Source organism: Salmo salar, chromosome 22 (assembly GCF_965601325.2).
Source record: "Salmo salar chromosome 22, fSalSal1, whole genome shotgun sequence".
Taxonomy (NCBI): domain Eukaryota; kingdom Metazoa; phylum Chordata; class Actinopteri; order Salmoniformes; family Salmonidae; genus Salmo; species Salmo salar.
Window position 1 is genome coordinate 45,597,809 of NC_138312.1, and position 143,540 is coordinate 45,741,348.

The 143,540-nt window shown below is 42.9% G+C and overlaps 6 protein-coding genes, 2 long non-coding RNA genes and 2 pseudogenes across 23 annotated transcripts in view; 5 read left to right on the forward strand and 5 right to left on the reverse strand.

Annotated features, from left to right (window-relative positions):
• LOC106583424 (ubiquitin-associated protein 1) overlaps window positions 1–7,630 on the reverse strand; it is a 21,909-nt gene extending 14,279 nt beyond the window's left edge. For both annotated transcript variants that reach the window (XM_045705285.2, XM_045705284.2), the window contains exon 1: window positions 7,443–7,630. The gene's annotated coding sequence lies outside the window, so the exon portion shown is untranslated. The remainder of the gene's footprint in view (window positions 1–7,442) is intronic.
• A 5,003-nt stretch (window positions 7,631–12,633) lies between these two features.
• On the forward strand, window positions 12,634–23,505 carry ube2r2 (ubiquitin-conjugating enzyme E2R 2). Of its 2 annotated transcripts, none has more exons than XM_014167445.3 (6): window positions 12,634–13,248; window positions 13,915–14,104; window positions 16,308–16,394; window positions 16,495–16,592; window positions 17,465–17,599; window positions 20,105–23,505. In XM_014167445.3, the coding sequence occupies exons 2-6, from the start codon at window positions 13,928–13,930 to the stop codon at window positions 20,394–20,396; spliced, it is 789 nt and encodes a 262-aa protein (XP_014022920.3). In that variant the 5' UTR covers window positions 12,634–13,248; window positions 13,915–13,927; the 3' UTR covers window positions 20,397–23,505.
• On the forward strand, window positions 20,852–21,012 carry LOC123729738 (uncharacterized; annotated as a pseudogene).
• A 415-nt stretch (window positions 23,506–23,920) lies between the features above and the next one.
• On the reverse strand, window positions 23,921–25,243 carry LOC145862630 (endonuclease domain-containing 1 protein-like; annotated as a pseudogene).
• Window positions 25,244–27,319: 2,076 nt separating this feature from the next.
• Window positions 27,320–31,484, reverse strand: nudt2 (nudix (nucleoside diphosphate linked moiety X)-type motif 2). Of its 6 annotated transcripts, none has more exons than XM_014167562.3 (3): window positions 31,382–31,484; window positions 28,614–28,743; window positions 27,320–28,100 (listed from the first exon to the last, which is right to left on the reverse strand). In XM_014167562.3, exons 1-3 carry the CDS (start codon window positions 31,388–31,390, stop codon window positions 27,778–27,780), a joined length of 462 nt encoding a protein of 153 aa, XP_014023037.1. In that variant the 5' UTR covers window positions 31,391–31,484; the 3' UTR covers window positions 27,320–27,777. The 6 variants fall into 6 exon arrangements, with proteins under 6 accessions (XP_014023037.1, XP_014023036.1, XP_014023042.1 ...); XM_014167561.3 differs by having other exon boundaries at window positions 28,614–28,746; XM_014167567.3 differs by lacking the exon at window positions 31,382–31,484 and adding an exon at window positions 30,771–30,926 and having other exon boundaries at window positions 28,614–28,746.
• LOC106583422 (Rieske domain-containing protein) lies at window positions 31,476–39,835 on the forward strand. 6 transcript variants are annotated; one of them, XM_082967633.1, is made up of 6 exons: window positions 31,476–31,609; window positions 34,118–34,196; window positions 34,328–34,424; window positions 35,300–35,490; window positions 37,534–37,568; window positions 38,125–39,835. In XM_082967633.1, exons 4-6 carry the CDS (start codon window positions 35,325–35,327, stop codon window positions 38,290–38,292), a joined length of 369 nt encoding a protein of 122 aa, XP_082823759.1. In that variant the 5' UTR covers window positions 31,476–31,609; window positions 34,118–34,196; window positions 34,328–34,424; window positions 35,300–35,324; the 3' UTR covers window positions 38,293–39,835. The 6 variants fall into 6 exon arrangements, with proteins under 6 accessions (XP_082823759.1, XP_082823760.1, XP_014023044.1 ...); XM_082967634.1 differs by having other exon boundaries at window positions 35,303–35,490; XM_082967635.1 differs by lacking the exon at window positions 34,118–34,196 and having other exon boundaries at window positions 31,572–31,609.
• A 9,628-nt stretch (window positions 39,836–49,463) lies between these two features.
• rhobtb3 (Rho related BTB domain containing 3) lies at window positions 49,464–85,671 on the forward strand. The gene is made up of 12 exons (XM_045705421.2): window positions 49,464–50,145; window positions 50,698–50,926; window positions 66,195–66,387; window positions 71,765–71,922; window positions 72,361–72,469; window positions 73,704–74,108; window positions 76,181–76,290; window positions 76,970–77,079; window positions 78,078–78,247; window positions 79,505–79,671; window positions 83,330–83,426; window positions 84,172–85,671. Coding segments are annotated over exons 1-12 (1,869 nt in total). The 5' UTR covers window positions 49,464–50,143; the 3' UTR covers window positions 84,291–85,671.
• On the reverse strand, window positions 83,420–94,519 carry LOC106583420 (uncharacterized). 2 transcript variants are annotated; one of them, XR_001323514.2, is made up of 3 exons: window positions 93,934–94,519; window positions 93,685–93,820; window positions 83,420–84,310 (listed from the first exon to the last, which is right to left on the reverse strand). It is a non-coding gene; the product is annotated as an uncharacterized LOC106583420 (long non-coding RNA). The 2 variants fall into 2 exon arrangements; XR_001323513.3 differs by lacking the exon at window positions 83,420–84,310 and having other exon boundaries at window positions 90,770–93,820.
• Window positions 94,520–95,943: 1,424 nt separating this feature from the next.
• Window positions 95,944–138,369, reverse strand: ell2 (elongation factor for RNA polymerase II 2). Of its 3 annotated transcripts, none has more exons than XM_014167556.3 (12): window positions 138,082–138,367; window positions 128,062–128,109; window positions 127,052–127,173; window positions 126,685–126,836; window positions 122,546–122,805; window positions 121,172–121,296; window positions 120,989–121,061; window positions 120,047–120,782; window positions 117,614–117,674; window positions 117,255–117,426; window positions 111,594–111,638; window positions 95,944–99,680 (listed from the first exon to the last, which is right to left on the reverse strand). In XM_014167556.3, exons 1-12 carry the CDS (start codon window positions 138,211–138,213, stop codon window positions 99,564–99,566), a joined length of 2,043 nt encoding a protein of 680 aa, XP_014023031.1. In that variant the 5' UTR covers window positions 138,214–138,367; the 3' UTR covers window positions 95,944–99,563. The 3 variants fall into 3 exon arrangements, with proteins under 3 accessions (XP_014023031.1, XP_082823764.1, XP_045561733.1); XM_082967638.1 differs by lacking the exon at window positions 138,082–138,367 and adding an exon at window positions 128,731–129,037; XM_045705777.2 differs by lacking the exon at window positions 111,594–111,638 and having other exon boundaries at window positions 138,082–138,369.
• A 4,073-nt stretch (window positions 138,370–142,442) lies between these two features.
• LOC106583417 (uncharacterized) overlaps window positions 142,443–143,540 on the forward strand; it is a 9,909-nt gene continuing 8,811 nt past the window's right edge. Inside the window, exon 1 of the long non-coding RNA XR_001323512.2 lies at window positions 142,443–143,142. This is a non-coding gene — a long non-coding RNA (uncharacterized LOC106583417). The remainder of the gene's footprint in view (window positions 143,143–143,540) is intronic.

Sequence of the window (143,540 nt, forward strand, 5' to 3'; positions counted from 1 at the left end):
CCAGCCTGTACATACATGACCAGAAAAGCATTATGATAATTTGTGCTGCTGGGGATCTAGCCTGACGACTCACACTAAATTATTCAACTGCTCTGTCACTCACTACATACGTTAGTCTGACATATTAGTCGTTTGTGGTGACGAGTGGCGTTGTACAAAACAAAGTCATCAACGATTGGATAGCCTAACCAATCTGAGTATCATATGTATCAATTCAATGATGAATCTTCAAACTGCCGCTTTACCCACGTGTGTTCTAGCTCTGGACCAATCAGATGGCCACCGAATGTGTTCACATTCAGTAAAGCGTTTGGGGAGGTACTCAGATCCAGACTCATTGCGGAGAAGAAATCAACGTCCGTAGGCGTGGCGTAGTGTTTGGCCGGAGCAAGGAGTCTGAGTAGCCAGGCAACTGGGGAGCCCCCTCTCCCAAAAAGCTACCATACAGGCCCCCTTTGTAGAAACACAGTGGCATGTCCATGGGGGCATATTACAGTGCCTTCAGAAAGTATTTATTCCCCTGGATTATTTTCTCACCCAGCTACACACAATACCCCATAATGACAAAGTAAAAACAAGTTTGACATTTGAGCAAGTGTATTGAAAATGAAATACAGAAATGTCTAATTTACATAAGCATTCACACCCGTGAATCAATACTTTGTTGAAGCACCTTTAGCAACGATTACAGCTGTGAGTCTTTCTGGATGAGTCTAAGAGCTTTCCACAGCTGTATTGTGCCACATTAGCCCATTATTCTTTGTAATATTTTTCAAGCTCTGTCAAATGGTTGTTGATCATTGCTAGACAACCACTTTCAGTTCTTGACATAGAGTTGACTTACATCTACTTGAAAATATCAGCCACTCAGGAACATTCACAGTCTTCTCGGTAAGCAACTTGTGTAGATTTGCCTTGTGTTTCAGGTTATTGTCCTGCTGAAAGGTGAATTAATCTCCCTGTGTCTGGTGGAAAGCAGACAAACAGGTTTTCATCAAACATTTTGCCTGTGCTTAGCTCCATTCAGTTTATTTTTTATCCTGAAAAACTCCCCTGTTCTTAATGATTACAAGCATACCCATAGCATGATGAAACCACCACTATGCTTAAAAATATGGAGAGTGATACTCTAATGCATTGCGTTGAATTTGCCCCAAACATAAATTTGCATTCAGGACAAAATGTTAATTGCTTGGCACATTTTTTGCAGTATTACTTGTTGCAAACAGGATGCATGTTTTGGAATATTTTAATTCTGTACCGTCTTCCTTCTTTTCACTCTGTCATTTAGGTTAGTATGGTGGAATAACTACAATGTTGTTGATCCATCCTCAGTTCTCATATCACAGCCATTAAACTCAATCTGTTTTAGTCACCATTGGTCTTATGATGAAATCCTCTCCGTCAACTGAGTTAGGAAGGACACCTGTATCTTTGTAGTGACTGGGTGTATTGAGACACCATCCAAAGCGTAATTAATAATGTCACCATGCGCAAAGGGATATTTAATGTCTGCTTTATTTTTTATTTTTTTTACCCATCTACCAATAGGTGCCCTTCTTTGCGAGCATTGTAAAACCTTACTGGTGGTTGAAATTCACAGCACGACTGAGGGACCTAACAGATAATTGTATGTGTGGGGTACAGAGACGAGGTAGTCATTCAAAAATCATGTTAAACACTTATTGCACACAGAGTACACACAACTTCTGAATTGTTAAGCACATTTTTAAGGCATGCCATAACAAAGGGGTTGAATACTTATTGATTGAAATAACTTAACACTGACATTAAAATGGGGTATTGTGCGTTGGCCAGTTAAAAAATGCAATTCCAACAATTTTAAATTCAGGCTGTAACAACAAAATGTGGAAAAAGTCAAGGGGTGTGATTACTTTTTGAAGGCACTGTAGGTAGGGCAGTAGTGGTAAAGTGATGAGGCAACAGGATAGATAGACAGTAGCAGCAGCATATGTGACGAGTGTGGAAGTGTGTGACGAGTGTGCATGTCGTCCATTATGTGTGCAGAGTCAAAAAGGAGTCAATGCAGACAGTAGAATGTAGCTACCTGGACTATCTATACACACAAAAGTATGTGGACACCCCTTCAAATTAGTGGATTCTGATATTTCAGCCACAACTGTTGCTGACAGGTGTATAAAAATGTAGCACACCGCCATGCAATCTCCATAGACAAATATGGGCAGTAGAATGGCCTTACTGAAGAGCTCAGTGACTTTCAATGTGGTGCAGTCTTAGGATGCCACCTTTCCAACAAGTCTGAAACATTTCTGCCCTACTAGAGCTGCCCCTGTCAACTGTAAGTGCTGTTATTGTGAAGTGGAAACAAGCTCACAGAACAGGAGCAACAACAGCTCAGCTGTGAAGTGGTAGGCCACACAAGCTCACAGAACGGGATAGCCAAGTGCTGTAGCATGCAAAAATTATCAGTCCTCGGTTGCAACACTCACTACCGAGTTCCAAACTGCCCCTGGAAGCAATGTCAGCACAAGAACTGTTCGTCGGGAGCTTCATAAAATGGGTGTCAATGGCTGAGCAGCCACACACACAAGCCTAAGAGCACCATGCACGATGCCAAGCATCGGCTGGAGTGGTGTAAAGCTCACCGCCATTAGATTCTGGAGCAGAGAAAATGCGTTCTCGGGAGTGATGAATCACGCTTCACCATCTGACAGACAAATATAGGTTTGGCTGATGCCAGGAGAATGCTACCAGCCCCAATGCCGTGCCAACTGTAAAGTTTGGTGGAGGAGGAATAATGGTCTGGTGCTATTTTTCATGGTTCGGGCTAGACCCCTTAGTTCCGGTGAAGGGAAATCTTAATGCTACAGCATACAATGACATTCTAGACAATTCTGTGCTTCCAACTTTGTGGCAACAGTTTGGGAAGGCCCTTTCCTGTTTCAGCATGACAATGCCCCTGCGCACAAAGCGAGATCCACACAGAAATGGTTTGTCGAGATCGGTGTGGAAGAACTTGACTGGCCTGCACAGAGCCCTGACCTCAACCCTATCAAACACCTTTGGGATGAATTGGAACACCGACTGCGAGCCAGAACTAATTGCCCAACATCAGTGCCCGACCTCACTAATGCTCGTGGCTGAATGGAAGCAAGTCCCCGCAGCAATGTTCCAACATCTAGTGGATAGCCTTCCCAGAAGAGTTGAGGCTGTTATAGCAGCAAAGGGGAGGACCAACTCCACGTTAACGCCCATGATTTTGGAATGAGATGTTCGACAAGCACGTGTCCACATACATTTGGTCATGTTACGTATTTGGTTAACTATTTAGCAGTCTTATGACTTGGGGGTAGAAGCTGTTCAGGAGCCTTTTGGTCCCAGACCTAGCGCTCCGGTACTGTTTTCCGTGCGGTAGCAGAGAGAAAAGTATATCTTCAAGCATAGTGGTGACTGCATCATATTATGGGTATGCTTGTAATCGTTATGGACTGATAAAAAAAATAAAACAGAATAAAGCTAAGCATAGGCAAAATCCTAGTGGAAACCGGGTTCAGTCTGCTTTCCACCAGACACAGATGAATTCACCTTTCAGCAGGACAACCTAAAACACAAGGACAAATCTACATGAGTTGCTTACCAAGACAGTGAATGTTCCCGAGTAGCCTAGTTACCTGGGGCAGCAGGTAGCCTAGTGGTTAGAGCGTTGGGCCAGTAATCTAAAGGTTGCTAGATCGAATCCACGAGTTGACAAGGTAAAAAAAAAATCTGTCGTTGCGCCCCTGAACAAGGCAGAACCCACTGTTCCCTGGTAGGCCATCATTGTAAATAAGAATTTGTTCTTAACTGAATTGCCTAGTTAAATAAAAGGTTAAATTTATTTATTTTTAAAAGTTAGCCGACTTAAATCTGCTTGAAAATCTATGGCAAGACCTGAAGACCTGTCTAGCAATGATCAACAACCAATTTGTCAGACCTTGAAGAATATTGAAAATAATCTAAATAAAATTGGCAAATGTTGCACAATCCAGATGCGGGAAGCTCTTAGTGACTTACCCAGAAAGACCCACACCTGTAATCGCTGCGAAAGGTGATTCTAACACTCACAGGTTTGGACAATTACCTAATACAATTTTTTTGTTTTCATAGATGTTTTACAAATGTTAACATTTCTTCCACTTTGACAGAATTGTGTGTAGATCGATGAAAAATAACAATTAAATACATTAATCCCAATTTGTAACAAAGAAATGTGGAAAAAGTCAAGGTGTGTGAATACTTTCTGAAGGCACTGTATATGTAAATATTTACCTCAATTTCCTTATACCCCTGTACTAGTACCCCATATGTATTTAAAAAAAATTGAACTAGGCAAGTCAATTAAGAACAAATTCTAATTCACAATGACGGAAAACCCCGGCCAAACCCTCCCCTAACCCGGACAAACCTTGCCCAATTGTGCGCCGCCCTATGGGACTCCCGATCGCAGCCAGTTGTAATACAGCCCGGGATCGAACCCGGGTGTGTAGTGACGCCTCTAGCACTGCAGTGCCTTAGACCACTGTGCCACTCAGTGCCCTAAAATTACTAAATTAAAAGTTTAAGTCACCCATTAAAATACTACTTGAGTAAAAGTCTAAAAGCACCTGGTTTTAAAATGTACAATGGTGGGAAAAGTACTAAGTAAAAATTACAAAATTACATTTTTAAACACTGTTTACTGTTATGTAAGACGGCCCCCAGAAGCAGTTTGTACTTCGGGATCACAACACTTTTTCGGCAAGTCGTCCGAGATCCCTAAAGATTGGAAAGCTGCCACGGTCATCCCCCTCTTCAATGGGGGTGACACCCTAGACCCAAACTGTTATAGACCTATATCCATCCTGCCCTGCCTTTCTAAAGTCTTTGAAAGCCAAGTTAATAAACAGATCACTGCCCATTTCGAATCCCACCGTACCTTCTCTGCTATGTAATCTGTTTTTCAAGCTGGTCACGGGTGCACCTCAGCCACGCTCAAGGTACTAAACGATATCATAATCGCCATCGATAAAAGACAGTACTGTGCAGCCGTCTTCATCGACCTGGCCAAGGCTTTCGACTCTGTCAATCCCCGTATTCTTATCGGCAGACTCAACAGCCTTGGTTTCTCAAATGACTGCCTCGCCTGGTTCACCAACTACTTCTCAGATAGAGTTCAGTGTGTCAAATCGGAGGGCCTGTTGTCCGGACCTCTGGCAGTCTCTATGGGGGGGTACCACAGGGTTCAATCAACGATGTTGCTCTTGCTGCAGGTGATTCCCTGATCCACCTCTGATCCACCTCTAAGCAGACGACACCATTCTGTATACATCTGGCCTTTCTTTGGACACTGTTAACTAACCTCCAAATGAGCTCCAATGCCATACAACTCTCCTTCCGTGGCCTCCAACTGCTCTTAAACACTAGTAAAACCAAATGCATGCTTATCAACCGGTTGCTGCCTGCACCCTCCTGCACGACAAGCATCACTACTCTGGACAGTTCTGACTTAGAATATGTGGACAACTACAAATACCTAGGTGTCTGGCTAAACTGTAAACTCTCCTTCCAGACTCATATTAAACATCTCCAATCCAAAATTAAATCTAGAATCGGCTTCCTATTTCGCAAAAAAGCCTCCTTCACTCACGCCACCAAACATACCCTCGTAAAACTGACTATGCTACCGATACTCGACTTCGGCGATGTCATTTACAAAATAGCTTCCAATACTCTACTCAGCAAACTGGATGCAGTCTATCACAGGGCCATCCGTTTTGTCACCAAAGCCCCATATACCACACACCACTGCGACCTGTATGCTCTCGTCGGCTGGCCCTCGCTACATATTCGTCGCCAGACCCACTGGCTCCAGGTCATCTATAAGTCTATGCTAGGTAAAGCTCCGCCTTATCTCAGCTCACTGGTCACAATAACAACACCCACCCGTAGCACGCGCTCCAGCAGGTATATCTTACTGGTCATCCCCAAAGCCAACACCTCGTTTGGCCACCTTTCCTTCCAGTTCTCTGCTGCAAATGACTGGAAGGAATTGCAAAAATCGCTGAAGATGGAGACTTATATTTCCCTCACTAACTTTAAACATCCACTATCTGAGCAGCTAACCGATCGCTGCAGCTGTACATAACCCATCTGTAAATAGCCCACCCAATCTACCTACCTCATCCCCATACTGTTTTTATTTACTTTTCTGCTCTTTTGCACACCGGTATTTCTACTTGCACATCACCATCTGCTCATCTATCACTCCAGTGTTAATTTGCTAAATTGTAATTACTTCGCTACTATGGAAAATGTATTGCCTTACCTCCTCCCGCCACACACTGTATATAGACTTTTTTTTCTCTATTGTGTTATTGACCGTAAACTTGTTTATTCCATGTGTTACTGTGTTGTTGTTTGTGTTGTTGTTTGTGTCGCAGTGTTTTGCTTTATCTTGGCCAGGTCACAGTTGTAAATGACAACTTGTTCTCAACTAGATTACCTGGCTAAATAAAGGTGAAATAAAAATAAATTGAAAAAAAGTCATAGGGGGACTCATTAGCGTACCATGGAGCAAAATATAGCTCGATCAATCAGAATGTCGATGCAATGACAGTCGATGCAATGGCCACCCGTCCTTAGCAACATATTTTAGTGCACTTTACTCAAACCCTAATCAACAAAATCACGTGACATTTTCAAGCAGCTATAGCTAGCCAACTGTAACCTCATTTTGGAAACATTGAACGAGTCATACTTGCATGACTCATCCACAGAGGTAGCAAGAGTAGCTACAACTTTCTATGAAGTAACATTCCAGTAACTAGCTAAGTAATTAATTAAATACATGTGATGTGTAAAGAACGTACTCGAAAACGTAACTAACTATGACAGTCCACAGTCAGTAAGGTGTACTTTTCTAGCTGTCAGAGTGGCTATAAAAGTACCCCTTACTGACTCTAGACTGCTAGCTCGGTTGTCTCAGCTTGTGACTATCTACCTAGTTAGCTGGTATTTTGAGTGATTTATCCTTGGAAAACAATTGGCGAGTAAGGGTTAGATTAAGATAATTCAAGAGGAGAAAGATAGCAGGCTAGCATAGCATAGGACGGTAACTTAGTCAGACTCCTATAACTAGTTAGCTAACGTTAATACGTTAGCTACAAATGACCTAACTAACTTTTTCATGACAAGCTAACGTTAGCTAGATAGCTGACACAAAATAACCCACAAGTTAACGTAAACCTTAACTGAAAGTCTGGAACATAGCTAGCTAGGAAGACAATCAGAAATAAAGAATATCCGATGTGGACAATTTAGGTAACCTTAGCTAGCTAATGTTAGTTTGGTGGCCTGCACTAGACAGTGCTGGCTAGTTCACTCCCTCTCCGCCACCGCCCCTGAAAGAAAACTGAGATAACATCTTCCATGAACCCCCTTACCCGTATTATCTGCTCCGTCTTGCTTCTCCAAAAACGTACGTACACCTCAAAGCAAAGACACCTTCTTCAAACTTTATATTAAAATAAATGTTATTGGAATCGAAATCTCTTTCATGCTTCATAGTGGAACGCCATCTTGATTTATTCGCCTTCCTTCCTATGGTTCCAGTTTGAAGTCACGTTTTCACTTGATGACGACACAAGTGTAGATAAATAAACATACAGGGTGCTATGTAATTTTATTTACAGCATTCTCTCATCACATTGAAATGCACATAATAGTTGGTTGTGTACGTTTTTGTAATATTTTTGTACATACATTTTTTTTAATTATACACTTTTGGATTACACAACCATAACAGAAATTGAACAACTAATGTAATTTCTCTCAGAAATCACAAAATGTAATTGAAAAAACATAAAACAATAAAATAAAAAAATGGCACATGCCGGTGCAATGTATATGTTGTCTATCATCCTTTGTCTACACTGAAGAGATGTTCCCAGACATTTTCTTTATAAGATTTTTGTCACCCTACTCTGGATTCATTAATTATTTAATCCCCTCGAATATCGTCTGAACTGAATAGGGATCAGGAGATCATGATGGCTAGTCAGTCAAGTGTTTACATGGAAAGCATGTTTAGTGTTCCCTTGAGAACCATAACCATGCCAATGTCGTTGAGTTTATTGATAATTTTCATAAAACAGTGACTAGCTTTGGATCCAATGTTGGTATGATATTGCCCAAAAGCTTATCACCATGACATACTTCAGCATTATGCATGAAGACCTTTCAGAACAAAATAGCACTAAAGCTTCATCTGATCACGGCTACAAATCTCTTTAAAGCCACAATCCTAAGGTTTGGTTTGGTATAAAGTTAAGGGATGGTGCTGGGGAAATGTAACCACTCTCAAATCCAAACCCAGGTCCATGTGACTGTTAGTCCAACACCTTATGCGTTACACAAATAGGTCCAGGTAAGGTGTTGTACCAAGGTCACTACTCAACACCCTTCATTCTAAAAACATGTCCCCATGCTTCACTCTCACAATTCCCTTGTGCCCATACTTTCAATGGCCATACCAGGGAACCATCCCACTTCTAACACCAACATAACGAATGCGGGGGGGTAGCCCAACTCAATCCTGAGTCTCTTGACAAGATGGCTGGGTGTCAGTCTAAGTTCCCTACAATATGATATGCTAATTCAAATGACAATTGAACAGCAGGTAATATCCCAGATTGTGCCTTGAATGAAACTAAGATCAGCCACACACTTATATTCCTTCCAAAGCTTTGATCAAGGATAAAATCAGAACTGACGTTTTCAAATCAATAGTTATGTCATCAACAGTCAAATGCAAGTGTACTGCACCACAGTAGCCTTTATGATGCAAAGATCCAGATTAGGAAAATGCCTCAATACCTAATGATTGAGAAATCTAAATTATCATCATTTTGGATTGTCTATCCTTCCCATTAATTCGTGTGGCATGCATCAGAGCCATATACATTGCATTCGTGAAGTATTCAGAACCCTTGACTTTTTCCATATTGTTACGTTACAGCCTTATTCTAAAATGTATTACATAGTTTTTTCCCCCTCATCAATCTACACACAATACCCCATAAAGACAAAGCAAAAACAGGTTTTCAGAAATGTTAGCAAATTTATTAAAAATAAAACCCGGAAATTTTACATAGGTATTCAGGCCCTTTACTCAGTACTTTGTTGAAGCACGTTTGGCAGTGATTACAGCCTCGACTCTTCTTGTGTATGACGCTACATGCTTGTCACATCTGTATTTGGGGAGTTTCTCCCATTCTTCTCTGCAGATTCTCGCAAGCTCTTTCAGGTTGGATGGAGAGCGTTGCGGCACAGCTATTTCAGGTCTCTCCAGAGATGTTTGATCGGGTTCAAGTCCGGGCTCTGGCTGGGCCACTCAAGGACATTCAGAGACTTGTTCCAAATCCACTCCTGCGTTGTCTTGGCTGGAGCAGGTTTTCATCAAGGATCTCTCTGTACTTTGCTCCGTTCATCTTTCCCTCGATCGTGACTAGTCTCCCTGCTGCTGAAAAACATCCCCACTGCATGATGCTGCCACCACCATGATTCACTGTAGTGATCATGCCAGGTTTCAGATGTGACGCTTGGCATTCAGTCCAAAGACTTCAATCCTGGTTTCATCAGACCAGAGAATCTTGTTTCTCATGGTCTGAGAGTCATGAGGTGCCTTTTGGCAAACTCCAAGCGGGCTGTCATGTGCCTTTTACTGAGGAGTGGCTTCCATCTGGCCACTCTACCATAAAGGTCTGATTGGTGGAGTGCTGCAGAGATGGTTGTCCTTCTGGAAGGTTCTCCCATCTCTACAGTGGAACTCTGGTGCTCTTGTCTCATTATGTGGTATTGTGTATAGTTTGATGAGGGAAAAAATTATTTTATACATTTTAGAATAAGGCTGTAAAATAACAAAATGTGGAAAAAGTGAAGGGGTCTGAATACTTTACTTCTTACTTTTTCCACATTTTGTTGTGTTACAGCCTGAATTTGAAATAGATTAAATGCTTTTTAAAATGCAATGGCATACACACAATACCCCAAAGTTGATTTATGTTTTTTAATAAATTAATTAAACATGAAAAGCTGAAATGTCTTGAGTCAATAAGTATTCAACCCCTTTGTTATGGCGAGCCTAAATATGATCAGGAGTAAAAAGGTGCTTAACAAGTCACATAATAAGTTGCATAATAAGTTGCATGGACTCACTCTGTGTGCATTTATGGTGTTTAACATGATTTTTGAATGATGCCCCCATTCTCATCGACGAGGCTGTGGTTGCATCACTACCATCACTGGTATGGCAACTGCTTGGCCTCCGACTGTAAGGCACTACAGAGGGTAGTGCGTCCGACCCAGTACATCACTGGGGCCAAGCTTCCTGCCATCCAGGACCTGTATACCAGGCGGTGTCAGAGGAAGGCCCTAAAAATCCTCAAAGACTCCAGCCACCCTAGTCATAGACTGTTCTCTCTGCTACCGCACGGCAAGCGGTACCGGAGCGCCAATACTCTGTTTATTATCTATGCATAGTCACTTTAACTGTACTTATATGTACATATTACCTCAATTACCTCGACTAACCTGTGCCACCACACATTGACCATGTACCGGTACCCCCCGTACTGTTATTTTACTGCTGCTCTTTAAATAAATCTTTATTTAAAAAAATTACATTTTACTCATCTATTTTTTAGTCAACACGTATTTTTCTTGCATTGTTGGTTAAAGGCTTGTAAGTAAGCATTTCACCTGTTGTATTTGGCGCATGTGACAAATAACATTTGATTTGATTTGGAAAAAAACACTATTATCTGTAAGGTCCCTCAGTCGAGCTGTGAATTTCAAACACAAACTCAACCACAAACACCAGTGAGGTTTTCCAATGCCTCGCAAAGAAGGGCACCTATTGGTAGATGGGTAAAAATAAACAATAAAGCAGACATTGAATATCCCTTTGAGCATGGTGAAGTTATTAATTACACTTTGGATGGTGTATCAATACACCCAGTCACTACAAAGATACATGTGTCCTTCCTAACTCAGTTGACGGTAAGGATTTCATCATAAGACCAATGGTGACTGAAACCGTTACAGAGTTTAATGGCTGTGACTGAGGATGGATGAACAACATTGTAGTTACTCCACAATACTAACCTAATTGACAGAGTGAAAAGAAGGAAGCTTGTACATAATACGAATATTTCAAAACATGCATCCTGTTTGAAACAAGGCACTGAAGTAATACTGCAAAAATTGTCGCAAAGCAATTAACTTTTTGTCCTGAATACAAAGTGTTATGTTTGGGGCAAATACAATCCAACACATTACTGAGTACCACTCTCCATATTTTCAAGCATAGTGGTGGCTGCATCATGTTATGGGTATGCTTGTAATCGTTAAGGACTGGGGAGCTGTTCAGGATAAAAAATAAATGGAATGGAGCTAAGCACAGGCAAAATCCTAGAGGAAAACCTGGTTCAGTCTGCTTTCCACCAGACACTGGGAGATTAATGAACTTTTCAGCAGGACAATAACCTAAAACACAAGGCCAAATCTTCACTGGAGTTGCCTACCGAAAAGACAGTGAATGTTCCCGAGTTTTGACTTAAATCTACTTGAAAATCTGTGGGAAGACCTGAAAATGCTTGTCTAGCAATGATCAACAACCAATTTGACAGAGCTTGAAGAATGTTGAAAATAACAAGGGAAATGTTGCACAATCCAGGTGTGGAAAGCTCTTACAGACTCAGAAAGACTCACAGATGTAATTGCTGCCTAAAGGTGCTTCTACAAAGTATTGACTCAGGGGCATGAATACTTATGTAAATTCTATATTTCTGTATTTAATTTTCAATAAATTTGCAAACATTTCTAAAAACATGTTTTCACGTTGTTGTGTGTAGATGGGTGAGGAAAAAACGATTTAATCAATTTTTCAGGCTGTAACAACAAAATGTGTAATGAATCAAGGGGTATGAATACTTTCTGCAGGGTCTAGCATGCACCATCTCTTGGATTCAATAATGCTCTCCCCGGCACACCAAAGAGAATCATGCACACACCTCTCGTTGGTGACAAGACTAGCGTAAGCATTCTAACATGTTCTAGAGTGACTAACTTGTTTTTGCTTTAATGGTATTAGTTTGACAATGAGTAGGCCTACACAGACCAATTACCATTGAGGGTTTTATACCCTAGATCAGGGTTTCCCAAACACGGTCCTGGGGCCCCCTGGGTGCACGTTTTGGTGTTGGCCCAGGCACTACACAGCTGATTCAAATAATCAAACCTTGATAATGAGTTGGTTACTTGAATCAGCTGTGTAGTTCTAGGGCAAAAACCAAAACGTACACCCAGGGGAGGCCCCCAGGACCAAGTGTGCGTAACCCTGCCCTAGATTAGAATCTGTGCATGGGTTCCAATTCACCATATTTTGATGTCACTATTGACAGTCCATAGTCTCAACTCTATCTGTAAATTATACATGAGGAAAAACTATAGGCCTAAATTACGTTCAATTATGTAAACTGTCATTGCGTTACAAAACCGACGAGACAAGAAAAAATGTGCACCTCTGAGAGGACCGCGCATGTCGGACGTGAGTCTATCTACGCAAGTACGTCGTGGAGAGACAGACACGCGCAATGATAGCCGGAAGCATCGATAGGGTGAAAATAGAAATCGATCAAATTCAGTGTAGTTCGTAAGTGCAAAGCTTCGACGGACTGCCTTTTCCACGAAAGTTAGCTCGATAAATTACAGACCTCTCGAACGGGCGGTGGAGGAAATGTTGTGGAGAGAGAAGGCTGTTTCTTTTTTCAAGTTACTTGGTGGGGGTTGAGCTGACGTGTGGAGAAGTTCGAGCTGCCAGAAAAGAGCAGATAAACAAACAAGCAGGGAGTCAGCTGAGCGACTGCCTGTCCAAACGGGGGCTAACGTTAACCAGGCGAGACTGGGTAAATGTCAGCGAGAGCAAATCGTCGCTAGAGTTTTGGACCCAATAATGGCTAAAATAGTGTGCTAACGTTAGTTCAAAGAGTGGCACAAAGAAGAAAAATACCACGCGAGGACAACATTGTTTCACTGTGTTCCTGTCGCCTAGCTTGATAGAACACTGTCAACAACTTGATATGTGCCATTGATTTGACTGTGTATGCTTCAGCAGTTAGCTACAAAAGAAACGTCTTGCTTTATCCCATTGAAACGGTACAATATAGTACAAACGCTGAGTGGATAGAGGTAATTCGTGTGTCATTAACTTGAATCCGTTTGAGTTGTCAAAGGCCTAATCGTTGCAGTCAGCGCCAGGCTTTGCTACACGAATACAGAGCTTGTCCTGCTTTGAGTTCGTAACTAATGATTACATATGATGTTGCCGTTTGCTAGTCTCGTCATTGCCCTCTCAGTACTCAAACGTCATGCAACTTTTACTTAATAGCCTAACTCAAATCTTTTCGAAGTTAAACTATTGTTTGTTGATATTGCTCATTAGGTTCCGGGAGTTTCCAGCTTAACTGCCTCCCTTATATGCATGTATAATATTGTTACAGGCCTATGTATTTATTGTAGCCAGTAAGCCAACAAGGCCCAGTTTTTGTGCCGCGTTGATTTGCTTGTCTGAACCAGGAACATTTCTGACTTGCTAACTGGTTGAACGCGGCACGTGTATAGCTACAACCACAGAGCAAGTCTGACGTTTCCTAGTTCCGACTAACACCTGAACTTGGCATTGTTTGATTGGGTTGTGCCATGATTAAAACGTAATTAAATTAGCCAACCCACAAAGAGGAAATTCTGAAATTTGAGTGTTGTACACTTTTTAAAGTTACCTTAACATCCCTTTCTCCTCTCTCCATTTCCCCTAATTTCCCACTCTCCCTCTCTTTATGTGCCGACTGGTGTCAGAAGTGGGATAGCCATGGCCCACCATTCGACGCCCAGCTCCCAGAAGGCCCTGATGATGGAACTCAAGTCCCTGCAGGATCAGCCGGTGGAGGGCTTCCGCATCGGCCTGGTGGAGGAGTCAGACCTTTATAACTGGGAGGTGGCCATCTTTGGCCCCCCTAACACACTGTACGAGGGAGGCTACTTTAAGGTGAGGCAACTGTGGAGGGATGGGGAAGGGAGGGTCATTCATTGGATGCTCAACACGTTGTGTAGCATGTTTGTGCGTGTGTATGACGTGTTCAGGTGGTTCTCCCTCCTTTCTCACTCCCTGTCACTATTTCAGTCTTCCATTCTCCCACGCTCTCCTTTCCTACCCGGTCTCTTTCCCCCCCCTTCCTACCCGGTCTCTTTCCCCCCCCTTCCTACCCGGTCTCTTTCCCCCCCCCCTTCCTACCCGGTCTCTTCCCTCCCTTCCTACCCGGTCTCTTCCCTCCCTTCCTACCCGGTCTCTTCCCTCCCTTCCTACCCGGTCTCTTCCCTCCCTTCCTACCCGGTCTCTTCCCTCCCTTCCTACCCGGTCTCTTCCCTCCCTTCCTACCCGGTCTCTTCCCTCCCTTCCTACCCGGTCTCTTCCCCCCCCTTTCTACCCGGTCTCTTCCCCCCCCCTTCCTACCCGGTCTCTTCCCCCCCTTCCTACCCGGTCTCTTTCCCCCCCCTTCCTACCCGGTCTCTTTCCCCCCCCTTCCTACCCGGTCTCTTTCCCCCCCCCCTTGCTACCCGGTCTCTTTCCCCCCCCCCCCTTTCTACCCGGTCTCTTTCCCCCCCCCCCCTTTCTACCCGGTCTCTTCCCCCCCCCCCCCCTTTCTACCCGGTCTCTTTCCCCCCCCCTTCCTACCCGGTCTCTTTCCCCCCCCCTTCCTACCCGGTCTCTTTCCCCCCCCCTTCCTACCCGGTCTCTTTCCCCCCCCCCTTCCTACCCGGTCTCTTTCCCCCCCCCCCTTCCTACCCGGTCTCTTTCTCCCCCCCCCTTCCTACCCGGTCTCTTTCTCCCCCCCCCTTCCTACCCGGTCTCTTTCTCCCCCCCCCTTCCTACCCGGTCTCTTTCCCCCCCCCCTTCCTACCCGGTCTCTTTCCCCCCCTTCCTACCCGGCCTCTTTCCCCCCCCTTCCTACCCGGCCTCTTTCCCCCCCCCCCTTCCTACCCGGCCTCTTTCCCCCCCTTTCTACCCGGCCTCTTTCCCCCTTGCAGTGTGATCGTTATGCTCCAGACTCCTATTTTTAGCTGTGGACGGATATAAATGGCATCTCAGCATAGAGGTAGAGAGAGAAGGGCATGATGAGGCTCTTCTCCTTTTTCCCTGTATAACTTATTCAGTGTGGCTAGTCCTCCACATTAGCATATCCATTTGGTGAGAGTTCACATCCAGCCCAGGGCATGCAAACTCTTCCATGAAGGCAAAACTGATTGCATTGACATAGATGCAATGATCATTATAACATATTTTGTGAGTGATTTCATGGTCAGGTTGTATACTGGTTGTAATGTTTTTGGGCAACCACGTTTTTGTCTGGCTATCGGACCAGATAAAAAAACTGTCTTAACATATCAAAAATATGCTTTTATATGATGCCTTCTCAACCATAAATCCAGTTTACAATCATTAAATGTCATCACATTCCAACCTTTTCTGGATTTGTAGACTAGGTTTTCAGCTAGTGGTTGAGGCAGAGGTATGCCTATAACAAGTAAGATACTGTTTGCACCTGTTATAGGTGCTCTGTTTAGAATTTTAAAATATAGGCGCCGTAGAGGGAACTGATCCAGAAGGGGAGCATAGTGAAGAGTGTCAAAGGTAAAGTTCACACTGACCTCAACATGTCTGCACGGGGCATGTTTCGAAATGGTGCGAATGCTATCTGGAAGCAGAGCAATGCTCCCCAAAGGGCTGGGGCAGCTGGACAGAATGTTCTCACACTTCTCTTTGGTTTCATTTTGATAGTGGATTCATTTATACAGTGGATTACACACAGTGGAGAGAGGCAGTATATATGTGTCAAATTGAATGGCTATGGTAGTGTGATGATGGCACAGGCCTGGAATTTTGCACATATAACAAGCTCTGTGTGTGATTGGATTTTGCTGAATTGGCACAATTCATATAGACAGGTGGGAGGTAGCGATAGAGAAGTACATTTAGTCGCACACGTGCATGCACATAGTTCTGTACATGTACACATGCAGGCACAAACACACACACACGTGGCACCCAGTAACTCATTCACACTAAAATGACCTACAAACCAGGATCATTCTCATGCCGAATTGTATCTAACTGTAATTGTCAGAGTTATTTGGCTGTCAATTCGATTAAATGTTTGAAGCTGATGGCAATTTCTGTGTCTCTCTATCAGTCTCACATCAAGTTCCCCATTGACTACCCCTACTCCCCTCCGACCTTCCGTTTTTTAACAAAGATGTGGCATCCCAACATCTATGAGGTAAGAGTTAAGCCCAGTTAATGTATTCCCAATGTATATGAATTCAAACATATTTGAAGAGTTTTCTCCATCCAGAAGTTGACAGGTCGTGTTCCAACAGAACGGCGACGTGTGTATCTCCATCCTTCACCCTCCCGTCGACGACCCCCAGAGCGGGGAGCTCCCCTCAGAGAGGTGGAACCCCACTCAGAATGTCAGGTACCTCACCTAGCTCCAAACCTGGTTCAACACATATATAAATATTTGAGGTTTGCTTAGTTTAGCTCAATGGAACAACAGAACCAATGGAATAGTCTTAAAAGTAAAAAGTCCCCCCACCTTGCATGCGGGTCAAGCTATAAAACCAAAGTGTGTTTACATATTTGAAATGATTTATTAGATGTATTTGATGTAGGTTAGTCTAGCTCACTTCATTGATGCTGCCTGTGTATAGCTCCATTTTTTTTTTTAAACTCTGCATCGGGAAGGACTCGTAAGCAAGCATTTCACGCTAAAGTCTACACCAGTTGTATTCGGCGATTTGACTTTTACCAATTTTTAGCAGTTTTCCACAAAAAGACAATCAACATTTACAATATAAGTTGATTCAAGTGACACTGGATTACATCGGCAGAAAGAGCCATTGACTTCACAACTTACCGGATACTTGGGGGAAACAAAAATACATTATGATGTGTCATCATAACTGGTCAAATATGTCAAATGTTTAAAATGCAGAGCTTAGGAATAGACACAGTCCCTAACAGCTGTAAAAGTGTCAAAGACACATGGCAGTTGGTGGGACAATTCCTCAACCCCCGGGGCAGGTTGAATGTTTTGAGTGTGTGTTTAACCAACCACCCAGAGAGGAAGTAGCATCTAATGGAGCAACACTGGGGGATGGTGAGGTAACACTGCTCTCACAGAGGAAGTCAGGTCAGATAACTCACCCACTTAAGGAAATGAAGGCCACATTACTTAGAAGGTAAGCTAAGGTAAACTATACACTATAAGGTAATGTTCAGGTAATGGGTATGTTTTAGAGGACATAAAGTCCTATTAGTGACACGTGTGTGTGTGTGTGTGTACAGGACCATTTTGCTGAGTGTGATCTCTCTGCTGAATGAGCCCAACACCTTCTCCCCGGCCAACGTGGATGCCTCAGTTATGTTCCGCAAGTGGAGGGACAGCAAGGGCAAGGACAAGGAGTACGCAGAGATTATCAGGTAGGAAGAACATACGCACACTAACCCAACCATTGAGTACCCTTTTCACAACAAACAAGTTGGCTTACCCACACACTAGGGCTGACCCCATTTAGTCTACTGGTCGATTGTTTGGTCGATAGGCTGTTGGTCGACCAATATTTTTTTATTTCGTAGTGCACAAGACGCCTGTCTCAGTGGATTAACCCATTGTGGAGGCTGTGGGGGATGGCACAGTCCATCACTCTAAGACGTGATATGGAAATTATATATGGTTATATTATGTAAAAATGTTGGTGCAACACTAATAAATCAAATATTATTTTATAACAAGTGCCCTTTCTCCCGCGTTGGATACGGTCGCTGTCTGCTGTTCTGAAACATAATCTTCAGTTCCCTGTAGAATTGGCGCCTTTCCCTATGTTGCTACGTGCATAATAACAAAGTTAACCATCATATTGGGATTGAGAACAATGCAGCGAAGGCAGCTGCAGCAGCAGAGACAAGGAAACAGCCTTTTCCTCAGCCTAATTGTCTAAGAAAATTGAGGAAAGAAACCACAACTTAATTAGGTCTATAATCAATAACCTGACTTTATAAATCATCCATATACAGTGTGTCTACATAAGTAAGACAGATCCTGCTTCTGTTGCCTGAGTGTTTTTTAAATATTTTTGTATATTTTTTTTAACCTTTTTATTTAACTAGGCAAGTCAGTTAAGTTCAGTTAAGAACAAATTCTCATTTACAATGATGGCCTACCAGGGAACAGTGAGTTAACTGCCTTGTTCAGGGGCAGAACCACAGATTTTTACCTTGTCAGCTCGGGGATTCGAGCTTGCAACCTTTCGGTTACTAGTTCAATGCTCTAATCACTAGGCTACCTGCCGCCCCGTTTAATAGCCTACTTATTCCGTGAGCACCAAGCCTCATGCAAAATATCACATAAAGCAATTTCAGATTCGGCTTTACAATTTGTTTTTGTTAGAACAGACTGGTATTACTTATTTATTTAATGTTTACACTGTTCCAAACAAGCAGAAAAATATTGTAATTTAACAGCACCTATTTGTCACACATAATACGCACGCAGGTCTCGCTCCTATACTCTCCTTTTTCTTGATCTCATTATTATTACAATTATTATGATTATCATTATAATAAGTAATGTCATTATCATTAGTAGGCTTAGTATAGCAGCCTTGTATAACCACCATCGAGCTGTAGGCCTAAGAGTGCATCCTGTTTAGTCTTAATACCGTAACTTAGGCCTATAATTCAAAATATAGGCTACTGTATCGGTGAATCAATTATTAATTTGTTCATGTCATCACACAGCATATGAGACATTCATGTTTTGAAATGCAATCAAGCATTTTAGTTTTGAAATTAAATAAAGGGAGCTTTGAATAATTAGTATGCTGTAATAAAGGCTATATTAATTTTTTTACTCTCTCTGGTACACTTTATTTTGTGTTTAAAAAAAAAAAAGAAGTTATTTATTTAACTCGGCAAGTCAGTTAAGAACATTCTTATTTACAATGACGGCCTACCGGGGAACAGAGTGTTAACTGCCTTGTTCAGGGGCAGAATGACAGATTTGTACCTTGTCAGCTCGGGGATTCGATCCAGCAACCTTTCGGTTACTGGCCCAACACTTTAACCACTAGGCTACCTGCTGCCCCACTGTTCCAAATGGTCAGAATAAGTAATAATATTGTAATCTAACAGCATCTGTTTGGCACTCATAATACTCATGCAATGCTTGAGCTTTAGTATTTTCCACAACTAAGTCAAATGTTTTCCACAGATCTGATTTCTCCTTTCCCTCCTGAGCAACCAGTAAACATTCGCCTGTTTTGGTGTTCTTTTTCACATCCTCCGCATCCATTTTGCTTTCACGTGTTACTGTGTTCGGAGTTTATAATAACCAATTTATTGATGTGATTATGATAGGCTATAGGTCAGGCCCTATTGGTCACATGCATGCGATGCTTACATGTTGCATGTAAAGAGAGCAAGGGTTTAGGGCATGTTGTTTATAAACAAATTAGGGATTTCGGTAATATAACTTTTCAGTTAAACAAGTAATAAACAAAATGGCTGTAATGATGTTTCAGCACAGACAGCGCAATACACACTTGCTGTGCTGTGGTGCCTTTTTGCTGCAGTAGGGAGGAGAGTGAGACAACTTGTGTCAGTCACACAGGCTCTCACTGTAAAACATTTTTTTAACACAGTGTGACCATTGGACGCTTTCTTGAGCCATTTGTGTTTTAATTATTTAATCAAACAGTGTGCTTAAAACATCAGACAAACTCAGTGCGTATGTAGTTGGTTTTATTCAAACACAGGGTGTGTCGTCTGTCTATAAGTTTAAACATTTTGACCAATCGATTGGTCGAAAGAACAGGATGACTCTCGGTTGACCAAGATTTTGTTTTGCCGGGGACAGCCCTACCACACACACACACACACACACACACAGTGAGTGAGACCTTTATGACTTCTCTTCCCCTCCCACAGGAAGCAGGTGGTGTCCACGGTGGCGGAGGCGGAGCGCGACGGTGTCAAGGTACCCACCACGCTGGCAGAGTACTGCGTCCAGACCCGGGTTCCCTCCCAGGACAGCAGCTCAGACCTACTCTACGACGACCTCTACGACGATGACATGGAGGAGGAGGAAGAAGAGGATGAAGAGGAGGAAGATAATGACATGGAGTCAGGAGGAGAGGCAGGTGGGACAAGTGAAGGAGGAGGCGTCTCTACTTGCTGCTATGACGATGACCAGGAGGATTCTGGGAACGAGGACTCTTGATGGTGATGATGGACACCCTAAATTGACGCCTTACACCCTGCTACGTCCAATCCTAGCCTCCCTTCTGATCCTGTTAAGCTTAGAACATCCCCTAAGATAAACACATGTACGTCATCTGGTGCATTGATAGTCAAATAATAACTGGACAAATAGGACTCCTCAATTTGAGTGGATTCCAATTAAAGGCGCGTACAACAATGAAAAATATTGAATATCTCAGCGAATATAATTTGTGTAGTTAAAATTATATTTTTAGCACAGATGGAGTCAGAAATGTTTTAATTTCTCCTTTTGAAATGTGACTTTAACGCATGTTTTTGGTTTCCTTACTCAATGGTCATATAGTCAAAGCCTGCCTCCCTGGTCTGATAGCTTGATAGAAAGAAGATAGTTGTTGAACATAAACACAAACAAACATCCAAACCCCAGGGGAGCTAGTTTGTTGCAAAATGTGCAGATAATCTCTGCCTTTAGGCTAAGATCAAGTGTAGTATCTGTTCTTGTCAGTTTAAAATCTGAACAAAATTTTAGAACGGGGAGATGGAAAATGGGCTTAATCTGTCTGATCTACGGAACCACCCGGTATTGCAGTGCCTGTGGTAATGGAGCACACACAAGAAAGATGCTGCTAAATGAAATGTGGTGTTCGTGCTGCTTTACAGCATTGGGTGCGGTTGCTTTTGTTTATGTCCAACAACTGTGCATTTTGTCATGTCACTAGATGTATTTGCTAGAAGATTGTTCTGGGCTTAAATCTTTAATTTTCAAGCCAAACTCACTGAACTTGGTCCCCTCTTGGCCCCTTCATACCATGGTAATCTTTCATTTTGTGTTGTACGTCTGGCTGTCTCGCGCTTTCTCTGTCTCACTGTCTGGATGGCTGAATCTCGGTTTTGTCTGGCATGCTGTCTTGCTCTGTCAATGTTTCCCTCTTTCTGTCTGTCTTATCACCCTCACTGCTTTGTCAGCCAGCCAGCCTCAGTCGTTCTGTTTGTTCACTCTTAAGGCGATCAACTTTAACCTACAGACACAACACAAACTCTGCCCTGACCGACCCCACCTTCACCCACACCTCCTGTTTCACCTCTGAACTCTGATCCCTGTAGAACTGGGGGGGTGTTTTACCATTACCCCGTTCAATGGAACACAGAACCTGTTACACCTCGCACTCACAAGGAGGTGCTGGCCTGGATTCTATGCCAAGGAAATGTTTCATGACCACTTCCAGTAACACTACGACCATCAGTCAGTTATGGATATGTGTGAAATTTGTCCTGTTTTTAACAACTGTCCAGTAAGAAATGCACATTTTTGTTTTCCGTAGCAAAACGTTATGACTATGAGCCTTTATGGGGTACTGAGAGGATGTGCCGTCTCGGACACAGAACCACAGGAGTGTTACATCCTCCTTCACTCTTTCCATCCATCCTTTCCCTGCCTCCAAACCTCAGGGCCTCCATAGACTCTCAGTGGGAGAGAACCAGGGATGTAGTGGAGGATAAACGCACCTTAACGCCGTCTACGCACCTCTATATGTTGTGAAAAGTGTTGTTGGCACTCATTCAGCGTTTACCCACCTTATGTCTTTACTACTACATCCCTGGAGAGGGCTCACTCAAACTGCTCCTCAGCTTGAGCTTGGTATTGTTTAGATTCTTTTTTTATTTTGTGGTTGTGTGTTTACAGAGGGAACTTCAAATCTCCAACAACACTATCGATCCCCATGTCTCTTACCTTTTTCCCCTCCAACCTCCATTCAGGGTTTCCTTCTCTTTGTTATTTCTGTGTTGCCCTGTTCCGTTGGCCATGCTTCACAAAACTAAACCAGACCAGGCTCCTTGTCGCGTTCTTGATATGCTTTCTTGGAATTGGCGCAAACTCCTGGAATTCTATGCGAGCCAGTCAGGTGGTCAAAATGGAAAGTGAAATTGAATAAGTGGTATTCTGTATTTTAATCAACTATTTACACATGCCAAAAGGCATTAGCCATTGTTTATGTTAGTTAGCACATATATAGCTAAAAGAGCACATTTAGTCATCAACAACATGTATCAGCCAGGAAAGTAGATTTTTCTAATTTGTGACTGAGCACATGCTGCATTGGTGATTCAGAGTTACACATGGAGCACAATTGCATTTTTTGGGTGGGAAAAAATGATGCTTCTTGGAACTCTGCTGCAAATACTTGGGATGTGTAAGTGAGGTGACATCACAGACAAGTCAATCTATCATCTGTGCTCATTAGGCCTGCACTTTTCATGTTTCCGTGCGCGTGTGTTTTACCATTACCCCGTTCAATGGAACACAGAACCTGTTACACCTCGCACTCACAAGGAGGTGCTGGCCTGGATTCTATGCCAAGGAAATGTTTCATGACCACTTCCAGTAACACTACGACCATCAGTCAGTTATGGATATGTGTGAAATTTGTCCTGTTTTTAACAACTATAAGGGAGAGACTTGACTAATCAGTCTGAGGAAGACTAACAGAATCAAAATGAAAACTTTTCTCCTCCCTTGCTCTGTTGAACTGACGCCCTCACTGGGGCTGGCTTCAAGTCTAAAAAATTGTTGACTGATGGATCACAAATGGATTGTTCTTCTCCTCAGCCACTGGACGTTCAGGGATATGATGTCAACGACCGTGGCGAACCATGTCTCAATACTCTTTAAATGGCTTCCTCTCTTCACCCCCTTTTTCTTCGTGATCACTGATCGGTGAAAGGAATGGATACATTTCCACTAGGAAGGAAGCCATTGAGTGTGGAGACCCAGCGTTCTTATTCTCACTGACCTTTGCCTTCTGCGTGTTGAGGAGCAGGCAGTTGGAACAGCATTTACTAGGTCAAAATGACACTCATTTAGAAGGACCACATGCTAGGCTGTCAGAATCTCTCTATTGCGAAGTGTGTGTACCAGTGTTTTGAGGAGCTTTTCCCTCTGGCTGAAAATGGTCACGTTTGGACAAACTACTTCACTGTTTCCACAGCCAGTGATATGGACGATGCAGTCCTCCTTTGTTTTGTAGTTTTTCATTTAATTTCCTCTTCCTATTGTGTTGTGAGGATGCAAATGTCACTTATTAAATTTATATTCTAAAAATGTTGAATTGACAGAATTGTCTGGAATGTCTTCAAATAAGTGTTATCTGTTGTCAATGGTGCCAGTTGGTATTGAACTAATTTCTGTTTCTTAGAAGGCAGCTGCTGTACTTTGACATACTTTAAGAAATGGGAGAACAAATCATTTTGAAAAGCAGGAAGTTTAACTAGTTTTCAAGTGCATATTTCTTCCTTGAACTATAATATCTGATCCAACACAATTGTATAGGTGAACGCAGGGGTTCCACTACATGGTAAACGCTGATCTGAGATGAACAGGTTGGAACAAGTTAATTAAGATATCCTCATCTTGGAAGTATCCAAACACCCACGTTTCTCACTGGATTTACCACACAAAACTGCACATTCAATTTTTTTTAGATTTATTACTTTAATATATATTCATAATGTAGTGATACAATTTGTGTCATTTAAAAAATGGCATTGCAATGATAGATCAAGTGAGTCAACGCATGTTGACTACTCAATCCCAAGAAAACATTTCACTGGTGTTGGTGTATCGGAATATACATTTAGACCCCCCCCAAAAAATATACATTTAAAACCAAATTCCTTTGCATAGACAAAGTTGGATGATGGTCTTCTTGGTGTTAAATAAAATATTGAAATATTTTCTGAATGAGGTTGATCAACTTAACTCAAGCACAGGTCAAATGTGGTCCCCATGCTTACAATGCGCACCACATCACCAGGACCCACAAAGGGCAGGACCTTTGAACCCCAGATCTCCGCAAGAGTGAGCAGTAGTAACAATGCTGGTAGTGGTTGGAGAGGGGGAGGCGGAGAGACACTCACAATCTTCAAGGTTTTTAAGTCTGCTGTCCTCAGACGTAAAATCTCTCGGACAGTGCTCTGGAAACAGCCAGACACCTCCTGGGTAGAATGAGTTCAGCATGTTATGCAGCTCTGCCAGGGTTTTCGGGGGCAAGTCTTTTTTTGGGGGTTCCTCCCTTTCATTCAGACTCCAGTGTGCTTTGGCCATCCACTGTCCAGTCTGTCCCACCTTGCTGTTGAAACAACAGTAGGCTGTTCACAGGAGAGACGGGATGTTCACTCTGTTCAGAGTGTAGTTCACAGTGCCATTACTGGGCACCGCTCCGGTCACCACAAAGCCTTTTGTCTTATTGTTATTGCAGTTATCCAAAAGCCTTTGTCTGACTTTGCACTCCATACGACACCAGCTCCCACTGTTGGAGGACTCTACCTGAGCAACACTGTTGGTCAGGGTGAAATCTTGGTATCATTGTCAGACGCGTGCAAATTTGGGAACAGGTGACCTCTGTTCACCCCTGTTGTGTTCAGTGAGTTCCTATAGTCCTTGTTCACAGCCTGATGTGTGTAATTTACACATTTTGACTCAAGACTCATTGTCTCGTTTCCCCCTTCAAGCTGGGGTTCTATCATCCGTGTTACATTTGGTCTGCCTTTAGTAGCACCAGTGAAGGTGTAGGCTGAGAACACAGGGATCTGTTTTTTTGTGTCGTAGAGGGTTGCATACCTGTAGTTGTTCTTGTACAACTGTCAAATCGGCATGAAGCGGTTCTGGTCCTGGACGTTCCCATCATCCAAAATACCTGAGATATTTGGAGTCGTCTCCTCCATGAAGAATCCCTGACACACTGAAACGTCACTGAACCTCTCCACCACATGAGAGATCACAGGAGGGAGAGAGAGAAGAGCAGAGAGATGCGTTGGCATAAACACCCTCATCATCATCACCTGCATGAAGACTATTCCACTGAGGTAAAAGTTCAGATGCTGATACCAGTTTGTAGAGTAGAGCTGAGTCTTGACTGGCTGCTTTAAATAGGTTTTCAACAGGATCCTTGAGATCGCAAGGCTGGAGGAAGTTTTGATTAATTTGCATCAGGCGAATAAGGGAAAGCCCCATGCGATATTCTTCACCATCCTGGTCTCAAAGAATTTTGTATTATTCTGTACGTAAAGTCGAGACACTCCATTTAGTATATGTTTTGCTTTGAATGGCGTGTATTAATTTGTGGATGTCCATCACACATTCCTTTTTATGTTACAAATTTGCAAAACGTACAATATGTTACGAATTCTGGCTAGGTGGCTAATGTTAGCTAGCTGGCTAACGTTATCTAGGCTAAGGGTAGGTTTAGGGGAAGGGTTAGCTAAAAGGGTTAGTTAACATGCTAAGTAGTCGCAAAGTAGCTACTTAAGTTTTTGCCCCAACCATCTGTATTATGTAACCATACCAAACGTAGCATATCATAGTAATTTGAGTTTCCCGGATTTACATTTACTTTGTTACGTCTAATCTATGAGACAGGCTGTCTTCACTCCTACCTCATTGCAGTTCCTTGGATGTGGATTTCTGCCATCCTGAGTTAAACATGAACTTTATATGAATAATATTGGTTAGAACAAAACAGTCTGTAGTGGATGTGAAACTCGCCAGTAGCATGTTGGCTGGAGTAAATCAGTGACCTTCACCATGAGATCTAAAGGCAACGGTTGAGCATAGAGTGACCGGATTATCTCTTGCTCTGTTGCCTAAAATGGTTGGCTTTGATTTACAAGTGGTGTTGTATAGAAGGTTACTAGTTCGATCCCTGTTCGGGGCAGCACAAAATGCACTCTTACATCTGCATTGTTCAGAGTATGTAGCCCTTTCTATGATTATGCAGTCTATGATTATGCAGCCAACCCATCCCACCTGAAGTGGGATGGGTTGGCAAAAAACTGATTCCTGAGTCGAAATCTAACCCTCACAAATGTAACCCGTCAAAGCATTTTTTCTGTAACTAAAATCTTAATTTAAAGCTCAATCATCGAACAGTCAGTGGACAATACCTTTTTTCTACAGTAGTTATTTTTGTTCACTTGGACATCCTTTCTCCTTTCATTACCCAAAATCACATTCTCTCTCACCTGAGGATCAGATGTTTCTTTGTTTGGCTTGCACTGAAAAGCAAGGGGGAAAAACTCTTATTTAAAAATGTGTTCAGGTTTCAATCTTTGGACTTGGAAAAAGGGGGAAATTAAGAATTATTTTCTTTCCTGGTTCAATCATTGTTAGGCAACATTAGTTATGTACACATAGCCAGTCCCGGTCTCAAGCTTTCTCTCTGTTTCCTTCTCCCTCCTTCCCTCTCTCAGCCCTCCCCTCCCACCATTTTAATGCAATTCCTAATGAAAGTTTTATGAGCTGTTAGGCTATGCGATTATGGAAAGAGTGAAAGTTCTGGTGTAGGAAAAAATCAAATGCCACAATGAGGTTACTGCAACTTTAAAAGGACACACAGTTTAACAGAATTTACTTCAGGTGAATTTAACCATGTCCTTTTGCATTCACGGGAACTTGTTTAGGAAGCCATTGGAACTGGTAGGTCTGAGGACTTTAATTGGGTGAATGCTCTGGGGCTTTTCCTGAATATGTTTACAACAGGGGTGAATGAGTCCCCATTGGATGTTGGGCTGCTCATTTTACCCGACATATGAATCTAGATTCATTATTGTCAAAAGTACCTCCATCTGGTTTCTCAAGCATGAAATGAGCCATTGGTTGAATTGTGCCCTGGCTGACCAGAGAATGAATTGGTGCACCTCCTGTGAAATTCAACTTGTTTTTGTCTCCACCTAGTGGTGATGTGTTGCAGGATCGCAGTACAGTCGAGGTGAGTGCAAATCTCAGCAGTAGTTGCCTTGTCCAATTAACTATCACATAGTTGTGTATAGATTTGCACACTCATTGTGATCATAAATCAAATCATATTACTGTATATTTTCCCTAAATATCTCAGGAGTAAGGGTGAAAGACCAGTGAGTCAATGCTGAAGTTGCATATTGAAAGGTCCATATTTAATGGGTGGTTTTTAATCTTGTTTAAAGTGCAAGACAAAAAAGGTTATTGGTCATCACACAATGTTAACACATAAAACACTTAAGTGTCTATTGAATGATTTGGCCACTGGTTCCCAAGTACAGAGATTATCCTTTTCTGACCCTTAGTTTGGTGGCAGTTCCTTGGGGGTATAAGTATGTGACACAGGGGTTCAATGACTTGCTCAGACCAAATTACCACCATAGAATTAGGAATTATAACTCACTTTAGATTCACACTTTCTGTTCCATTAATTATCAAGGCTGTGCAGTCCCACAGACACTAGTCTCGCGCATCTGTGCCCAATAGCCTGGGGATGAGGTTACAAACACTTTTTTTTAAAGCTAGAGACTTGCTTTTGCAGCTTGCTCTTCACAATTCCTAGCACAGCATTGTGTGTAGTAGTGTCTTAATGTTTCCCTTGCTCTGTGTCTAGGTGTTGCTGTGCTGCCCTCAGGGTGTCCTGTAGGTCTTTATGCTGGGCCAGGGAGCAGGCCTCCTCCAGCTTGGCCCAGCGGTAGTCCTGGTGCTCCTTCGACAACGTGACGGCCATCTTGGGGTCCCTCAGCTCCGCGAGCCAGTACAGAACCGTCTTGGGCCGCCCTCTCACCTCGTAGTGCAGCTCCTGGAGAAAGCCATCCACCACCTGCAGATGCTCCTCCCCCAGCCCTGCTTCCTCCTGCGTCTCCCTCAGAGCGGTGGTGAGATCATCTTCCCCAGGGTCTACGTGGCCTAGAGACCAGCACAGGGTTGTGTTCATTAGGCACCAAACAAAAGAAAACAGACAAACAGGGAGGGACTTCCTGGCCTTGATCAATCAGAACCTTTTTGTTTTCTGTTGCAAAATGTTTTGCTACAGTGTGCCCTAATGACATAACAAAAGGTAATGGTGTGTTTCACGATTTGGTATGGGACCAAAGATAGTGCAAGCTAGAATAGAGCATGTATTCTACACCTTATTCTGCACATTAGAGAACATGTGTCACAAAACATGACATGGGTCAGATGCCATGAATGGCATGTTGATTTTCATACTTCAGGTCTGTTTTAACAGGCGTAATGTCATGCTTATAAAACTCACAAGGGGACTATTGACAGTAGGCTACACCTCAAGTAAAGTGTTAGCTACTAAAATATGTAGCCTGCTGTCAATAGACCCTTATGACCCTCATAAGAGTGATATTATGCCTGTTATAACAGGCCGAAAGGGTATGAACACTAATATGCCACTGATATGCACCATACCTTTGGGTGGGGTCCAGTGGTGCTTGCCATATGAAGTCTGTAGGAGGAGGTACTCAATGTTGTCAGGGGGAGGTGAAGACTGTGCCAGCCGACGAAACACAATGAATCCACACGCACGCAAGGCCATCACCTGCTGAAGCACAGAAATAGTCATTACCCTCAGTGCATGAGGAAAGCATTAAGATCCCTTCACTTTTTCCACATTTTTACAGCCTTATTCTAAAATGGATTAAATTGTTTTTCCCCTCATTAATCTACACAATACCCCATAATGACAAGGCAAAAACATATTTTTAGAAATGTTTGCAAATGTATTTAAAAAAAAACAACATTTTCAGACCCTTTACTCAGTACTTTGTTGAAGCAGCGATTACAGCCTCCAGTCTTCTTGGCTATGACGCTACAAGCTTGGCACAGCAGTAGTTGGGGAGTTTCTCCCATTTTTCTCTGCAGATCCTCTCAAGCTCTGTCATGTTGGAAAGAGAAGGTTCGCCCCAGTCCGAGGTCCTGAACACTCTGGAACAGGTTTTCATCAAGGATCTCTCTGTACTTTGCTCCGTTCATCTTTCTCTCGATCCTGACTGGTCTCCCAGTCCCTGCCACTGAAAAACATCCCCACAGCATGATGCTACCACCACCATGCTTCACCGTAGGGATTGTATTGGCCAGGTGACGAGCGGTGCCTGGTTTCCTCCAGATGTGATGCTTGGCATTCAGGCCAAAGAGTTCAATATTGGTTTTATCAGACAAGATAATCTTGTTTCTCATGGTCTGAGTCCTTTAGGTGCCTGTTGGAAAATTCCAAGCGGGCTGTCATGTGCTTTTTACTGAGGAGTGACTTCTGTCTGGCCACACTACCATAAAGGCCTGATTGGTGGAGTGCTGCAGAGATGGTTGTCCTTCTGGAAGGTTCTCCCATCTCCACAGAGAAACTCTGGAGCTCTGTCAGAGTGACCATCGGGTTCTTGGTCACCTCCATGACCAAGGCCCTTCTCCCCTGATTGCTCAGTTTGGCCGGGCGGCCAGCTCTCAGAAGAGTCTTGGTGGTTCCAAACTTCTTCCATTTAAGAATGATGGAGGCCACTGCAGACATTTTTTTGGTACCCTACCCCAGATCTGTGCCTCGACACAATCCTGTCTCAGTGCTCTATGGACAATTCCTTCGACCTCATGGCTTGGTTTTCGCTCTAACATGCACTGTCAACTGTGGGACCTTATATAGACAGGTGTGTGCCTTGCCACAGGTGGACTACAATCAAGTTGTAGAAACATCAAGGATGATCAATGGAAACAGGATGCACCTGAGCTCAATTTCGAGTCTCATAGCAAAGGGTCTGAAAAGGTATTTATTTGTTATTTTTAATACATTTGCTAAAATTTCTAAAAACCTGTTATTATTGTGTGTAGATTGATGAGGAAAAATAATAATTAAATACATTTTAGAATATGGCTGTAACGTAACAAAATTAGGAAAAAGTGAAGGGGTCTGAATACTTTCTGAATGCACGGTACATTCACAAATGCATTTAGGATCACTCAAACATTAACTCCATGATGACATACTACATGCCACTCCAATGATTTTGTTATTTAACAATTAGGGTGGGCTATACTAGGCCTAGTAGAGCACACATTGATTTGAAAGATTATGTTGTTGAATCATTAGCTACTGAAACTAGCCTGAGTTCGTGGTTACTGTACATACAGTAGCCACTCTAAAATGCAGCAAGCTATATAACTACATTTACAGGATTTTAGCAATGCCCCCAAATAAGCATAGACAACGCAATACAATAATTCCACATCTTCTCGCCATAACCGTAAACGGTTAACACTGAACGCGGTAAACTAGCGTTAGCATGACATATTATCTTGAAAAAAATTGTCGCTGGGAAAAATTGAATTGTGTCCATTGCTCGCTAGCTTGGTCTCACACTAGTCTATCATGTTTCTGAAATAAGTTATATCATTCAGTACACCGACTTACTGTGAAATTACTCAAGTTACATCAGAAATACTTGTAAGAAGCGCGGGTGTTGATGAACATTTCTTGATTTCAGACACTCTTGAACGTAGCTTTCCTCATTTTAATTTCGCGTTCCCATTGGCTGAATAGTTCGTACTATTCCTGGGACGCCTCTACCTCTAAACCCTTACCTTAACCAAATTAAATCAAAACTTCAATGGGGGCAGGGATGTCCCAACTCGAGGATAGCGTGAAACTAGGCTGAATGTCCAGAGATACTTTTGAGGAAATGGGAAATTGCATTGGATTAGTATTAACGCATATTGTGTACGTTGCCCATGCGTCGTGCGTTGCATTTTGGGCAATTTGGGGACAAGGGGAGCTTTCCTTCAAGGCGTGAATGGTAGCCCATTGGGCGCTAGCTCAAAAACCAAACATTAGCATTGATTTTGTGAACAAAAAGTACAACATTACAAATATTTTCAGAGATGTGAGATAATTAACTTGTTTGCTGTAATATCGTATAGCTTTGGAATCGTGACATTACGTATTTTCGCGGAAAAAGGGCATGTTATCATTGCGTTGGATAAAAAATAATAAATAAACGTAATTAATTAAAAACAACAAAAATGGCAGCGCATATCTCAAAGGCTTAACATAGTTAACGTGTTGATAGTTAAGATGTTATTTGTATTATGAAATCTTTAGCAGGCTATCACAGAATTCATGCAATGACTGATAACAATTAAACATTTACTAAATAATACTGATAACATTTGATGTATTAAAAAAATGGTCTTACATCAAACATTCTAGTCTGTCTGCGAATATCCACCTTGTGTTAGAGATAAAATAAAAATAAAAACGACGTGCCCACTCGGGAGAGTGAGATGGGTAGATATGACCAGCTGAAATGGGCGGGTGGGACAAGATAACGACATGGTACCTCCTTATTAGACCAGGCCACTGGGTGCGTCTAAAATGAGTTCATTACAACTTCAGTAAGAGAGGAGAACAAGCTGCTACCAAGGTAAAACGAAAACACTATATGACATAATTTAAAAAAAAATTGGAAATGTGTTTTTACTTTATTAAAGAGAAAAGTGAGTAGAGAGTGATGGGGAGAGAGGAGGAGGGGTCGTTTTTTTTTATCTAAACAATCTTGTTTTAAAATAAAATGCCGCTTCTATGGGTCAAATGATTATGGGCCTGAAAACTTCAGAAAGTATTCACACCCCTTTACTTGGATTTAATAGTATTTTTTTTATCAACAATCACAAAATACTCTGTAGTCAAAGTGGAATAAATGTATATATTACATTCTTTATGTATGTAAAAATAGAATCACCTTTGGCAGCGATTACAGCTGTGAGTCTTTCTGGGTAACCTAGATTGTACAATATTTATCCATTATTTTTAACAAAATGATTCCATCTCTGTCAAGTTGATCATTGCTAGACAGCCATTTTCAAGTCTTGCCATACATTTTAAAGCTTATTTAAGTCAAAACTGTAACTAGGCCACTCAGGAACATTCAATGTAGTCTTGCTAAGCAACTCCAGTGCATATTTGGACTTGTGTTTTAGGTAATTGTCTTGCTGAAAGTTGAATTTGTCTCACAGTGTCTGTTGGAAAGCAGACTGAACCAAGTTTTCCTCTAACCCGTACAAAAAAGTCCTACAGGAATCCTGCAGAATATATATATATATATATATATATATATATATACTGCTCAGAAAAATAAAGGGAACACTTAAACAACACAATGTAACTCCAAGTCAATCACACTTCTGTGAAATCAAACTGTCAACTTAGAAAGCAACACTGAGTGACAAGACATTTCACATGCTGTTGTGCAAATGGAATAGACAACAGGTGGAAATTATAGGCAATTAGCAAGACACCCCCAATAAAAGAGTGGTTCTGCAGGTGGGACCACAGACCACTTCTCAGTTCCTATGCTTCCTGGCTGATGTTTTGGTCTCTTTTGAATGCTGGCGGTGCTTTCACTCTAGTGGTAGCATGAGACGGAGTCTACAACCCACACAAGTGGCTCAGGTAGTGCAGCTCATCCAGGATGGCACATCAATGCGAGCTGTGGCAAGAAGGTTTGCTGTGTCTGTCAGCGTAGTGTCCAGAGCATGGAGGCGCTACCAGGAGACAGGCCAGTACATCAGGAGACGTAGAGGAGGCCATAGGAGGGCAACAACCCAGCAGCAGGACCGCTACCTCCGCCTTTGTGCAAGGAGGAGCAGGAGAAGCACTGCCAGAGCCCTGTAAAATGACCTACAGCAGGCCACAAATGTGCATGTGTCTGCTCAAATGGTCAGAAACTGACTCCATGAGGGTGGTATGAGGGCCCGACGTCCACAGGTGGGGGTTGTGCTTACAGCCCAACACCGTGCAGGACGTTTGGCATTTGCCAGAGAACACCAAGATTGGCAAATTCGCCACTGGCGCCCTGTGCTCTTCACAGATGAAAGCAGGTTCACACTGAGCACATGTGACAGACGTGACAGTCTGGAGACGCCGTGGAGAACGTTCTGCTGCCTGCAACATCCTCCAGCATGACCGGTTTGGCGGTGGGTCAGTCATGGTGTGGGGTGGCATTTCTTTGGGGGGCCGCACAGCCCTCCATGTGCTCGCCAGAGGTAGCCTGACTGCCATTAGGTACCGAGATGAGATCCTCAGACCCCTTGTGAGACCATATGCTGGTGCGGTTGGCCCTGGGTTCCTCCTAATGCAAGACAATGCTAGACCTCATGTGGCTGGAGTGTGTCAGCAGTTCCTGCAAGAGGAAGGCATTGATGCTATGGACTGGCCCTTCCGTTCCCCAGACCTGAATCCAATTGAGCACATCTGGGACATCATGTCTCGCTCCATCCACCAACGCCACGTTGCACCACAGACTGTCCAGGAGTTGGCGATGCTTTAGTCCAGGTCTGGGAGGAGATCCCTCAGGAGACCATCCGCCACCTCATCAGGAGCATGCCCAGGCATTGTAGGGAGGTCATACAGGCACGTGGAGGCGACACACACTACTGAGCCTCATTTTGACTTGTTTTAAGGACATTACATCAAAGTTGGATCAGCCGATAGTGTGGTTTTCCACTTTCATTTTGAGTGTGACTCCAAATCCAGACCTCCATGGGTTGATAAATTGGATTTCCATTGATTATTTTTGTGTGATTTTGTTGTCAGCACATTCAACTATGTAAAGATAAAAGTATTTAATAAGATTATTTCATTCATTCAGATCTAGGATGTGTTATTTTAGTGTTCCCTTTATTTTTTTGAGCAGTGTATATATATATATATATATATATATACTGCAAGAATAAGAAGTCCTGCAGGATATCGCACAGGATTTTTGGGGCCACTTTCCTATTGGACAATCCCTGCAGGATCCTGTCGGAATCATGCCGGTAGTCCTTCAGGAAAACAATCCAGCAAGATTCCTGTAGGACTTTTTTGCAAGGATGGATTTTACCTGTGCTTAGCTCTATTCCGTTTCTTTTTATCCTAAAAAACTCCCTAGTCCTTGCCGATGACAAGCATACCCAATCACCATTGGCCTCATGGTGAAATCCCTGAGTGATTTCCTTCCTCTCCTGCAAGTGAGTTAGGAACGATGCCTGTATCTTTGTAGTGACAGGGTGTACTGATAAACCATCCAAAGTGTAATTAATAACTGCACCATGCTCAAAAGGATATTCAATGTCTGTTTTTTTCAACCATCTACAAATAGGTGCCCTTCTTTGCGAACCATTGAAAACCTCACTGGTCTTTGTGGTGGAATCTGTGCTTGAAATTCATTGCTTGACTGAGGGACCTTACAGATAATGGTATGTGTGGGCTACAGAGATGGGGAAGTCATTTTAAAATCATGTTAAACACTATTAGTGCACACAGAGTGAGTCCATGCAACTTATTATGTGACTTGTTAAGCATGTTTTTACTCCTGAACTTATTTAGACTTGCCATAACCTTATTCTATATATTATATAACCTTATTCTAAGTATTAAGAATACTTGTTCTATTAAGTAGAATACTTATTCAGCTTTTAATTTTTTATTAATTTGTAAACACTTCTAAAAACATAATTCCACTTTGACATTATGGGGTATTGTGTGTAGCTCAGTGACACAAAATCTAAATTTAATACATTTTAAATTCACAACAAAATGTAGAAAAAGTCAAGGGGTGTTAATACTTTCTGAAGCCACTATAAATAGGCCTATATTATTTAGAATGCATCAGGTGATTCATATCTTTGCAACATGAAATATGCAGCTTACTACATGGCATGGTTTTGCCAGAGGGTATTGGACATGTGGCACAGACTCCTGCTGCTCTTACTATTTATGTGCTCTCAGAAATTACTCAACTTGAACTGATATGCTCATTATTCCGCTCTGTAATACATCAAACACTTAAGGGTCAGAATCCATCAAGTAGCCATGAGAGATTTTCTACACTGTCACTTAAATTATATGGACATACTCACAGACACAACATATTAGTCACAAAGTCATCACTTTGTAATTCATGTTTTGAAGATGTGAGAAATCAAATACTTTATGTATTGCATCTGCCTTTTAGGCCAAAGCATTTTGTTACTGTTTATGTACACACCATTAAATATTGAACTTTTTTAACTCCGTTAGGACAGTTGAAAGCTATGCTAAAAATCTCACATGTTTTTCTACAATATGTAAGCAGTGTTTGGAATATCAGCATATCCATGGAGGAGAGGGAAGAAAGACAAGAGCCTGCAACAGGTTCACACTTTGTGGGCAAGAAGGAGGACCTGATAAAAGCCAAGCGGTCGTTCAGGACCGTGGAGGGCCGGGACATACTTGTGCTCTATCACCAGGAGATATTCTACGCTCTGGACTTCCACAGCTACCGTGAGTAGAATAACTGCTCCTTCATGTGCCTGAGTACCAGATCTGTTTGTGCCGTCTTGCCATTACCAACTCCTTTTTCATTAACATGGGCTAACATACATCCTTTGTCCTCCACTTGTCCCCATTATGATTGTGCCTACATTTTTAGACAAGTGTAGACGATTAAAAGACGCATAATGATCTAATTGTGATCAGATCTCCCAGTCTACCTCTGGAGGTAGTCAGGGACTCATTGTATCTGGATATTTTACAAGTGTAAACAGATATAGATGGTCAAATCATTTAAATCATCATTATACCGCCATGGAAAATCATTAACAGGTGTCACCGTTGACTTATGGCATCAATCATTGTTTTAAAATAAATACATTCATATTATTATGAGAGAATATCTGTCAAATAGTTTGCATACAGGGATGGACTAGGAAATCTGGACACAGTGGATGGATAAGAGACTCATTTTAATACCATGTGTAGATGCAACAAACCTTGATTAGATAGTGATTGGATTACCTTCTTTTTAAAACATTTCTTATTTCTTATTGAATGTTTAAAACATACAATATACTTGCAGTGAAGCAGCTCAACAACTACATCACATTAGTCATCTAACAGACTCCCATCCAGAGTGACACACAGAAGCAACCAGGGTCAAAGACCTGCTCAAGGGCACATCGCCAGATCTCCCACAAGGTCAAAAAACGGGGACCTGAACCAGTGATCCATCAGCCACCGGCCCAAGCTCCCAACCGCCAGCCCTCCAAGATCCCCCACACAGTTCTTCAAGAGCTGCCTCTCAACCATCCGAAACCCCCCCCCCCCCCCCCCCCCCCCCAAATATAGTTTAAACAATTATTCCATTGCCCACCCCCAAGACCCCCCCTCCCTCCCCCCAAATGCACCAACAACCAACAAAATGAACAAAAGAGAAAAAAAAGAGAACGACAAAGGAAAACAAAAAACAACAATGCAAAAAAACAACAAAGACATCAAGGACAACATAAATCATAACAGCAAGGCCAACTGAATATGTTGGAGTGCATGTATGTCACTATTTACCTGTGTGCGTCGGTGTATGTGCACATGTGTGCATTTGAATGAGAGTGTGTGTATATGCATGTGTACGAACACATAAGCCTCAGGAAAACCAGCATTAGCTGTAAAAACACTGCCTCTCAGTGTCATTCAAACTTACTTTTTGTTATGTTTTATTTTGACTTAATTTTTAAAATACTTTTATCTTGGACCGTCATTCTATCCCCCACCCAGCAACTCCACTTCCACTTGTCTCTAATTCCACATCCTGATCATCTTGATCAGATCACAAAAAACACATATTGTGCAAGGTGTTAACAGGGCTTTTGTTTGGTGTGACAATGACATCAGAGTTGGGCAAGACGGCAAACAGATCTGTGACTCGAGCTAGCTTTGAAGATGCATTCTGCATAATCTTCAGTAGCTGTTATATATGTCAAAATTGGTATCAATCAGGGCCTCCGGGAGACCCATGAGGCGGTGCACAATTGGCCCAGCGCTGTCCGTGTTAGGGGAGGGTTTGGCCAGCTGGGATTTCCTTGTCCCATCGTGCTCTAGCGACTCCTTGTGGTGGGCCGGGCGCATGCAAGCTGAGTGCAGTCGTCAGGTGTTTCTTCCGACACATTGGTGCGGCTGGCTTCCAAGGTTAAGCAAGCAATGTGTTAAGAAGCAGTGCGGCTTGACAGGGTCGTGTTTCGGAGGACTCGTGGCTCTCGACTTTCGCCTCACCCAAGTCTGTACGGGAGTTGCAGCAATGAGATAAGACACTAACTACCAACTGGATATCACGAAATTTGGGAGAAAAAGGGGTTAAAAATAAATAAATAATAATAAAGTGCTATCAATCTACTGTAATTAAATAAATGCTCTTGGGGAGCATCTCTCGACCACTGTGGTAGATTTACGTCACTATCTATGGGACATTTTCCCACATAACATCGGTATGGTTACAGTGCCATAAACTGTTTGCTTATTCTGCAATACTCTGATCTTCTCCTCTTTGGACAGATGCTGGAGGACCATTGCAAAATGGAGACATAGAGGTAAATGACCTAGTATTGTTATCTATTTAATCTTTGTTGTAATCAATATCTCAGGTGCCACCTACAGTCGTAGTGCCCTTGAGCAAGGCACACAAACCCCAAACTGCTCCAGGGTTGCTGTGTGTGCCTGTGCTTGTGTCTGTGTCGGTGTTTGTGTCGTGTGCTGGGTTTTTAACAGTGTCAGCAAATAAATCATTGGTTTCTATCGTAAATAAATATATAACATTGTTGCATATCTTTCACATTTTCAGTTTGCTCCTTTATTCATGTACCTTGGTTGGAAACAAGGTACTAGTGACCAGAGGAGGAGCTATAGGAAGACTGTCTCATTATAATGGCTGGAATTGAATGAATGGAAAGGAGTCAAACATATGGTTTCAATATGTTTGATACTGTTCTATTAATTCCATTCCAGACATTACAATGAGCCCGTCCTCCTATAGCTCCTCCCATCAGCCTCCTCTGCTAGCGACATATATTTTCCTCTGTACATATACGCTCAATCTAAATCTAAATTGATAAAGACCTTATCGTCTTACTTTGGTTCTTCTTGCAGGAATTTGACGGCAAACTGTGCATTGTGTGTCCAAAGCACAAGTTCAAGATCTCTCTCGCGAAGGGGGAGAGCATCTATAGGGCCACCAACCCCTATGACCCTGTGCCGACACCAAGGTGGTACTCCAAGGGCATCAAGCAAAGAATCCACACGGTGACCGAAATCTAAGGCCACAACCTCCTGATGGACTGATTGGCTGCATGTCAATAGTCTAAAGTTGCTTCCTCTCCTCGCTTTCTCATCTGCACTGATCTGAAGGGAAGGTGAAAGAGGGAAGGAGGCCTGGAGAGGATGCCACGTCAAACTATTAATATACAGTTGGGAGTTTTCCTGAAGTTTACTTGTATTCAAATGGGGATGAAGTATTTATGGCAACCCCGACCTTTGACATTTGATTCATGTCCAGATGCGTAAGTGGCAAATCAGATCACTGACATAAAAATGCTAAAGGCAGGATTTGACTGAACTAAAAATGACTAACTACATGTCTCTGTCCTTAATGTGTGGGGTAGGGGTTTCTGCTTTTTTTGTTAAACATTTGACTTGTAGCTCCTTCTCAAGTTGGATGAGTTAAGTCTACCTGGAAACACAGGAGGTTGGTGGCACCTTAATTTGGGAGGGCAGGCTCGTAATCATGGCTGGAGCGGTTTCCATGTGTTTGATGCCATTCCATTTGTTCCGTTCCAGCCATTATCACGAGCCTGCCCTCCCCAATTAAGGTGCCACCAACTTCCTGTGTTTCCAGGTAGATTTAACTCATCTGACTTGAGAAGGAGCTACAAGTCAAATGTGAATTATTATTTGTATTTCATTATCAAATGTCCATTATTATTTATATTTATTAAGGATCCCCATTAGTTCCTGCCAAGGCAGCACTACTCTTCCCGGGGTCCAGCAAAATTAAGGCAGTTATACAATTTGAAAAACATTACAATACATTCACAGATTTCACAACACACTGTGTGCCCTCAGGCCCCTACTCCACCACTACCACATATCTACAATACAAAATCGTACGTGTGTGTATAGTGCATATGTTATCGTGTGTGTGTGTGTGCATGTGCATGTGTCTGTGCCTATGTTATGAGCCGTCCTCCCCTCAGCAGCTTCCTCTGCCTGAAAAGCACAAGACTCCTGTGGTTCAGATAATAAAATGAGTGCTGATGGCTTGTTTTCCTCTGGTTTAGATGTGTACAGATGTAGAATCTTAATTTAAGCAGTTACTCACAGCAGGAAAGTAATCTCTCAGCAACAGGAAATATGAATTAGTATGTGGATTATAATGATACTTTTTGCATGGATTGATACATTTTTAGTTTGGGCAAATCAAGTTTGACTTTTTAAAGTGGAAATTACAAATTTTATAAGCTTTTTTAAAACCTTGAAGCCACTAAAAGTTTGTATTTACTGCTGTGCAGGATGTTTCCTGCAACAACAGGGTGATACAATTAAGATCCTACATCTGTAGCAGCCTATAATCTAATGGCTTTATATTCCAATGAGGATGAGTAAGTAAGTAGGCCCACATAAAATGTGTATTCAGTCCTTTACAGCAGCGTTGAAATCCCCTCTCTCGTTCTTAGGAATAGGTACATATTGATATTGTTACCATTAAATTGAATGTGTGGAAAGGAAAACTAGGCCATTGATTCAAACCCCCCCTGAAGTGGTTCTCTAACCTAATATAAACCATTGACAAAAAAAAAACTAACGCACGTCTTGGGATTGAATTGTTTTTCATGTCGATGTTATGATTGGACTGCATGAGGCGGTCACGGGATGATGTTTCTCTCCACAGGCTGCGGTAGCGCGCAGTCAACTCATCAGTCCTTGGTCGACATGGGAGATGTGAGACCGGTCCCATGCTCTCCCTCACGGCAGCGCTGGGGTTAGCTGAGATGCTTGGTGCATCCCCGCACTTCCAGCCGCTGGAAAAGCCCACATGGTCCCCGGCTCACTCCTGCGCCCGAGGTTGGCCGCACATGACCTCTGGGAAAGCTCATTTTGCTGTGAGGGGGTTAACAACTGAAGTTCAGTCCTTGTGTGTCACCAAAATACGTTAAGTGTTTTATCCCATTTACTCAGGTTAGCCTATTTTTGGTAGGTGAAGCACCCTTGTTTCTAGAGTAGGCGAAAGGTTTCTGTACGGTTGAAATAGACAGACCTATTGAGAAGAACTCGTGTAACATTGTATAGGCCCTACCTAGTCAAAGTTAATTTGACCGCTTGGCTGTTGAGATGTTTATATCATTGCTATAATTTCAGAAATATGGGTAGGCCTAGGCTATAGTCACCTGGGAGGGGTTGGATGTGTTGTCTCTGGACCATTCCTCTTTGACCTCGTCAAACACATTGATGACGATCCGCTGCAACACCTGGGCTATAATAAGGCAAGTATATTATTGCAATATAGGTTAATATGGTACATTTGGGTCTAGAAAGGATAGCCAATAGACCTGTGTCGGTTACCTCTCTCTGAGAACGCTTTCAGCAGGTTGACGCAAAACCAACCCAGCTGCTGCATTGATGACCTGCAATAATACCAAAATATTTATCCATATAGACCTACAGATACTACAATTTTAACTTTAAACTGCGAATGGGTTGCCTACAAGATTAAATGAACCATTATTATAGCCTAAGCAGCAAATTAACATTATCCCCAAGATATTTATTTAAGAAAAATATGTAAATTACAAGAAAAACTTTCTAATGAGATGAAATGTGAACCAAAAACATGGGGGAAAGAATTGTGACATGGACATAACCATATGATATTTATATGAAACATCCTACATGTTCTAACTTGCATGTGTCCCGGGTGTTCAACACCAGAAGAAGAAAAACAACGAAATAGAAAAACAACGCACATAACATAAAGAGATTACGTCCATCTAGATGTCATAGTGGACCTACGCAATGTGTAGGTCTACTCATGTTTAGTAGTGGGATGGGCCAACCAAAAAGAGTCCAATAGCAGTATTGCAATAGTTTTTTTTGCCTATTTATTTCACAATTCAAATTGTCAGGGGAATGGGAACAATAGCAAAACCATGGCAGAGTCTGTCAGCAGGCCAAGCTTCCTACAGCCCAAGCCCCACCCATTGTTGCATGGTCATGGTGATGTTATTTTAGTTCGCACTGATCAAGGCACTGTCCATGGTAGGCTACTGAATGTTTGTGCCTGGGGCTAGTAAACTGCTGTTGCAGGCCTCCTGGCAGCTACATGCTTAAATAAATTATGTTTCTTGGCAATCTATACTGAACAAAAATATAAACGCAACAATTTCTAAGATTTTACTGAATTACAGTTCATAGAGGGAAATCAGTCAATTGAAATAAATTCCTTAGGCCCTAATCTATGGATTTCATATGACTGGGCAGGGGCGCAGCCACCCACTGGGGAGGGCGGCCTAACCCCTGCAGAGTCAGGCCCAGCCAATCAGAATGAGATTTTTCACCACAAAAGGGCTTTATTACAGACATAAATACTGACAAATTCTCTAAAATGACGTTGGAGGCAGCTTATGGTAGAGAAACAAACATTCAATTATCTGGCAACAGCTCTGTTGAACATTCCTGCAACTGAGCAAAAGGACAAGTACGTTAGAGTGTCTGGTTTGAGAAACAGACGCCCTACACAAGTCCTCAACTGGCAGCTTCATTAAATAGTACCCGCAAAACACCAGTCTCAACGTCAACAGTGAAGAGGCGACTCCAGGATGCTGGCCTTCTAGGCAGAGTTGCAAAGAAAAAGCCATATCTCAGACTGGCCAATAAAAATAAAAGATTAAGATGGGCAAAAGAACACAGAGTTCCTCTGCCCAGTGTCTGTTCTTTTGCCCATCTTAATCTTTTCTTAATGTGCTTTTCTTTCAATAAAAAAGAACATTTCTAAGTGACCCCAAACTTTTGAATGGTAGTGTACATATGAGATGAGTAATGCAAGATATGTAAACATTATTAAAATGGCATTATTAAAGTGACTAGTGATCCATTAAATAAAGTGGCCAACGATTTCAAGTCTGTATGTAGGCAGCAGCCTCTCTGTGTTAGTGATGGCTGTTTAACAATCTGATGGCCTTGAGATAGAAGCTGTTTTTCAGTCTCGGTCCAAGCTTTGATGCACCTGTACTGACCTTGATTTCTGGATAATAGCGGGGTGAACAGGCAGTGGCTTGGGTGGTTGTTGTCCTTGATTATCTTTTTGGCCTTGATTACCGTCGTGGGTGATGGAGCCGCTTGCGCTGCCTTACGGAAGACATCCTCCTTCTCCTGAAGATAGTGGCATTTAACTACTATGGGTCTGGACAGCTCCCCATTCTTCAGTGCGGACTGTATGCTTCTGTACGCATGGTCAAGGGTGGGGGCGTAATCGAGGCCTAGACTTTCCTGTAAAAGTTTAGCTATGGACAGGCTAGGCCGCATTCCGCCTACGGTCTCGAGTCCCTCTCTCATGCTGAAAATGTGACCGTTCCCCCGGCGCTGTCTGTTCTCGAGGTCCTCAACCTTGGAAGTGAGTTTGATGACATCTGATGATAGCCGGGTGACTTGCTATTCCAGTGTCACCACTTTGTCGGAGTAAATATTTGCACCATCTTCCAGGCTATTCAGACGGATGTCATGTCTCGAATCCTTAACAGAGTCAATCTTTATGTTGACCTTGGTGGCGAGAATAGCTATTTGTGTGGATAGGTCAGTGGATAGTGACTCCACCTTAGCCAGCAGTCTGTTCAGATTTAATGATAGCCGCCATTACCATGGCTAGGTCGGGGGGATCAGAGTCCGTGTCAGGGGAGCCCGAGACTACAGCAGAGACTTGCTCCTTTGTGGCTCGCGGACGTTGTTGTCTCGACATTTTACGATTAAAAGGCCAAAAATGTCAGAAAAAAAGCCTGATTAGAAAATTGGGTTCGATTCCAAATTAAATGTTACAAAATTAACACGGTGGGGGAGATGTTGGTCAAGTATTAAAAGTAAATTGTTCGCCCTTGATCGGAGCACCGAGAAAATGCGTCTTCACATGTTGCTGCCCACCAGCGCCCCCAAGCCTACTACTGTTGTGTCGTCTGCAAACTTGATGATTGAGTTGGAGGAGTGCATGGCCACGCAGTCATGGGTGAACAGGGAGTACAGGAGGGGGCTGAGCACGCACCCTTGTGGGGCCCCAGTATTGAGGATCAGTGAAGTGGAGATGTTGTTTCCTACCTTCACCACCTGGGGGGGTGGCCCGTCAGGAAGTCCAAGACCCACTTGCACAGGGTGGGGTTGAGACCCAGGGCCTCAAGCTTAACCTGTCTGGGCTAGGGGGCAGTATTTTCACGGCCGGATGAAAAACGTACCCAATTTAAACAGGTTACTACTCTGGCCCAGAAACTAGAATATGCATATTATTAGTAGATTTGGATAGAAAACACTCTGAAGTTTCTAAAACTGTTTGAATGGTGTCTGTGAGTATAACAGAACTCAAATGGCAGGTCAAAACCTGAGAAAAATCCAAGCAGGAAGTGGAAAGTCGTAGTTCTTCTTTTGATTCTCTATCAAAACTACAGTGTCTGTGGGGGACGTTGCACTTCCTAAGGTTTCCATTGGCTGTCAACTGCCTTCAGAAAGTGGTTTGAGCATTTTCCTGTCACTGGGCAGATAATAGCAGCTCAGTTTCTGAGTGGTCTGCATGGCAACAAAGGGATTGGATATGCTCGGTCCCGTGAAAAAAAAAATACCATAAAGATTGATTTTAAACAGCGTTTGACATGCTTCTAAGTACGGTAATGGAACATTTTGACTTTTCGTCTCTGCTTCCGCGCTCGCGCATTATGCCTTTGGATAAGTGATCTGTACGCACGAACAAAACAGAGGTATTTGGAAATAAATATGGATTATTTGGAACAAAAACAACATTTCTTGTGGAAGTAGCAGTCCTGGGAGTGCATTCTGACGAAGATCAGCAAAGGTAAGAGAATATTTCTAATACTAATTCTGAGTTTAGGTTGCCCCGAACTTGGCGGGTGTCTGAATAGCTCGCCGTGATGGCTGAGCTATGTACTCAGAATATTGAAAAATGTGCTTTCTCCGTAAAGCTATTTTAAAATCTGACACAGCGGTTGCATCCAGGAGTAGTCCATCTATAATTCTTTAAATAATTGTTATATATTTTGTCAACGTTTATGATGAGTATTTTTGTAAATTGCCGTGCACATTCACCGGGCGTTTTGGTGGGAATACATTTTCTGAACATCATGTGCCAATGTAAAATGCTATTTTTGGATATAAATATGAACTTTATCGAACAAAACATACATGTATTGTGTAACATAATGTCCTAGGAGTGTCATCTGATGAAGATCGTCAAAGGTTAGTGCTTCATTTAGCTGTGTTTTGGGTTTTATTGACACATGTCCTTGCTTGGAAAATGGCTGTGTGATTATTTTTGTCTATGTTCTCTCCTAACATAATCTAATGTTTTGTTTTCGCTGTAAAGCCTTTTTGAAATCGGAAAATGTGGTTACATCAAGGAGAAGTGTATCATTAAAATGGTGTAAAATAGTTGTATGTTTGAGAAAGTTGAATTATAACATTTTGTTGTTTTTGAATTTGCCGCCCTGATATTTCACTGGCTGTGTCCCGCAGGTGGGACGCTAGCCCATAGAAGTTAATGATGAGCATGGAGGGTGTTGAATGCTGAGCTATAGTCAATGAACAGCATTCTTACATAGGTATTCCTCTTGTCCAGATGGGATAGGGCAGTGTGCAGTGTGATGGCGATTGCATCGTTTGTTGACCTATTGGGGCGGTAAGCAAATTGAAGTGGGTCTAGGGTGAAAGGTAAGGTGGAGGTGATATGATCCTTGTCTAGCCTCTCAAAGCACTTCATGATGACAGAAGTGAGTGCTACGGGGCGATAGTAATTTAGTTCAGTTACCTTTGCCTTCTTGGGTACAGGAACAATGGTGGCCATCTTGAAACGTGGGGACAGAGGAGGGAATAAGTACACTGTTTGTATTCGGCCATATTCCCAGTCACCTTTCCATGGTTAAATGCGGTGGTTCACGCTTTCAGTTTTGCGCGAATGCTGCCATGTGGAGATCATCTGTTCACCTACTCTGTGTCTCACAAAGACACGGCGGTTGGAACCAAAAATCTCAAATTTAGACTCATCAGACCAAAGGACAGATCTCCACCGGTCTTATGTCCATTGCCTGTGTTTCTTGGCCCAAGCAAGTCTTCTCTTCTTATTGGTGTCCTTTAGTAGTGGTTTCTTTGCAGCAATTCAACCATGAAGGCCTGATTCACGCAGTCTCCTTTGAACAGTTGATGTTGAGATGTGTCTGTTACTTAAACTATGTGATGCATTTATTTGGGCTGCAATCTGAGGTGCAGTTAACTCTAATGAACCTATCCTCTGCTGCAGAGGTAACTCTGGTGCTTCCTTAGCTGTGGCAGTCCTCATGAGAGCTAGTTTCATCATAGTGCTTTATGGTTTTTGCGACTGTACTTGAAGAAACGTTCAGTTCTTGAACTTTTCCGGATTGATTGACATTCATGTCTTAAAGTAATGATGGACTGTTGTTTCTCTTTGCTTATTTGAGCTGTTCTTGCCATAATATGGACTTGGTCTTTTATCAAATAGGGCTATCTTCTGTACACCACCCCAACCTTGTCAAAACACAACTGATTGGCTGAAACACATTAAGAAGAAAATAAATTCCACACATGAACTTTTAACAAGGAACACCTGGTAATTGAAATGCATTCCAGGCGACTACCTTAAGAAGCTGGTTGAGAGAATGCTGTCATCAAGGCAAAGGGTGGCTACTTTGAAGAGTATATTTTGATTTGTTTAACACTTTTTTGGTTAGTACATGATTTCATATGTGCTATTTCATAGTTTTTATGTCTTCACTATTATTCTACAATCTAGAAAATAGTCAAAATAAAGAAAAACCCTTGAATGAGTAGGTGTGTCCAAACTTTTGACTGGTACTGTATATTTTAGTTCAGTGTAGTTTCAAGGCCAAATAAATGGCCCTATGATGTGATTAAGACACCAGGCTTCTATTTCCCTGCCAGGCTATAGCCTAAAGAATAGTGCAATGCCAGGCTATAGTCTATAGAATAATGCAATGCGATTTCAAATTCAAACTAAAGAGGTGACAGTACACACAAAATAATCTGGGTTTCTTTGGGAAGGGTGATGGTTCAATGTGGAACCATAATGCCTCAATTAACCCTTTGAGCTCTTCAATGGTGCTTTGCAGTTCACCAAAGGGTTTTTTAACTTTTTGTGATCATTCAAATGTCGGGTAGGCGGCTCATTAGAATGTTTTGGAGCGTGGTTTACTCATAGCTCATTCCGGTTGATCTAATCTGTTGTGTTATGCCATGACATATTATGTATGACTATGACCAGTGAATGGAATTGTGTCAATTGTGAACGGTTGACAAAATCAGTCAGTGGTTCTCAATTACCTCCTCAGGGACCCCCAGCTGTTCCAGAGGTAGCTCACCTGATTCACCTTAACACAATAATACCTCCTATGGAATTTTAACAATATAATATGACTGTCCAGAATAGAAAACCCTGTATGGTTCTTCAAAAGGATCTACAAAGAATCTTTGAGATTGAGAAAGGTTATTTATAGAACCCTTCTTCATAAAGGTTATATAAAGTACTATAAAAAGGGTTCTGTATATCCCCAAAATGTTTGTAACCATAGTGAAAGCCTGTTTTGGTGCTATATATAACATTTTTTTATGTTTCTTTGTAGAACCTTAAGAAAGGGTTATTTATAGCACCATACAGGTTCCATTTAGAACCTTATGAGCATGGTTCTTTATTGAACCTTAAAAAAACGGTTCTATATACTGTAGCACCAAAAAGAGTTCTGCTATGGTTACAAGACAAAGAACCCCTATCTGGTACTATTTAGAAGAAAATAAAATTGTTCCTTTGAAAATCGAATCTACATATTATCAGCCAATTTCTCACCACAAAGGAGCATTATTATGCTTTGAGTCGAGAGTGATCGGCCTAGTTGTACTCTATCACCCTTTGAATAGCAGAAGTCAGTGGTCCGGGAATTTGTGTGGGGGGCATATTAATATGCTCTCGTGCGTGAATGATCCTGTTTTCTTCTGCTGACCTGCAGTAACCTCCGATGCACGCGAATAGAGCCACAAGCCCTTATGTGACGCATTGCATTGCATCAAGACATGACAAATGCCCAAGGTAACATAAAGCTGAGCACAATAATAACTAAGAAATTAAATATTATAATATGGTTATACAAGTCACAAACGTAGGCATGCACAATCAAACAATGTTGAATTCTAGATGTTATTTTTAGGAGAGTCATGTCATGGAAAGATAGGTTAATAGGCTTTTAGGCTTTATTTGGTTCCAGACAAGGGCACATTTGGTAAGCATTCCAGTGCAACGTTTGCGACTGTTTCTTTTGAAGGCATGAATATAAAATAGAAAACATGATTCGCTATGTCAGTCATAGTGCAGGTCTGAGTTCACAAACTCTGTTTGAACCCTGTTCTTCTATGCAGAAGACTGTTAGCCCACTAAGCTAAAGGCTACTCATCATGCAAGCTGAAACACCTGCATTACACTTCACCCCCCGCTTTGACCTCTTGTTCCTCGCAGAGATCCATCCAAGTCAGAACACCAATGTGACCCTGGGTTCGGACAGTGTTAGCCCGCTGAGCAAAGGCATTAGCTCTGGGTGTCAACGCAAATCTTCAGGTCTCATTTATGCAAGATACTCTTCACATGAGCGTGGTTCACCGAACAATCCCTGTTACATTTAGGCCTAATGGCTACCCCCAAGCCATTAGACTGCTGAGCAATTAATCAAATGGCCACCCGGACTATTTACATTACACTGCTGCTACTTGCTGTTTATTATCTATGCATAGTCACTTTACCCCTACCTACATGTACAAATTACCTCAACTAACCTGTACCCCCGCACACTGACTCGGTACCGGTACCCCCTGTATATAGCCTCGTTACTGTTATTTTATTGTGTTACTTTTTATTACATTTTTCACTTTAGTTTATTTAGTAAATATTTTCTTAACTCTATTTCTTGAACTGCATTGTTGGTTAAGGGCTTGTAAGCATTTCACGGTAAGGTTGTATTCAGCGCATGTGACAAATCAAATCAAATTTGATTTGTCTTCATGTCTGTCCCCCTGAGGGAACAACCCCATTAAGATCCTGGAACCTTTGTCCAAAGGTGACTCTACCTACTGCACATAACATATTAAAAGTGAGAGGTATTGACATGTTAAGTGCACCGAGCTACAAGACATGCCACAAGACATACCCTACAAGACATGCCACGAGGTCTCTTCACAGTCCCCAAGTCCAGAACAGACTATGGGATGGGCACAGTACTACATAGAGCCATGAGTACATGGAACTCTATTCCACATCAAGTAATTGATGCAAGCAGAAAAATTTGATTTAAAAAACAGATAAAAATACACCTTATGGAACAGTGGGGACGGTGGAGCTACACAAACATAGGCACAGCCACATGCATACACACACACTTTAACATACACACTATACACACGTACACATGGATTTTGTATTGTAGATATGTGGTAGTGATGGAGTAGGGGCCTGAGGGCAAACATTGTGTTGTGAAACCTGTGAATGTACTGTAATGTTTTAAAAATGGTAGAATCTGCCTTCATTTTGCTGGACCCCAGGAAGAGCAGCTGCTGCCAATGGGGATCTGTAATAACTACAGATACTACAGTATCACACTGCATCAATCAATTAACACCAATTATTCCATCGACTCAAGCTTAATTAGCATATATGCCAGTTTCAACATTGCGTCATTATCACACCCTTATCATGCAATTACTATACCATTATCATGTCATTATCATTGCATAAGGCACAGTGTCTCGGTGTGCCATGGTGTCTTGGTGTATAGGCCCTATTTGCGATCATGTCACGACTTCAAGAATTCCAAGTCAATTCCATACATTGATTGGGAGAGTAAATGAGCCTCATTCATTATACATGATCATAGATTGCTGAGAGGCGCCATGTTGGAATAGACAATTATCTTGCAATCACTATATTATTATAGTGAGAATAAAGCGGTCCAATGTTTGTCACTTTGTCGAAGTGACATGTTTTGACTATAATCCCTCCTAATTTAGCTTCTGTTGTTGGATTTATTTGTGTTCACAGCCACTGAATAATGCAAATCAAAGACCATGTTGTCAAACCCAATCACTTGCAATCATTATTATCAACTGGAATAAATAAGATTAGGTCAAAGAACGGGAGAGTTTTTTTTCATTCAGACTATGGAGAAAACAGTGGGTGTGTTGAGAGGGCCGCGTAAAGAGTGGACATAACAATGCAATTTGGGCTGCGCGTCATTTGTGGACGTGTGCGTATGTACTGTGTGTGTCTAGTGTTTGTTGCTGAGTCAGGCGAGTCCACTCTCCAGAAGGTCTGTTGCTCTTTTCCAGTCTTTCCCCCTTCTCCCTCCCCCTCTCTCTCTGTACATTATCTCCCCACTTTTCTTCATCTTCCCAGGGGACTTTGTTTTATAAGGTGACGTCAATTTTCATTCGATCGAGCCGTGGTACAAGCCTCAGGTTCTGCTTTCTCCGCCTAGTTTTTTATTTTCATTTTTTTCTTACCGATTTACAACTTGTTTCTTTTTTTTAGCGCATTGGTAGTCCATGTCGCCGGCTAGATCCAAGCGGTGTTTACATTCTTGCATGCCTGGACGCAGCGTCTCTATGCGGACAGGACATTACCGTAAACTGTAGGAGGTTTTGCTTTATGAATGAACAACGAGAAGGAAATACAACAATCCAAACGTGATCGCGGTGAGCGAGCCACCGATGAGGGATTAGCGTCCCTGTACCAGAGACTCATTGCGGAAAAGCCTTTCACTGCGGACTCATGTGAAAACGCATCCGGGGAGAACGTGTTTTTAGCGGCATTGACCAGCGGAAAACCGTGGTGACCATGTAAGTTGCTCTCTGTACCTCCCCTTGCATGTATGTGCTTGCACCACACATGTTTTGCCAAAAATAGGGTATAGGATTAGGCAATTGCCTAATGATAATAATAATATTTATAATAATAATAATAATGCAATTCTCCTCCAATCTAAAACATTCAAACGGAGCATCGCCTGTCAAGTGTCATTCGCTCAATGACACAACGTGATGCATTGTCTCCGTGATAGACATGTATAATAAGGGAAAAATGCACTTCTTAATTCCCTCCTTGCTGCATCCCTCACAGGTACAGCATTAGAGACATGTTCACCACACTTTCCCCCTAAATTACATTCCCTCCTTTGCTGCATTCAACAATGCTAGGGCAAGTCAGTTAAGAACAAATTCTTATTTTCAATGACGGCCTTGTCAGCTCGGGGATTTGGTCTTGCAACCTTTAGGTTACTAGTCCAACGCTCTAACCACTAGGCTACCTGCCGCCCCACATCACATTCATCCCCATGGTGTACCAGGTTCCGACTTTCACTGTGTCCCCCTGCTGGTGTGCTTTGCTTACAGGTCCATTCATATTGTTGCTCTGGGCAGCGAGTGCCCCGGGGGAGTGAGGCCCGGGGAAGAGGCCATGGGTCAGGGCCAGCTCCAGGGGGGCCTGCTGTGGAGCTACTTGGGCCATGGAGCCGTGGTTGGAGGACCTGAGGAGAGCAGTCTGTCCAACTCAGCCTTCATGGAGTACACATCCCGCGTGTTTGGAGACGTCACTGTGGTGGTGCAGGACTGCCCTAGCTGGGTGTGTGTGTGTGTGTGTGTGTGTGGTGTGTGTGTGTGTGTGTGTGTGTGTGTGTGTGTGTGTGTGTGTGTGTGTGTGTGTGTGTGTGTGTGTGTGGTGAGTCAGAGGGTTGTAATGTAGGTTTGGCCCTGGAGCTGTTAGGGTGGGTGAGTGTGTGGGGGGCTGTGATAGAGTAAAGGGAAGGGGGCTGGAAATGGGGGAGTACAAGAAATAGGGTTAGAGAGTGTTGCAAGTGAGAGACCAAATGACTTGCACAGTTCTGTAAGGTGATAAGAAATTATTGAGAGTTAAAACAGACAAGTAGGAAGACAATGACATCCTAATAATTGTTGTCCCCTTTTGCGTCGTCCCCTATGGGAGTGTTTTATTTTTTTTGTAAATGAACTCAGTCCGGCATTTAACTTACTCCTAAAGTTGTAATAGTAGAATGCACAAGGTGCAATTTTGAAATTGTGTGGTCCATCATCAGTTTTTATCTTGTCATTTGCATTTAGCATTTTAGTAATTTAGTAGACGCTCTTATCCAGAGCGACTTACATTTAGTGCATTCATCTTAAAATAGCTAGGTGGGACAACCACATATCAGCAAAATCCCAGCTAGAATGGGGGGGGGGGGGTAGAGTGAAGTGCAAGTGTTGGTTTAGGAGAAAAAAAATGAAGTGGGGGGGTTGAGGTGAGAAAGGGGATTATTCAAGAAACTCTTTGAAGAGTTAGGGTTTCAGGTGCTTTTAGATGGGAATCTGCTGTCCTAGCTTCAGGGGGAAGCTGGTTCCACCATTGGGGTGCCAGGACAGAGAAGAGCTTTGACTGGGCTGAGCGGGAGCTGCCCTCCTGTAGGGGTGGGAGGGCCAAGAGACCAGAGGTCGCAGAACGTAGTGCTCGGGTTGGGATATAGGGTTTGAGGGTGTAGGGGCAGTTCCTCTGGGTGCTCCGTAGGCAAGCACCATAGTCTTGTATTGGATGTGAGCTTTGACTGGTAGCCAGTGGAGTGTGCGGAGGAGCGGGGTGACATGGGAGAACTTGGGAAGGTTGAAAAGCAGGCAGGCTGCTGTGTTCTGGATAAATTGCAGGGGTTTGATGCACAAGCGGGGAGCCCAGCCAACAGCGAGTTGGCAGAAGTCCAGACTGGAGATGACAAGTGCCTGGATTAGGACCTGCGCCGCTTCCTGTGTGAGGTAGGGTCGTACTCTACGGATGTTGTAGAGCATGAACCTGCAGGAGCGAGTCACTGCTTTGATGTTTGCAGAGAATGACAGGGTATTGTCCAGGGTAACGCCAAGGTTCTTTGCACTCTGGGAGGGCGACACTGGGGAGTTGTCAACCGTGATGGAGAGGTCTTTGAGCGGGCAGGCCTTCCCTGGGAGGAAGAGATGCTCGGTTTTGTGAAGGTGGAGCTTGAGGTGGTGGGCTGACACCCAAGCTGAGATACCTGCCAGGCATGCAGAGATGCATGTTGCCACCTGGGTGTCGGGGGGGAGGAGAAAAGTAGTTGAGTGTCATCCTAATAGCAATGATAGGAGAGACCATGTGAGGATATGACAAAGCCGAGTGACTTGGTGTATAAAAAGAAGAGAAGAGGGCATAGAAACGGAGCCCTGGGGGACACCAGGAATGAGAGTACGTGGTGCAGACATGGATCATCTGCACATCACCTGGTAGGAGTGGCCTGCCAGGTAGGATGCAATCGAAGAGTGTGCAGAGCCTGAGACGCCCAGCCCTGAGAGGGTGGAGAGGAGGATCTGATGGTTCACGGTTCTCGAAGGTAGCGGATAGATCTAGGAGGATGAGGAAAGAGCGTCAGCTTTGGCAGTGCGGAGAGACTCCTTGACACAGAGAAGAGCAGTCTCGGTTGTGTGGCCCGTCTTGAAGCCTGACTGGTTAGGTTCAAGAAGATCGTTCTGAGAGAGATAATGAGAGAGTTGATCGGAGACAGCATTCTCAAGTGTTTTGGAAAGAAAAAAAAGAAGGGATACAGGATAAAGCATGCCTATCTATATAATGAATATGAATTGGGTGGGTTGAGATTATTAAATATAAAAGCACTACACCTCTCTCTAAAAGCTTCGCTTATTCAAACGTTTTACTTGAACCCTAAATGGTTCTCAAGTAGATTACTAAGAAAAGTTAATCCATTGTTTAAAAATTGCCTTTTTGCCTTTGTGCAGATTACCATGCCTCATTTTCGATTAATTGAAAATGCTACTTTTTCAAAGTTTCTCTCTTTTTCAAACAAGCAGGGCAGAGCTGGCTACAATTTCAATTTCATCCCCCTGAAAAGATAGAACAAATATTACAACAAATATGATGGCTGAACTCAAATGTGCTGGTTGATAAAATACCTGTATTTATGAGAAAGATGTTTGAAAAGGTATTTTGTTCTTAAATGATATTGTAAATTGGAATGGTAGAGTTATGTCCTTCTTGGAGTTATCAGAATTGTATGGGAAGGTCTGCTCAATCCAAGAGTACAACCAATTGATTACAGCATTACCCCCAAAATGGAGGAGGCAGGTGGCAGCAGGAGGAGGCAGGGAACTGGTCTGTCTGCCCAATATAAAGGATCAAAACTGGCGGAGGAATAAAAATTACATAAATAGGAAACTATACCAGTTTCATTTGATGACCAGGATGTTGACAACTGTGCCATACAGATTGCAAAATAGTTGGGAAGAGATTTTTGATGTACCGATTCCATGGTACAGGGTGTATGTGTTGATATATAAGATATACAAGATTCAAGACTTATTATATAGAATTCTTGCCACCTACAAAATGTTAAATATTTGGGGCATAAAATCATCGAAGCTCTGCAGATTTTGTTTTAAGGATACAGAATCAATAGACCATTTATTTTGGTATTGCCCTCAGGTAGCCTGTTTCTGGTCTCAGGTTCGGGAATGGCTGAAAATACATAGCATTGATCTAAAATTGACCCTAGAAATAGTACTGTTAGGAGATCTGGAGAGACCGGGTCAGTCAATTACTAATATACTAATACTCTTAGTAAAAGTATTTATCTTCAACTCGCAATCTGTGGATTCTATTCAATTAGATAGATTGAAATTGTACGTTAAACATCACAGCACAGTTGAAAGATATGTTGCGTAGAAATACGAAGAGGGTGGCCAGCAGAGATAGGTGGGATGGGCTGAGGGAAGGTGAGGGTTGGGATGTGGGTGGAATTGGAGACAAGTGGGAGTGGAGTTGCTGTGAATGATGGTCAAAGATAAAAGTAAAAAATAAAGTCAAAATAAAACATAATAAAAAGTACGTTTGAATGACATTGAGGGGCAGTGTTTTTACAGCTAATGCTGGTTTGCCTGAGGCTGATGCCGTGCAGGTGTTTGTACACATGCATATACACACACTCTCATTCAAATACACACATACACGGACACGCACACATGTAATAGTGCCAGACATGCATTCAAACATATACAGTTGGCATCGCTGTTATGATTTGAGTCGTCCTTGATCCATTTTTAAATGTTTTTGAATTGTTGTTTGCTGTTTTTCTTCTGCCTTTTCTTGTAAAAAAATAAATAAGGGATACAGGTCTATAGTTTCTGACGTCAGATGAGTCGAGTGTTGGTTCCTTGAAGAGGAGAGAGACATGGTCCATTTTGAAGTGAGAGGGGATGCAGCCAGTGGTCAGGGATGATTTGGAGAAGGGAGGAGGGGATGGGGTCGATCGGGCAGGTTGTTGGGCGGCCAGACCTCACTAGTCACAGGATTTTGTCTGGAGAGAGAGGGCAGAAAGAAGTCAAGGCGTACGGTAGTTCCGTGTCAGCGGGACCAGTGGACTCAATAGGCTGAGTGAATGAGGAGCAGATGTCGTCAACCTTTTTTCAAAGTGGTTGATAAAGTCGTCCGCAGAGAGGGAGGAAGGAGGGGGTGGAGGATTAAGAAGGGTTGAGAAGGTGGAAAATAGTTTCCTAGGGTTAGAGGAAGAACCTTGACATTTAGAGTGATAGAAAGTGGCTTTAGCAGCAGATACAGAGGAAGAGAAGGTAGAGAGGAGGAAGTGAAAAGATGATCGGTCCTCCGGAAGTTTAGTTTACCTCCATTTTCGCTCAGATGCCCGCAGCCTTGTTCTGTAAGTTCGCAATGAGTCACTCAGCCATGGAGCAGGAGGGGAGGGCCGAGCCGGCCGGGAGGAAAGGGGGCAGTGCGAGTGACTCATAGGATGCAGAAAGGGAGGAGAGTAGGGTCGAAGAGACAGAATCCGGAGAAAGGAGGGAGAAGGATTTAGCAGAAGGGAGAGATGATAGGATAGAAGAGTAGAGAGTAGTGGGAGATAGAGAGCGAAGATTACGACGGCGCATGACCATCTGGGTAGGGGCTAAGTGGCTAGGGTTGGAGAAAGGGAGACAGAAATGGAAAGAAAGTAGTGACCAGAGACCTGGAAGGGGGTTGCAGTGACATTAGTAGGAGAACAGACTCTAGTAAAGATGAGGTCAAGCGTATTGCCTGCCTTGTGAATTGGAGGGGACTGGGAAAGGGTGAGGTCAAAAGAGGTAAGGAGGGAAATAGAGAGATCTGGAAATGTCAGGAGGTTGATGTCTCCAAGTACGAAGAGTGGTGAGCCATCGTCAGGAAATTAGCTTATCAAGGTGTCAAGCTCATTGAGGAACTCTCTAAGGGCACCTGGTGGGCGATAGATGATAACAATGTTATGCTTGAGTAGACAAGTGACAGTGACAGCATGGAATTCAAATGAGGAGATGGACAGGTAAAAGAGGGAGAAAAGAGAAAATCTCCACTTAGGAGAAATTAATAGCCCTGTGCCACCACCGCAATGACCTGATGCTCTTGTTCTATGAGAGAAAACGTAGTCAGATGAAGAGAGAGCAGCTGGAGTAGCTGTGAGGGCAAAAAAGGTGAAGGTAGAGAGGAGGAAGTGAAAAGATGATCGGTCCTCCGGAAGTTTAGTGTACCTCCATTTTCGCTCAGATGCCCGCAGCCTTGTTCTGTAAGTTCGCAATGAGTCACTCTGCGTTCTTGACAGCAGATCGGCAGTTCCAAACACGGCCAGAGACCTGGAATTTCACATGGGTTGTGCTCATAGGATACACTATATTACACTGAACAAAAATATAAACGCAACATGTAAAGTGTTGGTCCCATGTTTCATGAGCTGAAATAAAAGATCCCAGAAATGTTCCATATGCACAAAAAGCTTATTTCTCTAATATGTTGTGCATACATTTGTTTACATCCTTGTTAGTGAGCATTTCTCCTTTGCCAAGATAATCCATCCACCTGACAGGTGTGGCATATCAAGAAGCTGATTAAACAGAATGATCATTACACAGGTGCACCTTCTGCTAGGGACAATAAAAGGCCAGTCTAAAATGTGCAGTTTTGTCACACAACACAATGCCACAGATGTTTTGAGGGAGTGTGCAATTGGCATGCTGACCCCAGGAATGTCCACCAGAGCTGTTGCCAGAGAATTGAATGTAATTTTCTCTACCATAAGCCGCCTCCAACGTCACAACCGCAGACCACGTGTGGGGGTGAGCGGTGTGCTGATGTCAACGTTGTGAACAGAGTGCCACATGGTGGCGGTGGGGTTATGGTATGGGCAGGCATAATCTAAGGACACGGAACACAATTGCATTTTATCGATGGCAATTTGAATGCACAGAAATACCGTGATGTGATCCTGAGGCCCAATGTGAGGCCCATTTTTATTAAGGTATCTGACCAACAGATGCATATCTGTATTCCCAGTCATATGAAATTCTTAGATTAGGGCCTAATGAATTGATTTCAATTGACTGATTTCCTCATATGAACTGTAACTCAGTAAAATTGTTGCATGTTGCGTTTTATATTTTTGTTCAGTATAGAAGGGTTGCAGCCAAGGGCTGGGGAGTGTCTGTAAAGCCTGCAGGGAGAGGAGCAAACAGGGTATAGAGAAAACACATACAGTTGACAAACCTACAAAAGAACAAAAGGAAATCATCAGAAAATACATTATATATACACAAAAGTATTTGGACACCCTTCAAATTAGTGGATTCGACTATTTCAGCCACAAACAATGCTGACAGGTATAAAGTCGAGCACACAGCAATGCAATCTCCATAGACAAACATTGGCAGTAGAATGGTTGTTACTGACAATGGCATTTGATATTTTTAGTGGTATTGTTAACAAACAAGCCACCATAAAGAAAATGAGAATTAAAAACAGGTTCAGCCCCTGGTTCGACTGTGATTTTGCAGAGTTCTCCACCTCTAGAATTGCATTTGGTGAAAGGTTCGGTACACGCATACTCAGGCTGACTGACTATCGTTCAGGCAAATTAGAAATAAGTGCACTCAGGCTATACGGAAGGCCAAAGTTAGTTACTTGAAGGAGCAGTTCTCTCTCTCTGTGGGTCTAACCCCCAAGAAGTTCTGGAAAACGGTTAATGACCTGGAGAATAAACCCTCCTCACAGCTGCCCATGTCCCTTAATGTTGATGATGTGGTTGTTACTGACAAGAAGCACATGGCTGAGCTCTTTAATCACCACTTCATTATGTCAGGATTCCTATTTGACTCAGCCATGCCTCCTTGCCTGTCCAACATTTCCTAATCTCCCACCCCTTCTAATGCGACTATCCCTGATCCTTCTCCCTCTTTTTCCCCTGCCCTGCTACAAAGTTTCTCCCTGTAGGCAGCCACTGAGTCCGAGGTGCTAAAGGAGATCCTTAAACTTGACCCCAAAAAGCCATCTGGGTCAGATGGTTTAGACCCTTTCTTCTTTAAGGTTGCTGCCCCTATCATCGCCAAGCCTATCTCCAACCTTTCTAACCTGTCTCTCCTTTCTGGGGAGGTTCCCATTGCTTGGAAGGCAGCCACAGTTCGTCCTTTAAAGGGGGAGATCAAGCTGATCCTAACTGTTATAGGCCTATTTCTATTTTGCCCTGTTTATCAAAAGTGTTGGAAAAACTTGTCAATAATCAACTAACTGGCTTTCTTGATGTGTATAGTATTCTCTCGGGTATGCAATCTGGTTTCCGCTCAGGTTATGGATGTGTCACTGCAACCTTAAAGGTCCTCAATGATGTCACCATTGCCCTTGATTCTAAGCAATATTGTGCTGCTTTTTTTATTGACTTGGCCAAAGCTTTTGATACGGTAGACCATTCCATTCCTGTGGGCCGGCTAAGGAATATTGGTGTCTCTGAGGGGTCTTTGGCCTGGTTTGCTAACTACCTTTCTCAAAGAGTGAGGTGTACAAAGTCAGAAAATCTGCTGTCTCAGCCACTGCCTGTCACTAAGGGAGTACCGCAAGGCTCGATCCTAGGCCCCACGCTCTCCTCAATTTACATCAACAACATAGCTCAGGCAGTAGGAAGCTCTCTCATCCATTTATATGCAGATGATACAGTCTTATACTCAGCTGGCCCCTCCCCAGATTTTGTCTTAAAGGCTCTACAACAAAGCTTTCTTAGTGTCCAACAAGCTTTCTATACCCTTAACCTTGTTCTGAACACCTCCAAAACAAAGGTCATGTGGTTTGGTAAGAAGAATGCCCCTCTTCCCACAGGTGTTATTACTACTTTTGAGGGTTAAGTACTTGGAGTATGGCTAGACGGTACACTGTCCTTCTCTCAGCACATATCAAAGCTGCAGGCTAAAGTTAAATCTAGACTTAGTTTCCTCTATCGTAATCGCTCCTCTTTCACCCCAGCTGCCAAACTAACCCTGATTCAGATGATCATCCTACCCATGCTAGATTAAAAAATATATATATATATTTCACCTTTATTTAACCAGGTAGGCAAGTTGAGAACAAGTTCTCATTTACAATTGCGACCTGGCCAAGATAAAGCACAGCAGTTTGACACATACAACAACACAGAGTTACACATGGAGTAAAACAAACATACAGTCAATAATATAGTAGAAAAATAAGTCTATATACAATTTGAGCAAATGAGGTGAGATAAGGGAGGTAAAGGCAAAAAAGGCCATGGTAGTGAAGTAAATACAATATAGCACATAAAACACTGGAATGGTAGATTTGCAGTGGAAGAAAGTGCAAAGTAGAAATAATGGGGTGCAAAGGAGCTAAATAAATAAATAAATACAGTAGGGGAAGAGGTAGTTGTTTGGGCTAAATTATAGATGGGCTATGTACAGGTGCAGTAATCTGTGAGCTGCTCTGACAGCTGGTGCTTAAAGCTAGTGAGGGAGATAAGTCTTTCCAGTTTTAGAGATTTTTGTAGTTCGTTCCAGTCATTGGCAGCAGAGAACTGGAAGGAGAGGCGGCCGAATATACCTGCTGGAGCGCGTGCTACAGGTGGGTGATGCTATGGTGACCAGCGAGCTGAGATAAGGGGGAACTTCACCTAGCAGGGTCTTGTAGATGACCTGGAGCCAGTGGGTTTGGCGACGAGTATGAAGCGAGGGCCAGCCAACGAGAGCGTACAGGTCGCAGTGGTGGGTAGCATATGGGGCTTTGGTGACAAAACGGATGGCACTGTGATAGACTGCATCCGATTTATTGAGTAGGGTATTGGAGGCTATTTTGTAAATGACATCGCCGAAGTCGAGGATCGGTAGGATGGTCAGTTTTACGAGGGTATGTTTGGCAGCATGAGTGAAAGATGCTTTGTTGCGAAATAGGAAGCCAATTTTAGATTTAACTTTGGATTGGAGATGTTTGATGTGAGTCTGGAAGGAGAGTTTACAGTCTAACCAGACACCTAGGTATTTGTAGTTGTCCACATATTCTAAGTCAGAACCGTCCAGGGTAGTGATGCTTGACGGGCGGGCAGGTGCAGGCAGCGATCGGTTGAATAGCATGCATTTAGTTTTACTTGTATTTAAGAGCAGTTGGAGGCCACGGAAGGAGAGTTGTATGGCATTGAAGCTCGTCTGGAGGTTAGTTAACACAGTGACCAAAGAAGGGCCAGAAGTATACAGAATGGTGTTGTCTGCGTAGAGGTGGATCAGAGACTCACCAGCAGCAAGAGCGACATCATTGATGTATAGAGAAAAGACTCGGCCCAAGAATTGAACCCTATGGCACCCCCATAGAGACTGCCAGAGGCCCGGACAACAGGCCCTCCGATTTGATACACTGAACTCTATCAGAGAAGTAGTTGGTGAACCAGGCGAGGCAATCATTTGAGAAACCAAGGCTATTGAGTCTGCCGATGAGGATGTGGTGATTGACAGAGGTCAATGAATACGGCTGCACAGTATTGTTTCTTATCGATGGCGGTTAAGATATCGTTTAGGACCTTGAGCGTGGCTGAGGTGCACCCATGACCAGCTCTGAAACCAGATTGCATAGCGGAGAAGGTGCGGTGGGATGTGAAATGGTCGGTAATCTGTTTGTTGACTTGGCTTTCGAAGACTTTAGAGAGGCAGGGTAGGATAGATATAGGTTTATAGCAGTTTGGGTCAAGAATGTCCCCCCCTTTGAAGAGGGGGATGACTGCAGCTGCTTTCCAATCTTTGGGAATCTCAGACGACATGAAAGAGAGGTTGAACAGGCTAGTAATAGGGGTTGCAACAATTTCGGCAGATAATTTTAGAAAGAAAGGGTCCAGATTGTCGAGCCCGGCTGATTTGTCGGGGTCCAGTTTTTGCAGCTCTTTCAGAACATCAGCTGACTGGATTTGGGAGAAGAAGAAATGGGGCTTGGACGAGTTGCTGTGGGGGGTGCAGTGCTGTTGTTCGGGGTAGGGGTAGCCAGGTTGAATGCATGGCCAGCCGTAGAAAAATGCTTATTGAAATTCTCAATTATAGTGGATTTATCCGTGGTGACAGAGTTTCCTGTCCTCAGTGCAGTGGGCAGCTGGGAGGAGGTGCTCTTATTCTCAAAGGACTTTACAGTGTCCCAGAACTTTTTTGAGTTTGTGTTGCAGGAAGCAAATTTCTGCTTGAAAAAGCTAGCCTTGGCTTTTCTAACTGCCTGTGTATATTGGTTTCTAACTTCCCTGAAAAGTTGCATATCACGGGGGCTGTTCGATGCTAATGCAGAATGCCACAGGATGTTTTTGTGTTGGTTAAGGGCAGTCAGGTCTGGAGAGAACCAAGGGCTAGATCTGTTCCTGGTTCTAAATTTCTTGAATGGTGCATGCTTATTTAAGATGGCGAGGAAGGCATTTAAAAAAAATAACCAGGCATCCTGTACTGAAGGGATGAGGTCAATATCCTTCCAGGACACCCGGGCCAGGTCGATTAGAAAGGCCTGCTCGCTGAAGTGTTTCAGGGAGCGTTTGACAGTGACGAGTGGAGGTCTTTTGACCGCTGACCCATTACGGATGCAGGCAATGAGAAAGGGATCGCTGAGGTCTTGGTTGAAAACAGCAGAGGTGTATTTAGAGGGCAAGTTGGTTAGGATGATATCTACGAGGGTGCCCGTGTTTACGGCTTTGGGGTGGTACCTGGTAGGTTCATTGATCATTTGTGTGAGATTGAGGGCATCAAGCTTAGATTGTAGGGTGGCTGGGGTGTTAAGCATGTCCCAGTTTAGGTCACCTAGCAGCACGAGCTCTGAAGATAGATGGGGGGCAATCAGTTCACATATGGTGTCCAGAGCACATCTGGGGGCAGAGGGGGGTCTATAGCAGGCGGCATCGGTGAGAGACTTGTTTTTAGAGAGGTGGATTTTTAAAAGTAGAAGTTCAAATTGTTTGGGTACAGACCTGGATAGTAGGACAGAACTCTGCAGGCTATCTCTGCAGTAGATTGCAACACCGCCCCCTTTGGCTGTTCTATCTTGTCTGATAATGTTGTAGTTAGGGAGGGAGATTTCATAGTTTTTGCTGGTCTTCCTAAGCCAGGATTCAGACACGGCTAGGATATCCGGGTTGGCAGTGTGCTAAATTAGTGAATAAAACAAACTTAGGGAGGAGGCTTCTAATGTTAACATGCATGAAACCAAGGCTATTACGGTTACAGAAGTCATCAAAAGAGAGCGCCTGGGGAATAGGAGTGGAGCTAGGCACTGCAGGGCCTGGATTCACCTCTACATCGCCAGAGGAACAGAGGAGGAGTAGGATAAGGGTACGGCTAAAAGCTATGAGAATTGGTCGTCTAGGACGTCCAGAACAGAGAGTAAAAGGAGCAGGTTTCTGGGGGCGATAAAATAGCTTCAAGGTATAATGTACAGACAAAGGTATGGTAGGATGTGAATACAGTGGAGGTAAACCAAGGCATTGAGTGATGATGAGAGAGATATTGTCTCTAGAAACATAATTGAAACTAGGTGATGTCATCACATGTGTGGGTGGTGGAACTGAGAGGTTGGTTAAGGGATAATGAGCAGGGCTAGAGGCTCTACAGTGAAATAAGCCAATAAACACTAACCAGAACAGCAATGGACAAGACATATTGACATTAAGGAGCGGCATGCTTAGCCAAGTGATCAAAAGGGTCCAGTGAGTAGTGAGGTCGGTTGCGGTCACGACGATTCAGACAGCTAGCCGGGCCATGGGTAGCAAGTTGGCAGAAGATGGTCTGTTGTTAGCCACCTCGTGCGTTTCCGTCGGTAGATTAGTGGGGTTCCGTGTGGTAGAGGGGACCAATCCAATTGGCAAAATAGTTATAGTTATAGTGGCCCAAGAAAAATTTGCCGATAGACCTATTCAGATAGCAGCCGATAAGACAGCTAACGATTAGCTGGCCGCAGATGGGCGTTCAGGTTACGTCGCGACGGAGGGGCCAGTTGGATTACTCCCTCAGGCAGATAACGTCGGTAGTCCAGTCGTGAAGGCCCGATGGGGCTCCGCATCAGCAGTAAAACGGGTCCGGATAGGTGATTGTAGCTCCGGAATAATTGATGTTAGCTCCGGGACCGGCGTTATCCAATAGTCACTCGCATAGCAGCTGCTAGCTGCAAGATCCAGGTGTAAATGTAAAGAGGTTGCGGTAGAAAGCCAGGGATATGGAGAGAAAATAGGTCCGGTATGCTCTGGTCTACGGAGACATAATTTATAGATCGTCAGGTAAGGGTGCTCTCGAGCAGCTAGATGTGCTTTACCATTCGGCCATCAGTTTTGTCACCAATGCTCCTTATAGGACACATCACTGCACTCTATGCTCCTCTGTAAACTGGTCATCTCTGTATACCCGTCGCAAGACCCACTGGTTTATGCTTATTTATAAAACCCTCTTAGGCCTCACTCCCCCCTATCTGAGATATCTACTGCAGCCCTCATCCTCCACATACAACACCCGTTCTGCCAGTCACATTCTGTTAAAAGTCCCCAAAGCACACACATCCCTGGGTCACTCCTCTTTTCAGTTCGCTGCAGCTAGCGACTGGAACGAGCTGCAACAAACACTCAAACTGGACAGTTTTATCTCAATCTCTTCATTCAAAGACTCAATCATGGACACTCTTACTGACAGTTGTGGCTGCTTTGTGTGATGTATTGTTGTCTCTACCTTCTTGCCCTTTGTGCTGTTGTCTGTGCCCAATAATGTTTGCACCATGTTTTGTGCTGCTACCATGTTGTGTTGCTACCATGTTGTTGTTATGTTGTGTTGCTACCATGCTGTGTTGTCATATGTTGCTGCCTTGCTATGTTGTCATCTTTGGTCTCACTTTATGTAGTGTTGTGTTGTCTCTCTTGTTGTGATGTGTGTTTTGTCCTATATTTATATTGTATTTATTTTTTATTTTTTATCCCAGGCCCCCGTCCCTGCAGGAGAACTTTTGGTAGGCTGTCATTGTAAATAAGAATTTGTTCTTAACTGACTTGCCTAGTTAAATAAAGGTTTTAAAAAATGACCTGTACTGAAGAGCTCAGTGACTTTCAATGTGGCACTGTCATAGGATGCCACCTTCACATCAAGTCAGTGCTAGAGCTGCCCGCTCAACTGTAAGTGATGTTATTGTGAAGTGGAAATGTCTAGGAGCAACAACGGCTCAGCCACGAAGTGGTAAGCCATACAAACTCACAGAACAGGACCGCCGAATGCTGTAGCACGTAGCGCGTAAAAATCGTCTGTACTCAGTTGCAACACTCACTACCGAGATCCAAACTTCCTCTGGCAGCAATGTCAGCACAAGACCTGTTCGTTGGGAGCTTCATGAAATGGGTTTCCATGGCCGAGCAGCCGCACACAAGCCTAACATCACCATGTGCAATGCCAAGCGTCGGCTGGAATGGTGTAAAGCTTACTGCCATTGGACTCTGGGACAGTGAAAACGTGTTCTCTGGAGTGATGAATCACGCTTCACCATCTGGCAGTCTGACAAACAAATCTGAGAATGGCGGATGCCAGAAGAACGCTACCTGCCCAACTGCATAATGCCAACTGTACAGTTTGGTGGAGGAGGAATAATGTTCTGGGGCTGTTTTTCATGGTTCGGGCTAGGCCCCTTAGTTCCAGTGAAGGGAAATCTTAACATTACAGCATACAATCACATTCTAGACGATTATGTGCTTCCAACTTTGTGGCAACAGTTTGGGGAAGGCCCTTTCCTGTTTCAGCATGTCAATGCCCCTGTGCACAAAGCGAGGTCCATACAGAAATGGTCTGTTGTGATGGATGTGGAAGAACTTGACTGGCCTGCACAGAGCCCTGACCTCAACCCGATCAAACACCTTTGGGATGAATTGGAACGGTGACTGCGAGCCAGGCCTAATCGCCCAACATCAGTGCCCAACCTCACTAATGCTCTTGTGGCTGAATGGAAGCAAGTCCCCACAGAAATGTTCCAACATCTAGTGGAAAGCCTTCCCAGAAGAGTTGAGGCTGTTATAGCAGTAAAGGGGGGACCAAATCCATTTTAATGCCCATGATTTTGGAATGAGATGTTCGACGAGCAGGTGTCCACATACTTTTGGTCATGTAGTGTAACTAGGTACTAGGCAAGATAAGTGAGATAGTGGTGTGGAGCCTTCCGCTCTTTCCTTCCTCAAATAACTTCACAGAGCAGTCTTTGTTTTCCCGACGGTCTTAGTTTTTCCGATGAGACCGCCACTTACAGCTGCTGCTGAGCAACCAGGGGAGACTGAAGTACTAACACTAATTGCTAATTACCTACTTTAGGTGAAGAGCAAAGCTCCCAGTATTAATTGATGATTGCCTAGGAGAGGAGAAACCACTCCCCCTCCAATACAGCAACTGATTACCAAAACAAGTCACAAAGTGCCCTGTACCTTATTCCTGGTTGATGTTATGAGCGGTCAGCAGTTCACACACCAAGTAGACTACTGTGAAGTCAGGCAGCACTTAAAGTAGATGGCCCAGTACTAAACAACAACAGATAAAGACAAAACATATATTTATCACTCCTGGAGATGTATCCTAGAGATATCAGGAGTCCTCTAGCTATAGAATGAAGCACCTTAGAGAGCTATTTATAACTTGTCAAATGTCCAGATCAACTAGGCATTGTAAGCTACGTGTGGTAGCTAGGTTTTTTAGCCCATAGATTTTGTAGTAATGTTCAAGTCACTCAAATATCATGAGTACACATTAGACATGGTAAAATGTATAGAATTGCAAGAAAATATGTTTTAAAACTGCAACATTTTCTCTGCACCCCATGACAAAATGTGTAGAATGGCTGGAAATAGGCAGAGCTTTGTCTTCTCCACAACGGTGGCTAATCTTTTCCCTTTCAGGATAGATTTGATTAGTGGAGACAGACGGAGGTTATCAGGGGCCAAGCCAAGCCAGTCCAATAAGCAGGCAGGGAAGAAAGGCTTTTGTTTTGTCATAAGACCATTGTCATCATAAAGGAGTTAGTGAGTCACTCTTCCAGCCACTGTTGATGTTTGTTTACCCGGCTGGCTTGATTGTGACGCGTGCTCTTGAGATGTAACCGCATTTTGAATTCCAAAACCGTTTTTAGCAAGGGCAGCGGAACAAATCTAACCGCTTCTTCTCTGAGGGCGTAGATGAGATAGCATGTAATTAAGCATACCACAGCTACTGTTACTATTTTCAATCTTTTTCCGGTATAAAACCTTTGGGGCCTGCTTGGTTGAGGCCAGACGTGGGTTCAAATTCTATTTGAAATCTGGCTCGTTTTAGCCTGCCTGGAGTATCAGATGGGTGGGGTATAACTTTTTGAGGCCACTCTGTTGGTTCCTTTAAGACAGGCAAGCTGAATCAAGCACAACTAAGGAAACTGAAATTATTTCCAATTATATTTGAACCCAGGTCTGATGGAGACTGATTGCGAGTCTCAATTTGCATTTCTTTTTAGTCCAGGATGAGGTTTAATCTGGGTCCGGGAAATGGCCCCTATAATGTTCATGCATTACTAATGAGATTGGTGTGTGTGTGGACAGGATCTGTTGGACAGTGACTGGGCCGGCGTGCGGAGCGTTCTAGAACAGGCTGACATCCTGGTTATCAAGTACTCGGTCAACGACAAGCTGGCCTTCCAGCAAGTGCGCAATGGATACGCCCCTAGACTTCGCCCCCTCCTACACCACTGGGGCATGCCTGTTATTCTGGTTGCTGTGGGCTCCCGCCTAAACGGTGAGATAACATTGGTCTATCCTCGACCACAACACCATTTTGTCCTGTTGTGTTCTTGTGCTGTATTTTGTATTGCCGTGTGCCAGTGACGGTCAGTGCCGTTTCAGATGAGGGAGGACAATTTTTTTTTTATGAGCATGGCCTTATTTCTATTACAGCATATTGGATGACTGTCATTCATATTCCATTCACCCAGTTAAATGTAACAGCGATAGGTTTAGGCTACTACACTACAACAAATTTTCCCTATACCCATCATGAGGTTGCTACAACCTAGTCTATGAATGAAAGTTTACAATGTAGTTGCACACAGGTTGAGAGACACATTTGAGGTGACAAACAGTGACACATGGTCAGACAGTGACATTCAATACCGCCTTGCACACTCTTGCCTGCATCTATCTGATCTAGGGTGTAATCATTAGCCCAACAGTTGCAAACAAGAGTTTCTATTGGACAAATTCAGTTATGTTTATCCCCGTTTTGTGCCGTTTGTTTCTGTTGAAGAAACGTTTTTCAACAGAATTGGCGGAATGAATACACCCCTGATCACACGCACACACAGTTCAGTTTCATAGCAGCCACGTTGTATTCCTTCTTGCGTCTACATTATGCACTCTCTTCCTTTCACATCTTCCCATCGCCTGTGGACTTCAAAGCACAACACATCAGCTTTATGGGACCAGGCGAAAAAACCTTTCCAAGCCAAAACGCTACACACAGCCTACATCGTTGTCACCATATTAGCTAAAGTAACGTCATAGTCAGCTAGGCTAATAGAACTAACGCGTTCGTGAACTCGCAACAATCATGCAGTAACGTTACAGTGTACAGTCAGTAAGCAGTTACACCGGCAGGCCCCAGTGGCAATAAATTAGTTAAACCAAAATCTTACCTTGACTTGGAACAGTTCCAGTGTTGTGTTGAATAGTCATAGCCAGCTAGCTAACATAGCATCCCTCTGTTTGAGCAGGGTGTTTTTGTAGGCTAAACTAGCTAGCTGCATTAGCTAGTTAAGTAAGTGAAACTGAAAAAAATGACACACTCTCTCTCTCTATTTCCCTCTTGCTTCTCCTTCATTTAGGAATAAATTAATTTGTTTAACTGTTCCACTATTTTCTTTCTCTCCCTTTGAGTCAACTACTCACCACATTTTATGCACTGCAGTGCCAGTTGGCTGTAGCTTATGCTTTCAGCACTAGATTAATTCTCTGATCCTTTGATTGGGTGGACAACATGTCAGTTTATGCTGCAAGAGGTCTGATAGGTTGGACGACGTCCTCCGGAAGTTATCATAATTACAGTGTAAGTCTATGGCAGGGTGTGAGAACCGTGAGCCTCCTAGGTTTTGTATTGAAGTCAATGTACTCAGAGGAGGACAGAAGCTATCTGTCCTCCAGCTATACCATGGTGCTACCCTGTAGAGTGCTGTTGAGGCTACTGCAGACCTTATTTGGAAAATAGTGTGTTTTAATCAATTATTTGGTGATGTGATTATATTTAGTATAGTTTTATCTAAAAAGTTAAACTTTTTAAAATTTGTATTTTTATTAAATTCACTGAGGAGGATGGTCCTCCCCTTCCTCATCTGAGGATCCTCCACTGCCATGTGCTTACCACATGCCAGGTTGTCATTGTCTTTATTAACCTGCCTGGTTAATAAAGCCTTCCCCATTTCTCCTTCTCCCAAATCCAGTCAGCTGATGTTCTGAAAGAGCTGCAAATTCTGGACCCCTACAAATCAGCCGGGCTCGACAATCTGGACCCTTTCTTTCTAAGATTATCTGCCGAAATTGTTGCAACCCCTATTACTAGCCTGTTCAACCTCTCTTTCGTGTCGTCTGAGATTCCCAAAGAAAAGCAGCTGCAGTCACCCCCCTCTTCAAAAGGGGGGAAACTCTTGATCCAAACTGCTACAGACCTATATCTAGCCTACCCTGCCTCTCTAAGGTCTTCGAAAGCCAAGTCAACAAACAGATTACCGACCATTTCGACATCCCACCGCACCTTCTCCGCTATGCAATCTGGTTTCAGAGCTGGTCATGGGTGCACCTCAGCCACGCTCAAGGTCCTAAACGATATCTTAACCGCCATCGATAAGAAACAATACTGTGCAGCCGTATTCATGCCTGGCCAGGCGCTCTGTCAATCACCACATCCTCATCGGCAGACTCAATAGCCTTGGTTTCTCAAATGATTGCCTCGCCTGGTTCACCAACTACTTCTCTGATAGAGTTCAATGTGTCAAATCGGATGGCCTGTTGTCCGGGCCTCTGGCAGTCTCTATGGGGGTGCCACAGGGTTCAATTCTTGGGCCATCTATTTTCTCTGTATACATCAATGATGTCGCTCTTGCTGCTGGTGAGTCTGTATACTTCTGGCCCTTCTTTGGACACTGTGTTAACAACCCTCCAGATGAGCTTCAATGCCATACAACTCTCCTTCCGTGGCCTCCAACTGCTCTTAAATACAAGTAAAACTAAATGCATACTCTTCAACCGATCGCTGCCTGCACCTGCCCGCCCGTCAAGCATCACTACTCTGGACGGTTCTGACTTTGAATATGTGGACAACTACAAATACCTAGGTGTCTGGTTAGACTGTAAACTCTCCTTCCAGACTCACATCAAACATCTCCAATCCAAAGTTAAATCTAAAATTGGCTTCCTATTTCGCAACAAAGCATCCTTCACTCATGCTGCCAAACATACCCTCGTAAAACTGACCATCCTACTGATCCTCGACTTCGGCGATGTCATTTACAAAATAGCCTCCAATACCCTACTCAATAAACTTGATGCAGTCTATCACATTGCCATCCGTTTTGTCACCAAAGCCCCATATGCTACCCACCACTGCGACCTGTACGCTCTCGTTGGCTGGCCCTCGCTTCATACTCGTCGCCAAACCCACTGGCTCCAGGTCATCTACAAGACCCTGCTAGGTAAAGTTCCCCCTTATCTCAGCTCACTGGTCACCATAGCAGCACCCACCTGTAGCACGCGCTCCAGCAGGTATATCTCTCTGGTCACCCCCAAAGCCAATTCCTCCTTTGGCCGCCTTTCCTTCCAGTTCTTTGCTGCCAATGACTGGAACGAACTACAAAAATCTCTGAAACTGGAAACACTTATCTCCCTCACTAGCTTTAAGCACCAGCTGTCAGAGCAGCTCACAGATCACTGCACCTGTACATAGCCCATCTATAAATTAGCCCAAACAACTACCTCTTCCCCTACTGTATTTATTTATTTATTTTGCTCCTTTGCACCCCATTATTTCTATTTCTACTTTGCACTTTCTTCCACTACAAATCTACCATTCTAGTGTTTTACTTGCTATATTGTATGTACTTTGCCACCATGGCCTTTTTTTGCCTTTACCTCCCTTATCTCACCTCATTTGCTCACATTGTATATAGACTTATTTTTTTACTGTATTATTGACAGTATGTTTATTTTACTCCATGTGTAACTCTGTGTTGTTGTATGTGTCGAACTGCTTTGCTTTATCTTGGCCAGGTTGTAATTGTAAATGAGCTTGCCTACCTGGTTAAATAAAGGTGAAATAAAAAAAAGTAAAAAAAATAAAGATGACATTTTGTATAATGTAGGGGGTGGGGGGGAGTTTTGCTCGGCAGTCTTACAATCCATTGCAGTCAATGGTTGCCTCACAGCACTTTTAGAAACACTGACATTGACTGGATATGAGGCCTCTCACACCAGTCATAATAGGTTATGGCTTCCAACCACGTTAAAGCCATCTGACATAATCCTGTTACGATGCAATAAACTGAAACTAAACTAATATCAGCCAAAAATCTAATCTATAGCATTTTGTGTCTTTTGAAAATATGGCTACATTACATACTGTAGGAGCAGAGGAAATGGCTGAAGGAGTGGATTTGTCTTTTCAGTTAAGGGGATGATTCTCATTTTATGATTAAATCTCAAACAGGCCCCAGGCTTTTGCATCTAAGTAATGTGTCTTCATGGCTTAAACAACAAACAATCCAAGCATAATCTTGTGCATGAAAGAAGTAGGCAAAGTCCAAACCCTGACACACACACCCACACACACTTTGAGTGGTACAGTCACACCTGGTATTACCCAGGTCAGTGGTGTTAAACTATCAAAGTATTAACCATCATGCCCACTTTAATGTCTATGCTTCTGTGTGTCACCATCTTTTTTATTTCAGTGGTGTAAACGAATACACCACATTCATGATGGGTTATATTTAGCTTGGTGAGATGCTTTAAGATCATGCCAGAGCTTCATTGCAAGATGATACAAGTATTTGATAACGCTTTGGTGGTGAGAGAGGGGGGTTGTGGGATGGTGGTGGATCTGACACCCTGTTTTTCTATTGTTTTGTCGCTGCTTTATTGTCTGTGCTAAAGCTATCCCCAAATGAATGTGGCGGATTACAGCTGTGTCCAGTTGTTTCCTGTTGCCTTGGTTAGGGGACTTAGGGCAAAATCATTGCAACACGCACGCACGCACGCACGCACAACAGACATTGTCTACCTTTCACTCTATGCCTGCAGTTTTATTAGCAGAGTGATTTATTCCTTGCATTTGGCACTGAGCAGACCGCCCAGCTCTGTCTCTCTCTCTGGCTCCTTCACCACGTCTTTTTACTTCTCCCTACATTTCCCTCTTAAATGTAATCCAGAGTCCACAGACGCAGAGGTGCGATAATCCAACATCCCATTGTGACATAGCTGCGTGGCTCTGAGTCCACCATCCGCAAGGGACTCAAACGCCCGACCGCACACCTCCCCAAACATCCCAACCAACGCGGCTCTGCGAACGTGTCCTCTATTCATTTGAATGGGGTGACTGTTGGAGAAATTGCTACACCGCGATGAGAATTCAGAAAGTATGAACGGTCCAATATTCTAGAACACTGCTGAGTACACATTTAGGATTCTGATAGATGCGTCATTTTTTCTTTATATTCTGGCTCTCTGACTTTGTCTCTCTGCATGTAGGCTGCAGTATGCATATGCAGGGTATGTCTATGCATGCATTGTAAATCCATCTGAATGTCAGTATGTGCTTATATCTATGATGGATAAAATATAATTGTGAGATTTTCTGCTGGAACTTGTGCACTGAGTGTGTGTACATCACAGGAAGTTGGTGGCACCTTAATTGGGGAGGAAGGGGCTTGTGGTAATGGCTGGAGTGGAATTTGTGGAATGGTATCAAATACATCTAACACATGGTTTCCATGTGTTTGATGTCATTCCATTCGCTTTGTTCCGGCCATTATTATGAGCTGTCCTCCCCTCAGCAGCCTCCTGTGGTGGATGTTTAGAGGAACTACATTTCATCCTGTCTCACTCACCTCTCCTGTCCTCTCACTGTCTAGATGAGGGGCCCCCCTGCACATGCCCCCTATGTGCATCAGACTGGAGCAGCTGTGTCCCCCACAGCGAGGGCCTGCAGCTCTCTAGGGACCTGGGGGCCACTTATCTGGAGCTTCCCTCCCTCAACCATGTTTTTGTGAGCCGCTACTTTGGCAGCGTGGTGAGTGTTGGCATCTGCCAGTTATGAAGTGATCATTCTTTGATGGTGTGATTTATGACTGGTGTGTGATCAATGTTATCATTCATCATTGATGATGTAGAGCAGGGATGCAATGCCAGGGCTCAGGGGCCTGATTGGTGTCAAACCTTTGCCCCAGCCCCAGCTAACTCCATTAATCAACTAATCATATGATCTTCAGTATAGAATGCAATTAGCCGTGTTTGCTAGGGGTCGGGAAACAGTGTCACACCTCTCCGGCCCCTAGAGGACTGAATTTGCTCATCCCTGATGTAGATGGCAGAGTATTATGTTATTGGCCATAGTGCTAGTGGAGATAAGAATGGGACTGGCTGCTGTGTGATTATAAAATGTTTTAATTATGTCACAATTTTATCTTGGTGTTTATGCTAACTAGGGTGTGTTTGTGTATGTATTCAGCTGGAGTACTTCATGATTCAATGTTTGAAGCAGAAGGCCAATGACCGTCCAGAAAAGAGGCGTGGCAACAAGCTGAATGAGCCCCGCCCCCCTCATCTGGAACAACCAGGTGAGAGACTGTAATACTAGAATAGGGGCACCTTTAAATCAGTTCTATGTGTATATTATATCAACTTTACTTGTGGTGTTCCTCGGGGTTTAATTCTCAACCCTTTCTTGTTCTCCCTGCACATGCTACTAGATGTTTTGAATTATACATATATTCTTTCTTCTGCTAATCACCCAACCGTATGTGACTACATTTTAACCAATCAATTACACGGTTGGGTGTTATAACCAAATGTATAGTAGACACAGAATAGTAAAATTACAACATTTCTACAGCTGGACCAATCTAATAGATACCTTACTTTTTGGGGATTTATTTTGCATGGATTCAAGGTCTGTGAGATCTGAGATGAGAATATCAGGACTATTTATAGCTCATGAGATTAATTAGGAATTATGAAAAGAGAGTAATTGCGCATATCCAAACATGCCAGAGGAGCTGAATAAATAATTGGGGAGTTTCCTGCCCAAATGGGATCTTCGACTGAAGCTTAGTGATAATACATCATTATACAGGTGACCTGACGAAGATCAGATCATGTTGGTTGAAACATTGTTGAAACTTTGTCGCTGTATCTTAAGCTTCAGTAGATGATCACATTTTGGTTGTAGCAAACTGTGAGTGCACATTTGCTTCCTTTTCTCAATATAGAAAACAAACTTTCACTGCTTTATCAAAGTTTAGAATGATCTGTTAGTCAGCCCCTCACCATATAGTGTTCATTCTTTGTTTATTCCTGTGAATGTGTAGTACAAATACTACACCTATCTGTGTTCATGTACAGAGCACACGGCTAAGCTACAGTAAACATACTAAATATAGCAGCCTTGCCATTTAGCCACTATGTCTGATGAACTTTGACTTGGTGATTGACAGCGAAGAGCAGCACTGCCAAAGTAGGTGGGTGGGTGGGTGGGTTGGCTTGCCTGGGGCCCGTCCAACTCTACTTAACTCTCTCTCGCTTTGTAGTGCAACATCCATTAAATATGAAGTGCATTGATTCCTGGAGAAGCTTTCCTGTAAACCAGGCCAAAACTGAGTGGCAATAAAAAAGTGATGAGGTGCACAGGGGTGCAGCATGGATTAAGCATAAATAGATTATAATAGGACATTGATTTACCTTAACACTGTCTCTGTTTACCTTCTACCTAATACTCTGATTTTCCCTCATCCCCTCGCCCAACTCTCTAATCTCTCTCTTTCTCTCCCTCTCTCCCTCTCTCCATCCATCCAGCACGTCTTCCCCCCATCCGAGTGGAGGAGTCCAGCTTCTCTCAGGACCTACAGTGGCTGCTGGAGCGTGGCGTCCAGTTTGCCGATGTAGCCTTCTACGCTGGGGACTCTGGGAAGGAGCTGGGCTGGGGGCATGCCGCCGTCCTCTGTGCTGTCAGCCCCTACTTCAGACAGCTGTTGCTGGGGCCCAAGGCCAGGGAGAGGCCCATCTCGCGTTGCGCCTGCCGGGGGGACGGCCGGGGAGACGGGGGACCCCCATCACTGCTCTCCACCTGGGATGGGGGTCTGGGCAAAGAGGACGGGTCACGGCCTGATGGGCATCTGGCTGGACGGCTATCACGCCTGGTGGTAAAGGACCCGCTGCTGTGCCTGTGCCTGTGGGAGACGCTCATGTTCCTCTACCGAGGTAAACTACTGGTTCAAGTGCTGTTCGCTATAAGCACGTGGAGCAGAGATAGAGAGCTAGGCTGTAGCTAAGTGAGATAATGTTGTCTTCTTTTACAATGGATAATTTACCATCGCTGTATGAAACCTATTGCTACGACTATCTGCAGTCTCCATTCTGTGTGTTTCTAATCTAATTTTATTTGTCACGTGCCGAATACAACAAGTGTATACTTTCCCAACAATGCAGTTAAAAATACAATGATCAAATAGATAAAAAGAAAATAATAAAATACACAATAAAATAACAATAACGAGGCTTATACAGGCTGTATACTAGGAGCACTAGTACTGAGTCACTGTACTGGGGTACAAGGTAGTTGGGTGAATGATTGAGGTAATATGTACATTTAGGTTAGGTGATAGTACTTTAATCAATGTACATGTACACTATATATACAAAGGTATGTGGACACCTCTTCAAATTAGTGGATTTTGCACATTTCAGCCTATTGTAAACGTGAGTACACAGCCATGCAATCTCCATAGACAAACACTGTCAGTAGAATGGCCTTACTGAAGAGCTCAGTAACTTTCAACATAGTACCGTCATAGGATGCCACCTTTCCGACTGGACAGCCGAGAAAGTGGGGATATGGTGGGAGAGAGAGAATGTAAGTGCTGTTATTGTGAAGTGGAAAAGTCTAGGAGCAACAACGGCTCAGCCACGAAGTGGTAGGCCAAACAAGCTCACAGAATGGGACGGCTGAATGCTGGAGCACGTAGCGTGTAAATATCATCTGTCCTCAGTTGCATCACTCACTACCGAGTTCCAAACTTCCTCTGGCAGCAACGTCAGCACAAGACCTGTTCGAGCTTCATGAAATGGGTTTCCATGGCCGAGCAGCCGCACACAAGCCTAAGATCACCATGCGCAATGCCAAGCATCTTCTGGAGTGGTGTAAATCTTGCCGCCATTGCACTCTGGAGCGTTGAACACGCATTCTCTGAAGTGATGAATCACGTTTCACCATCTGGCAGTCCAACGTACAAATCTGGGTTTGGCAGATGCCAGGAGAACCCTACCTGCCTGGATGCCAACTGTAAAGTTTGGTAGAGGAGGAATGATGGTATAGGGCTGTTTTTCATGGTTCGGGCTAGGCCCCTTAGTTTCAGTGAAGGGAAATCTTAACGCTACAGCATACAATGATATTCTAGATGATTTTGTGCTTCCAACTTTGTGGCAACAGTTTGGGGAAGGCCCTTTCCTGTTTCAGCATGTCAATGCCCCTGTGCACAAAGCGAGGTCCTGACCTTGACCCCATCCAACACCTTTGGGATGAATTGGAACGCAGACTGTGAGCCAGATCTAATCGCCCAACCTCACTAATGTCCTTGTGGCTAAATGGAAGCAAGTCCCCGCAGCAATGTTCCAACATCTAGTGGAAAGCCTTCCCATAAGAGAGGAGGCTGTTATAGCAGCAAAGGGAGGATCAATCCATATTAATGCCCATGATTTTGTAATGAGATGTTCCAGCAGCTGTCCACATACTTTTGATCCTGTAGATAGGAGTGAAAAGCCTGTAATGGAACCCACAAATGATGATGCTCCAGATAATGAACTAGTCTAAAGAAGGCCAGTTTTATTGCTTCTTTAATCAGAACAACAATTTTCAGCTGTGCTAGCATAATTGCAAAATAGTTTTCTAATGATCAATTAGCCTTTGAAAATGGTAAACTTGGATTAGCTAACACAACTTTCCATTGAAACACAGGAGGGATTGTTGCTGATAATGGGCCTCTGTACGCCTATGTTGGTATTCCACGAAAATCTGCCGTTTCCAGCTACAATAGTCATTTACAACATTAACAATGTCTACACTGCTATTTCTGTTAAATAAACAAGGACATTTTCTAAGTGGACCCCGAACTTGTGCTATATATATATATAAATATATACATAGTACATATATATATAGTGACCCCGTACTATGTGTGTATATATATATATATATGTATATGTTTATATATAAGTCTGTCTGTTTCTGTGGTATTTATGAGTGTTTGTGTGCCTGTGGTTCTGGTGTGATCCAGGGGCGTGGGAGTGGGAGCACCTCCAGGAGGCCATGGGGGAGAAGCTTAACAACTCTCTGGCCGTGGCTCAACTCATGGACCGCATCCGCTCCTTCCTGGGCAGAGACAAGGTAACCCAGAGGCTTGAACAGATACAAATGCACGCACGCACACACCCTAACCCCGATATAACACAATATGTGGCTCTGGTCAAAAGCAGTGCACTACATGATTCATTTGGGAAAGGGTAAACTCTCAGATTGAGCCAAGGGAATGTTATGTGGGACTTAACATCAGGAGACACGTGACATGCAGGGTCATAATTAGATCTGGTGATGAGGGTTGAGTTCATTCTTTTTCAATTCCATCAAAAATGAAGTGTCACTTTTGCACTAGTTCTTATCAAGGAGCATTTCATATGTTTGGTTTCAAACCATCAGTGGAATTGACTAAGCAGCTGAAAATCAATGATCCATGCGATGTTATAACAAAATGCAGCATAATGAAGCCATGAGTTTGATATGCAGCATTAGCCAGCTCCATTGAGGCGGTCTTGGCAGTGAGGCCAGGGACGGTGGAGTTACCCGCTGCTGAGGCAGGCTGTTAGACAGGCTATTTTGATGCCACGGGGGAGCTGGATGTGGAAGCTCAGAATGAAATGGCACTAATACTTGTAAACACCAACAGTGGCAGAATTCTCAGACTTAACCCACGCTGTGTGTGTGTGTGTGTGTCGGTTTGTGTTTGTGTGTGTGTGTGTGTGTGTGTGTGTGTGTGTGTGTGTGTGTGTGTGTGTGTGTGTGTTTGTAGGGTCCCAGGGACACGCCCAACGCCCGGGCCGCCCAGCTTGGTCCTCAGTCTCTGGTCAACCTCTTCAATTCTCCTCTCTATTCTGATGTAATTTTTATGGTGCAAGGCAAGTTCACACACCCCAGACAATTACATTCAGGTCACTTTTTTTTATTAAACATGATTAGCTGATTCCTTCATTGGGGGCTCTCAGGGAGTCAGTCCAGTTCATTATTGCATCGAATAGAGAAAATGCCGTCAACATAATTCAGGGTGTTTCGTATGACATACACTTGCTATACAATAACCACAGTGCTAGAAGGTCCTTTAGAAATGTATGTACAATTCATGTCTTTTTGTGCAATTATTGTATCTTTTTTGGGGTATAAACACTCAGTAATGATAAAAATCCCCTGATATGTTACAGATGTGTGTGTACATTTTTTTAATGCCTTTGATGCAGCAACTGTACATTTTTCTTTTTAACAATGAGAAACTATTGCATGGTGACGCCAGGCTCCAAGTGCATTAGCAATCATCTACAATAACCCATATAATGAAATGCATTTTTTTTTCTGCTCCTGACACTTCAAAATGTCCACTTTGCTTCACCTGCGCTGCATCCAACTGTAGAGAGCACTTTCATGAGTGTAACAATGCCTGTCATTAGATGGAAAATACTTCAAGACAACCATTATGTTATGCTTTATAGCGGTCATAAGGTCTGGGTTAATTAAAATGACCCATTCCTGAAAGGCATCAATTCATAACTATGACAGTTTTAGATTAAATTCACCTTGCACCTAGACTGTGTATGAGAAGATCATTCGGTAGATATGATTGGCTGATGTGAAGCTGTAATGTGGAAGCTTGTCAGAAAAGTACAAGAAACCGACAATAGCTGTAGCTATTATCCTCAGCTGTATCGTGAAAACCTTCCCTCTTACAACTGGGATCTGTCAGGGAAACGATTAGCAATGTGTTACCGAAAACCACCATTCAACCCCTCTCCTCCAGCAACTTCTCCCCAAGGTCTTGCTGTGAAGGAGACTGTATAAAAAGAGAATGGATTCTCAATAAGTTGGTCAAAATAAGGATTACATTTAAAAACAGACTGTGTTTCAGGGAGTGTGTTACCGGCTCACCGGGCGGTCCTGGTGGCCCGCTGTGATGTCATGGCGGCTATGTTCAGCGGGAAGTATGCGGAGGCACGGAGTCGGGTGGTGCCCATCCACGGAGTCTCCTCTGACACCTTCCTCTCCTTCCTGGAGTACCTTTACACTGACACCTGCTGTCCTGGTGGGTCCACTGCAGTGCAGGAACAAAAACAGGCTCATTATAGGCCGGGGCCCACCCACTTTAGACTGCTGTGTCTGAAAATGCTACTACCGGTAGCTGTCAAATTCTTTCTTCCTCTGCCCTTGTTTCCTCAATTCCTCGCCTCACTCTCTAAGTTCATTGGAAGAGGAGGTTCGAGGGAGGGACCGTGGATCCTCTCCGCCAATGTGCTATGAGGGGGGTGTGAGTAATTGAGGAAACAAGGACGGATGAAGCAAGAATTTGAGGGCTTGAAAAGTTTTCGCACACAGCCTAGGGGTGGCTTACCCTCCTCCTGGACAGCTATGGAGTATGCAGGCTTTTGCTGCAGCCTTGCTCTCACTCAGTGTTTCAAGCTTGATGAGTTGGTTATTTGAATCAGCTGTGTAGTATTAGGGCAAAAAAATTAAACGTGCACCTAGGAGGGGACGCAGGACCAAGTTTGGGAAACCCTACTTTAACTAACACTTGGATTCAGCTAATTAAGGTCATTATTATGAGCAGCGGATTCTCTAGAAGCAGGTGTGATTCAGCAGGGCTGGAGCAAAAGCTTACAAACCCAGGAGAACAGAATCCTAAACTTAAGATAAAGATGTATTTCTATCTGCAACCTGTCAGTGAACATGCCCCAGGTCCTCAGTGCTGCTCAGTACAGGCTGGGAAAATGAATGGCAGTGGATTTATACACTCTCTCAGATGGAACTAACAGTATCTCATAAGGCCCAGAGGGATTTGACTGACAGCTCCCCCAAAATCATTGACAGGCTGGGGGAAGATCAAGAGCAATTGGAGTGGACACCGTGACACTACGATATGATGGATAGTACTGTAGGCCGATTTGTTTGAAGGGGGAGGGATTTTGTGTGTTTGTGATGTTATCTTGGGGTTGATATGTTTCCCAGCTGGTTAATGTGATATGACAGTACAGTGGCGTGTGTGTGTGTTATAAATCACAAGTGTGCATTTCAACCACAATTTACAATCAAATTTGTGCATGAGTATGTTCATTTTCTCAACGAGGTTCCAGTATGTTTGACAGTGTCTCTCTCTGTGTGTGTGTGTGTGTGTGTGTGTGTGTGTGGGGGGGGGGTGTGTGTGTGTGTGTGTGTGTGTGTGTGTGTGTGTGTGTGTGTGTGTGTGTGTGTGTGTGTGTGTGTGTGTGTGTGTGTGTGTGTGTGTGTGTGTGTGTGTGTGTGTGTGTGTGTGTGTGTGTGTGTGTGTGTGTGTGTGTGTGTCCAGCCAGTGTATTGCAGGCCATGGCCGTGCTGGTCTGTGCAGAGATGTACCAGGTGAAGCGTCTGCAGCACCTGTGTGAGGTGTGTGTATGCGCCTACCTCCAGAGCATGCCTAGCCGAGAGCTGGCATCAACCAGCATCAGTGTGATCCGCCTTCTCCGCAGGGCTAAGGTTAGTGCGTGTGTGTGTGTGAGAGATATACAGTTGAAATCGGAAGTTTACATATACCTTAGCCAAATACATTTAAACTCAGTTTCACAATTACTGACATTTAATCCTAGTAAAAATTCCATCTTAGGTCAGTTAGGATCACCACTTTATTTTAAGAATGTGAAATGTCAGAATAATAGTAGAGAGAATGATTTATTTCAGCTTTTATTTCTTTCATCACATTCTCGGAGGTCAGAAGTTTACATACACTCAATTAGTATTTGGTAGCATTGCCTTCAAATGGTTTAACTTGGGTCAAACGTTTCAGGTAGCCTTCCACAAGCTTCCCACAATAAGTTGGGTGAATTTTGGCCCATTCCTCCTGACAGAGCTGGTGTAACTGAGTCAGGTTTGTAGGCCTCCTTGCTCGCACACACTTTTTCAGTTCTGCACACACATTTTCTATAGGATTGAGGTCAGGGCTTTGTGATGGCCACTCCAATACCTTGACTTTGTTGTCCTTAAGCCATTTTGCCACTACTTTGGAAGTATGCTTGGGGTCATTGTCCATTTGGAAGACCCATTTGCGACTAAGCTTTAACTTCCTGACTGATGTCTTGAGATTTTGCTTCAATATATACACATAATTTTCCATCCTCATGATGCCATCTATTTTGTGAAGTGCAGCAAAGCACCCCCACAACATGATGCTGCCACCCCCGTGCTTCACGGTTGGGATGGTGTTCTTTATCTTGCAAGCTTCCCCCTTTTCCCTCCAAACATAACGATGATCATTATGGCCAAACAGTTCTATTTTTGTTTCATCAGACCAGAGGACATTTCTCCAAAAAGTACAATCTTTGTCCCCATGTGCAGTTGCAAACCATAGTCTGGCTTTTTATGGCGGTTTTGGAGCAGTGGCTTCTTCCTTGCTGAGCAGCCTTTCAGGTTATGTCGATATAGGACTTGTTTTACTGTGGATATAGGTACTTTTGTACCGGTTTCCTCCAGCATCTTCACAAGATCCTTTGCTGTTGTTCTGGGATTGATTTGCACTATTCGCACCAAAGTACGAATCTCCTTCCTGAGCGGTATGACGGCTGCGTGGTCCCATGGTGTTTATACTTGTGTACTAGTGTTTGTACAGATGAACGTGGTACCTTCAGGCGTTTGGAAATTGCTCCCAAGGATGAACCAGACATGTGGAGGTCTACAATGTTTTTCTAAGGTCTTGGCTGTTTTCTTTTGTCAAGCAAAGAGCCCCTGAGTTTGAAGGTAGGCCTTGAAATACATCCACAGGTACACCTCCAGTTGACTCAAATTATGTCAATTAGCCTACCAGAAGCTTCTAAAGCCCTGACATCATTTTCTGTATTTTTCCAAGCTGTTTAAAAGGCACAGTCAACTTAGTGTATGTAAACTTCTGACCCACTGGAATTGTGATACAGTGAATTATAAGTGAAACATTCTGTCTAACAATTGTTGGGAAAAATACTTGTCATGCACAAAGTAGATGTCCTAACTGACTTGCCAAAACTATAGTTTGTTACCAAGAAATTTGTGGAGTGGTTGAAAAACGAGTTTTAATGACTCCAACCTAAGTGTATGTGAACTTCCGACTCCATTCCAAATCGACCCCTACTCCTCAACCTCTCCACACTCCTATATATCTGAAACATTGGATCGGTGGAAGCAATACGGGGAAGATTCTCACAACCATAAACTCATATTGAGATATACAGGAGGGCCTAGAGCAGGGCTGTTCAATTCCGGTCCTGGTGGGCCAAATCACTTCTGGTTTATGTTTTTAACTGGTAGTTAATTGTATTCACCTGGTGTCACAGGTCTGAATCAGTCCCTGGTTTGAAGGAGGGCATGAAAACTAGATGTGTTTTGGCCCTCCAGGACCGGAATTGAACAGCCCTGTCCTAGGGGAAGGATTTGGTATTCAGCAAGAGAGTGTGTATGTGTTCTCTCTTCTGTGTATGTGGCTAGCTCCCACAATCCTCAATGGTCTCCTTTCCTTCACAACCTGACAAAGACCATGGGTCTATCATTATCTGACCATGGTTCTGAATAATATTCCTCTGCTTGTATCCGTTCCTTATCTGCATTGACAAACTTCTCCAGCAGCATCTTCCACATTGCTTTCCAGAGAGATGAGACAAGGACAAAACACTTCAGACTATTGAGATGCACCCCTTGAGGTTTCAACAAGGTTTAACTCTGTGCCAATAAAGAGAGAAATGATTAAATAATGCTAGTATTTTTTATTTTATTTTATTTTACAATCCTTACCACAAACCTGAGAGGATGTGGTTGGTGAAAGCCACTTGTATCCTAAGCTGTGAAGCGTTTATACCATTGTGCTGTCACCTATCCAGCTTTCAGGTCATTGGTTAAAAAAAGCTTGATGCAAGGAGAGCATATGCATGCATGCACATTTCACAGGGTTGGAAAATGACATTTTCCATGTGGAAGTCATTGTTGTATTCTGCCTTGTAGTTTCTATTTTAAAAGCTACAACATAGCTGACTTACCTCCTCCATATCCCTCTCTTTTTAGTGACAGTACATATTTCCTCAAACAGCTGACAAGTTACCACATTTACATGCGCACCAATGACCCATTATTATTCGGGATACTCGAGTATTCTGTTTTTGAGTTGATGCATATAAACATCATATCCCTACATTTTGTTAAAATCATGGTTATGAGAAGCCTGGGCTATGCCGATTTTAGACTTGAAACTATGGCATGTAAACATCTTAGCCCATTTACTGTTGTTTTTTGCAGTCTGTGGAGTCTGTTTTGCATATCATGGATGTTGTGTGTTGATGTTTTCATCTGATTTTCAAACAAATAACTTAAAGTAACTTATCTGAGTAGTTTGATCCACCATAATAATTAATTTGGCTGATAGTCCGTATTGGACCATATAGCCTACTGGCTACTTGTTTCTGTTTATAATTTATTACATTTGGTAGGCCATTTATTTGTCAACTATACTAAGATACATGCATCTTCCCTTCTGTTATAACTTGTTGCCATAAAGTAGTGCTCCACAGAATATTGTCGTAACTAGATTACTAATGAATTATATCGATGTAACATCGGTAAAGTTGTCTTTCGTTTAGGGACCGGGGAGAAAAACGCAATAACTGAAAAACAGTGAAAAGATTTCTGTGCAAAATGTCAGTTTGACTGGTTTTAAGAGAATGAAAAGCTGAGAAAACGATTTAACACGTTTCTGATAAGATTTCAGTTGGTCTGGTGTGCATATTTTATGGTTGAAATACTGTCTGCTTGCATAAGTGTCAAATGTAACAAGTTACAGTACATTTGCATTTTCTCATGAAATGCTGAAAGAAATAATTTATCCACTCCTGTTCGAGACAAAATTAACATTTGTTCATTTTTAATGCAAGAAATGCATACTTCTGCAGGAGTTAATATGAGAGGTTAAGCCTATAGTCAGTGTCCATACTTCAGTAACTAAGCCATTTAAAACATTTGGAATATTCGGTTCATGGATACAGGCATACTCGTGAGTGGGATATCAAAAGGTGCATGTTAACAGCTTATCCCAAATAAAACCTGAAGTGGGATATGAGCTACTTACTATCAAGAATACTGTGCGTATGTAAACATGGTCACTGTTCCTCTCTCTCTCTCACAGTGCCACAATGCAGAGCAGCTGTATGTATGGCTACTCCACTTCATAGCCAATAACTACCTAATCTTCAGCCACAAGCCTGACTTCCTGGAGCTCTCAGGTGAGAAAGCATAGGGCAGATCAATAAGTCAAAGCTACTTACTAAGTACAACTGGTGTTGCAAGCCCCATGCGTCGACCAACTGAGCAATTGGACCTGCATGACAGTCACCATAAGCTATGGCTGATGCAAGCTGTTGTGAAAGCTAATGGCTTTTTAATGAGACATATTACAAGTTTAATTGGGACATATTACAAGTTAAATGAATTATGACTGCCGATGTAGTGGAATAGTGGATTGCTAAAGCGTGTAAAAAAACATTTACACCTTCCAATTTTGTAAATAGGGCTTGCACACCTACGACGCTAAATTGGCGTTTACCTTTCCTAATGCCTGTCAAGCCACGAGGTCCCTGGTTATGACAGATTTAGAAGACATACACTGGTTAATAAGCACACAATGCACGTTTAGTAGCATCTACAACAGGTTTATTTCCATTAACAATGTCAACGTACACAAGTGCATATATCAGGTCAAATGGACGGGTCTGGAAGGGCACAAGTGAAGAGATACAAAGACTAGACAGTAGGCCTACTACACATTATTATTCACACTGGTGCAGTTCTCAGGTGTAAGCACAGGGGTATCAGGCAGAACACTTAGGCGGCATGATGGCTTCATTGAAAATGTTTGTTTAGGCAATGACAGAAAAATGTATCCTGGCACTGTTTGTGTGCGAGAGCGAGACATGTCGCCATGGTGATATCATCACGGCAACCTTATGTTTTTGTTGTCTCGGTTGACAGAGGAGGAGCGGGAACAGGTGGAGAGACTGCGCTGGCCCTCCCGAGGCTACCTGCAGGAGCTGAGCGAGTATCAGCAGCGCCGACGCAAACTCAAGAAGTCCCGCTGCCTCGTCATGTGACACCCACCCGCCGCCACACCCTGGAGAAATAGTGAGAGACCGAGAGGAGAAGGTGTGGGGCAAGAGACAGAGGACAAAGAAGAGTGGGAGAAGGTTGGCAGGGAGGACTTGAGAGAGAATGAGAGAAGACGCTATAAACAAACCAGACTTTAATTCCAAGCTATCTGCCTCAATTGGACAGTGATAACGGGGACAGAAAGCTAGGCAGCTTGGGAAAAGAAGACCCAGAGGGTTGAGCGTGGAGCAGAAAAGGTCAAAAGGCAACGTCAACGGGAGGTTAAATGCAATACTGACGCACCCTGGTCCTTTAAGACCAACACGTGACTGTCTTTGGGACAAAATGACTGATCTATTTAACCAGGGAGAATTTCAAAATGACAGACTAGGGTGGAAAAAAGAAAATGGCTACATTCCAGGTTTATCTTTGCAGTCGCGGTGGCTGCATATTTCAGAAGATTGCTATAGCATACTTGTGGTTCCTGAGATGTAAATCCTTCTTCAGGCACTGTGCAGCTGCAAAAACATAACCTGCCCATAGAGGATGCATCTGTGGCCCGGAGATTATTGGTAGAAAAATGGTTGTGTCCATGGCGAACCATAACCATTTAAGGCAAATTAACTGTGTATCCATGTAGAATGGACAGTGATCATCTTTGCCATCTCCACACAGGAGATACATATATTTTTATTTAAGCGAAGACGGTGCTCAAATGAACATATGTGCACGGGAAACGTTCACGGGAACAGGCTGAAACGCATCTAAAACGTTTGGGAGTGTTCTGTCTAATGAACGTGACTATTGATTGTGCATCTATAGAGGATGTCTATTTAATCTATGGACACAATCCTCCAGTCCCAAATCAACCCCAAGGCACTACACCCTACACACTTATTAATGTCCCCTTCCTTCATATCCATAATGGTTCATCAAGAAATGTCTAGGGCTATAGGAGTTGATTTGGGTCGAGGCCACCATAACTGTGAGTACATAGTGGTCCTACATGGTTGTCTTACTGGGTTCTTCTGCAATGCTAAATCCTCAAAAGAGAGCACCCATGTTTAACAGCATTGGGGCACCTGGAGACTTAAAAACGCACACACGTTCATTGAAACCCTAGCCAAACAACACCTCTGGTTTGACCACACCTAAAATGTGTATTTTTTTGCCATTAGATTATAATTTGATGGTGCTGCAACTATTTTTGTACTGTGTACTGCCTGTACCAGGGGGTGTTTTGTAACGTCTGGAGTAGAGCTAACTGCATGTGGAGACTAGAGGGTGTAGGTGTTTTATTTGGTGACCAGCCGGCCATTGGGGATGGTTGTGTACAGTAATAATTGTGACCTGAGTCACTCGGAATAAAAACATGTTTTAGAAGTACACGTTGGCACACCGCCTACTGAATCGTTATTGTACATCTCTTACTGAGCAGTCACGAGTGTGTTAGTATGCATTAATAATGCACATACAGTACGTCATGTGTTGAAGGTTAGTCTGAAGCTTAGTTGCTTGTCTTGAATTTAAACTGTATAAACTCATACACACAATATGACTTGAAACAATTTCTAACCCCCCATGCTACTTACACACACATACACACACAAATCAAATGTATTTATACAGCCCTTCTTACATCAGCTGATATCTCAAAGTGCTGTACAGAAACCCAGCCTAAAATCCCAAACAGCAAGCAATGCAGGTGTAGAAGCACGGTGGCTAAGAAAAACTCCCAAGAAAGGCCAGAACCTAGGAAGAAACCTAGAGAGGAACCAGGCTATGAGGGGTGGCCAGTCCTCTTCTGGCTGTGCCGGGTGGAAATTATAACAGAACATGGCCAAGATGTTCAAAATGTTCATAGGTGACCAGCAGGGTCAAATAATAATAATCACAGTGGTTGTCAAGGGTGCAACAGGTCAGCACCTCAGGAGTAAATGTCAGTTGGCTTTTCATAGCCGATCATTCAGAGTATCTCTACCGCTCCTGCTGTCTCTAGAGAGTTGAAAACAGCAGGTTTGGGACAGGTAGCACATCCGGTGAACAGGTCAGGGTTCCATAGCCGCAGGCAGAACAGTTGAAACTGGAGCAGCAGCACGGCCAGGTGGACTGGGGACAGCAAGGAGTCATCAGGCCAGGTAGTCCACACACAGGCAGTAATTGCTACATGACATAGGCAGTACATCAGGGGTACTCAACTACTAATTGAGAAGGTCCGGGGTCACACATTTCTTAGATGGAAAAGGTCTGGATGTATATTGTCATTTATTGGCTCAGTGAAAAAAAAAACACCTCGCGACTGATGCGACACAAAACTGTTCCCACCCCTTTTCAGAAATGTTGCCATTTTGAAGCTCATTCCTTGCAATTCTACACATTTTGCCATGGGGCGGAGAAAATCTTTCAGGTTTAAAGCAAATGTCCTGCAATTCTACACATTTTTCCATGTCTTGGGTGTGTTGGGATACCTGAGTGACTCAACAACATCAATGTGGGCCCCCTGGGGGTTGAGGCCCCTGGGCATGTAATCTGGCAATGATAACTACAATACTTAGATAGAAATGTCCAGTTCCACTACTTAGCTGACACGTTAAAATTAGCTCAATTTTCTGTCAGTATATGATATAAAAGGAAATATACACACGCACTACCAAATTCATTTCGAAATTAATCCTTGTGCATTGTACTATTACAATTCGCAACAGCAGCAAGTTAAAAGTATTAGTTTTTTAAGCCGGGACCCTCGGTCTATATTGACCCCATTCGTTGAGTATGGCTGCAGTACACTCTAGTACAGCGTTTCTCAACATTTATTGTACCAGTGAAAGTCTTCCTTGTTTTTTAACTAGCTCATGTTTAATACACATACAACATGTAAAAGCACCACTGGAGATACAACTCACCACTATAACTGTGCCTCTGTTACCTCCCTGTGTTAATTGCTATTCCATATAGAGCCAACATATTAAGGAACTGGCAGTACATCTGTGTCTCTGTTTTCTTCCTACCTCCACTGCACTCACCCCTGAGCTGTCTCAGCTAAGCTTAGCATACTTTCCCACAGCAATGGTACCAGGGGAACACAATGCTTGTGCTGGGCCCAGCAACATCCTAGTTGTGAATGAATAGACACATTAGATAAAGCAGAAAAACTACTGTATAAATGCCTTATAGATTACCATTGGCTCATAATACCTTACGAAAGCCTAACTACTTATATTGCAAATATAAATGCCGGGCTGTTATAGATGTCTCTCCCTATCCTAAGGGTTAATTACTATTACAGTACCAGTCAAAAGTGTGGACAAGCCTAATCATTCAAGGGTTTTTCTTTATTTTGACTATTTCCTACATTGTAAAATAATAATGAAGACATCAAAACTATGAAATAACACATGGAATCATGTAGTAACCAAAAGTGTTAAACAAATATTATATTTGAGATTCTTCAAAGTAGCCACCCTTTGCCTTGATGACAGCTTTGCACACTCTTGGCATTCTCTCAACCAGCTTTATGAGGTAGTCACCTGTAATTTCAATTAACTTCTTTGGGATAGGGGGCAGTATTTTCAAGGCTGGATAAAAAACGTACCCGATTTAATCTGGTTACTACTCCTGCCCAGAAACTAGAATATAATTAGTAGATTTGGATAGAAAACACTTTAAAGTTTCTAAAACTGCTTGAATGGTGTCTGTGAGTATAACAGAACTCATATGGCAGGCCAAAACCTGAGAAGATTCCATACAGGAAGTGCCCTGTCTGACAATTTGTTGTCCTTCTGTTGCATCTCTATCGACATTACAGCATCTGTGCTGTAACGTGACACTTTCTAAGGCTTCCATTGGCTCTCTAAAGCGACCAGAAAGTGGAATGGGGTGTCTGCTGTCTCTGGGCAAAGCACAGCAGCAGAGTTTGTAAGTGGTCAGCCTGGGAACAGTGAGACTGAGATGCGCTTTCACGAGACTTATCCATTTTTTTTGTTCAGCCTTTGAATGAATACAACGTTGCCCGGTTGGAATATTATCGCTATTTTATGAGAAAAATAGCATAAAAATTGATTTTAAACAGCGTTTGACATGCTTCTAAGTACGGTAATGGAATATTTTGAATTTTTTTTGTCACGAATGCGCTCGCGCATTACCCTTCGGATAGTGACCTGAACGCACGAACAAAACGGAGGTATTTGGATATAACTATGGATTATTTGGAACCAAAACAACATTTGTTGTTGAAGTAGAAGTCCTGGGAGTGCATTCTGATGAAGAACAGCAAAGGTAATCCAATTTTTCTAATAGTAATTCTGAGTTTAGGTGACCCCGAAGTTGGCGGATGTCAAAATAGCTAGCCGTGATGGCCGAGCTATGTACTCAGAATATTGCAAAATGTGTTTTCGCCGAAAAGCTATTTTAAAATTGGACATAGCGATTGCATAAAGAAGTTCTGTATCTATAATTCTTAAAATAATTGTTATGTATTTTGTCAACGTTTATCATGAGTAATTTAGTAAATTCACCGAAAGTTTTCGGTGGGTATGCTAGTTCTGAACGTCACATGCTAATGTAAAAAGCTGGTTTTTGATATAAATATGAACTTGATTGAACAAAACATGCATGTATTGTATAACATAATGTCCTAAGAGTGTCATCTGATGAAGATCAAAGGTTAGTGCTGCATTAACTGTGGTTTGGGTTTATGTGACATATATGCTTGCTTGGAAAATGGCTGTGTGATTATTTGTGTCTATGTACTCTCCTAACATAATCCGTTTTGCTTTCGCTGTAAAGCCTTTTTGAAATCGGACAATGTGGTTAGATTAACGAGAGTCTTATCTTTAAAATGGTGTAAAATAGTTGATTGTTTGAGAAAATTGAATTGTGGTATTTTAGTTGGTTTGTATTTCGCGCCGTGCGATGCCATTGGCTGTTGGCTAGGGGTTCCGCAGGCGGAACGGGGTTCCGCTAGCGGAACGTCTGTCCTCAACAGGTTAACAGGTGTGCCTTGTTAAAAGATACATTTGTGGATTTTTTTTTTCTTAATGCGTTTGAGCCAATCAGTTGTGTTTTGACAAGGTAGGAGTGGTATACAGAAGATAGCCCTACTTGGAAATCTGTCCTTTGGTCTGGTGAGTTGATATTTGTGGTTCCAACCGATGTGTCTTTGAGACGCAGAGTAGGTAAACAGATGATCTCCGCATGTGTGGTTCCTACAGTGAATCATGGAGGTAGTGTAATGGCGCTTTGCTGGTGTCAGTGATTTATTTAGAATTCAAGGCACACTTAACCAGCATGGCAACCACAGCATTCTGCAGTGATACGCCTTCCCATCTGGTTTGCGCTTAGTGGGAACTCCTTCAAGACTGTTGGAAAAGCATTCCTCATGAAGCTGGTTGAGAGAATGCCAAGAGTGTGCAAAGCTGTCATCAAGGCGAAGGGTGGCTACTTTGAAGAATCTCAAATATAAAATATATTTTGATTTGTTTAACACTTTGGGTTACTACATGATTCCACATATGTTATTTCATAGTTTGATGTCTTCACTATTATGTAGAAAATAGTAAAAATAAAGAAAAACCCTTGAATGAGTAGGTGTGTCCAAACGTGACTGGTACTGTGTGTGTAATATATACACACACACAATTGAAGTTGGAAGTTTACATACACTTTGGTTGGAGTCATTAAAACTCATTTTTCAACCACTCCACAAATTTCTTGGTAACAAACTATAGTTTTGGCAAGTCAGTTAGGACATCTACTTTGTGCATGACACAAGTATTTTTCCCAACAATTGTTTACAGACAGATTATTTCACTTATAATTCACTGTATCACAATTCCAGTGGGTCAGAAGTTTACATACACTAAGTTGACTGTGCCTTTAAACAGCTTGGAAAATTCCAGAAAATTATGTCATGGCTTTAGAAGTTTCTGGTAGGCTAATTGACATAATTTGAGTCAACTGGAGGTGTACCTGTTGATGTATTTCAAGGACTAACTTCAAACTCAGTGCCTCTTTGCTTGACATCATGGGAAAATCAAAAGAAATCAGCCAAGACTATAGAAAAAGAATTGTAGACCTCCACATGTCTGGTTCATCCTTGGGAACAATTTCCAAAACGCCTGAAGGTACCACGTTCATCTGTACAAACAATAGTACGCAAGTACAAGCACCATGGACCACGCAGCCATCATACCGCTCAGGAAGGAGACGCATTCTGTCTCCTAGAGATGAATGTAGTTGGTGCGAAAAGTGCAAATCAATCCCAGAACAAAAGCAAAGGACCTTGTGAAGATGCTGGAGGAAACAGGTACGAAAGTATCTATATCCACAGTAAAACAAGTCCTATATCGACATAACCTGAAAGGCCGCTCAGCAAGGAAGAAGCCACTGCTCCAAAACGGCCATAAAAAAGCCAGACTACGGTTTGCAATTGCACATGGGGACAAAGAGGGACTGGTGCACTTCACAAAATAGATGGCATCATGAGTTAGGAAAATATTTGTATTTATTTATTTCACCTTTATTTAACCAGGTAGGCTAGTTGAGAACAAGTTCTCATTTACAACTGCGACCTGGCCAAGATGAAGCGAAGCAGTTCGACACATACAACAACACAGAGTTACACATGGAATAAACAAACATACAGTCAATAATACAGTAGAAAAAGTATATACAGTTTGTGCAAATGAGGTAGAATAAGGGAGGTAAGGCAATAAATAGGCCATGGTGGCGAAGTAATCACAATATAGCAATTAAACACTGGAATGGTATATGTGCAGAAGATGAATGTGCAAGTAGAGATACTGGGGTGCAAAGGAGCAAGTTAAATAAATAAATACAGTATGGGGATGGGCTATTTACAGATGGGCTATGTACAGGTGCAGTGATCTGTGAGCTGCTCTGACAGCTGGTGCTTAAAGCTAGTGAGGGAGATATGAGTCAACAGCTTCAGTGATTTTTACAGTTCGTTCCAGTCATTGGCAGCAGAGAACTGGAAGGAAAGGCGGCCAAAGGAAGAATTGGCTTTGGGGTGACCAGTGAGATATACCTGCTGGAGCACGTGCTACGGGTGGGTGCTGCTATGGTGACCAGTGAGCTGAGATAAGGCGGGGCTTTACCTAGCAGAGACTTGTAGATAACCTGTAGCCAGTGGGCTTGGCGACGAGTATGAAGCGAGGGCCAGCCAACAAGAGCGTACAGGTCGCAGTGGTGGGTATATTGGGCTTTGGTGACAAAACGGATGGCACTGTGATAGACTGCATCCAATTTGTTGAGTAGAGTGTTGGGGGCTATTTTGTAAATGACATCGCCGAAGTCAAGGATCGGTAGGATGGTCAGTTTTACGAGGGTATGTTTGGCAGCATGAGTGAAGCATGCTTTGTTGCGAAATAGGAAGCCGACTCTAAATTTAATTTTGGATTGGAGATGCTTAATGTGTCTTGAAGGAGAGTTTACAGTCTCCTAGGTACTTGTAGTCCACATATTCTAAGTCAGAACCGTCCAGAGTAGTGATGCTGGACGGGCGGGCAGGTGTGGGCAGCGATCGGTTGAAGAGCATGCATTTAGTTTTACTTGCATTTAAAAGCAGTTGGAGGCCACGGAAGGAGAGTTGTATGGCATTGAAGCTCATCTGGAGGTTAGTTAACACAGTGTCCAAAGAAGGGCCAGAGGTATACAGAATGGTGTTGTCTGCGTAGAGGTGGATCAGAGAAACACCAGCAGCAAGAGCGACATCATTGATGAATACAGAGAAGAGAGTCGGCCCGAGAATTGAACCCTGTGGCACCCCCATAGAGACTGCCAGAGGTCCGGACAACAGACCCTCCGATTTGACACACTGAACTCTGTCTGAGAAGTAGTTGGTGAACCAGGCGAGGCAGTCATTTGAGAAACCAAGGCTATTGAGTCTGCCGATAAGAATGTGGTGATTGACAGAGTCGAAAGCCTTGGCCAGGTCAATGAATACGGCTGCACAGTAATGTCTCTTATCGATGGCGGTTATGATATCGTTTAGGACCTTCAGCGTGGCTGAGGTGCACCCATGATCAGCTCTGAAAGTAGATTGCATAGCGGAGAAGGTACGGTGGGATTCAAAATGGTCGGTAATCTGTTTGTTAACTTGGCTTTCGAAGACCTTAGAAAGGCAGGGTAGGATAGATATAGGTCTGTAGCAGTTTGGGTTAGAGTGTCTCCCCCTTTGAAGAGGGGGATGACCGCGTCAGCTTTCCAATCTTTGGGAATCTCAGACGATTGAAGCAACATCTCAAGACATCAGTCAGGAAGTTAAAGCTTGGTCGCAAATTGGTCTTCCAAATGGGACAATGAACCCAAGCACACTTCCAAAGTAGTGGCAAAATGGCTTAAGGACAACAAAGTCAAGGTATTGGAGTGGCCATCACAAAGCCTTGACCTCAATCCTATAGAAAATGTGTGGGCAGAACTGAAAAAGTGTGTGCGAGCAAGAAGGCCTACAAACCTGTCTCAGTTACATCAGCTCTGTCAGAGGAATGGGCCAAAATTCACCCAACTTATTGTGGGAAGCTTGTGGAAGGCTACCTGAAATGTTTAACCCAAGTTAAACAATTTAAAGGCAATGCTACCAAATACTAATTGAGTGTATGTAAACTTCTGACCCACTGGGAATGTGATGAAAGAAATAAAAGCTGAAATAAATCATTCTCTCTACTATTATTCTGACATTTCACATTCTAAAAATAAAGTGGTGATCCTAACTGACCTAAGACAGGGAATTTGTACTAGGATTAAATGTCAGGAATTGTGAAAAACTGAGTTCAAATGTATATATATATATATATATATATGAGAGAGAGAGAGAGAGAGATCCAGTTGAGCTGTCAGTCAACTGCTGCCATGGGCGGATTGGTCATCTGGCAATTCTGGGCTGGTCGAAATTCACCCCCCCAAAAAAAAAATATATATATATATTTTTTTTGTGAATTTCGACCAGCCCAGAATTGCCAGACGACCAATCCGCATGTTGGTCGTCTGGCAGGGTGCAGTGACGTGATGCATTTTATTTCATCTAATAAATGAAAATCATAGAAGCACAGAGACTGAGGGATACCTTGATGCAGGTAAAATAGCTTGTTTCACTCTTCACTCCCTTCTGCCTTGTATACTACGTATGACACATGCATTGCAAACAATCTAATCTTGCGTTGCCAGACTCCCTAATCTCACATTTGCTCTGAAGGGGGAGGGCTGGACCGAGGCTACCAACAATTCAACCCATGCATTTTTTATTCAGTTATTGGAGAAGAATATCCATACACTGTATCTTGGTGTAAGCTTATGACAAAGAAAATATACAGAAGTTTTGCATCTGGCAATCCTGAGCCAAAAAGGGTCAACTAAAAGGACAGAAATATTATTTAAATCTACATTAGGGCCTTAGGCGATGTGTTGTCCCAAGGTGGTTGTAGAGGACCTGTTTGGCCAGCAGGTGGTGTGGTTCTCTGGTCCCTGAACTCTGGTCTCCAGCCTCCTGAACCACCTCGGCTCCACCCAGTCTGGGGGCCTACCAAAGAGACAAATGACTCCCTCATACTCTCTCCCCATCGTCCAGCTCTACAAATTAATCCTTTGCACTTCCCTCTCCTCACTCCCTTTCGTGTGTGTCTGTGCACATACCTGGTGTAGTGTGTGTGCATCACTGCAGAGCGCCAATGGACTGCAGCATCCACTCCAGTTTCCCACTCATTCAGCTCTGTCACGTCACTGCACCCTCCCACACATTCCTCACCGATTAACACCCGTGGGACACACACACACACACACAGCAAAATATAATGAAGAATCGCAAAAGCAGAACCAGCATTTCTTAGGCCATGTAAAGTTCTTCATGAGATGCGGAATCCTCATAATGGCCATCAACTGGCCAGCATTAACCAAAAATTAGACTTAGGAGGACTATAACAAATCTATCATGTTAGGCATAATACTATACATCTTTGTTTGATAATCGCTGCCCTATTCATTGTTGATGGGATATGTAACAGACTGAAATCAATATTTCAAATTACTGTGTAATTATCCATGCGAGCATGGCAATTCACTTGAGGACAGGTGAATGTGAAGCTGTGCATGAGCAAAATGTTACCTTCATTACGGATTCAGAATTCAGTGATGACGGCTAGTGAAATGAATATGAATAGTTGAATACATTCACAGGTTATGAGTTTCAAGCCAATCAACGTTCATGGATTGCGTTGTCATTGAGATGGCTGATCAAAACACAAACAAAAAAATAAACATGTACAATATTCGTCTGCTTAATGTTGCAACAACAATACAAATGACATTGCAAAAAATTGAGACGTCGAGTTATTACGCTCGTCATGAACTCCGAAAAGCACTTCTCAAAAAGCTTAAATTGAGCGAAATCTATATTTGAACTCGCGCGCAACTGTCTAGATACAAATTTGCATGCAGTATTGCACCCACAACAACAAATTAGTAAGGTATTGAAATACTGGCAAGACTCGAATAAGAAACTCACCGTCCGAGCCGCAGTTATCTCCAAAAAGTAGTCCTGTAAACTGCTCATATCTCTCCGTCCTGTTATGTCAATAAATTCTAAATGCCCAGCTTTTAATGTATACTTTGACAAGACCTCTTTAGCCGTCACGCAATACGATTGTTTTAGAAATATTGTAACTTTGTCTCCCCTAAGTTTAGTTTCCACAAATTCCTGTGCCATTCTCACGTTGGTTGAAAGACAAAAAATAATGGCTTGGAAATGTTATATGAAACGCTCGGGCAAACAATTATCAGTCAACTTCGGTATAACGTCAAAAAAAGAGGTGTGTTTATATAACGAAGATATCCCACTTTTTAAAGCTGCAGCGTGGTATTATTTTTGATACCCTGTCATTTTTTTCGATCCAAGTAGAACACTGAAATAGCAATTTTGTTATCCGACTTTTTTTTATCAGTGTGAAAAAAAAAAAAAAAAAGATAATTCAACCACATCTAATGTAGGCAGCTGCAGTCATTAGGCTTCACAATCCCGACAGATTGATTTACTTCCTATTTACATGTTAGGCGTGTACAGTACCAGTCAAAAGTTTGGACCCACCTACTCATTCAAGGGTTTTTCTTTATTTTACTATTTTCTAAAGTGTAGATTAATAGTGAAGATATCAAAATCAAAGTTGGCCACCCCTGCTACCATAAGGAATAATGATTTTTTTTTTTAAAGACAGTACAAAACATTAAGAACACTTTCTTAATATTGAGTTACATCCACCCTCCCTTTTGCACTCAGAACACCCTCATTTCGTCAAGGTGCCGAAAGCATTTCACAGGAATGCTGGCCCATGTTGACGCCAACGCTTCCCACAGTTGTGTCAAGTTGGCTGGATGTCCTTGCTGCTGTTCAACAGTCTACAATTCTAACCAGGAGACTGACTGTTCATTCCATGACAAGTATATTAAACAGTATGATTTTTCACACTAATCATGATGAAACAAATGTGAAGTCTCGGCAGCCGAAATGATCAAACATTCCAAAGCATCCAATCACGCCTTCATAACCATGGGTTGCATTCATACGGAACACTTAACCGGGGTCAAGGCCCATAATCACACAGATATGCAGATGGCATACAACTGAAAAGAAACAGTCTACAATCTTCAATGTAAAGCCAAGTTGACTTTTATTTTACAGATTTAATGCATTTTTCAGGTGGGCAGGTTCAGTACTCCTTCACAATCCATACAGTTCTGAGTCATCATTCACACCAAAACATTGAGATGTCTTTTAAAACACTTGTTTGCCCTTTTCAACTTCTCAGTAAGACTGCTAAACCCCGCCCCCCCCCCCCCAAAAAAAATCATCCGCTTCTGCTCCCTCCGTCCTTCCAGCAGTTCTGATGAGTCACTTAACATGGCAGTCTGCTAAGACCCCCATCAAATGAATGTCCTTTGACCAGTCAATTGGCTGATGCTGGTATTAGCCTGCAGGGTCGCGGAGAGGACAGCCTCTCCCCAAGCCGTCATGAGAACGATTAGCGCCTGGCCACGCTAGCCTCACCCTCATGTGGGTGCTAACAAGCAAGCTAGTTCGTGCAATGTATAAAACAGCCATTGTCAGCCAATCCAGTAGGGTTTGGAAGCTACGGTACGCTTCGATTGGTCATTATGTGTCACGATATTGCAGAGAATTAGAATAGAAGTTCAGCTTTCCCCAACTTCAGTACCACCCTTTATAGCTCGGTCCCCCTGCCCACTAAGCTTCTCTTGCTTTCCTTCCATTGAGAGTGAATGGCTTCCAATGTTTCCACACGCAATGCCGCTTCCTAGTGCAAACGCACTGTTAGTAGCAACGCTGCTGCGTTTTCTGAGCCGTCTTTAAGAGGAGGAAGCAGTGAGACGGACTAGACCATGGGACTTGTGTGTAGCCCAGCATTAAAAATTCAAAAAAGAAAACCGAGCCGTTCACTCAAGTTATTTGAGTGAAGCTCCAACAAAGTCACCATTTTGCTGGGAGTGGACCCTGTACTGTAGTAGTCTGCTGGGACTCATGAGTGTCAAGATGCTTCAGAGATCTCCAAATAAGTATTTTTCATGTCTACAAATCCCTCTAAAGCATGTTGAGCTCATGGTCCTTGCAGAGCTTGACTTTCAAACTGAAATGTAGTAACACTGGAATATAGTTTGAATTGTGACTGAAGAGGGCCTTCCCGTTTCAAAAAGTGACACTACGTCTGCTGCAGAGACCCATCCAACAGAAGCCCCAATCATATTACGACAGTACTATCAGACCTTATATCATACTGTAGCAAGAGTGCATAATGTTCAGTTTCTTACTTACAATTTTGGTTTTGTTCCTTTCCCCCCCACTTGGAAAGCAGAGAGAAAAAAAGTTCACATTTCATATAAGTACTAGAACGCTACCCCAAAACATAAAATGTCATCTTCCAGGGAACACATTTTATATCCTGTCTCCAGTATCAGTGTCTCATAAATAAAGACCGAACCAGTATGTAGATATATACCAGAACAGCATTTCATTTTTGGGGGACAAACATTCTAACACAGGTTTGTAAACATAATATTTCCCTTGAGCTCAAGACCTTGTTTATTAATGATATCATGAAATAAAGATGTTGATTTTCACCCTCAATCCCATGCATTCATGTCTGTCAAACTAAATCAGCATGAGTTGAATTCAAAAACTAAAACAGAAATGCTATTCGCACTTCTTCCATAGTTCTGCTGCACTGACAAAACTGGAATCAAGGAGAAAATAATACATTTGTCTTCGTAATACAGATTTGTCCTCTGGTAGATGCATTCATTTATCAAACAGAACAGCCTGTTTTCCTTTAAATAAACTGGTGAGGCAACGCTCTAGTCCTTCCAGAGATTAGCTACTCTAGAACAGCCCCCCAATTAAGAACACTAACTTTAGCCAGGTTGATCCTGAGTGCTCTGGCTAGTCAAAAAAATAAATAAAAAGGCTACAGCAGCTTTTTGTCCCCTTTTTCATTAACCTGTTTTCTATCCCACAACGTATTTGTCGGTCAACTTTCCAAATGTCAACAAAACAAAATACGCTAGACAAGGTGGGATCTTTTTGGTTCAATAAAATTAATGGTGCGAGAAATGGCGGTTGCCTTTATGCACAAATATTGATATAATAACCATCATGTCAATGTAAACCTGGGAGTCACGCAATCATATCATGTGGTCCTCCCACTACACCTCGGCAAAGCATACAGTTTATGCTACAGATTAAATAAGGTATTTACTTCACAGGGTGGTGAAAGTGCAGTGATGAGCTTGATGCTCTTTCCCAATAAATATTGAGGGTCTTATTCTAGTAACATAATGATCGATGCTTGGCTGCCGTTTGACAAATAAAAATAATAAAATCGCTCTCATGTAGGTAGCCTACTAGCACTGTACCTGCGAGCTGTTGGCTAGAGCGCACATGCCACTGGGCACATTCACTATATAAATGCAACATTTCTCTGACAAAACCATCAGTAGTTGAAAATGCGATGAAAACCAATTTAACTTGTATTTTTTTTAATGTGCTCTACGTCCTCACTTTTATCCGCAACATGTCTAGTGGGAAAATGACGATTTTAGAATATTTGCATTAAAAATCGGTCATGAATTAGATGGAAACCTTGCTATTTTCTCACCTCCCCACGTGTCCCCCCCCCAATCTCTTACTCCCCCCATTTTACACATTCACCCACAAACCTCCCTGACCTTAGTATTTCCTCTTTGACACCCCCCCCCCTCCCAGACAGACACACACACTTCATGCTGGTGTGTGTGAGACCTGTAGCCAGGTGGTTGTAATTCTCCCATGTAAACTAACACCTTAAGGCACCCTTTTGCACAGAGAGCAGAAACACTGATGTTGCACAGGGTAGCACCCCCCTGCTATCAGGGGACGATACTCCTAAATTTAACCCCCCCATGGCCCTTATAACCCATACACACATATTGGTGTTGCGTCTCAATGGTCTAAAGTGGATTCCTCTCCATCTACTTCATCATGAAGGAAGAGGGTGAGGGGATGATAAGCAACTTCTGACAATTGGGATGATACATTGGATTTTTTTTTTTTTAACTAGGCAAGTCAGTTAATAGCAAATTCTTATTTACAATGACGGCTTACACCGGCCAAACCCGGACGACGCTGGGCCAATTGTGCGCCGCCCTATGGGACTCTCAATCACGGCCGGTTGCAATACAGCCTAGATTTGAACCAGGGTGTCTGTATTGACGCCTCTAGCACTGAGATGCAGTGTCTTAGACCGCTGCGCCACTCGGGATCTCCTCGTGTGCAAAATGGCTTCAGAAAGTCAAACACATAAGGCCCATGTTTTTTTGCATTGCTTTCGGAAAATATAAACTTTTTAAACAATAAATCATGTGTGGACCACACACACATCTGAACAGTCCAAAATAAATACATCTCCCTCTTTTTTTTTTTTTTACTTAAATACAAGTATAATATTTTCTCTGCTTTCAAAAATAAGTTGCATTTTTTGGATAAAGTCCTTCATAGGCTAGAAGTATTAAGTATACCCCCTACCCCCCACACGCATGTAGTTCCCTTCCTCTAGACCAGTGTTGTAGAATTGAAGAGGAGCTTCAGGAGAAACCATTACGAGAAGGGGGGGGGGGGGGGGGGAGCAGAGACAGGGGGGTCTGAATAAATAAAAGCCAGTTGGAACCCCCTTGGTCCGCACACCCCTTAAACCACCTTAAAACTGTGTGGTCTTGAAACTGGTGCTCTAGCTCCAGGACTGGGAACTGCGCTGGTCAAAGTCAGCGATGAGGCGCTTGATGTGGGCCAGCTTGTTGTGCAGGTACTCGCAGCGCTGCTTCTCCACCTGGTAGTTTGGGCTGTGCTGCAGGGTGACACATACAAAGAAATTAGACTCCATAATGTTACCTGATATGCAGTGTTTAGAAAGCCATTCATAACGTTTTTTTGGGGTGTTGAATTACTGTTACTTGACCGCTCAACGCGCCGACGCCGTGTTTGGTTCATAAAACACAGTGCCTTGAATTGTACAGAATGCTTGTATCTTTTTTGTCTGCCTCCCTGGACAGCTGTAACCAAGCTTAGCAAAGTCAATCATCTAATGTTACTTACGGGCCCTTCCCAACAATGCAGAGAGAAACAAATAAAGATAATTACACAAGGAATAAATTGAAAAATAAATAAATAAATACACCATCAACAGAACACATCAGCAGCATACCACCCTGCATCCCACTGCTGGCTTGCATCTGAAGCCAAGCAGGGTCAGTCCTGGTTGGGAGACCAGCTGCTGCTGGAAGCGGTGTTGGAGGGCCAGTAGGGGGCACTCTTCTCTCTGGTCTAAGGATATCCCAATGCCCTAGGGCAGTGAAGGGGACATTGCCCTGCATAGGGTGCAGTCTTTCAGATGGGACATTAAACGGGTGTCCTGGTCATAAAAAAATCCCAAGGCACTTATCAATGACCCTGGGGTCAACACTCATACGATAAGTTCCCAACCTAACCTCATTCCTAATTGGCATATCTCACTTCTCTCCACCTGAGAACGGATGTGTGGTGAGCGTTCTGACAAAAATCGTTGCTGTGCATCACCCAGGTGGGTGCTACACATTGGTGGTGGATGAGGGGAGTTTCTCCCTACCATGTAAAGTTACAGAAAAGCACTATATAAATCCAATGAATGATTAGATTTAGCCTTGGTTAGCCCATTTTTAAAGTCATTAAAGGGATATGTCGGGATTTTGGCAATGAAGCCCTTTATCTACTTCCCTAGAGTCCGATTAACTTGTGTATACCTTTTTGTGTCTCAATGTCCAGTATGAAGGAAGTTCTAGGTAGTTTCGCAAACATGCAAGTAGATACCCATAGGCTTCTAGAAACTACCTCTAACATCCTTCATACTGGACAGACACAAAAATGGTATGCACGAGTTCATCTGACTCTGGAGAAGTAGATAAAAGGGCCTCACTGCCAAAATATCCCTTTAATAGTTAGCTAATGTGGCCAGCACTAATCACTAGCAAACTAATGCATAATGAGTACTTTAGCTAGCCAGCCAACCCACCCTTTGGCTGTATTTGTATTTATTATGGATCCCCATTAGCTGCTGCCAAGGCACTCTTCCTGGGTTCCAGCAAAATTAAGGCAATTATACGTTTTTAAAAAATGCCCTCAGGCCTCTACTCTCACATATCTATAACACCAAATCTGTGTGTACATTTGTGAATAGTGCGTATGTTATCGTGCGTTTGTATGCATGCGTTGCTTCACAGTCCCCGCTGTTCCATAAGGTGTATTATCTAATTTTTAAATCAAATTTTACTACTAGCACAAGTTACTTGATGTGTAGTAGAGTTCCATGTAGTCATGGCTCTATGTACTACTGTGCGATTTTTGATGTACCGATTCCATGGCACATGGTTTATGAATTGAAACGCAAAACGTCGGATTCAAAACTTCTACATTTAAATTATACAAAATTCTTGCAACCAATAGAAATGTTATATGGGGGATACAATCTTCCCAGCTCTGCAGATTTTTCTGCGAGGAGGCAGAGTCATTAGATCTTTTATTTTGGTACTGTCCATATGTAGCTTGTTTTTGGTCACAGATCCAGGAATGGCTGAAGAATTGCAACATTTCCCTAGAACTAACGCTGCAGATAACAATACTGGGTGATTTGAAAAAGTCAGTCAATCGATCAATAATAATCATTATTTTAGCAAAAAATGTTTCTTTAACTTTAAGGTATAGGGGGTAGTATTTGATTTCGGATGAAAAGCGTGCCCAGTGTAAACTGCCTAATACTCGGGCCCAGAGTCAAATATTTGCATATTATTAGTAGATTTGGATAGAAAACACTCTGAAGTTTCTAAAACTGTTTGAATGATGTCTGAGTATAACAGAACTCATATGGCAGGCAAAAACCTGAGAAAAATCCAACCAGGAAGTGGGAAATCTGATGCTTGTAGTCTTTTGAAGTCATTGCCTATCTAACAGCGACTTGGGGTTCATTTTGCACTTCCTAAGGCTTCCACTAGATGTCAACAGTCTTTAGAACCTTGTTTCAGGCTTTTGTAGTGAACAGAGAGCGAACAAGAAGGCCGGGAAGTTGGTGACTCAGAAATGACTTGAGATCAGTGGCGCGCATTCATGTGATGAGGTAGCAGTGTTCCATAATGTTTTTCAAGACATTGGAATTGTCCGGTTGGAATATTATTGAAGTTATGTTAAAAAGGCCTAAAGATTGTGTAGCATCAACGTTCGACATGTTTCTACGAACGTAAATAGAACTTTGACTTCGTCGTGAAATTTTCGGCGCGCTTCCTACATTTGGAGTAGCTTACTGAACGTGCAAACAAGGAGGTATTTGGACATAAATTATGGACTTTATCGAACAAAACAACATTTATTGTGGACCTGGGATTCCTGGAAGTGCCTTCTGATGAAGATCAAAGGTAAGTGAATATTTATAATGCTATTTATGATTTTAGATGACTCCAAAATGGCAGGTATCTGTATTGCCTGATGTATTTTTCTGAGCGCCGTACTCGGATTACTGCAAAGTGTGCTTTCCCTGTGAAGCTTTTTTGAAATCTGTCACAGTGGTTGCATTAAGGAGATGTTTATCTATAATTCTTTGAATAACAGTTTAATATTTTATCAACGTTTATGAGTATTTTTGTAAATTGTTGTGCTGATTCACCGGCAGTTTGAGGCAAAATATTTTCTGATCACACGCCAATGTAAAAATGGGGTTTTCGGATATAAATATGAACTTTATCGAACAAAACATACATGTATTGTGTAACATTGAGTCCTAGGAGTGCCATCTGATGAAGATCGTCAAAGGTTAGTGCTTAATTTTAGCTGTATTTCTGGTTTTTGTGACCCCTTGCCTGCTTGGAAAATGGCTGTGTGGTTTTTCTTCTGTTGGCACTGTCCTAACATAATCTAACTTTATGCTTTCGCCATAAAGCCTTTTTGAAATCAGACAATGTGGTTGGATTAAGGAGAGGTGCATCTTTAAAATGGTGTAAAATAGTTGTATGTTTGAGAAATCTGAATTATGACATTTTGTTGTTTTGAATTTGCCGCCCTGATATTTTACTGGCTGTGTCCCGCAGGTGGACGTAGCCCATAGAAGTTCATTTACAATCTGTAGTAGCTATGAGAATAGAAAGGTTAAGTATTTTTGTGAAGCATCACAGCACAGTTGAAAAATATATGGCAAATAGAAGGTGATGGAAGCAACAATCTATCCGCAATATTAAAGCTGATTCCACCCCTTAAAAATATCAAATAAATACTGTGCGCCTCCCATAGCCTGTTCTGGACTTGGGGACTGTGAAGAGACCTCTGGTGGCATGTCTTGTGGGGCATGGGTGTCCGAGCTGTGTGCCAGTAGTTCAAACAGACAGCTCAGCGCATTCAACATGTCAATACCGCTCACAAATACAAGCAGTGAGGAAGTTAATCTCTCCTCCACTTTGAGCCAGGAGAGATTGACATGCATAGTTGTAATGTTTGCTCTCTGTGTACATCCAAGGGCAAGCCATGATGCCCTGTCCCTCTTTGTGGCACCTGAATGAACATTATTCATTACAAGATTTAGTTGAGGTTTACTGAATGATTTGTCCCAAATACAATGCTTTTAGTTTTTGAAATATTTAGGACTAACTTATTCCTTGCCACCCATTCTGAAACTAACCGTTAAGTGTTGCTGTCATTTCAAACGCTGTGGTAGCTGACGTGTATAGTGCTGAGTCATCCGCATACATAGACAGACTGGCATGTCGTTAGTAAAGACTGAAAAAAAGGGACCTAGACAGCTGCCCTGAGGAATTCCTGATTCTACCTGGATTTTGTTGGAGAGGCTTCCATTAAAGAACACCCCTGTGTACTGTTAGACAGGTAACTCTTTATCCAAAATATAGCAGGGGGTGTAAATCCATAATGTCAAAAGCCGCACTGAAGTCTGACAGCCCCCACAATCTTTATCATCAATTTCTCTCAGCTAAAAACAGTCATTGGTGTAAGTGCTGTGCTTGTTGAATGTCTTTCCCTATAAGCGCGCTGAAAGTCTGTAGTCAATTTGTTTACTGTAAAATAGCATTGTATCTGGGTCAAACAATTCTTTCCAAAAGAATACTAAGGGTTGGTAACAGGCTGATTGGTCGACTATTTGAGCCAGTAAAGGGGCCTTTACTATTCTTAGGTAGGGGAAAAACTTTTACTTCCCTCCAGGCCTGAGGGCACACACTTTCTAGTAGGCTTCAATCGAACATATAGCAAATAGGGGTGGCAATATCATCCGCTATTATCCTCAAGAAATTTTCAATCCAAGTTGTCAGACCCCAGTGGCTTGTCATTGTTGATACAATTTTTTCACCTCTTCTATACTTTACGGAATTCAAAATTACAATGCTAGTCTTTCATAATTTGGTCAGATGTGTCAGCGTTTGTTGCTGGCATGTCATGCCTAAGTTTGCTAATCTACCCAATGGAGAAAAAAAATCATTAAAAGTAGTCGGCAATATCAGTTGGTTTTGTGATGAATGAGCCATCTGATTCATTGAATGATGGAGCGGAGTTTGCCTTTTTGCCAAAAATGTCCTTTAAAGGTGCTCCAAAGCTTTTTACTAGCATTCTTTATGTCATTTATCTTTGTTTTAGTGTAGTTTCTTCTTTTAATTCAGTTTAGTCACATGATTTCTCAATTTGCACTGTTTGCCAATCAGTTGTACAGCAAAACCTATTTGCCATCTCTTTTGCCTCATACCATACACTTAATTCCTCAATCCACGGGGATTTGAGTTTAATAATTTTCTTAATAGGTGCATGCTTATTAGAACTGGGATAAGCAATTTCATAAATGTGTCAAGGGCAGTGTTCTGGTTGCTCGTCATTACACACTACAAACCAACAAATATTCTTCACAACATAGGAATCACTACATATGTCTTGTATGACCTCTTATTCACAATATTAGGCCCAGCCTTAGCCATAACTAGGAAAACCAAAGTTCCTATATTGTGATCACTACATCAATGGATTTGGATACTTCTTTCAAACAGATTTCTGCATAATTAGTAAAGATATGATCAATACATGTTGATGATGTCATTTCTGTACTGTTTGTAACTACCCTGGTAGGTTTATTGATAACCTAAACCAGGTTGCAGGCACTAGTTAAAGTTTGAAGCTTTCTCTTTAGTGGGCAGCTTGATGAAAGCCAATCAATATTTAAAAATCACCCAGAAAGTACACCCTCTATTGGCATCACACACATTATCAAGCATTTCACAAGTTATTCAGCTACTGACTGTTAGCCCTTGGTGGTCTATAGCAGCGTCCCACCAGTATTTAACATGAGATCCTCGCTAAGCTTTACAGGAATGTGGTTCTGAATTTAAAAACAGCCACACCTCCACCTTTGGCATTTGTCTTTTCAGTAGGTCTTACAACCATGTATTGCTAACCCCTGGATCAAAGGTATTATCTAAGTGAGTTTCAGAGATTGTCAGAATATGAATGTCATCTGTTAATAGCAAAATAATTGACTTCATGAACCTTGTTTCTTAAGCTACATATGTTCATGTGGGCTATATTTAAACACTTTTCTGGGATGCTTAATTGTTTTTCTTGCTTTAAATGGGAAACTTAGCAGAGGTAGACATGCTCAGGTTATTTTTATTAGTGCAGGGTGAGATGCACACAATGGACTTCCTAATAGGGCACACCAACTCCGTGCTAACAGTATTACTCTTGTTCATAGACATATGATTACTGCATACAATAGCTGTAGGATCAGCAGCAGCCTTCAGGGCTGTAAGAGCGACATAAATTAGGTTACTTTCATTGTGTCTTTCAACACCCCTAGGATAATGTACATTTGCTGAAGCATTATGACAACTCAATGACAATGGTAGGGATTAAATGAGCTGGACTTAGGTTATTGATAAGTCAGTGTCTCAAAGCAGCCTAATAATGCTGTGAAAGGATCCAGGATCCCAAATGATTTGGGTGGATCCCATCCTCCTTATAACACAATGTCCACATCTTAAAGTGAGACTGGAACATGTTTCAAGTCTCCCTTCCAAAATGGGTTATGACTCACGGAGGACAAGTAGACAGCCAGACTTCAACTTCACTTCTGCTGGTGCATGTACACTACCGTTCAAAAGTTTGGGGTCACTTATGAATGTCCTTGTTTTTGAAAGAGAAGCACATTTTTTGTCCATAAAAAAAAACCGATTAGAAATACAGTGTAGACATAGTTAAATGTTGTAAATGACTATTGTAGCTGGAAACGGCAGATTTTTCATGGAATATCTACATATGGGTACAGAGGCCCATTATCAGCAAACATCCCTCCTGTGTTCCAATGGCACGTTTTGTTAGCCAATTCAAGTTTATCATTTTAAAAGGCTAATTGAGCATGAGAAAACCCTTTGGCAATTATGTTAGCACAGTTGAAAACTGTTGTACTGATTAAAGAAGCAATACAACTGGCCTTCTTTAGACTAGTTGAGTATCTGGAGCATCAGCATTTGTGGGTTCTATTACAGGCTCAAAATGGCCAGAAACGTCAGTCTATTCTTGTTCTGAGAAATGAAGGCCATTCCATGTGATAAATTGCCAAGAAACTGAAGATCTCGTACAATGCTGTGTACTACTCCTTTCACAGAACAGTGGAAACGGGCTCTAACCCGAATGGAAAGAATGGGATGCCCCGGTGTACAACTGAGCAAGAGGACAAGTGCATTAGCGTGTCTAGTTTGAGAAACAGACGCCTCACAAGTCCTCAACTGGCAGCTTCATTAAAAAGTACCCGCAAATCACCAGTCTCAACGTCAACAGTGAAGAGGCGAATCCGGGAATGCTTGCCTTCTAGGTAGAGTTCCTCTGTCCAGTGTGTGTTCTTTTGCCCATCTTAATCTTTTATTGGTCAGTCTGAGATATGGCTTTTTCTTTGCAACTCTGCCTAGAAGGCCAGCATCTTGGAGTCGCCTCTTCACTGTTGACGTTGAGACTGGTGATTTGCGGGTACTATTTAATGAAGCTGCCAGTTGAGGACTTGTGAGGCGCCTGTTTCTCAAACTACATTTACGTCATTTAGCAGACGCTCTTATCCAGAGCGACTTACAAATTGGTGCATTCACCTTATGATATCCAGTGGAACAACCACTTTACAATAGTACATCTATATCTTTTTTTTGGGGGGGGGGGGTTAGAAGGATTACTTAATCCTATCCCAGGTATTCCTTAAAGAGGTGGGGTTTCAGGTGTCTCCGGAAGGTGGTGATTGGCTCCGCTAGACAGTATTGTACTAGTCCTCTTGCTCAGATGTGCACAAGGGCCTCCCACTCTTTATATTCTGGTTAGATCCAATTTGCGCTGTTTTTTGAAGAGAGTAGTACACAGCAATGTACAAGATCTTCAGTTTCTTGGCAATTTCTCGCATGGTATATCCTTCATTTCTCAGAACAAGAACAGACTGACACGTTTCAGAAGGAAGGACTGTGTTTCTTGCCATTTTGAGCATGTAATCAAACCCACAAATGCTGTTGCTCCAGATTCTTAACTAGTCTAAAGAAGACCAGTTTTATTGCTTATTTAAAATCAGAACAGTTTTCAGCTGTGCTAACATAACTGCAAAAGGGTTTTCTAACGATCAAGTAGCCATTTAAAATGATAAACTTGGATTAGTTAACACAACGTGCCATTGGAACACAGGAGTGATGGTTGCTGATAAGGGGCCTCTACACCTATGTAGATATTCCATTAGAAAATCAGCTGTTTCAACCTACAATAGTCATTTACAACATTAACCTCCCTGGGCAAGGTGGGACGTTTGCCTGGTATGGCAACTGCTGGGCCTCCGACCGCAAGGCACTACAGAGGGTAGTGCGTACCGCCCAGTACATCACTGGGGCCAAGCTTCCTGCCATCCAGGACCTCTATACCAGGCGGTGTCAGAGGAAGGTCCTACAAATTGTCAGATTCCAGCCACCCAAGTCATAGACTGTTCTCTCTGCTACCGCACAGCAAGCAGTACTAGAGTGCCAAGTCTAGGTCCAAAAGACTTCTTAACCTCCCATGGCAAGGTGGGACGTTTGCGTGGCGCGAAATACAAATACCTCAAATGCTATAACTTCAATTTCTCAAACATATGACTATTTTACACCATTTTAAAGACAAGAGTCTCGTTAATCTAACCACACTGTCCGATTTCAAAAAGGCTTTACAGCGAAAGCAAAACAGATTATGTTAGGAGAGTACCCTGCCAGAAATAATCAGACACCCATTTTTCAAGCTAGCATATAATGTCACATAAACCCAAACCACAGCTAAATGCAACACTAACCTTTGATGATCTTCATCAGATGACACTCCTAGGACATTATGTTATACAATACATGCATGTTTTGTTCAATGAAGTTCATATTTATATCAAAAACCAGCTTTTTACATTAGCATGTGATGTTCAGAACTAGCATACCCCCCGCAAACTTCCGGTGAATTTACTAAATTACTCACGATTAACGTTCACAAAATACATACATTATTTTAAGAATTATAGATACAGAACTCCTTTATGCAATCGCGGTGTCAGATTTTAAAACAGCTTTTCGGCGAAAGCACATTTTGCAATATTCTGAGTAGATATCACGGCTAGCTAATTTGACACCCACCAAGTTTGGCACTCACCAAACTCAGATTTACTATAAGAAAAATTGGATTACCTTTGCTGTTCTTCGTCAGAATGCACTCCCAGGACTTCTACTTCAACAACAAATGTTGTTTTGGTTCGAAATAATCCATAGTTATATTGAAATAGCTCCGTTTTGTTCGTGCGTTGAGGTCACTATCCGAAGGGTGACGCGCGGGCGCATTTCGTGACAAAATATTCCATTACTGTACTTCGAAGCATGTCAAACGCTGTTTAAAATCAATTTTTATGCGATTTTTCTCGTAAAATAGCAATAATATTCCAACCGGGCGACGTTGTATTTGTTCAAAGAAAGAAAAACATGGAGTCCTCTCATGCACGCGCGCTCCAGTGTCAGTGTTCCCTGCCTGACCACTCACAAAACTCCTGCTGTTTTTTCGCCCCCAGAGACGTCATTCCACTTTCTGGCGCCTTCTGAGAGCCAATGAAAGCCTTAGAAAATGTCACGTTACAGCACAGCCCTAGAAGGCCAACAAATTGTCAGACAGGGCACTTCCTGCATGGAATCTTCTCAGGTTTTGACCTGCCATATGAGTTCTGTTATACTCACAGACACCATTCAAACAGTTTTAGAAACTTTAGAGTGTTTTCTATCCAAATCTACTAATTATATGCATATTCTCGTTCCTGGGTAAGAGTAGTAACCAGTTTAAATCGGGTACATTTTTTATCCGGCCGTGAAAATACTGCCCCCTAGCCCAAACAGGTTAACGCCTAAACTGTATTTCTGATCAATTTGATGTTATTTTAAATGGACAAAGAAATGTGCTTTTCTTTAAAACAAGGAATTTTCTAAGTGACCAACATTTTGAACGGTAGTGTAGCTAGCGATTAGTGTCATTGCTAATTTATACCACATGTACAGTACATTCAGGAAGTATCCAGACCCCTTGACTTTTCCCCAATTTTGTTACATTACAGCCTTATTCTAAAAGTTCCCCTCAAATCTACACACACACACACACACACACACACACACACACACACACACACACACAAACGACAAAGCAAAAACGGAACTCACATTTACATAAGTATTCATACCCTTTACTCAGTACTTTGTTGAAGCACCTTTGGCAGCGATTACAGACTTCAGTCTTCGGTATGACGCGATAAGCGTATTTGGGGACTTCCATTCTTCTCTGCAGATCCTCAAGCTCTTTTAGGTTGGATGGGGAATGTCGCCGCACAGCTACTTTCAGTTCTCTCCATAGGATGTTCGATCAGGTTCAAGTCCGGGCTCCAGCTGGGCCACTCAAGGACATTCAGAGACTTGTCCCGAAGCCACTCCTGCGTTGTCTTGCCTGTGTGCTTAGGTCCGTTGTCCTGTTGGAAGGGTGAACCATCGCCTTAGTCAAGTCCTGAGCAGGTTTTCATTAAGGATCTCTGTACTTTGCTCCGTTCATCTTTCCCTCGAGCCTGACTATTCTCCCATTCCCTGCCACTGAAAAACATCCCCACAGCATGCTGCTACCACCACCATGCTTCAACATAGGGATGGTGCCAGGATTCCTCCAGACAGGACACTTGGCCTTCAGGCCAAAGAGTTCTATCTTGGTTTTATCTGACCAGAGAATCTTGTTTCTCATGGTCTTGGAGTCTTTAGGTGCATTTTGGCAAACTCCAAGCGGGCTGTCATGTGCCTTTTACTGAGGAATGGCTTCTGTCTGGCCACTCTACCATAAAGGCCTGATTGGTGAAGCTCTGTAGTGATGGTTGTCCTTCTGGAAGATTCTCCCATCTCCACAGAGCAACTCTGGAGCTCTGTCAGAGTGACCATAGGGTTCTTGGTCACCTCCCTGACCAAGGACCTTCTCCCCCGATTGCTTAGTTTGGCAAGGCGGCTAGCTCTAGGAAGAGTCTTGGTGGTTCCAAACTTCTATTTAGGAATGGAGGCCACTGGGTTCTTGGGGACCTTCAATGCTGCAGAAATGTTTTGGTACCCTTCCCCATATCTGTGCCTCAACACAATCCTCTCGGAACTCTACAGACAATTCCTTTGACCTCATGGCTTGGTTTTTGCTCTGACATGCACTGTCAACTGTGGGACCTTAAATAGACAGATGTGCCTTTCGAAATCATGCTCAATCAATTGAATTTTCCAGAGGTGAATTCCAAACAAATTGTAGAAACATGTCAAGGATGATCAATGGAAACAATATGCACCTGAGCTCAATTTCAAGTCTCATAGCGAAGGGTCTGAATACTTATGTAAAGGTAGAACTTTTTTTTACCCCTTTCTCTCCCCAATTTCGTGGAATCCAAGTGGTAGTTAATGTCTTCTCATCGCTGGAACACCTGTACGGGCTCGGGAAAGGCGAAGGTTGAGAGCCGTGCGTCCTCCGAAACACAACCCAAACAAGCCGCACTGCTTCTTGACAATGCCCACTTAACCTGGAAGCCAGCCGCACCAATGTGTCGGTGTTTCTTCCCGTACACCTGGAGACCGTGTCAGCGTGCACTGCGCCCGGCCAGCCACAGGAGTCCCTAGTGCACGATGGGACAAGGACATCCCTGATGGCCTAACCCTCCCCTAACGACGCTGGGCCAATTGTGCGCCGCCCCATGGGTCTCCCGGTCGCGGCCAGCTATGACAGAGCCTGGACTCTAACCCAGAATCTCTAGTGGTACAGCTAGCACTGCGATGCAATGCCTTAGAGTCCGGCGCCACTCGGGAGGCCCGGTATTACTTTTTTTTGTATAATTTTATAAAAATCTGTTTTCGCTGTGTCATTATGGCGTAGTGTATAGATTGACGAGCAAAAATGTTTTATTTAATACATTTTAGAATAAGGCCGTAACAAAATGTGGAAAAAGTCAAGTGGTCTGAATTACTTCCGAATGCACTAAGTGTGTAATGCAAAGACGCAAAATGGCTATCCTGCGTAGTTGCATCGCAAAAACAAGTGCTTGACCCAAAATTGGGTCTTGACGCAACTACACAAGGAAACACTATTTTGCCTAGCAAATTCAGTTTTACACACATTAGCTAGCTTATAGCTCATTGACTAAGTTTGCTATATAAATATTTGTTTTACTTACTAGTCTCACTTTGCTGTACTCTTTCACCACGTCTTCATGTACCTCCTGCAAAAGTTGAAACAACGTCGCTTTCATTTACATGAGCATGTGTTCCATTGAGACCAGACTTTAAATCTACTCTTTGGTGTAGACCTAGTTGTTATATGACCTGAGGGGTATACTACAAAGCAGGATCAATGAGGTAGCCAGCAAAATTTGCCTAAATATTCTTAATTATATATATTTTCTGAAAGACAAGCTTGAAAATTGGCATGGTATAATTGATTCAACAACCAAAAATGCATACAGTGCTTTCAGAAAGTAATCATACTAGAGGTCTTCAAGGGTCCAAAAAGTTGGACCCATTTTGAAATGGACCTGGGGCTTTCCCACCCAGACCCGATATGCATTATTAAAACATTTTGTTTATAGAGACCGAGTCGGATCCAGACCCGGTCCGATCAGAGTGCGGGAAGCAGAATAAGTATTTTAAGCTACTTTATTCAAATCGGAGTTGATAAAGCACGAGAGGGAGACAGGTGCTGCTCTAGCAGGCGGGGGAAGGGCCATACTATGAACGAGTGACACGGGGAGCAGGGTGGAAGAGACAGCAACCAACCAAGCCGACTCACGCTACAGCAGACTAATAGCTACCATACCCAGGTTATTTATCATCAAATATGATTATGTAGTATGTCTTGATTGCATCAAACTGGGAAAAGCTAGTTAAGCGAGCTAGGCTAATTGAGTCAGCAGTGCATGCACATTCTCAGCCTATAGTTTAAAATAAAAACTCAGAAAATGAATTCTTAAAAGTCCATCAGGAGAGGGAGGGTTCTAAGCTGACATATGGCATTGTTTTAAGATAGCTATATGATCCATAGTCACTACTCGATTTGGAATTTCAGGTAAAAACATTCAAATAAAATACAAAATTGTCAAATATTGCATTTTGCCTTTACTACTATATCCCAAAAAAACATTGAATAACATTCAAACAGAAAAAGATCATAAAATAAATAAGGTTTTGAAGTGTTTGTCCTATATTTAGGAGATATAAAAAAGCTCAGGAAATATATTTCTTTGATAATTTTTAACACAAAAAAAAGTCCCTTTTTCAGGACCCTGTCATTCAAAGATAATTTGTAAAAATCCAAATAACTTGACAGATCTTCATTCTAAAGGGTTTAAACACTGTTTCCCATGCTTGTTCAATGAACCATAAACAATTAATGAACGCGGAACGGTCGTTAAGACACTAACAGCTTACAGACGGTAGGCAATTAAGGTCACAGTTATGAAAACTTAGGACACTAAAGAGGCCTTTCTACTGACTCTGAAAAACAGCAAAAGAAAGATGCCCAGGGTCCCTGCTCATCTGCGTGAACATTCCTTAGGCCTGCTGCAAGGAGGCATGAGGACTGCAGACGTGGCCAGGGCAATAAATTGCAATGTCCGTACTGTGAGACGCCTAAGACAGCTCTACAGGGAGACAGAACGGACAGCGGATTGTCCTCGCATTGGCAGACCACGTGTAACAACACCTGCACAGGATCGGTACATCTGAACATCACACCTGCGGGACAGGTACAGGATGGCAACAACTGCCTGAGTTACACCAGGAACGCACAATCCCTCCATCAGTGCTCAGACTGTCCGCAATAGGGTGGACTGAGGGCTTGGAGGCCTGTTGTCAGGCAGGTCCTCACCAGACATCACCGGCAACAAACCCACCATCGCTGGACCAGACAGGACTGGCAAAAAGTGCTCTTCACTGACGAGTCGCGTTTTTGTCTCACCAGGGGTGATGTTCGGATGTGTTTATCGTCGAAGGAATGAGCGTTACACCGAGGCTCTGGAGCGGGATCGATTTGGAGGTGGAGGGTCCGTCATGGTCTGGGACGGTGTGTCACAGCATCATCGGACTGAGCTTGTCATTGCAGGAAATCAAAGCTGTGCGTTACACGGAAAATATTCTCCTCCCTCATGTGGTACCCTTCCTGCAGGTTCATCCTGACATGACCCTCCAGCATGACAATGTCACAAGCTATACTTCTCGTTCTGTGCGTGATTACCTGCAAGACAGGAATGTCAGTGTTCTGCCATGGCCAGCGAAGAGCTCGGATCTCAATCCCATTGAGCACGTCTGGGACCTGTTGGATCGGAGGGTGAGGGCCATTCCCCCCCAGAAATGTCCAGGAACTTGCAGGTGCCTTGGTGGAAGAGTGGGGTAACATCTCACAGCAAGAACTGACAAATCTGCCACAGTCCATCAGGAGGAGATCCACTGCAGTACTTAATGCAGCTGGTGGTCACACCAGATACTGACTGTAATTTTTGACCCCCCCCCCCCCCCCCCCCTTTTGTTCAGGGACACATTATTCCATGTCTGTGGAACTTGTTCAGTCTCTCCCTCTCCATTTTATTTTTTTTATTTTTTTTAAAACATGTATTTAACCCCTTATTTTTGGCACTAAAAACAGTCTCATATACTTCCATTCATGTTTTCAACTGGTACTGGGGGACCTTCAGACAAGTCTTGAGGCCTGTGGGTGTCCGAGAGCAAGCCACTGGCTTGGCGGACTCACTAAGCACAAATGCATCTTTTGTAAATAATCTGAGTGTTGGAGTATGCCCCTGGTTATCCTTAAATTTTAAAAACAAGAAAATGGTGCTGTCTGCTTTGCTTAATAAGGAATTTTAAATGATTTATACTTTTACTTTGATACTTAAGTATATTTAAAACCAAATACTTTTACTCAAGTAGTATTTTATTGTCTGATTTACTTGAGGAACTTTCTTTTAAAAAGGCATCTATACCTTTTCTCAAGTATGACAATTGGGTACTTTTTCCACCACTGCATGTTTGTGAGAGTCTCATCAAGTTAGTAGGCGCTAAGGACGATTTTGTTAACTTATGATTGGCCAACAACAAGCTACACACCCAACGCTCATGAAAAAGCAATAGCATCAACATAAAATATCTAATTACTCTCTCATCCTCTAGTGCAGTAGTCTCGTTCGGATCTGTACGGGCCCTTCCGGACAAGTCAGTTCAAATTACACATACCTGAGGCAATCATATCAGATCCAATCCAGACCCGTGACATTTAGAATTCTGGATCCGGACTAGTTCGGATATTTTGGTAAATGTGGATCCGTGAAGACCTAATTTATACCCCTTAAATTTCACATTGTTGTTTTACAGCTTGAATTCAAAATTGATTATTTCTCTCACAGATCTCCACACAATACCCCATAACGACAAAGTGAAAACATGCAAAAAATGTTGAGCCAATTAACTGAAAATGAAATACATAAATCTAAAATTTACCTAAGTATTCACACCCCTTTGCTATGATGTTCCAAATTGAGCTCCAGTGCATCCAATTTCCTTTGATTATCTTTGAGATGTCACTACAACTTGGAGTCCACCTGTGGCCAATGCAATTGTTTAGACATGATTTAGAAAAAAAAAAACACACGTCTAATATAAAAAAAGGTTAGAGCAGAAACTATACATTGAGATCTACGGACAGTTCCTTGGACTTCAAGATAGAATTGTGATGAGGGGAAAATGTTTAAAACAATTTCTAGAATGTTGAAGTACAGTGGTATACATCATTGGGAAATTGAAATTTTTTTGGAACTACACAGACTCCGCATAGAGCTGGCCATCTGACCAAACTGAGCAACCAGGCAAGAAAGACCTTGGTCAGGGAGATAACCAAGAACACAATGACCACTCTGACAGAACTACAGAGTTCCTTGGCGGAGATGGGAGAACCTGCCAGAAGGACAATCTACAGCACTTCACCAATCTGGGCTTTATGAAAGAGTGGCAGAAGCCTGACAGAAGCCATCTGACAGAAGCCACGCCTGAGAAAAAGGCACGACTGGAGTTTGCAAAAAGGCCAGTGAAAGACTCAGATAATAAAGGCAAAAGATTATGGTCAAAAGTTTATTTGGTCGAACACAAAGCATTATGTCCGGAGAAAACCTGGCACAGCTCATCTGTCGAACATCGTCCCTACCGTGAAGCATGATGGTGGCAGCATCATTCTATAGGAATGCTTTTCAGCGGCAGGGACTGGATGGATGGCGGAAACAATAAATGGAGTCAAATACAGGCATTGACTCTTGCACCGGCTCTATGCACTCTCACTAGTCTCTACCCACACACATACTACACCGACACTCCCACACACACACTGTTGCTACTCTGTTAATTAAATATCCTGATTGCCTCGTCACTTTTACACCTACATGTATATACAGTGTAATACCTCGTACCACTGCACATTGACTCGGTACTGATACCTTGTATAGCCTCATTTTATTGCGTTAAATATTTACTAAATAAAAAAGGAAATGCTGTCTTTTTAACTCTGCATTGTTGGAAATGGACTCGTAAATAAGCATTTCACGGTAGTCTCCACCTGCTGTATTCGGCGCATGTGACCAGATCTTGATGAGATCCTGCTTCAGAATGCAAGTGACTGGGGCGAAGATTTACATTCCAACAGGAAAATGACAAAAGCATAATGAAATGGGTTTCCATGGCCGTGCAGCCACACACAAGCCTAACATCACCATGCCCAGTACAAAGTGTTGGCTGTAGTGGTGTAAATCTCACTGCCATTGGACTCTGGAGCAGTGGAAACGCATTCTCTGGAGTGATGGATCACGCTTCACCATCTGGCAGTCCGACAGATGAATCTGGTTTGGCGGATGCTAGGAGAACGCTACCTGCCCGAATGCATAGTGCCCACTGTAAAGTTTGGTGGAGGAGGAATAATGGTCTGGAGCTGTTTCGTGGTTTGAGCTAGGCCCCTTAGTTCCTGTGAAGGGAAATCTTAACGTAACAGCATACAATGACATTCTAGACGATTCTGTGCTTCCAACTTTGTGGCAACAGTTTGGGGAAGGCCCTTTCCTGTTTCAGAATGACAATGCCCCAGCGCACAAAGCGAGGTCCATACAGAAATGGTCTGTCGAGATCGGTGTGGAAGAACTTGACTGGCCTGCACAGAGCCCTGACCTCAACCCCATTGAACACCTTTGGGATGAATTGGAACAGACTGTGAGCCAGGGCTAATCGCCCAATATCAGTGCCTGACCTCACTAATGCTCGTGGCTGAATGGAAGCAAGTCCCCGCATCTCTTCCCAGAAGAGTAGAGGCTGTTTTAGCAGAAAGGGGGGGGGGACAACTCCATATTAAGGCCCATGATTTTGGAATGAGATGTTCGACAAGCAGGCGTCCACATACAGAAATACACTACATGACAAAGTATTCATGTTCAATACATTTACAACATTTCTAAAAACATGTTTTCACTTTGTCATTATGTGGCATTGTGTGTAGATGGGTTACAAAAAACAAATGTAATCCATTTTGAATTCAGGCTCTAACAACAAAATGTGGAATAAATAAAGGGGTGTGAACACTTTCTGAAGAAACTGTATCAGCTTGGAGAAAGACATGCTCAGATATCCAGGCACTGTATCCAAGTTTAGCCTTCTTAAAAATGAACCAGAAAATCAATAGTCATTTCTGGTTATTTATTGAAATTAGCTGGTTAACTCATTGAACCAGCATTGTAGTATACCCCTCAAGTTATGTGGCATAGATTGTTGTATTTTGACCTGGTGTTCTGTGGTGTAGTTTGTTATAATCTGACCTGGTACTCTTTGGTGCCAGGCGGCAGCCTCCTGCACCGAGCGTCTAGCTGGGTGAAGTGGCGTGTGATCTTCTCCACACGGGCATGCAGGATACGGTACTCCTCATACTCGGCGTTGAAGTTGTCCTTGTAAGTCTGCCTCTGGTCAATGGACACCACTGTCATGTACTTACTGTAGGGGGACAGCAGCACAGGACAGTGACCAGGAAACATTCACACACGTGCCATTCAATTAATTGTATTTGAGAGGGCTAAAAGGGGGTACCATCCCAAAAAAGGTTGATTGGCAGCAGTGGCATTCTTATGGAAGCTTCATGTTCAACATAGAACAAAGAGGATTAAGTCAGTAAAGTACTCACCATATGTAATCTGGCATCACAGTGGGGGAGGAGTCTGTGGAGTGGACTGGCCTCTTTTTGTCTGGGGAATAACAAAGACACACATCGGACAATTATTTTACATCAACTGACATCAGAACAGCTCTCTTTACTAGCCTTAAAATAATGACTCGCACCCCCTCCCCACATCATTTTTTTTGTTTGTAAAACTAACACTCGGACTTGACACTGTTCCCTTTTAATGTATTTACCTTGACTGATGTGGTTGTCCCACCCATCTTAAAATGAAATATACATCGCTCTGGATAAGAGCTCCTGCTAAATGACTGAACTGTAATGTAAATGTAAAACGAGCTATTCAAAAGTACTGGTCTTGAAACAGTTGTCAGAGTGAACCCTTGGACAGATTTCTGAGTGTGCTGCTAAGGGCGGACCAATCTTTACTTATCATAAAGACAAGGTATATCAGTGAAATTAACTCCCATGATCAGAGGTTTGTTGGCACAAATTACAGGGCACAGACACATACAGAGTAGAAAATGCTGAGCTAGAGTCCAAAGGATGAAAGAAAATTGTTTTGTAAGGTTGGATGTAGAAGAATTGGCACATAAATACTAATCAATCATCATACATACAAGTTGAAGTCGGAAGTTTACATAAAACTTAACCAAATACATTTAAACTCAGTTTTTCACAATTCATGACATTTAATCCTAGTAAAAAGTCCCTGTCTTAGGTCAGTTAGGATCACCACTTTATTTTAAGAATGTGAAATGTCAGAATAATAGTAGAGAGAATGATTTATTTCAGCTTTTATTTCTTTCATCACATTCCCAGTGGGTCAGAAGTTTACATACACTCAATTAGTACGTGGTAGCATTGCCTTCAAATTGTTTAACTTGGTTCAAACGTTTTAGGTAGCCTTCCACAAGCTTCCCACAATAAGTTGGGTGAATTTTGGCCCATTCCTCCTGACACAGCCTCCTTGCTCACACACGCTTTTTCAGTTCTGCCCACACATTTTCTATAGGATTGAGGTCAAGGCTTTGTGATGGCCACTCCAATACCTTGACTTTGTTGTCCTTTTGCCACAACTTTGGAAGTATGCTTGTGGTCATTGTCCATTTGGAAGACCCATTTGCAACCAAGCATTAACTTCCTGACTGATGTCTTGAGATGTTGCTTCAATATATCCACATCATTTTCCTTCCTTGTGATGCCATCTATTTTGTGAAGTGCACCAGTCCCTCCTGCAGCAAAGCACCCCCACAACATGATGCTGCCACCCCCGTACTTCACGGTTGGGATGGTGTTCTTCGGCTTGCAAGCCTCCCCCTTTTTCCTCCGAACATAATGACGGTCATTATGGCCAAACAGTTCTATTTTTGTTTCATTAGACCAGAGGACGTTTCTCAAAAAAGTACAATCTTTGTCCCTATGTGCAGTTGCAAACCGTAGTCTGGCTTTTTTAATGGCGGTTTTTGAGCAGTGGCTTCTTCCTTGCTGAGCGGCCTTTCAGGTTACGTCGATATAGGACTCGTTTTACTGTGGATATATACTTTTGTACCAGTTTCCTCCAGCATCTTCACAAGGTCCTTTGCTGTTGTTCTGGGATTGATTCGCACTTTTCGCACCAAAGTACGTTCATCTCTAGGAGACAGAATGTGTCTCCTTCCTGAGCGTTATGACGCGTTATGAATGTGGTACCTTCAGGCGTTTGGAAATTGCTCCCAAGGATGAACCAGACATGTGGAGGTCTACAATTTGTTTTCTGAGGTCTTGGCTGATTTCTTTTGATTTCCCCATGATGTCAAGCAAAGAGGCACTGAGTTTGAAGGTAGGCCTTGAAATACATCCACAGGTACACCTCCAACTGACTCAAATGATGTCAATTAGCCTACCAGAAGCTTCTAAAGCCATGACATAATTTTCTGGAATTTTCCAAGCTGTTTAAAAAAGGCACAGTAATCTTCTGACCCACTGGAATTGTGATACAGTGAATTATGTGAAATAATCGGTCTGTAAACAATTGTTGTAAAAATTACTTGCGTCATGCACAAAGTAGATATCCTAACCGACTTGCCAAAACTATAGTTCGTTAACAAGAAATTTGGGGAGTGGTTGAAAAACGAGTTAATGACTCCAACCTAAGTGTATGCATGTAAACTTCCGACTTCAACTGTACATACATACATACAACTCAAGTGAGAAACGTACTCCAATATGCAAGCAGCCCATCATGTTCAAAGCATGCATACACTTTGCCCTTTCCAAGCATTCACACCATCAGTGCACTTTCAATGCCTGGTTGTCTAATACAGTAGTGCATTGCTGTTATTACAAAACCATGGATTGGAATCAGGCTTTGCATGATAATGAGCAAGCACTCACACCTTTCCCTTCTTAACAAGGCTTTCAAGCATGAAGCCGAACCAAGGCATTAAGGTAGACTACCTTCGTCCGAGCAGACTGGGCTTTTGGCGGGAATGACTGGCCTTCGCCTTTCCTCCCCCTTGGCGCGGTGTCTCTTCCTGGGCCTTTGGCCGTCCTCAACCTGTACCTCTGGGGGGCTGACGCCATTGCATGTGTTGCTGCGCCCCTCCCTACACCGCTCCTTCTCTCTGCCCTTCTCTTTGTGCTTCTTTGACTTCTTGCTTCTGCTGGGAGAGGGAGGGGGGATAATGGTAGAGGAAGAGGATGATGAAGAGGAGATGGTGAGGGCTGGGTGGCTGGAGCTGGCTGGTGGCGGCATGCCGGAGCCATAGCGGTCGGCGGTCCTGCCTGGGGGGCTGGGGGTGGCTATCGGTGAGGAGGAGGGGTCCAGGCAGGTTGAGCTCTGGTCAAGGGGCAGGTCCTGGGTGCCACGGCCCTCAGGCGTGCTGGGCGAGTTGGAGTTGGAGCCCAGGCCAGGGTGATGAGACAGACGACGGCGGTGAGAAATGGACAGCTGGGAGGGAGGGGGGTGGTGGTTGAGGGGCGGGCCAGCCGTGGTGGGCCTGGCTGGGAGAGATGAGCGTTTGGGGGTGGCAGCGGCGCTGTGGTGGCTGTTGTCCCCCTTCGTGGCGCTGCGACGCTCTCTAGAGGATGAGGTGGGGGCGGCGGGTGGCCCTTGGCTGGTGACATGGGAAATGCGGGGCTTCTTGGGCATCAAGGGGTCAGTGAAGTGACTTGGTAACTCGGGCTGGCACTTCTGAAAGACACAAACAATTCAAAACACAAAAGATCTCTATTGTGAATGAGTGATAAAAGGCTATTTTTGATCTTAGTAAACATTTATTTGCATAGGCTTGAGATAAAATGTCTCTTTACAGGAGAGACCTGGTCATCAGGTTTGGCTTGTCTGTTAGCTTACACGCAGCTTTGTGTCTAACAGAGAGTGTAGAGTTGAGGCGTTACCTGTGGGGAGCCTGGGAAGCCATCTTTAGGAGGACTGCTGGAGGAAAGCGGCTCAGTGGGAAGGCCCAGTTTCCTGAGAGAGTGGGAGAACCAACTGTGAGCCGCTGCTACATAGTTACCATGAGGTTCTGCTTGCAAGAAATGCAAGGGCTGTTCAAGAGGGTGAAATGTATTGTGACCTACCGGGCCAGAATCCCATTGACCTGAACGCGGTCATCCTCAGAGTAGCCCGGCCAGTCCCTCTGCACCTCACGGTACACAAAGTCCTTCAGAGTGTACGAGTTATCTTTGGGGTTCAGGTTGGCCACCTGCGAACAAATACACCCACAAACAAGATTTCCATTTGAAAAAAAGTGCCTCCAATCATTTGGGAGCATTAAAAGCAATTCAAATACAACCGCTGGTATTACTTTTTCCCCCGAAGAGTTAGACTTTTCTTCCGTTAATGCCTGCCCTACTTTCATCTCAACCTGGGTATGAAATCACTGCATTTCAATCCAGCATCTCTGTATTCAATCACAACATTAGGCAAATCCCCAAACAACTATGAGTATTGTGTTTTCTATATACCAAGCATGGGTAGTCAGCTTACCACAGTTGCTGTTGCCAAGTAAACCAGTGAGTAGTACAGTACGTCATCTGCAATAACTAGTATAAGTGTGTCTGTGTGCTTGATTCTTGCTGTGTGATCTATGCGCGCTTGGTTCTTGCTGTGTGTGTGTCTAATAAGACTAATGGCTTTAATGTATGGCTGCTTGGTTCTTGCTGTGTTCAGTAATTGTGAATGAAGGTCTTTGTACTACAGGGAATTGGTCTCCTAGACTGATTTGCATTCAGTGTTTAATGCCTAAGAAGGGTGAGGGGTCCTAAGGGTAAACAGGATCATTTGTCGTCTCATACACAGTGCTGCCAATTACTCATACTTGACATAAATAGCTAGGAACCCCCCCCCAGTTTCATATGAAACCAATAATAAGGTACCATTCTCCCTCTTCCTTGTTTTAGGGTTCTACCCCCCCCTCTCGTTGTTGTTGCAGGATGCTAGCTATAATGTTTGCAGAGTTGTAACCAAACTTGTTGCAGGCTGCTAGTCTTAGTCTTACTTGTTGCAGAGGTACTAGCCTCAAAGAATCTGCATGGTCAATCTGGCGTCTGCAGTGGCGTACAGCATTTACTGCGATACGGCCTCTGCAGAAGGCAGGGCATTCATACTTCTTGCGCTTCGCAGAGCAGTTGTGAAGGAAGTGAGTTTGTGTTGATACTGGCCCCCACCTACCGTTAACCAATCATGTCAATGCGGAGCAAGCCCTCCACATTGTTACAAAATTTGGAAGGCGCACAGCAATGCGGAGCTCAATTTTGGCCTCTGCATGCCTCAATTACATCACACCCTCTATACGGAGCATCCAACCACATTTCCGGACCAAGCATAAATTGGCTTCTAGTCTTGTTGCAGGGCGCTAGCCTTATCCTTACTTGTTGCAGGGCGCTAGCCTTATCCTTACTTGTTGCAGGGCGCTAGCCTTATCCTTACTTGTTGCAGGGCGCTAGTCTTACTTGTTGCAGGGTGCTCCCAAGAGAGCTGCGGTCCTTCTGACTGACCCCGTCCCGCTGCAGCCTGGCCAGTAGCTCCAGCTTCTTGTAGGAGCGCAACGCCAGCAGGTGGACAAGGCGGTCACGGTATGGGCGCTGGGAAACCGGGTTGTTGGCAAGGCACTTGCGGATGGTCTTGGCTGGGTTGATAGGGGTGGAGCGTTTGCGCTCTGCGACTGGTTCAGAGCCTGACGGCGCTGGCTTGCGGATCTGGACTTTCTTACCTGAGGTTAGAGAGGGGCGAAGGAGGTGACACTGAGAAAAATGGCACACCATCTGCCCAAAACCAATATCCGTTGAGACCATGGCATTATGGAACCTAAGAACTCCACAATCCATTTATTTGATCATTTGTTTCTCTGATACTTAAATGAATCAGTTAAATGTTGTATTGCTTACCTCAATTGAGTTTACAGCAGAAACGGCACTAGCAGCTTAGTCACTAACTAAAACGTTTTATTATTAATATGACAACATAATGTTATTGAACACTGACTGAAAGATGAGTACGAAAGCCAGCAGGCACTTGGAGCACTAGAGCAGGGATAAATCAATTACATTCAGCAGCAGGCAGATTTTTTTCTTGAGCGGATGGTTGGTCAAATTGAAAGTCCAAACAGATATACACTAAACAAAAATATAAACACAATTTTTACACAATTTTTGAGTGGCCATTATTGTTTCCAGCACAAAGTACACCTGTGTAATGATCATGCTGTTTAATCAGCTTCTTGATATGCCACACCTGTCAAGTGGATTATCTTGGTGAAGGAGAAACGCTCACTAACAGGGATAAACATATTAGTGAACAACATTTTAGGGAAATAACCTTTGTATGTATGGAACATTTCTGGGAGCTTTAATCTTAGCTCATGAAACATGGGACCAACACTTTACATGCTGTGTTTATATTTTCGTTAAGTATAATATGACAAACTATTTCAAATATTGCTTACATTTGCATAAGATCATGTATCTCGCTATGTATCTCGCTATTATGCGTGGGAATACTTGAACATATTTCCAAAATTAAAATCACTTGGAGATGATTCCCTGGTGTTTTTACAGTCTTGTGATAAATATTTTTAAATGCTCAGAGTTATTTGTTGTTGGGCCAAATAAAACCACCTGCGGGCCAAATTCAGCCCAGGTGCTGCCAGTTGGGGTACCCTGCCCTAAAGAGGCAAAGTTGCTACTTAACTATTGTGTGTTCGGGAACTGTATGTGGACTGAATTTGAACTGACTGTACGTTACTAGTACAAGATACATCATAGAAGCCTGATTTGGAGAGACTTTGAGTTCCCAATGTAAAAGTCAATGTCATTAAGAGGATCCAGAGAATCTGGCCCCCAGCTCATAAGTCGTCTGATTAGTCAGGATGCCTTGACATTTCTCCATAATGCTCTCCAGCGATTATGAAATTCTAAAGCGCTCTACAAGATTAAAGGTTAGAGAGAAACGTGTACCCTCGTCTGCCGCCTCCTCCAGGCAAATGCTGATAGAGATCTCTCGCAGTCTATGTGCACAAACCACACATCAATTTTGCTGTCTCAAGTCCTGGTGAGAGACTGAAGTAGGTGAGTTGCTTGCGTCAGCTGCTAATCAGCTTTGCTTTCAGCGCTGGCCAGCCTAGTGACTTTACATGGGAGACAAAAACACAGCTACCCATCACAGCAGCTCTGTTGGCATGCTATCAGAATGATAGCTTCTGCCATGACATGCATCAAATTAAATTTGATAGGTCACATACACATACTTGGCAGATGTTATTGCGGGTGTAGCGAAAGCTTGTGTTCCTAGCTCCAACAGTGCAGTAGTATCTAACAATTCACAACAATGTGACCAATAAAACTTGATGCATGTCATTCAAACCAACAGACCTGCCGTGTCGTGTAGCAGTGATGTGTGTTTATGATTTCACTTTGGCGTACTAAACTCTGAATGGTATCAAGTAAATGGGTCTCCCATTTAAGACAAACATTGCATAAGGCCCCAGGCCAACATACATAACAGACAAAGCCTAAACAAACTAAATAAATGAAGGTTAGGGCTAATTTTGCACATGTTAATAGGAGTGCTTCTACTGAGCCAGCTGTTACATGCCCAAACTCCACCCATTTCTTCTGCTCCGCTCTCAGTTTCCATCTGGGACACAATATGCAAATTAATCCCCACGGGCAGAAACTAGACCGAAAGAGGGTTGGTTTAACTGACTTTTCAAGTTTGAGAGTACGGAGACCAAAGATTTCATGGATTCCTGCAGTTAAAGATGCAGTATCCAGCCATTTCCTGGTTGCTAAAATTCTAATAATTTGCCTAATTTCAGTTTGTGAAAAAACAAGCTAGTGTAGAGAATCATTGTACCATCTAAACTGCTATGAAATACATTTTCCATAAGCAAAAATATTGTACTTTCAGCTGTTTGAGGCTGGTGTACAACACCAAAAGTGAAAGATGCAAAAACAAAACTTGAGAATGGGAAGCATATAAATAGCATACATAGAACAGATCTACCACTTCTTAGACTTGCTTTCATTGAGAATGACATTTCTAAAAACACATCTGTAAATTTGGTCAGGTCACCTAAAAACATACATATTGCAGCATTAAATATAGTTCCAGACCAGCCCTAGACATAAAAACCCTCCCAGCAAAGACGCAAATCTGCTTACTGTGAGAAAACATGCAATGCCATGTTAAATAAACAATACCAATTCATGTAGATATCGGGAACTCTATTTCTATTAGAAACCGTGGACAAGCCCTGAACATCTCACCCTTTACGAACGTTACTATACGATCGTCTAAACTGTAACGCCTATTCAGACAAACTTGTAGATGCTGTGTTTTGCGCAATCATGTGCAATGGCAAGATTTGATCCTGTATTTTAGGCTTATCCCGTAATGAGAATTACACCAAAAATTAAAGCAATTGTCTGATGATGGTGCTGGACCATGTGGCATAATGAAAAGGGAACAGTTTGATGAAAAATCTTTCAATAAAAAAAAGTTTCAAATCCAGGCATGTCACATAATTGCGTAAAACACAAGGCACTAAAATTATAATCACATACAAAGAAGCTTATGGGGCACACTGCCTTTTAGAATAACATAACTGGTGGCAAATGGGCCATTTGGGTGACATCAAATCTATGTTGTTGCATGGCGCCTGAAGAAAAACTCTGCCAGTGAAACTCAGTTTATGGCCCACTGCTGTGGGAGAACTCCATCCACTCCCAGGCAAGTGGAGGTCGATTTTGCATGGCTAGTTACAGCAGCAGTGAGCTGTTACGAGGGAAAAGGAGACAGAGAATGTGCAGCGTATCGCCACCGGCAAAACGGGATGAGAGAGCCAAATTAGATTAGCCCGAGATTTACTTTCCCTTTTCCACATGGCCGACCTTAATCCAGTCGCAGTGTATTAGAAATAGAAAGGCAAGACAATTGGTTTGGCTGTAGACCAGTGTTGTCGTTAAATAAGAACTATTTGCAGAGTGCGACTAACCCAGATATGGCTGTGGTGGCAGACAGTGACAATACTCATAAGTGAGTGTTTCCCCTATATTCATTTAGGAGTGGTGACCAAACGCTGCTCAATTGTTGCCACCGCTGCAAAAAAGTACGTAATTATATCTATCTGCCGAGACGCGCTTTTAAATGGATAGTTGTTCAATGATAGGAAGTCTATGGGAACAGCTAGCATGTCAGTGGACTACTGCTAGCTTTCAAAATGAGTCCTTTTTGGCTAACCACGGCAGTCAACAAGCTAATCAGCTACCTAGCTGGCTTTCTAGCACATTTACTAATTTGTTCGTAAACAATTAACAAGCAAGTTAACTACCACACGTTCTTGTCAAACTGTCAGTAGCTAGCAAGCAACAAGATATGCCAAATAGGTCTAAAAACCACTTACATCTGATTTATATGCATTCAGACAAGTCGCATGGCCAGGAATCAGATTTGTATCCAATTTCAAACCACCTACGAATTTGGAGTGGAGTCACTTCAAACTGCCAATGTGAACAAGCCTTAATGGGCTGGACACAAAGGGCTTAGTCAGGCGAAAACAACGGAAATGTGGGCTTAAATGGATGGAACTTGCCTTTGAACTGGCCTCCAGGCTTGAGGACTTTGGTCCCATCCTCCTCGGCCAGCGTCATGCGCTCCCGAGTCACCTGGTAGGAGTCGTTAGTGGCACACAACGTGACTTTGTCTTGAACCACCCCCAAGGACACCAGGTGGGGGGTTCCCGAACTGGAGAGGACAGGGAGGGGGTTGGAGGTGGGGATTTCAGTCATACAGCACAGGGTTTCTCAACATGGACCCATCTCAATTCAACCAATTACTCATTAACAAGGCTCAATGACATCAAATTCTGACACCAGAGTGACAATTATTTCAGTTAACTAACCAGCTTACAACAATTAGCAAGCATTGCCACGTTTGGTTTCATTCCAGAGGGTGCTTACCTGGACACATATTGTTGGATGCACTCAAAGCTTCCCTGAGGGTTGTCCTTGCCCACGTTGGACAGGTAGAAGTCAAAGTTCTGAGATCCATCTGGAGAGTCAGTCCTTGGGATCTTAATACGCTGCGAGGTTCACATCAAAAGGAAATCAATTAATACAAAAACATTATTCATCAACCACAGAAAACAAGGAGCGTCTCCCTCTTCCCTATATGCATGAAACTGCCAGGAGTGACGGTATTTATTGCACAGAGGTACTCGATCATTCTGAAGGGAAATGGGATTTCATTTTCCTCTACTGCTATAGTGCCGGAAGAATAGATTTTGCTCATATTTGAATGTGACAGAGTCAGTCATGCCAAATAGCAAACCATCTGTAAAAAACACTCAACTGGGTCTAATTTCTCAAGGTCTCGTAACATTAACACTTTACAGTGATGTTCAGTGTGTTGCATCTGTCAATATAGACTGATCTGAGCGGTGGGATCTGAGACTAATGAGAACGTGAGCTTGCATGGCACAAGCAGATTTTCGAGGTCTGAGTTGCTAGGTGTGCGTGTGTGTGTGTGTGTGTGTGTGTGTGTGTGTGTGTGTGTGTGTGTGTGCGTGTGTGTGTTCCCTCTGCTCTGGGCCCAGCTGCAGACTGCCAGAGAAGTATTTATAGATATTGAGACATTGGAGAGTTCAACTATTCATAGTGTACAGCCCAGGTAGTCAGGGGTTAACCAGATGCTTTCAGAAGGGTGGAAAGAGTTAGGCCACAAGCCTCTAAATACAACTCGTAGCTTAACAAATATATATTTCATTGAAACCAACACAAAAACATTGGGTCTACACCAGCTAGGGTAGGAATTGTATTTAATGTATATACCACCAGCGCTCAAATGATAGGTTGCTTAAGTCTTCAATAATGGTTGCATTAAAATTTGTTTACCCCCCACAGGGTTGACCCATAACTAGTACTGTAGCTCTCAAGTCAAAAATGAAGAATTGACATGTGAACATACTTACCCCTTGGAGTCCCTTGAATTGCATTGTTGGCCGCAAGGACGTTACATTCTGAAAAAAAAAGAGGGAAGGGATTAGACTACACATTTTCAATATAAGCATTGATTGTAAGTTGTTCCATCATAACAATAATGTGAATGTCACTCAGTTACAACTGGACTAAAACTGACATGTGGTTGAGAAGAAAAAAAACCCAGAGCTGTTTCTCATTAAGTGACAAAAGCAGGCCATTCTGTCAACCAGTCACAGCTCATATGCTATTGGTAAGCATATAGTGTTTCATCTGGCAAATCAACTAGCTAAGAAGCTAGCTAGCAAAAGCATGTTTAGTTTCATGAATTTGCAATGAGCAAAAAGTGCAGTAAGAGTAGGAATATGAAACTCCCTCTTATGTTGAAAGCAGTGTAAATAATAGGCATCTCAGACAAAATGGTCACATATCAGCATTACCGAGTATTCAGACCATGACTTTTTCCACTTTGTGTTAGGTTACAGCCTTATTCTAAAATTGATCACATTTTTCCCACCCTCATCAACATACACACAATACCCCATAACGACAAAGCAAAAAACAGGATGAGACATTTTTGCTAGTTTATCAAATAAAAAACACAGAAATATTACAATTTACATAAGTATTCAGACCATTTACTCAGTACAAGCTTGGCACACCTGTATTTGAGGAGTTCGTCCCATTCTTCTCTGCAGATCCTCTCAAGCTGTCAGGTTGGATGGGGAGCATTGCTACACAGCCATTTTCAGGTCTCTCCAGAGATGCTCGATCGGGTTCAGGTCCGGGCGCTGGCTGGGCCACTCAGACTTGTCCCAAAGCCACTCCTGCGTTGTCTTGGCTGTGTGCGTAGGATCGTTGTCCTGTTGGAAGGTGAACTTTCACCCCAGTCTGAGGTCCTGAGCAGGTTATCAAGGATCTCTGTACTTTGCTCCGTTTATCTTTCCCTCAATCATGACTAGTCTCCCAGTCCCTGCCGCTGAAAAGCATCCCCAAAGCATGATGTTGCCACCACCATGCTTCACCGTAGAGATGGTACCAGGTTTCCTCCAGAAGTGACGCTTGGCATTCAGGCCAAAGAGTTCAATATTGGTTTCATCAGACCAAATAATCTTGTTTCTCATGGTCTGAAAGTCTTGGGAAGAGTCTTGGTGGTTCCAAACTTCTTCCATTTAAGATTGTTGGACTCCAATCAAGTTGTAGAAACATCTCAAGGGTGATCAATGGAAACAGGATACTTAGGTAATACATTTGCAAAGATTTCTATAAACCTGTTTGCTGAAGATTTATTTTTATTTCATCCATTTTAGAATAAGGCTGTAACGTAACAAAATGTGGAAAAAGTCAACGGGTCTGAATACTTTCCGAAGGCACTGTATGTCTGATCATAATAAAGTAAATCACATGTAGTCAGATTACATCAACAGGTTGCGTATAATGGTAGCTACATGAGTAAACATTGGCACGGCAGAATAGGTTCTTCCCTGGCTGTTTTGAAACTTCAGGAACTTCCCTTCAGCAAATGTCCCTTTACAGTGCACACTAAAAATGATAAGCGCAAGTAAACTTGCTCGTGTTGTCACAATACACATACCAGGTTTACCATAACAATTTTATTTTATTTATTTAATTTAATCTTTATTTAACCAGGTAGGCCAGTTGAGAACAAGTTCTCATTTTACAACTGTGAGCTGGCCAAGATAAAGAAAAACTGTGAGACAAACAGAGTTACACATGGAATAAACAAACGTAGTCAATAACAATAGAAAAATCTATATACAGTGTGTGCAAAAGAAGTAAGATAAGTGAGGTAAGGCAATAAATAGACCATAGTTGCGAAATAATTACAATTTAGCAATTAAACACTGGAGTGATAGATGAGAAGAAGATGAATGTGCAAGTAGAGATACTGGGGTTCAAAGGGAAAAAAAATACATAAATATGGAGATGAGGTAGTTGGGTGGGCTATTTACCGATGGGCTATGTACAGGTGCAATGATCTGTAAGCTGCTCTGACAGCAGATGCTTAAAGCTAGTGAGAGACATAAGTCTTCAGCTTCAGTGATTTTTGCAGTTCGTTCCAGTCATTGGCAGCAGAGAACTGGAAGGAAAGGCGGCCAAAAGGAGTTCTTGGCTTTGATGGTGACCAGTGAAATATACCTGCTGGAGCGTGTGCTACGGGTGGGTGCTGCTATGATGACCAGTGAGCTGAAATAATGCGGGGCTTTACCTAGCAAAGACTTATAGATGACCTGGAGTCCGTGGGTTTGGCGACGAGTATGAAGCGAGGGCCAGCCAACGAGAGCACACAGGTCGCCGTGGTGGGTAGTATATTGGGCTTTGGTGACAAAACGGATGGCACTGTGACGGCAAATTGGATGTAGTCTGAGTAGAGTGTTGGGGTCTATTTTGTAAATGACATCGCCGAAGTCTAGGATTGGTAGGATAGTCAGTTTTACGAGGGTATGTTTGGCAGCATGAGTGAAGGATGCTATGTTGCGAAATAGGAAGCCGATTCTTGATTTAATTTTGGAATGGAGATGCTTGATGTGAGTCTTGAAAGAGAGTTTATAGTCTAACCAGACAGACACCTAGGTATTTGTAGTTGTCCACATATTCTAAGTCAGAACCATCCAGAGTAGTGATGCTAGATGGGCGGGCAGCGATTGGTTGAAGAGCATGCATTTAGTTTTTTATTTGCATTTAAGAGCAATTGGAGGCCACGGAAGGAGAGTTGTATGGCATTGAAGCTCGTTTGGAGGTTTGTTAACACAGTGTCCAAAGAAGGGCCAGAAGTATACAGAATGGTGTCGTCTGCATAGAGGTGGATCAGAGAAACACCAGCAGCAAGAGCGGCATCATTGATATATACAGAGAAAAGAGTCGGCCCGAGAATAGAACCCTGTGGCACCCCCATAGAGACTGCCAGAGGTCCGGACAACAGGCCCTCCGTTTTGACACACTGAACTCTGAGAAGTAGTTGGTGAACCAGGCGAGGCAGTCATTTAAGAAATCAAGGCTGTGGAGTCTGCTGAATAAGAATGTGGTGATTGACAGAGTCAGCCATGTATGTATTAATGAATCAAAGGACGTTAGTATTCGAGTACTTGTGCAAGTAAAAATATTGACAGGGCTATTTTAACAGTGAAAAGGCTTTTTCTAAATTACATGAACATAATTGTTGCATACAAGGATATACCATGACATTTCAATTAATGCATTTAATAAAACAAACTTTTCAATGTAGTTTTTATGATGCCCCATAAAAAACACCGGTAGACTTTACGTGTGTAGCTCACGTCACCCCGCTCCTCCGCTCTCTCCACTGGCTCCCAGTTGAAGCTCGCATCGGCTACAAGACCATGGTGCTTGCCTACGGAGCTGTGAGGGGAACGGCACCTCCGTACCTTCAGGCTCTGATCAGGCCCTACACCCAAACAAGGGCACTGCGTTCATCCACCTCTGGCCTGCTCGCCTCCCTACCTCTGCGGAAGCACAGTTCCCGCTCAGCCCAGTCAAAACTGTTCGCTGCTCTGGCACCCCAATGGTGGAACAAGCTCCCTCACGACGCCAGGACAGCGGAATCAATCACCACCTTCCGGAGACACCTGAAACCCCACCTCTTTAAGGAATACCTAGGATAGGATAAAGTAATCCTTCTAACCCCCCCCCTCCCCCCCTTAAAAGATATAGATGTACTATTGTAAAGTGGTTGTTCCACTGGATATCATAAGGTGAATGCACCAATTTGTAAGTCTCTCTGGATAAGAGTGTCTGCTAAATGACTTAAATGTAAATGTTATGTCGGCCAATCAAAGTGGCAAAGAGGCTCAATGCAAAATGGAATAAAGTTACAGAATTAAAAAAGTTTGCGAAATGAGAAGTAGGCCACAACAAGCAACACAAGCAACAGGTAGGCTGTTTTATTTGAATGGGGTTGGGGATAAAGCACATCATGTGGCCTCAGGAATTAGCCTAGCTAGCTAGCTTCATTAGGGTACTCCAGTCAAGACAGACACTGTTATATGGGATGATAAATAACATTGTGGCTTCTACAAGTTAGCTAGTCTTGGCTGTAGCAGTTGCATTGGGTACAGCGTCTATCTCACTCCTGCTCGCATCTCACCAGCCCCTCAGCAGCTGCAGCAATAGAGCACCAACCTCTCACACAACAGTGCTCAGGTTTAAAAATCACATGAATTTCTTCCAGATATAGTCGAAATACATGATAATATTCAAATAGTGAAATAATTTCTAACCCCCATCCCTAATACAATCAATTTGACTGTTTTTACCAAACCAAATAACCTAATGGTAATCATTTGAGAGTAAATCTCTATTGATAAACTGGATAAATCAAGATGATGCCTAGACCTATTCACAATACAGGTGAATGCATATTCACTGAATGCATTGAGTTAGAGCTTGTTTTGGCTGATTTCATGGGCCTACAGATGAAAAACAAATGTTCCTTTCCATTCGGGACTTACTATTGTACTGATCAACAAAATTTGCATTGAAGGAGCAATCATCTTTTACAAAAGTATGTGCGGTCTCTTTTAAACCTAATAATGTCATTCACACAGTGAGAGACACGACTGAGGTGTGCGAGAGAAGTGAAAAACCATACAATCAGCTCTGACTAGGGTAGTGAATTGATGTTAGCTTCATCTGTAAGCTAGCAAGGAAAGTTAGCTGGAAGCTACCAGTATCTTTGATGGCACAGAAGAACATGGCTGACGTTTTACATTCTCCCAACCAATTGTGCTATTTTACTTATTTTTTTACTTATTGTGTACATAATGTTGCAGCTACCGTCTCTTATGACCGAAAATAACTTCTGGTCATCAGAAAAGCGATTACTCTCTGCGGACTGGAATAAACTTTTTCCTTTAACGAGTCTGGCGAGAAGGATATCCTGCTTTCACTGGAACAGGCCCAGATCCACGCCTTTTGCATGAAGAAAAAATGCCGGAAAAGAGGCCGCAGATCAGGCACCCTTCTGAGAATCCGGAGGCGAGCGAGTGAACTCCCATAAAAAAATAATCAAATCGGCATCGGCTTTTTTTGGTCCTCCAATAATCGCTATCGGCATTGAAAAATCATAATCGGTCGACCTCTACTCTCAACCAACTCTATAATCCATAAGCAAAGAAGAAAATGTGGCTCAGTTGGTAGAGCATGGTGTTTGCAAATCATAGACCACCTTTACGCCACACACAGATGCATACAAAGCTCTCCCCCACCCTCCATTTGGCAAATCTGACCATAGTTATATCCTCCCGATTCCTGCTTACAAGCAACAACTAAAGCAGGAAGTACCAGTGACTCGCTAAATACGGAAGTGGTTATATGACGCGGATGCTATAGTACAGGACTGTTTTGCTAGCACAGACTGGAATATGTTCTGGGATTCATCCAATGGCATTGAGGAATACACCACCTCAGTCATCGGCTTCATCAATAAGTGCATCGATGACGTCGTCCCCACAGTGACTGTACGTACATATCCCAACCAGAAGCCATGGATTACAGGCAACATCCATCAAACAAGCAAAGCGTCAATACATGATTAAGACTGAATCCTGCTCTGACGCTCGTTGGATGGGGCAGAGCTTGAAAACTATTACGGATTACAAAGGGGAAACCCAGACACGAGCTGCCCAGTGACATGAGCCTACCAGAGGAGCTAAATGCCTATTATGCTCGCTTTGAGGCAAGCAACACTGAAACATTCACGAGAGCACCAGCTGTTCTGGATGACTGTCTGATAACGCTCTCGGTAGCCGATGTGAACAAAACCTTTTAAAACAGGTCAACATTCACAAAGCCGCTAGGCCAGACGGATTACCAGGACATATATGCAAAGCACACACGGACCAACTGTCAAGTGTCTTCACTGTCATTTTCAACCTCTCCCTGACCAAGTCTGTAATACCTACATGTTTCAAGCAGACCACCATAGTCCCTGTGCCCAAGGAAGCGAAGGTAACCTGCCTAATTGATTACCGCCCCGTGGTATTCACGTCGGTAGCCATGAAGTGCTTTGAAAGGCTGGTCATGGCTCACGTCAACAGCATCCTCCCAGACACCCTAGACCCACTCCAATTCACATACAGCCCCAATCGATCCACAGATGACGCACTCCACACTGCCCTTTCTCACCTGGACAAAAGGAACACCTACGTGAGAATGCTGTTCATTGACTATAGCTCAGCGTTCAACACCATAGTGCCCACGAAGCTAAGGACTCAGGGACTAAACACCTCCCTCTGCAACTGGATCCTGGACTTCCTGACGGGCCGCCCCCAGGTGGTACGAGTAGGCAACAACACGTCTGCCACGCTGATCCTTAACACTGGGGCCCCTCAGGGGTGTGTACTTAGTCCCCTCCTGTATTCCTTGTTCACCCACAACTGCGTGGCCAAACAACTCCAATACCATCATTAAGTTTGCTGACGATATAACAGTGGTAGGCCTGATCACCAACAATGACGAGACAGCCTATAGGGAGGTGGTCAGAGAGTAAAATGTCAGCCATGTTTTTCAGCACCATCTTCCCATCTTCTTCTTCCAACTTCAATTGGCTTGTTGTCAGGTTGTTCTAAGCTCCTATTGGCCAAGGCAGTGTTCCTTCCCATATCCCCTCCTGACACCCTTTCCACCACCGACTTGAATTAGGCTACTTAACAAGACAAGATCTTAACTTCTTCATTCAACACACTTTAAGTCCCAACCGTGCCCGAATGAAATCCTTTAGGCCCAGTTTCTCAACTTCAAATCCAATAATTTGGATTAGGATTTAAAAAATATGTTTTTATTGGTCCCTGGCCTGAACATTCTGGGAATATGCTACAGAGTCTGACTAGCTTGTTGCTGGAATTATGTAGTGTTGTTGACAGTCCATTGAACTTCCCAGGACTCCTGGCCTTGGTTGATCACAGGCCCCAGAGGCCCGATAAGTGCATCTCTGTTGAGGTGCTTCCAGATAATACAGGTTGTACGGCCATGGGATTAACACGCTAGCTTTATTTGGTCCCTACAGATTGGTTTGGTAACAGAGTCCGTAAGGGCCCACAATCACCAGAGGATGATGTGATAGGAATTTGTGCAACTGTGACAACGATTTCTCCCCCCCCCCCCCCCACTAGATTAGACAGAGGAAATGTACTTGCCAATACAGAAGAAAAAAAACATTTTAGCCTCAGATTTTCTAAATTTGGGCCAAACTATGCTATTTTTTTTTTTTTATTGCTGTTAGCCCTTTTCTGTGAATATCTTGTAGGTCTAATGTGTGAACTGTTTTGCAAACATATGTAATGTTTTCTTACAATAAAATTGCCTTACAGTTATATTAATCAGTGTGCAAATTGAACCTCTCCCATCCAGAAACTCCTTGAAAAGCACGAGTTTATAAGGGTTCATGCTGTCATGAACAGGCTCCTTAAGAGTACATCTTTGGTTAGGGTCTATTGGTGACAAACGTCCTATGATACTATAATAAAGGAGATTGCAATCATAGTAAGCATATAGTATAGGCTACTTGACTGTGTTTTTATATAGAAATTATAGGCCTATTTAACGTTTGACTGGGTTATATGCTGTTTTCTTAAATACTAGTCGCTAGGGTTTCCACTCCTTTTACTTCTAATCTTGTGCTTGTTCTCTTAAAGCTACCACACTCGTAGCACAAGATTAGAAGTAAAAGGAGTGGAAACCCTAGCGACTAGTATTTAAGAAAACAGCATATAACCCAGTCAAACGTTAAATAGGCCTATAATTTCTATATAAAAACACAGTCAAGTAGCCTATGCTATATGCTTACTATAAAGATTGGCAATAAAATGTCTTGTCTGGGGAGCTTGCCAATGTAACATTCACATTTAAGTCAAGAGTTTAGTCATGAACATAGTTGAATCTTGAACATAATGTACACTGACAAACTCAGAGTGTGGAGCAACTGGATAGGTCTGTAGCCAAAACATTGTTATAATAAGGTGTATTGCTATTCCAAAAATAGTTTGGAATGAAACCAATATATTGATGCAGATAAGAAGTAACAATGGAGTGAATGTGATTTTTTTTTTGTATAAAATGTGATTTTTGGGTGAGAATTTCATAAAACATGCTAACATAGCTAGCTACACATGTAAACAAATAAAATACAAAAAAAATTGGTAGACCATGGTGGTGTGAATTTGTAAACTATACATTTAGTAATCTTAAACAGGTTTGACCTAATGGTAGCAGCTGGTGACAGTGGCTAGCTAAGTAAACTAACATCCCCTGTTGACAAGTCTCCCTGACTACTTTTAAGGTAAAAGGAACATTAGCCAACTTATTTTGTAATTTAAGTGGACTGTCATTTTAATGTATCTACTAAAACTTTTAGTATCGCTAGCCAGCAAGTTAATGTTAACTAGCTAGTCAGAATAATTGCTTTCTGAACTTGCTAGATTGGCTGTCTAACTTTTGACTACTGTCATAAATTCAGCTTATGATTGCAATCTCCTTTATTATAGTATCATAGGACGTTTGTCACCAATAGACCCTAACCAAAGATGTACTCTTATAAAGATGTACTCTTAAGGAGCCTGTTACCATTACTCCTTAAAGCTGCAATATGTAACTTTTTGGGTGACCCGACCAAATTCACATAGAAATATGAGTTATAAAGCTGTCATTCTCAATGAAAGCAGGTGCAGTAGATCTGTTCTATGTGCGTTATTTCTATGCTTCCTGTTCTTAAATTTTGTTTTTGCATCTTTTACTTTCGGTTTTGTACACCAGCTTCAAACAACTGAAAATACAATATTTTCTGTTATGGAAAATATATTTCACAGCAGTTTAGATGGTACAATTATTTTCCACACAATGACAGCTTGTTTCGTCACAAACTGACATTAGGCAAACTATTATAATTTTAGCAACGTTTTCTGCATATTGCACCTTTAAGGTTCAAGGACCTTCTTATATCTTATTTTCAGAGGTAGTGCTAATTTACTATCTAGCATGCTCTGAACTCCTATGTGTAATGGAAGGCAGCCAAAAAAAGGTGTTGTCACTGAAAAGGACAGTATGTGTGTATTTTGAATTTGTGAAATTATTTTGATGTGATATGAAAGTGAAGGGCTTTATGTTTATAGAACCATGTCGCAATTGATGATCGACTACACGTTTAGATGTTTTGGCTGTCTTCCGTAAACACGCGCTGTAACATGGAGATATGGCCGTGTGGGAACACTAACCCAATAATGGCGTGTATTCATTTAACGTTCTGTTTTTTGAAAATTGTTTCTCGCTGATATGAAAGTTATGGTCCTTATCATGCTTCCACAACTGATGCGTGTTAATGTTCAGACCAAGCTTCGGGGCTCTTAACAAAACTCCCCCGTACAGAAGACGCCTTCGTCCAATGACTTAGCTACTGTAATGTGTAATGAAACAGTCATGATCAAGGTTTACGATAACTACCTTAGCTAGCTAAAAAAAAAAAAAAAAAAAAAAAAAAGACTTCTTAACATCTCCAATTAAACACTGACTGCAGTGCCAATCCTTGGCTTAAGAACATATGGTAAGTTAGCTAAAGTTAAGATGTCACGCGAAATTGCTTTCAAAATAGTCAGCGATTTCACCAAACAGTGCGATTATTGTCACATTTCAGTACTGACTTGAGTAGAAAAAAAGTGGACTTGGCTGGGGAAAACGTTACTTTTTTGTTGTTGGGGAAATTACATTTGGTTAGCCAGCTAACGTTAGCTACATTGCCAAATGTAGCTAACTACAGTACATCGACTACACAAATCCATTTCTCTCAAACTTTGATTCGTAATCCATATATTGTTAACTCACTTCATGGCATATGCATTATTGGTTTGACAGTAAGTTACGTTAACTAGCAAGGTAATTTGAATAACGTTTGCTCAACCTGACTGTGCGTGGCAGTTAGTTCACCAGTTTTGATAGCATCGGTAATTGTATAAGGTAAGCTATAAGACATGTATTCAACTTACCTTAGAGGTTTGGTACCTTTCTAAAGCTCTGAAAGCTGTCTCTGTCAATTTTACGTGCAATACGGTGACTTGGTCTGTATTCCGTCGGCCACAATTCAGTCCATACCTCCCATCTACGGAGAGCGCCGCCATCTTTACCAACCCTCTACCATCGTCTTGGTCTTATGTCCGAGCATATAGTTACTCCACCTAGCACAAATTCAAGGGAGGGACTCCCCCAAGGGCTTGTTCTAGTTTTTTTTTGTCTGATGGGACTGACTTTTTCTTTCCTCTCTAATAACCATATGTAATTTCAGCCCTCCTCAGACTTCAGTCCCTCAGTGTATGAATGCTAGAGTTTGTCATTGTAGAACTCTTTCTTTTGAGAAGTGAAAAGAATGGGTCGAATCAGCTGTGGTCTGTCCACTACTATGTCATAGAAGTATACGGTATCATAATGTCCACTTGGAATTAGTGGAAATGTATGCTGCTGACACCTACAAAGTGTTTATCGTTGACATTAGTTTACTACTGACAGGTATTACTTTAAATTCAAAGATTTTATCCATTGCTTTTCACTGACACGATCCAGATTCTCTTACAATAATTTATAGTGAAAACAATATATATTCATTGTAGGGTTTCATAAAGATGAGACCCCCATAGTAAAGAATATTAGAGGCATACTGACCAAACCAGTAATCATGGAAGAGCAGTTGTCTCAACCTTTTTTGGTTACATATTTTGCTTATACCAGAGTACCCCCGAAGTACCCCCTCGTGCATTTACCAGTAGGCCTATGTTGTTATGAAGCTCAAGGGGGTGTGCTTAGTCCCATCCTGTACTGCTTGTTCACCCACGACTGCGTGGCCAGCAGGTATTGCCCTGGAGGCAGAACTGAGTCATTTTCCCTTAGATAGGCCAGCTGCAAAGTCAAATTTGCCTTTATTGTAAAAAATGATGACAACAAAAAAGCTTTTTGGTCCTAATTTAAGGTTAGGCATTAGGGTTAGCAGTGTGGTTAAGGTCAGGGTTTGGTTTAAAATCAGATTTTATGACTTTGTGGCTGTGCCAGCTAGTGACCACTTTGCAGAGCTGCCTCCAGAACAAGATTTATGATGAAAAACGCTAACCTGCGGGTGGCCATGCAAGACTGAAATGGTGCTTTCAAGACAACTGGGAACTCTGGAAATAAACAAGGTAAAATCATGTCAGTGATCTTCAGGTCGGAGCTCTAGAAAGATCCCAGAGTTTCTGACTTGGAATTCCGAGTTGGATGACAGTTCAAAATGATTTTTCCCATTCGGAGATTGTTCCCCCCCCCCCCCCCCCCAGACTTCCCAGTTGTCTTGAACGCACTGAAGTTGGAAGTCAGAGATTTCCCAGATCCAAGTTCCCAGTCGCTGGTGATCAGTCCTACCATCGTCGTGTCATCCACAAACTTGATGATTGTACTGTTTCCGCGTTCAAAACAACAGGGAATTCGGGCATCTTTCTAGAGATCTGAATTTCTGACCTGAAGATCACTGATGTCATGATTTGACCTCAGATTTTTCGGAGTTCCCAGTTGTCTTGAAAGAAAAAAGTGACCTGGCAGTGTGGAAGAGGCTAAATGGATACACCTGGTTCCTAAATTGATGACGTGTCACGCAGCAAGAGTCGAGTAGAGACGGAACGGATTTGGTTCAGTCAGTCATTCTGATGAGCCATTCCCAGCTAGCTAGTTGGTGCTTGTGGCTTCAGCAAGAATTTGAAACTTGTCTGCCAAAGTTGGGACTTGGGAGAGTGTTCAGAATCATTCAATTATTATCGGTGTAATTGTAAAAAAAAAAATGATTTGTACATTTTCTGTGAAAATAACTTGCCTACAATAAATGTGCTTTAGCTGTAACACTGGCCTGATTTTGGAGACACTATCTAGGTACTTCCCTCTCCTTGCTGCAGGAGCAGAGGAGCGTTGATTTTGTGGGGACAGTCGAGTGTAAAAAGGCTACAGAGACAAGCGGGAACCACAGGAACTTCTGTTATGAGTGTGGGGACTTACTGCTGCATGAGACAGTCTTCTGTTTCAGCTGTGAAAAATGGAAGAGGAAAAAAGAGGAAGAAGGCATTGAAGAAAATGATGACGGTTGAGGTTGAATTTGATGAAAATGGGGATAGAAAGGGAGATAGGGGGGTGAAGACTGGTGGCAAGTACAAACAGAGTGAGCAGTATGCCAGGTCGAGTGCCTGAGGTGAAATGGAAGTTAGTTAGGGCAAGCTAAGTGAAGGGGAAGGTGTGGTGAAGAGCTCAGAGCCCGAGCCTTGCATCGATGGACATGAGAAAGAAGAATCTGGTCCAGTAGGAGTGACATTTTTGGAAAAGTAGATCCTTGCCTTTTGGCAGATCCATTTGTGGTTTCAGGGTGGGTGGAAAAGGAGTTGGGTGCAGTTGAGTCAGTTAAGGTAACCCGTAGTGGGCTTGTGATATTTGTGTTTTTCTTCCAGCGAGACGGAGCAGGCGCTTCGTGCCACGCAACTCAGGGCAAGACTGGCAAGACTCAGGGCCATGCAACTCTTCCCTGTGGCTCAGTTGGTAGAGCATGGTGTTTGCAACGCCAGCATGGTGTGTGCAACGCCAGGGTTGTGGGTTCGATTCCCACGGGGGGCCAGTACAAAAAATATAAAAAAATGCATGAAATGAAATGTATGTATTCACTACTGTAAGTCGCTCTGGATAAGAGCGTCTGCTAAATTACTAAAATGTAAATGTAAGATCGGTTTCTTGCTTTGCTCTTAGGAACAGGTCCCCATTGAAAGGAGTGATTACTAGGGTAGCGGTAAATGTGAAGGTGGACCAGCTGAAGGAGAAGATTCCCGGTATTTCTGATGCTTGTCGTTTGATGTAACGTAGGAAGGGTGGCGTGAGTGGTGAGACAGAAGAGTCGTTTTGAGTTTTGATGTTCAGTCTTTGCCCGACAAAGTGATGTTAGGATATTTCAATTATCCAGTGCAAGCTTTTGTGCCAAACCCATTATGTTACAGGTGTCAAGCAATTTTGGCATGTGGCAGCAGTGTGTAGAAGGGAGGTTCCTAGGTGTGAGAAGTGTGCAGAAGGGCATGAGACAAAGGAATGTGTAGTATTGGGGAAAGAAGTGGTATGTGTTAATTATAGGGGTGGACATGATACTGAAGATCAGAAGTGTCCGGTGCGAGAGAGGCAGGTTGAAATGACCAGGGTTAGAGTAGTGGAGAGGGTGTCGTATCCTGAGGCAGTGAAAAAAGTAGAGGAAGATGGTCAAGGGTTTGGGATCCTGAGAGTATATCCGTGAGTAGTAGATCTGTGCCAACACAGAGGGATAGATCAATGAGTGATATATGCTTCAGTAAGGTTGGATTTTTATCGTTCATAGCTATGGTTATCAACTGTACAGCAGAGATGAAATGTAAGTCACAGAAAATAGATGTTGTGGTGGCAGCAGTGAGAAGTATTTGAGGGTATGAGATTTGACTTCAGAAGTGTTACAGGTGGTGCTGTCCGTTTGCCTGGGGTAGGGACAGATAGGGTTGTGGAATAGGGTGGTGGGTTTTAATTACTATTATTATTGATTTCCTTTTAAATTCTTCCATTTTGTGGGTCAAAGTATAATGGATTTATATCCCAGTCTAGTTGGTGGCGGTAATGCAACATAAATTGGATACCAACCGCCATTAAACCTCACCAAAGAAGAAGTACTGCAGGAGGGAAGGACACTGTTCCCTGTATAGTTGTGTTGCTGGCTTGCAGCGCAAACTCTCCCCAGTGAGCAATGGACTGTATCACAGTGACATCCAGATGCTTACTACCAATATTACAAGTTATTTTTCATGTAGGTTGCTATCCTACTTGAAATATAAACAAGTTGGATGGAAGAAATTGGCCACTTTAGCTACCGCCTGCGACATGAGAAGCAACTGTTGGCCAGTGGGATGCAACTAATGTCAGGAAAGCACCTCGATACAACACCATTGCACTTGTCATTCACACCGGCTTGTTATGTTAGCTAATTGGCATGTCACGGTGACATCCAGATGGTTACCAATACTACAAGTTACTTCTCCCTCTACCATCAAAATAAACACGTTTTAACTAGCGCCATGATGCTGTTGTTTCCAGCTAGCCAGCCCAGCATATAAACTAGCTAGCTGGGAAGGGCTCATCAGACAACTGAACCGAATCCATTCATCTCCAGACTTGACTCTCAGCTACATGACATACATCATCAATTTGGGCACCAAGGTGTCTGTATAGCCTCTCCATGGCAGTGTGGTGCCAGGACAGCAACCTCTCCCTCAACGTCAGTAAGACCAAGGAGCTGATCGTGAACTACAGGAAACGGGGGGGGGGGGGCGTGCACGCCCCTATCCACCTCAACAGGGCTGTTGGGGAGCGGGTCGAGAGCGTCAAGTTCCTCGGTGTCCAAACCCTACACTGCAAAAAGTGAAATCTAAACAAGCTATATATCTTATATTGATTTATAATTCTCTTAAAATGACCTATTTTCTTGTTTTTTTCATACCAAGCTAAATTATCTAATGTCATTTTTGCTTATTTTTGTGGTGTTATTTACATATTGCATCCTGATTGGCCATATGCTAATGAAGGCCAGTGGGAATTTAGAGGTTCATGAAGAAAGCGTCTCTCTCTCTCTCTCTCATGGGGCTTGTAATGTGAAGCAATGTCAAGTTAGCAATACATTTTCCTTCATGAAGATACTCCTTTAGTTGTTATTTTACTCACGTATAGACAAGTCTGATTACACGATATGGTTTCAGAAGTGGACTAGAACGAGTGTATTTACTAACATAGTTTATCTTACCGGGTTGAAAAGTTTTGGGAAGAAAATTGAAGAGGCTAATCAGCATGGAAGACGTCGCAGGAGAAGCGCAGCAGTGAGTAGAGGAAGAGGCCAGGCTCCTGTTCAAGGTGCAGCGGGAGGGGCACAGATACTCACGCATACAGGCCCAAGTGCTACATTGTGCTTACAGCCACTAGAGCTGTTTGATTTTTCTAAACCGCAAGAATGGACCAAATGGATTAGGAGTTGCGAGCGCATTTGTCAGGTGAGTAATCTTCACACATCTACCGAGGAGAATCAGGGGAACAACCTCATATACTGTTTGGGCGATGAAGCAGGTGACGTTTTGAGGTCCAAACCTAAACAAACTCGAGCAACAACAATATGGACAAGTAAGAGACAGATTTCATACATTCTTTATTGTGAAAAAGAATATGATCTATGAGAGAGCCCGCTTTAACATGTGGAGACAGAGGGGAAATTAAACAGGATTATTTTGTCACAGCCTTATATGCCCTAGCAGAGCATTGCAACTATGGACATTTGCATGATTAACTAAATAGAGACTAGGCTATTCGTTGGGTTAGCAGACGTGTCTGTCAGAATGGATGCAGCTAGATAAAGATCTCACGCTAGAGAGAGCCATTGAGATGGCAAGGCAAA

What these genes read in the sequence shown, in the direction of transcription:
- ube2r2 (XM_014167445.3), top strand. Translation starts at nt 13,928, where the DNA reads ATGGCCCACCATTCGACGCCCAGCTCCCAGAAGGCCCTGATGATGGAA. An exon ending in AACCCCACTCAGAATGTCAG is followed by an intron (nt 16,593 to 17,464) that starts GTACCTCACCTA and finishes GTGTGTGTACAG; the next exon opens with GACCATTTTGCTGAGTGTGA. An exon ending in GAGTACGCAGAGATTATCAG is followed by an intron (nt 17,600 to 20,104) that starts GTAGGAAGAACA and finishes CCCCTCCCACAG; the next exon opens with GAAGCAGGTGGTGTCCACGG.
- nudt2 (XM_014167561.3), bottom strand. An exon ending in CCACTGGACCCCACCCAAAG is followed by an intron (nt 28,101 to 28,613) that starts GTATGGTGCATA and finishes GCTGGTCTCTAG; the next exon opens with GCCACGTAGACCCTGGGGAA.
- LOC106583422 (XM_082967633.1), top strand. Translation starts at nt 35,325, where the DNA reads ATGGAGGAGAGGGAAGAAAGACAAGAGCCTGCAACAGGTTCACACTTT. An exon ending in TCTGGACTTCCACAGCTACC is followed by an intron (nt 35,491 to 37,533) that starts GTGAGTAGAATA and finishes CTCTTTGGACAG; the next exon opens with ATGCTGGAGGACCATTGCAA. An exon ending in TGCAAAATGGAGACATAGAG is followed by an intron (nt 37,569 to 38,124) that starts GTAAATGACCTA and finishes TTCTTCTTGCAG; the next exon opens with GAATTTGACGGCAAACTGTG.
- rhobtb3 (XM_045705421.2), top strand. An exon ending in TGCAGGACTGCCCTAGCTGG is followed by an intron (nt 50,927 to 66,194) that starts GTGTGTGTGTGT and finishes GTGTGTGGACAG; the next exon opens with GATCTGTTGGACAGTGACTG. An exon ending in TGTGGGCTCCCGCCTAAACG is followed by an intron (nt 66,388 to 71,764) that starts GTGAGATAACAT and finishes CTCACTGTCTAG; the next exon opens with ATGAGGGGCCCCCCTGCACA.
- ell2 (XM_014167556.3), bottom strand. Translation starts at nt 138,213, where the DNA reads ATGGCGGCGCTCTCCGTAGATGGGAGGTATGGACTGAATTGTGGCCGA. An exon ending in GCTTCCCAGGCTCCCCACAG is followed by an intron (nt 120,783 to 120,988) that starts GTAACGCCTCAA and finishes TGTGTCTTTCAG; the next exon opens with AAGTGCCAGCCCGAGTTACC. An exon ending in CTGGCACCAAAGAGTACCAG is followed by an intron (nt 111,639 to 117,254) that starts GTCAGATTATAA and finishes CAACTTTTGCAG; the next exon opens with GAGGTACATGAAGACGTGGT.